A 142,756-nucleotide genomic window follows, 5' to 3' on the forward strand; every position below is an offset into this window, starting at 1 on the left:
ATATATATATATATATATATATATATATATATATATATATATATATATATATATATATATATATATATATATATATATATATATATATAGCCGGAGTGGCTTGGAATACAAACAATACATGTATGTATGGAAACTATACACGCTAGGCTATACATATCTAATACCCGCCCGCAGTCGCATCGGGAGGATCTCGGACGCAAAGACTGGACCTAAAATCAGTGAACAACTGTACAAGAAGGCCCTTAGTCATAATGTCCGCGAACTGATGTGACGATGGCACATGAAGTACCCGAACTTGGCCGAAAGCTACCTTCTCCCGAACGAAGTGGATGTCAATCTCGATATGCTTCGTGCGACGATGATGAACAGGGTTCGCTGTCATGTAGACAACACTGACATTGTCACAATAGACAACTGTCGCTGAAGGAATCGGGATATGAAGTTCCTGGAGAAGCTGCCGCAGCCAACAACACTCGGCAACCACATGAGCAACGACGTGATACTCTGCTTCTGCGCTGGAACGGGAGACTGTGGTCTGACGCTTGGAGGACCAAGAAATCAGATTGTCGCCGAGGAAGACACAGTAGCCGGAGGTGGAACGCCGACTGTCAGGGCAGCCTGCCCAATCCGCATCTGAGTAAGCGGTGAGCGTCCGTGCCGAGCTAGTGCCGATGTGGAGTCTAGAGGAAAGGGTGCCCTTCACGTAGCGAAGAATCCACTTGATCAATGCGAAGTGGGGCTCGCGAGGATCGTGCATGAAGAGGCACACCTGCTAAACTACATACGCCAGGTCGGGTCGAGTCAGTATGAGGTACTGAAGAGCACCAGCAAGACTCCGGTACTCAGACTGATCAGCAACAAGGGCGCCATCCGTCGCGGAGAGCTTGGCCCGAGTGTCAACAGGTGTCGCTGTAGGGTGACACTCGGCCATGCCGGCACGGCGAAGGAGATCCACAGCGTACTGGCGCTGAGACAGGAACAACCCGTCTGAGGAGCACGTGACGGAGATGCCGAGGAAGTGGTACAGGTCCCCGAGATCCGTCATGGCAAACTCAGAGTGAAGACGCTCGGTGATGCGCTGAAGCAGAGCTGAAGACGACGCCGTGAGGATGATGTCGTCGACGTAGAGTAGCAGGTAGGCGACACTCGTGCCCTCTTTGAAGGCAAAGAGGGAGGTGTCAGACGTAGAGGCGATGAATCCAAGCTGGTGAAGGTACGTGGAAAACCGCTGGTACCATGCCCGGGAAGCCTGCTTCAGACCATAGAGAGATTTCTGTAACAAACAGACATGGTCAGGAGCAGCAGGGTCGACGAAGCCAGGCGGCTGCTGGCAATAGACAGTCTTCTCGAGGTGGCCGTGAAGAAAGGCGTTCTTCACGTCCAACTGATGAATCGCCCAGGCGCGGGAGACTACTATGCTGTGGACGGTGTGGATGGTGGCCGGCTTGACGCCGGGCTGAACATCTCGTCATAGTCGATGCTGTGTCGCTGGGAGAAGCCGCGGACCACCCAACGGGCTTTGTGACGGGCAAGGGTGCCGTCGGAGTGGTACTTGTGCTTGAAGATCCACTTGCCCGTCACCACGTTAGCACCAGGATGACGAGGTACAAGTCGCCAAGTGCCATTGTCTAAGAGTGCCTGGTACTCCTCCGCCATGGCAGCACGCTAGTTGGGATCAGCCAACCCGCTGCGATAGTTCGCCGGAAGTGGGGAGATGACGAAGGTCATCGCAGACAAGTTTAGCCGATCAACCAGACGAAGCGATCTGGTCTGTGATTGAGTCACAGGCCGGGAAGGGGCGGGCGCTGGCATCGGCACCTGTGCTAGTGTTGTCGGTCGAAACCCACCGGCGAGCAGCGACAGGCAACACGAAGAGCCGGGAGGTCGCCGGAGCACTGGCAGGCACTGCTCCCTCGTCGACGGCCCGCAATTCCGTCACGCGCCCAGAGAATGTATGGAAAGCCGGGCGTGCCACCTGACCTATACCCGATCAGGAGGGTGCGACCATGCTCCAAACAGTTTCCTGCATAAAAAGACATGTGTAAACATAAGTCCGAGCCGTGGTCGGCTCCCCGGGACGACTCTTGCATCGGCTTTAAAGAGCCGATCGAGTCCCGGTGTCAGATGGGATCTGTTGCATCCAGATATTGATGAATAAAGCAAATAACTGTAAAGCTGCTTCAATTAAATCTAATTGATCTAATCCACAATGGTAAAGGCTTCACTGCTAGATCGGAACATCCTACACGTGACTGGGCCTAATAAACGTAACAGATAACTAAACCATAACCAAAAATAGAGGCCTAAGAACTAGCAAGAGCCGATTCCCGGATCAATTCCCTATTAAGACTAAAGCAAAGCATCTAACACGCCACCGGATCGTCCAACCCGTTTGCAAGGCCTAACCTAGCAGATATTACGCCAACTCTTAAGAACAAGAGCAAACCGTAACAGATCAGATCTACTAAACATAAAAGAAGCAGGGTGTTGTCTCTGTGCAACTAATTCTATGCGACGAGAACTAGCATGAGATTGAAACGTGACTGCACAGAGACAACATGATATTCGTAGATGATAAGCAACGAAGCGCAACGGATCTACTAAAAGTCCATGCTACGAACATCAAGATAACTAGCATTACTCGCCATCAAAAACTGCTTCAGTACGAGTAATACCAAGGTAAAAGCAAGAACAACGCTGCCCTGATCGCGAGAAGCGATCAGGGCAGCATGGAGCTTACTTGGACGAAACCCTAGGATTAGGGGTGGCGATGCGCCGAGATTGTTGTTTGTGAGACGTGATGACGCTCTTCTCTTCATGAATAACATAGGGTACATATTTATAGTCCGGAGACTTGGGAAACAATCTAAACTAATCTTGTCCCGATCGGACTCTATCTCTAATCTTAAACTAAATCTAAGATACATGGCCCATGTGGCCCAGATGCTCACGCAGGAGCCGATTCACAAGTCTTCTTCAATCTTCTGCTTTAAGCTCATCTTGCTTTCGGCCCATAAATCAATCCTGTTAATTTATGGCGATAACACATGCCCCCATGGTTTTGGCAATGATAGTTCCAAAACCAATCCGTCGCTTCATCTTCCCGTTAATGCTCTTTAAACACACTGCAACCACCGAGGAAGACGCAACGTCTCTGCAACTGGCTTCTCGTAAAATGTGAAAACTGCCGATCCGACTCCCATCTTTTCACTATTTAATCTCACCCGAATCGGCTCTTCTCCATAGCAAACTCCTTCTTCCTCCCAGAGCCAGTAGCACAGAAAACCCCAATCTTCCAGCACCAGTAATGGCAATCTCTTCCTCCTCCGACTCCAACTCCTTCGGAAACTCTTCCTCCTCTTCTTCCCCTTCTTCTTCCCCCCTCCCTGCTTCTTCCATCGACTCTATTCCGGAGAGTCGGGAGCCGACGCCGGAGTGGGACCCGACTGCAGCGTACGAAGCGCTGGCTCCTCTGCATTGGGATGCAAAGGAGTTCGACTTCGGGGTCGTCTCCGAGGAGGACGAGCCCAAAACTGAAGGAGAAGACCTCCGGCTCCTGTTCCGGGAGGAGTCGGAGAGCGGTGAGGAGGAAGATCCCTCTTTGGACGAAGTCGACCCCTCCTCGGAAGAGGAAATCGACTCCCCGTCCGACGACGACGAGCCGATGGGTGGAAAGCCCTTTCGGTTCCTCAGGTCCTCCGAGGAGGACAGCGAGGAGGAGAAGAGCGGCGGCGGCGACGGCTGGAGTGACTTCGGGTCTGAAGGCGGTAGCAGCGCCTTCAGCAGCGACGACGATGACGACGATGATGACAGCGATGACGGCGACAGCGGGGGTGCGCCGGCCCGAAGCCCCAAGTGTCGTAGGTACTAGGTACCAATGAGCAGTGGCAGTAGTATCGTAGAGGTAGAATCTCAAAGCCGAAGGATCGATTCCTTTGTAAAATCGGCTTTCCTTGTAATGAACTTTCCTTTAATGAAATCAAATTCACTTTAATTTTGTGTGTTTGATTACCTTCCAAAAGCCGATGGCAACGCATCAGGCTCCTATAAATATCCAAGAGCAGACAGAATTCAAACTAGAAGCAACCCGCACAAGAGTAGAGTAACACTTCCACCTTGAACCGAACTCTTGAACCCGAGCATAATTCGAAAACCCAGTTCTACGAATTCGAGCAAGAACTCTCCAAGCACCCGGAATTCGAATCAAAACCCACAACAATCAAACCCTAAGTCAACAGATCTGAATCATGGCAGATTCTGCAGCTCAGACGACAAGCTCTGCAATCGATGATGCGGCAATCTGCGGCCTGAAGGTAATATTCGGCCTAATCCTTTAGTTTTTCTTCAGCTTACTAAGCTTCCGAAACTAAAACTTTGAAACATGACACCATACGCATACTTCTGAATTTCTGAACTTCAGGTGTCAGACATCCTTCTGCCGCATCCCTCCAATCCAAAATCTTTATGTCTTGGCCCACAAACCCATGAAAACCCCATAGATTTGATCTCTTGTGAAGCAAATAGGATCCCTTTTGTGAGTCAAAACATCGATCTGAACCTCTGGGCCGACTAGCTTAAGAGCCTGGCCTAATCCCCCTGAGAGTTGGATTACATGGTACAACAGAGTAGCAAAAACTCACATGCCCTTATGGCAGGATTTGAACATAGCCGATGCACTTAGTTTATCACTGTCTCCACTTGACAAAGATGAAAATCTTCTGAAAACCATCGGCTATTTCTGGTCTGATACTCTGAATTGTTTCCTCTTTGGTCAAGGACCCATGACCCCTACTCTGCTGGATGTCACCATGATCACTGGCCTAGACATTAGTTCTCCTAATCCTGCTGCTCACAAAATGACAGAAGTCCCCTTCAAACTTTCCTCCAAGGTTAACTGCACAAACTGGGGTACTTACATGAGTTAGCACATGAAAACAAAAGGTCCAGTGACTGAGAAGGAACACACAGCCTTCTTAAATCTTTGGCTAGAACACTTCATCTTCTGTGGTCCTTCTTTAGCTCCAACTAAAAACTATCTTCCCTTAGCCGATCACCTGGCCCATGGTAATCACACCGGCCTAGGCAAACTCTTTCTTGGAGAAACCTACAAATATCTCCATTTAATGACATCTAACTTGCTTAACCACAAGAAACTGAGAACTGGAGGCCCTTGGTGGTTTATTCAGTTGTGGGCACAACTGTACTTTCAGCACCATATCCCAAACTTCCAAGGCCTGACCTAGAACTCTCTTCCTGATGAAAGTGGCAAACCAATCAGATGTACCAGCTATGGCCAAGCTTTATCTAGTCTTCCTGGCAGCAAGCTGAATTCAGCTGATGCAGCAAATTGGTTCAGAATCTTCTACAAAGGACTAGATAACCCACTCTATTTCCTATTTACTGAATCTGAATCCTTTGAGAACCCAACTGCCTTCAGATTAGATAACTTTGCCGATGACGACAGCACTCGGCATTTATACTCTTTAATGATCCGACCTGGCTTCCTCCTTGTTGGCATCAGCACCTCTAATAGAATTATCAAGCCAGGTTATGAATCTTACCAACCAGCCATAGCAGCTCGGCAATTTGGCCTAGGACAGGTCCCTCCCCACTTTCATATTCACCACTTGGTGGAGAGCAGAGCCGATCTGCCTGACGGTCTCACCAGTTCAAGATGCTACAGCATGTTTGATGACCTCCACATCCCAATACCAGCCGATCTGTCCTTCACCTCTTCATCAATCGGCTTTGATACTTGGTGGAACATGTGGAAAACTCATGTCTTCAGAAAAGCTCTAGGTCCTCGACTGCAGCAAATCGATCTAGAATATGTAATCCCCGAGGAAGAGGTACTGAATTTATGCACTTTTATTCCCTCCAAACTCTCTATTCCTTTCTCTTGGCTAATCCTGCTTTCTTTGTTAGCAGCAACAAGATGGTCCAGAACCTACGACCAGCACTGGGGAGCCATTCCACTTTCTTCCAACTGCTCCTGATGTACTCTTCTACAAAGGATCACCACCAATGAAGAAAGTGATAATGTTTGTTCAGCCAGACTTACTTCAGTCGGCTTCCAAGCGAAGACAAACTCCTGCAAGCGTTCCCCCCCCCCCCCGAGTCTTGACCAAGAAAAGGAAAATGATCACGAGGCGAGTGATCAAGAAACCAGCACCAGTTTTCCCAAATCCATCAGAGTCCGACACCAACCAGGTAACTCATCATTCAAAACTTTTTCTTTATTTCATACATATATACCATGGTTGACTGTAATTTTATTTCCAGGACGCAGCTGAAGACATCCCCAATGCAGAAAGCCTGGAACAACATGAGATGGCTGCAACTCCTGATGCACTGATTGATGCAAATGAAGAACAAACCGATATAGTCGATGTTCTTGATGTCAACACAAGCTCTAACTGGACGATTGCTCCTGAACCGCCCAACACTTCTTCAGAACAGGTAACATTACAAAACCAATTCTGAATCAGCCGATAGCTCCATAAATGCATCTTGCTCTAACTCCAGATATGTCCATAGGATTTTGACATTTCAGGTTTACTTTCCTTTGACCCGGCATCAATGGGTCTGACTATCCCTGGAGCAGAAACACCATCTTCGCAGCAATCGGCTAATTTGGCACATCAGCTTCAACTCATCAAGAATCTTCTATCTGCTCTGATCACTACTCTAGTTGATGATTCTAGCAAGATAAAGAACATCTTCGAGCAAATAGAATCCCAACTCCCGGAAGCCATTGCAAATCAAGCTCTGGCCAGCCAGCAACCTTCTATTCTTTCGGATAGAAGTGAATAAAGCACAACAAAGGATGAAAGCACGTCGCTCTCAAGCTTCTCTGAAAGCTGACATTACCCAAAAGTGCAGGACCCTCAACCAAAAGAAGGCAACTCTAGATATCAAAGCTGACGTGTCTGCCAACATGAACTGACTCGACCTCTTGAAGAAAGAACTGGCAGAACTCGAAGAGAAGGTTCATACCACCAAGACACTCATCCAGGCCGAGGAAGCTTCCATTGCAAACTCTAAACAAGAAACCCAGGAAATAGCCGAGCAGATACAAGCAGAGTTTGCAGAGATAAGCACCTTGAGTCGGCAGATAGTAACAGGCGATGACAAGGATGACGAAGCAATCATAGCACGAGCAGACACTGTCCGCACAGAAGCCATCCACGCCATAGAAGAATTCCTGAACCATTAGATAGGCTCAAGAGACAATTAGTACTGCCTGTTAACCTGAAACTTGTACTTGTTTAAAAACATCTTAAGTCGATGGTTACACATCGGCTGTTTCGTTCCTCATATGTATTTTACTTTTTTTTTACCGGCCAACTCAACATGTTGGCCTATCTCTTTTCTTTTCTCTTTTTTTTTGCGGCCAACTCAACGTGTTGGCCTATTACACTGCAGCCAGATGGATCTCATCGGCTTTTCGTTACTCGCCTTCCCACATGCTCGGGAAATACTTCTTGAGATGTTGGCCATTGACAGCAATAGGAAACTTGACACCGTCCAATTCCTCGAGCATGTATGCATTCCCAGGCAAGACCTGATCAACCTTGTACGGCCCATGCCAAGTTGGAGACCATTTACCAAACTTTTTATCTTTAGTTCCCAATGGCAATACTGCCTCCCAAACCAAGTCTCCCACCTGGAAATTCTTAGGCTTGACCCTCTTGTTGTACGCACGAGCAACTTTAGCCTTATTTTCTTTGATCTTTTCCAGCGACCAAAGCCTTAGCTCTGTCAGGTCCTCCACGTTGTCATTCATCAAGGCTGCATACTGTTCAGTTGTCAGATCATTCTGGAACTCGACACGCTTTGATCCGGCCGTGATCTCCCATGGTAACACAGCATCTTGGCCGTAGACTAGATGGTACGGCGATGTCTTGGTGGACCCATGACATGAAATACGATATGCCCACAAAGCTTCTGATAACACCTCATGCCAGCGCCTAGGATATTCATCGATCTTCCTCTTTATGAGCTTAATGAGGCTCTGGTTGGATGCTTCAGCCTGTCCATTAGCTTGGGCATAATATGGAGATGATCTGATCAGCTTAATTCCCATCTCATCGGCAAACTTCCTGAATTCTTCTGATATAAAGACTGATCCTCCATCGGTCGTAATGGTCTGAGGAATTCCAAATTTGTGGATGATGTGCTCTTTGACAAAGCTGATCACATCTTTTGACGCTACTGACCTCATGGGTACTGCCTCCACCCACTTTGTGAAATAATCTGTGGCAGCTAAGACCCATTGGTGACCCTTGCTAGATGACGGGTTGATCTGACCAATCATGTCCATGGCCCAACTTCTGAATGGCCACGGCTTGATGATAGGATTTATTACTGATGCTGGCACTATCTGAATTTTGCCAAACCTCTGACATGCCTGACACCCTTTGTAATATTTGAAACAATCTTCAAGCATAGTGGGCCAGTAATAACCCGATCACCTAATCAGCCACTTCATCTTATGAGCCGATTGGTGAGTACCGCAGGCTCCTTCATGAACCTCATGCAAGAGGCGATTTGACTCTGAAGGTCCCAAACATCTAAGTAGTAGTCCTTCCAAGGTCCTGTAGAACATGTCAACCCCTATCAGAACATACTTCATGGCCTTGAGTCTTATCATTCTGGGTGCCCCCCGAGCCGAATCCTTCAAGTAATTGAAGATATTGGCTCTCCAGTCTCCGGGTTCTAGAAACTGAACCTCCACGTCAAATCCATCGGCTGTTTCCCTATACCCGGAAGCCATCTGTGCCTGATCATTGGCTTCATTGTTCAGAGTTCTGCGTATCCAGTGGAAATTGATGTACCTGAATTGTGACATCAACTCACGGCACTGCATCCATATCGGAAAAAAGCCTCGCTCTCACATCTATATTCTTCCGTGAGCTGAGAAATCACCAACTTTGAATCTCCAAAAATTTCCACCGCTTCTGCACCAGCTTCGAGGAGCAGTTCCATCCCTTTGCGAACGGCTTCATATTCCACCAAATTATTGGTGCATGGGGCAGTCATTCTGATGGAGAAGGAGTAAGTCGCCCCACGCGGCGAGACCAACAGAATTCCCACACCGCACCCATCATCACAAGCCGATCCGTCAAAAAACATAGCCCAAGCACGAATAAATAATGCAGCAATATCAGTGCTGATCCTGTCTGCAACAAGATCCGCCAGTGCTTGTCCTTTGACCGCTTTCGCAGGCTGATACCGAATATCGAACTCTGACAATGCAAACATCCATTTTCCTAGCCGGCCTTTCAGGACGGGAGCCGACAACATGTGCTTTATGACATCCGATTTGCATATGACAATTGTTTCCGCCGAGAACAAAATATGGCAAAGCTTTGTACATGTAAAGTATAAGCAAAGACAAAGCTTCTCTTTTTCAGGGTACCTGGTCTCGGCGTCTAACATGCGCCTGCTGAGGTAGAAAACCACGCTCTCCTGGCCGTCGTGCTTCTGGACTAACACCGAAGCAATGGAAGCGTCACCCACGGATAGGTACACGTAGAATGGCCTATCTTGCTGAGGAGGAACCAACACGGGAGGCTTGGACAAATATTCTTTAATTTCATCGAAAGCTTGCTGCTGTTCTGCCCCCCAAGTGAAACTCATTATCGGATTTGATCTTTACTAAACCCATGAACGGTTCAATACGCCCAGACAGATTAGAAATAAATCGTCTGACAAAGTTAATTTTACCGATGAGCTTCTGCAACTCTTTCTTCGTAGTTGGTGGCTTCATCGTCTTCACAGCTTCTTGACTTTTCAGGCCGATCTCGATTCTCCATTCATGCACCAAGAATCCCAGAAATTGACCGGCCGATACTCCAAAGGCGCACTTCTTTGGGTTCATTTTAAGCCCAAACCTTCGAGTCCGTTCCAAAACTTGGCGCAGATCTTCTAGATGCCCCCCAGCTAATTTGGACTTGACCACAACATCATCAATATAAATCTCTACCAGTTTGCCGATGAGATCATGAAAAATATAATTCATGGCACGTTGGTACGTTGCACCGGCATTTTTCAGTCCAAAGGTCATAACCAAATATTCGAACAAGCCGACTGCGCCTGGTACTCTGAACGCAGTCTTGTTCACGTCTTCTGGGGCCATGAAGATCTGGTTGTAACCGGCATTGCCGTCCATAAAACTCATCATCTTGTGGCCGGCAGCTACGTTGATCAATGTCTCTGCAACAGGCATCGGATACTCGTCCTTTGGCGTCGCTCTGTTGAGATCTCTAAAATCGATGCAGACACGCCATCGGCCATCCTTCTTTTGCACCAGTACCACGCTAGAGATCCATTCTGCATACCGGCATGGCCTGATGAACCCAGCATCCAACATCTTCTCCACCTCTTTCTTGACTTCTTCTAGGACTTCGGCCTTCATCTGACGTGCTCGTTGCTGAAACGGCCGAAACCCTTTCTTGAGCGGGAGCCGATGCTCGACGATGCTTCTGTCTAGACCGGGCATCTCGGTGTAGTCCCATGCAAAACAGTCCCGGTACTCCTTCAGTAATGCAATCATCTCCTCTCGCAAGACCGGATCCAACTTCTTGCTGATAAATGTCGGCCGTGGGTTATCCCCAGGACCGATGTCAACCTCTTCCAAATCATCAGCTGACGTGAACCCGTATCCGAGTTTGCCGTCGTCTGAAAAACCAGCTACGAACGCAAGCGAGTCTTCGTTATCCACAAGATCAGCGGCAAACACAGGGAGATGACAGGAAAAATTATTTGGCCAACCGCACGGGCTGGCCGCCTCTATAATTCCATTATCATTCGAAACCAAATAGTCGATGAGTGGCCAATTGCCAGAGCAGGCCATCATGTGTACATGATGTAACAATTCCGAACCCAAACAGGATTTTTCTATTTTTTGGGGCCGGTCGCTGGGACCGGCCTCTCTATCTCTATTACATCCCGTGGCATGCCAGGATGCGTCTACTCTGTGAAGCCAGTGGATAAGACTAGCCTCAGTCCATTTTTTGTCGCCTAGATCCGATCACAGTCTTCCAGGGCGATCCCTGAGATCGGCTCTTGTCCTTCTGCATCCCAAGCGTTCATATCTGCAAGCGAGACTTCTCTGGAATCGTCTGCAGGGACCACTTCTACTTCATCGTTGTCCCATTGGATGAGGTACTGATGCATTATAGAAGGGATACAACAGTTGGCGTGGATCCAATCCCTCCCAAGCAATACCGTGTATGTACTCTTGCTGTTGACGATGAAGAACGAAGTCGGGATCGTCTTGCGGCCAACAGTCAGCTCCACATTAAGAACCCCCATTGCCTCTGATGGCTGTCCATTGAAGTCATTAAGCATCACATTGGTCTTGATCAGATCGGCAGAAGAGCGACCCAATCGGCGCAGCACAGAGTATGGCATCAGGTTGACTGCGGCACCAGTGTCGACCAACATCCTGTTCACAGGCTTGCCATTGATGAAGCCCTTGAGATACAATCCCTTCAGGTGCTTGTAGCTCTTCTCCTTGGGCTTCTCGAAGATGATCGGTCGTGGGCCCAGATCCAGCTGTGCGATGGCCGATTCTTCTGGTTGGGGTGCCCGAAACTCCGATGGGAGCACGAACACCATGTTCACATCAGCCGATGGCTTCCCATCGGCTTTTGTCTACTTGGGGCGCCACTCTTTTCTCAGAGGGCGCCTTTCTTCCCTTCGCGGTCGCCTAACTTGCTCCGCGAGATCCGGACGCGCTTTCCTCAGCACGTCGAGGTACTTTGCTTCTGCCTCTTCCAGATTGCGCAAGCACTGCACTCTGCGCTTCTGCGAGCGATTAAGCCCGTCAGGACACCACCGTGGACGATGGTACCTGTCTTCCTCTTCTTCTTGCTCGGAATCACCCTTGGTTGGCCTCCTCACACGGTCATCATGATGTGTTCCGGGCCCTAAGCGCCGGAACACTGATGTCTTGTCCTGCTGGTGTCCTCGAGGCCTGCACTCCAAGCAATCATCTATAGTAGGCAATCGGCTCATGCCGGAATTCCAACAGTACCTGAAGAACAGGCAATGCCAGTGGTCGCATATAGCCTGGAGTCTCCCCAATGTCCTTCCTGAGCGGTGCTCGTACTCGTCCTCTTCCGATTCGTATCGGCGGCGCAACTTGTACTGGTACTGGTATTTTTCTAGAAGCCGATTAGAAGCTGGAAGCTGATTGCGGATGTGACGCACCTGCTCTTCAGTCACATGCCGCTGTTCCAACTCACGTTCATCCTGCGGCCGTTTGCCAGAAGCGGCCTCTCTCCTCTGCTTGTCATGGCGGCGCATGGGTCCCACCATGTTGATCTGGAATGCCAAATCCTGGCCCTTGGATCCGAAATCTGACAGCTCCACCATGTTAGCTTGTGGGAAAGGCTTTGTGTCAACCTTCATCGTGTGTTGAGCCAAGATTAACCGGCCTTGCTCGATAGCCGATTGTATCTGACAACGTAGCTCCTTGCATTCACTCGTGGAATGAGTGAATGAGTGGTGCCATTTGCAGTACAGTCTTCCCTGCAGCTCTTGTGCTGTCGGTAACTTGTGATTCTCTAGGAGCTTCAGCTGTTTTTCTTTGAGGAGTAGATCAAATATCTGCTCTGCCTTGGTCACGTCGAAGTCGAAGCCCTTCACAAGCCCCTGCTGTTTGACCCACTTGCACGGGACAGGGTTTGCCCCCCTGAGTCCACTCTGCCATGGCTACTTCTTGCTCCTCGCCAGAGTCATCAGATTCTTCCGCCTGGGCCATGTTTATATGGTGCTTGAACTTGTCCTGGTACAGCTCAGGATGGTAATGTTCGTATGCTGTAAGCTTCTGTACCAGGTGCGCCAGAGATGTGAACTCCAACTGAAAAGCCGCATCCTTGATCGGCTTAGCGAGTCCCAGGACAGCCAGATCGACTGCCTCCTTCTCTGTGATGCGCGACGAGTAGCATCGGTTCTTGACCTCCCTGAAGCACTGTATGTACTCTGACACAGTCTCTCCTCGCTTCTGCCTGACTTGGGCGAGGTCGGCAATTCCATCTTCTGCAGCTTCCGAGTGGTACTGGGTATGGAATTGATCTTCAAGCTGCCTCCAAGTTCGAATCGAATCCGGAACCAGTGATGCATACCATCCAAAAGCTGGGCCTGTAAGGGATTGGCCGAAGAACCGGACCCTCAACGGATCCGACACTGAGATCATCCCAAGCTGCGTTAAGTATCGGCTCACGTGCTCGATGGAGCTGGCCCCCTCTGACCCGTTGAACTTGGTGAACTCAGGAAGCCGATACTTGGGTGGCAGTGGGATCAAGTCATAGTCACTTGGATACGGCTTGGAATAGCCGATCGTTTTCCTTTTGGGCAGGATGCCGAACTGGTCTCTCAGTATTGCACTGACCTGCTCCACACTAAGAACTCCTGGGGCCGATGGCTCAGCACTCGGCCCAGTAGCGTACTTTGCCAGCCACGCTTGTTTCTCCGCGTCTGCTCCAGAAGCTCCTGGGTTTACCATCTGCACCGAGCGTGTTGAATTGCCGCTGTCAGGGATGTAGGCGCACGTGTAGCTGTGCGGAATCTCCTTGGGTGGCTCGGTGAGGAATTGGCCTTCTCTAGGATCGCCGCCGATCTTGTGGACGACGTAGATCGGCGAGCTCTGTGGTTTTGGAGCCGCAAATGAGAATGGCAATTGCGGCCTAGAATGCAGTGCAGCTTCCTCTGTGTGACTCCCCAGGGTTGGCCCCGATGGAGAGTACTGGTTCTTGATTATCTCCTGGATGACGCGATGCGCCATGCGCTCGAGTTCGTTCATCAGGCTCTGAGAGTGCCGATGAAGCGAATGGGCCACCATGTAGTTCATCTCCTGACGCAGGGCTCTGTGCGTTCTTCTGATGGCACAAATAGATCTACGTTGTCAAGAGCGCCTTCTGGTGAGAACCCCTTCCACCTGATGCCATGGTTGCGGGTCTTCTCGAAAGAGCCGATGAGATCGACTTCTAGCAGAGCTTTGATCTCATCATACTTCTTCTTGTGTTCAGGAGAGAGTTCTTCATATGTGACGGGCTTGGGAGCGGGTTCTTGATCTTGAGCTCCAGTCATTGTTGCAGTGGACGTTATTGCCGAGAAGTGTCCCACTGGGCGTGCCAGAATGTGTTGTCGGTCGAAACCCACCGACGAGCAGCGACAGGCCACACAAAGAGCCGAGAGGTCGCCAGAGCGCTGGCAGGCACTGCTCCCTCGTCGACGGCCCGCAATTCCGTCACGCGCCCGGAGAATGTATGGAAAGCCGGGCGTGCCACCTGACCTATACCCGATCAGGAGGGTGCGAACGTGCTCCAAACAGTTTCCTGCATAAAAAGACACGTGTAAACATAAGTCCGAGCCGTGGTCGGCTCCCCGGGACAACTCTTGCATCGGCTTTAAAGAGCCGATCGAGTCCCGGTGTCAGATGGGATCTGTTGCATCTAGATATTGATGAATAAAGCAAATAACTGTAAAGCTGCTTCAATTAAATCTAATTGATCTAATCCACAATGGTAAAGGCTTCACTGCTAGATCGGAACATCCTACACGTGACTGGGCCTAATAAACATAACAGATAACTAAACCATAACCAAAAATAGAGGCCTAAGAACTAGCAAGAGCCGATTCCCGGATCAATTCCCTGTTAAGACTAAAGCAAAGCATCTAACACGCCACCGGATCGTCCAACCCGTTTGCAAGGCCTAACCTAGCAGATATTACGCCAACTCTTAAGAACAAGAGCAAACCGTAACAGATCAGATCTACTAAACATAAAAGAAGCAGAGTGTTGTCTCTGTGCAACTAATTCTATGCGACGAGAACTAGCATGAGATTGAAACGTGACTGCACAGAGACAACATGATATTCGTAGATGATAAGCAACGAAGCGCAACGGATCTACTAAAAGCATGCTACGAACATCAAGATAACTAGCATTACTCGCCATCAAAAACGTTTTAGTACGAGTAATACCAAGGTAAAAGCAAGAACAACGCTGCCCTGATCGCGAGAAGCGATCAGGGCAGCATGGCGCTTACTTGGACGAAACCCTAGGATTAGGGGTGGCGATGCGCCGAGATTGTTGTTTGTGAGACGTGATGACGCTCTCTCTTCATGAATAACATAGGGTACATATTTATAGTCTGTTGACTTGGGAAACAATCTAAACTAATCTTGTCCCGATCGGACTCTATCTCTAATCTTAAACTAAATCTAAGATACATGGCCCATGTGGCCCAGATGCTCACGCAGGAGCCGATTCACAAGTCTTCTTCAATCTTCTGCTTTAAGCCCATCTTGCTTTCATCCCATAAATCAATCCTGTTAATTTATGGCGATAACAGCTGGTGCAGGGGGCGCTGGTGCTGGCGGCGCCGCAGGACCTGCAAAACCTGTAGCAGTAGTAGTAGCAGCAAGCCGCGGACGACGACTGTACACAAGCTGTATGTTGCTGTGTATCGGCGGCAGTGCGACGTCGGCAGCAGCGAGTGGCGGCCCAGCAGTAGCAGTCGGGCCGCTGGCCGGTCCATCTGACCCGCTTGGAGACCCGCCCGGAGGTGAAGACTACACGGCCGGTGTGCTGTTCGGCGAGGCCGAGGGGTTGAACAGCACTGGGCCGCAGAAGAGGATGGCGGGATCCTCAGGTGGCTCCTCATCACGAAGCCGGGGCGACGAGCGCGGTCGCTCAATGTCGACAAGCGACGGAGCTTCCGCGGGGAGGTGAGCCGCTGCAGAAGTGCAAGGCACCGGCGCGGCACGTCCAGCAAGCAGAAAGTCGATGCTGGAGGGGGGGGACGGGGTGTGCAAGGCGAAGGGGAAACATGTCTCATCGAAGACTACATGACGAGAGATGATAATTCGCCGAGTCGAGAGATCAAGGCAATGATAGCCTTTGTGTGAAGACGGGTAACCGAGAAAGATGCAAGCTGTGAAGCGGGGAGCCAGCTTGTTAGGTGCACTGGCAGAGAGGTTGGGGTAGCATAGGCAACCGAAAACGCGAAGATGCGCATAGTCAGGGGCCTTATGGTACAATAGCTCATAGGGGGTAGAATTTTGTGTCGAGGTGCAGGGCCTCCTATTAAGGAGGTAGGTAGCAGTGGCAAGAGCCTCCGCCCAGTATGGGGAAGGCATGTGCGCATGGATGAGTAGGGTGCGGCTGATGTTGTTCAGGGTGCGCAGCATGCGTTCGGCTTTCCCGTTTTGGGGAGAGGTATAGGGGCAAGATAACCGTAGGTGAATACCTAGTGAGGAGAACAGAGAAGTCAGGCTGTTGTTGACAAACTCTGTACCGTTATCAGCCTGGAAACTCTTGATGGGAAGACCGAACTGAGTTTGGACAAAGGCACAAAAAATGGTAACGTGAGAGAGAACGTCCGACTTGCGAGCAAGGGGAAACATCCAGCAGTAATGAGTGTAATCATCTAAGATAACCAGATAGTAACGATGACCATATATGCTTGCGATAGGGGAGGTCCAAACGTCACAATGAACAAGCTCAAAAGCAACACTACTCCGTGAACTAGAGTTGGAAAAAGGGAGACGCACATGTTTACCCAACTGACATGAATGACAAAGCGTATGAGCTGGTTTATTACAATTTATAGATGAATTATTCCGAAGAATGTCTAGAGTCACGGAGCTTGGATGACTGAGACGATGATGCCAAGTGGTGGGCATGGCAGCGAGGCTGGCATGTGGAGCAGTGGAGGTGGTGGCTGCTGGGAGAGTGTAGAGGTCGCCGTCACTATTGCAGCGAAGCACCTCGCGTCTGGTCTGGATATCCTTAACAGAGAAACCAAGAGCATCAAATTCTATGGAACAGTTGTTATCACGGGTAAACTGTCTAACAGAGAGCAGGTTACGGATGAGTGATGGAACAACTAGAACATTATTGAGGGTAAATTTGGACGCACTGGTGGGTAGGATGGAATTGCCACGACACGTAACTGGGATGGAGGAATCATTGCCTACGGTTATGAAGGAGTGAGAGGGGGGTACGCGGGAGAGGAGTATACCATCCGTCGCCGACATGTGACTGGAGGCGCCAGAGTCCATGACCCAGCCAGGCTGTTGAAGCGCCATCTGATTCAACGCAGCAATCAGGCCGGCCTGATCCCAAGATTGGGCCGGGGGTGACACCTGCAAGGGAGCAAAGGCCGTGTGCGCCTATGGTGATGGGCCGAGCAGCCCAGGAGCCGAGCCGCGCCAGCCACCCGCGGCCTGCTGCTGGAATGCAGCCCAGCCCGGGTTGAAGCAAAACCAGGGCCCAGTAGGTCGCGGTCCCATGGGCTGAGGGGTGCCGCCGGCCTGAGTGGCCTGGCCGGCCTGCTGGCGCCCCCTGCCCTTGCCACGCTTGCCGCCGCCGCCGCCGTTTCCGCCGCCGCCGTGCCTCTGGTCACCGCGCGCTGGAGCAGATCCAGCGAAAGAGGAGCGGCAGCCTAGGCTCGTGCAAGTGGACGAGGAGGCGTTGGTGGAGGCGAGGAGGGCGGAGCTGGCTGCCACCGAATCGGAGTTCTTCAGGCGCAGCTCCTTGAGGATGAGGATGCCGCGGGCCTGAGCGAAGGTGGGGAGGACGGTGGAGTTGGCGATGTCGTCGGCGGTGTTGGTGAAGCGATCGTTGAGGCCGCGCAGGAGGTTGAGGATGAGTTGAGAGTCCGAGACGCCGTGCCCGATGTCGCGCAAGGAGTCGGCCATCTTCTTCATCTCCTGGCAGAACTCAGAGATCGGAGTATCGCCTTGCTGCATGGAGTGGAACGCGTGGCTGAGCAGGAGGGCGCGCTGCTCCTTGTTGGCGCGGAAGAGGCCCTCGATGGCGACCCACAGTTCGCGGGCGGTTTGGTCGTCGCCGTCCATGACGAGGTGGACATGCCGCGAGGGAGTCGCGGTGCGGGAGGGCAGATCAGATTGATCCTAGGCGATTGATACCATGTAGAGAGATGGATTTGGGTAAACACCACACACCCTATCAAGGGGAGTGACCTCACATATATATATATACACACACACACACCACACATATATATATACATGTATATATACATGTATATATACATACATATATATATACATACACATATATACATATATACATATATATGTATATGTATATACATATAGCTGGAGTGCCTTGTAATACAAGCAATACATGTATGTATGGAAAACTATACACGCTAGGCTATACATATCTAATAGTCACGATTCTTTTAAATGCAGATATGGGAAAATCGTGAAGTAATCTTTTGTTGTACTACATGACCTTACCTAGGGGGAATTAGGAGAGAAGCCTGTATTTTTGGTTGGTGAGGAAACCTACCATGGGCCCATGGGGCTATGTTTGAAACATTTTTTTACCTGCTTCCACACGCAAGGAAAATCGGCCATGATTTATACCATAATTTTATCCTTTTATTAGGGACATGATGTTGTTATTTGTGATTATGCCATATTTTCACCCTTATACTGGCACGACGCACTTGAAGCCTAATTTAGCTAGGTTGGCGGCTCTTAATCGTGGTTACCCAATTGCCTGTATTAACCGTGCGTTTGCCTCCCTAAAAATAGGGATGGATGATTTGTGGTTGTGACATCTTAAAATGCAATTTAGGTGGGAATACTCTCAACCCTCCCGCGGTAACTATTAAAATAAAATCAAAGGGCCTATACTGGCAAAGGTTTGCTCAATCTAGTGAGACGAGGTGAGGCTTGCTCGAAAACTAAATGGTTTTTTTTATGAAACTCGGATACTAAATGTGCCTGAATCCTCTTTTTGTTAAAGTACTATTTTGTAGGCCTGCTTACCATTCATTTTCCTGTGCCGCTAATTTTGCTCCACTCATGGTTGTAGGTTGATTTTTTAGACAAAAGCGATCCTTCAGAAGGTTTAGGTTATTCATTGTTCAAAGATGTCTACGTATCATTACAATTTGTTCTGTACCAAATTTTGTTCGGCTGAAAAACAAACCGGCTGATTTCGGCTAATTTTGACTGATTCAATAGTATTTTGTGATATAGAATAAGTTGAAATAAGCCGAAATAAGTCGAAAATAAACGAGTTGAATAAGCAATTGGATTTTAGTCTATCATTCACTCTTGTCCTTTGTATGATAAATAAATGTTTCCTAGTATGTGTTTTGATGGAATCATAAGTGGCTAACTCCATAGAGATCATGCTTTCATGACTTACCATATTTAAAATTTAGCTTCGTAGTGCAACCAAATAGTTGACATTTGGACTTACTAGCATCTACCTCTTTCTAGATGAGTTAAAATTGAGTGCTAAATTTTAGCATATATTAGCACTAATATCTTTGCTGAAGTTTTAAATCTTAGTTAAATTTTAGCTTATGCTATTAGCACTCCTGTTTGGATGCATCCATGCTAAAGTTTAACACTTTTACTTATTAACATTTTGATCCAAATAGAAGTGCTAATTGGATCTATATATAGGCTTAGGCTTTGTTTAGTTGCAGGGTGTAAAGTTTTTGAAATGGAATCTTTCTACATTTGAAGTAATAAATATAAACTAATCACAAAATTAATTACAGAACTCGTCTGTAAATCGCGGGATGAATCTAATGAGCCTAATTAATCCGTCACTAGAGGTTGTTACTGTAGCAATTTACCGTCTAATTACGGCCTAATTAGGTTCATTAGATTTGTCTCGTGATTTACAGGCAAACTATGCAATGTGTTTTTTATTCCGTCTATATTTATGTCTCCATATATGTGTCCGAAAAAAATTTAAATTTTAAATTATACAACTAAACAAGAACTTAGACAACGTCCTCGGCCGAAATCCCACAACTGCAGGGGAAGTTCGGAACCCAAAAAAATAGGCCGACCGGGGCCAGCGAGAGAAGCGAGCGAGGACAAGGAAAGAACACCAACGCCACGCCGCGCCACCACCGAGCCGAGGCCGGAGAGAGCAAAGCACCCGCACCCGTACACGCCAGCAGCAGGCAACCGCCAACGAGCGAGACCAAGGCAACCAAGCAGAACGAAGACCAGGAAGCACATCGCGCAGCTACAAGGCTAGAAGCCCGCTACCAGCAGCAAGCACGCACGCGGCCGCGAGCAACAAGCTCCGTCAGCACCACCACCACCACCAGCGAGAGCAGCGGGCCGGCAGCCGGGAGGCCCGCCCCCGTCGCGACCAGCGAGCAAGCGGCAGCGCTCCCGTCTCTCCCACCGATCGCTCCTCCCCCTCGTCGTCCTGCTCCAGCAGCAGCAGCAGCAGCAGCGAGGTGAGCCAAGCTTCCCCTCCTCCCGAACCCATCTGCCTCCCTGCTCTCCCCAATTCCCCAGCGCCTCGAACGCGCGCGCACAATGGGGAACTGGCAGCCAGCGCCGCACAATGGCGCCCGTATCGTGCTCTCCCCGCGGGCGCCCCGCTGCACCCGCCGCCGCCGTCCGGGCTCGGTTGCTAAAGGGCGGCCTCGGGAGGCCGAGGGCCTCGGAATTCGGCACGAAACCCTAGCCCCCCTGCCGCAATTCGGGGCGGAGCGGGTCTCGGATCGGGGGAGCCCCCGTGTGGCGCCCCGAGCTGGGGATTCACAGTTTGAATTGCGCACTGTTGCCGTGCCGCAGTTTGCTACGCCGTCGGTTTTTTTTTTGGGTGCTCTATTTTTTTTTTCTTGCGCCCTCGCACGCGGCTGAATTTCGCGTCGGGAATGGAGCTCGTTCGTTCGGGGGGTTGAATTCGATCGTACGGAAACCCTAGCTTTGCTCGTGTCGCTTGCGTCGGAATCAGAGTCATGGGAGCTCGCTGCTTTGGGGGCGTTGCCTGCCCTTTATTTGCTTGTCATTTTGGTTTCAAATCTCCAGCAGCTTGCTTCTGACTGCGCGGTCCCACAATTCCGGGATCTCTGCATATGTTCACTTCGTTGGTTCTCTGTAGATTCTTGATTTCGTCACTGGCTGTTCCGTTTTCCTGTGCCGCATGAGCTCAGAAGGCTTCGCTTGGGGTTGTGGGTACGAGGTGGATAAGGTTGCAGAATTGGATGGAACAAGCTTCGTGTGGTCATGGTTGCATTAGTCAGCTTCAGTCTTGCTGTTTCTGTCATTTGACATGGGATCAATTTTGGTGACGTGGGATTTTCTCCTTGAGCTGCTGCTCTGCTCCTTCAGATGTCTCCAGCATGAGCAAACATTTCAGAAAATGGAAACTAGTTCCTGCCCCTGCACCACATTCGCTCTAGGCTAAGACTATGATAAATACAAAAAATAGGCATTGTCATATATCATATATGGCAGATCATCCAGCCTATTGCTAAACCTCCACACCTTATTAGGAAAGAACTCCGTAACAGCAACCTCAAATACATGGGCAGTATGGCATGTACCAATCTTATGTCCTTGCTCTCGATAGATTTAGTTTTACTGTTTGTTGGGATTTTTCTTGAAACTGGGCTCCCCACTTTTCATTTTGGTGTGAAGCCTAATCTTTCAACTGATCAGGCATCGTTATGGAACTCAATGAAGTTTTAATTCAGTACTGTTCTATTGCTTCTAAATTAACCTAACCAGGGGCAAGCAGCATCTTCTTATCCCTGTTTTCATTTGTTATACCCACTTCTGAAACATAATTTGTTATCAATTGCAGTTAGTTCTCCTGTTGGTTTATTTGTCTACTGGGGCATATTGGATTGGAGCAGCCAGCAAAAATTGAAGAACCCAAGAATTACTTTGAACTTAGATTTATATTCTGATTGTATGGACTCCCATTTCTGAGAGATGCCATCATCGACACCACCGCCGCCACAAAATTTGCTCCCACTACCATCACCGGTGGTTGGGCGGAGCACTCGCATTAATCTCGGGGAAATCAAACAAAAACTAGTTACGAGGATTGGCCCAGAGCAGGCAAAGAAGTACTTTGAGCACTTGCAGAGGTTTTTGTCTTCGAAGCTGAGCAAGACTGTGTTTGACAAGCTCTGCCTCAGAATACTTGGTCATGAAAATGTTCGGCTTCATAACCACCTAATTCGCTCTATTCTCCACAATGCCTGCCAAGCAAGCGGGCCACCAACAGCCACTGCACCTAAATCAATTGGAGTTGCTAAGAATCCAAATCGTGTCTTAGTTCCACCAGTTCTGGTCTCTGACAATGGTGATGTTCCATGGCAACATGTGAAGGCCCACTATCCACAAGGCAGAAATGCAGATGCTGTCCAGGAAAATGGTGTTGTGCATTTGACCAAACCGAAAAGATTTCTACAGCCTCAACAAAGTGACCTTGTGGAACCACCGTCCAAAAGATTGCGCGTTGAAAATGCATATTCAAATTTATCTGACCCCCCAAATAGCAACTGTCCTGATGTTGTTGGCAGAGAAAATATGGAAGGGATTGCACAGAATGCTCGAGATCCAATAACTGCCCCACTAGGGATTGCCTTCTGCTCTGGTCATTTTGGTGGCAGTTGGAAAACTTTGGCATTTTCCTCTAGCGCTGGCGGTGATAACTCTTTTTGTTGCTATGACCTTGGTCAGCTGTGTGATACTTCATCACTGAAACAGCGGATGGGGAGAATAGCAGAAACAGAAGGGTTGGATGGTGTGTCATTAGATTGTGCTAATTTATTGAATAATGGTACCGATTTATTCTTGAAACGTCTTATTGGATCTTGTATTGAACTAGTTAGAGCAAGATCTCGGCATGATCGAATGAATCAGATGGCACTAAAACAACAGTTAAGTCGAAAGCTTATAAATGGTGTGCAGCTGCAAAATCAGGTGCATGGTCGAAGTGCCAATACATGCCCACAAATCAGCTCGATTTCGTTGCAAGACTTCAAGGCTCAATCAGAGCTAAATCCTCAGCTGCTTGGAGTCAAGTCATCACTGCTACTTGAAAAAATGAATTCATATGATTAATCAGTTAGGATCCAAATGAATTAATCGTTCTACAGAGGATTAACCTTTGCCAAGCAGGCAAGAGGATTGCAAGCTTGAAATTCTATCCGGGTCACATGCACCGACAGCCAAATGGTATGTGGATGTCTGCATATTTTCTTATGCAACAAGAGGCCTGAACCAATGCCCCCAGTTCCTGGTGTGATTTGTAGCACACTCAGAAAATGCACCAGGCTGAGGTTGGAGTTCTGTGCTGAAGTCTCAGCCTCACCAGCTAGCTTGCTTCTCCACAATTTTTCTGGGCACAGCAATGTCCTGACTTGCTTCCTTGCGTATCTGCAGGTGAGTTGTGTTTACCTGTTTTATCTCTCTTGCACTGCATCAAAGTCCAAGCCTGCCTCCATAACTTACTGCAGCTGAGATGTTGCTTCATGTTTCATCTCCACTACTCAAAAGGATGCTTTGACATTCTTTGTCTTGGATGTAGGCATGTAGCAGACACCAAATATTCTCAGCTTGGTGTTTCATATGATGTATGGTGTACATTTTCATAATTTGTTGATGGGCAGTGGAAGGTGAACTCCACAGCTCACTATTAAGGCTGCTCCATCAAAATAAGTGAAGATCTCATAGCTTCTAAGACTGTTGATTATACAAAGACATCAATGTTGTGGTCTTATGCACCAAGGCAAGATTGCATAAACAACCATGGTGTTGCAGGGTGCAAAACAGATTTAGAACAGAGCCTTCCAACATAAAGAGAAGTGATCTGTAAGTCTATTGCACTAGTGTGGTACAAATTGTTACACTTGTGCTTCGAGTGTGTAGATACTGCAAAAAATTGATGAATTTGATTTAGAGTTAGCTTATTATGCTTTGTTTCAATCTTAGAGTGCATTCCCCCCTTTCTTTCAGAACTGATAAAAAAATACAAAATAAGCCATATTCTGGTAATAATTTTTAAGGCTGTTTAGTTGTTGTAGTTAGTCCATAAACTGTCGATGTACCTGTTTCCCAGACTGATTTCTATTAGGTTATGTAAATAGAAAACATGTATTCAATTATTGACTCTTCGTTCCTTCATCATAAATGAATGGTGTTCTATTTTCGGCTGTTTTACTTTACTTTGTGTTGCCACCTACTATGCGTAATCAGAATTTCGAAACAAGTTACATTTTGCTCTGCATGAAATGAAGGGCAATCAAATTAATGCATGCTTTTATATATTTTGGAGATGGCCTTATCATGCAATATATCTTTAAATAATATTTTTCTTTCCTTGAATGATCATGGTGCAGTTTTTTCACGAGTACGCCGGAGAGCTGTGCATCATTGCATTAAGATAGGAAGGAAAGGAAAAAATAGCCGTACAACACCCTCCACACACACCCCTGAGCTTTTAGACTGGATCGCGCCTGTGAAAAATTAACACGACAACCCTAGACCTTGGTGCGTATGTTTGAACTTCAAATAAATTAGTAGTGTGGAAGTAGAATGATTTTAACTAGCATGCCCTTTACTTGCTGAATTACATTAACACATTGAAGATGAATGCAAACTCACATCTAGGTGATCATGCAAACATATAATGTGGGGTGATTGGATGACATTTAGATGTACTAGATTTAGCTGGAGCAGGGAACTGCATCAATTGCAAACATTCCCTCAAAGATAGAAAGATCACAAATCCATTATAATGAATGGTAGTGTGGTGTGTCAGCCTGATTGTGGTGTTGTGGGCTAAGTGAGAAGAAGATCCAACTTAGGTTATTATAATTCATATTGGGTACAATGACTGAAACTTGGACTTTAATTTTGCGTTATCATTTTATCAAATTGAGCCCATATATTGAAGGCAAGGTCATATTAATAACATAGCAAAACGGATTGACATGGATCAAGTTTAGTAAAAATCCAATAGATTGATTCATAACATGCTCAACTTTTAAGAAATTAGCAAAGTCTCTGGCTCCACATTGTTGGGTTAAGCACAAAGAAATGAAATCTGAAACATTGTGGAATTAAGAGATGCAACAAATTTGGGTTGGGCGAAGCTTATAATCTCTAGGAATGCTTAAGATGCTTAGAAATGAAAACCATTTTTTTGAGAGGTTAGATAAAAAGCATGTTGTGCTAGTGGCCGGGCGCTTTTGGTTGGAAATTTGGGTTTCTCATTTGTGAGACTGTCCCAAAACTAGTTTTTCTTTTTCATCACATAATCACATGTACACTGGAGCTTGGGCAAGGGTTATAAATGTTCAGCAGCAATTTCACTCAATTCCAGAACAGTAACTGTCACGCGAATGAAATGGAACATATGGACATCCACACTTCACAATAATCACATATACACTAGTTTTTCTTTTTCATCACATAATCACATGTACAATGGAGCTTGGACAAGCTACTGGTCCTAACTTGCAGAAGTGTTATAAATGTTCAGCAGCAATTTCACTCAATTCCAGACAGTAACTGTCACGTGAATGAAATGAAACATATGGACATCCACTCTTCACAATTGAATACATATTTTCATGAATCAGAGCGGCGTTTTACTTTGAAATATGAAAAGAAGGTTTGTTACTAGTGCTCCTTCAGTACCTCACGTCCATTCTCACTCTCAGCCAGACATGGCTGTCTCAAACCTCCCCACCAAGGCCATTACCTTGCTCTTCCTCTCCTGGATAGGCTTGCCCCTGCCCTCCTCTGTGGCTTCATTACTCCTCCCATCATCCTTCCTCCATCTCTGTGCCAACTCCATGGTCTTCGCTGGCAGCATTATCTTATCTTCCTTAGGTTTGGCCTCTTCTTGTACTATTAACTTAGGTTCGGCAATAGCATCCTTTATCTCAGTTTCACTGCCAGCTTCTTTTAATGCAGTTTCACAGTCAGCTTCCTTTAACCTAGTTTCATCAGTAGCTTTGTTTAACTCAGTTTTACTGACAGCTTTATTTAGTTCTGTCTCATCAACAGATTCCGGACTGACATCTTCCTTCAGCTCAGTTTCATCTACAGCTTCCTTCAATTCAGTTCCACTGGTAGCTTCTTTCAGGATGTTTATATCGCTGTTGATTTCAGTATCAGCATTGTCACATTCGTTCAAGTTTTTAGTGTCTTCTTCACTTTTCTCTTCTAAAATGTCCCCTGTATTCTCATTCTTGTATTCCTCCTGAGCATACGATGGCTTGCTATTCACACCCACAGATTGCAGATCAACAGGATCAGGGAGCCGTTCTTGCAAGTGCTCTTCTATGGAAGAGGTGCTTATGCTCTCTGTCTCGTCAAATTCCATCAACAGCTCAACATCTTGCTCCTCGATTCTTGGTGCCTCTATTTGTCTTGCCGGCCCACTTCTTGTCCTTTGGATAGAAACATAATTTTCGCCTCCCGTTCTTCTCTTTGCTACAGAACCAGGAGCACGAGTCGAAGACTCAGATTGAGTTTTTCCAGCTCCAAGAGGTCCCGCCGTTGATTTCTGAGTTTTCAGTTTCATGGAAGATGTTGCCATCTTCTCGATGCCAGGCCGTGTAGATAGGTTACCCTTCTGCACTGTTGATGGCAATTTTGCTGCCCTGGTGATATCCTTAGATGACGCGTTTGGTGTTGCAAGGGCTGCAGGCCACACAGATGTGGCACCAGGCTTTTCTACTTTTCTTCTCATTGTGTTGGCTTGCTTTGCGCTGGCCAGGGAAGAAGCAGGGTGGAGTGTCTTTCCATGGGTGGAAGAAGAGCCCGAGCCAGATGTGGACCGAAATGAGGTGGTGCGAGCGCTGACCGACGATGAGGGTCGACAGGTGTTGGATGAGCTTGAGGCAGGCGATGGGGATAACCTGCGATCAGGAGAAGTTGGGACAGACCTTGCACGCCGCATCCCTTGGTCAGACTCACTGGATTTGAGCCCTGTGGACACATTCCGGACGCCCCGGTTGGCCCTAACATTTGGTTGAGGCTCCCTCCTTGATGTCGCCATTGCATACAAGCTATGCTGCAAACAACTAAAAAAAGCAAAAAAAATAATGATGTTGTCTGCCTCTGGGTTATAAACTGTAACCATTTTGATGCCATCACTGGAAAAAGTGCTAGATTAGCATCATATAGTACCATAATTGGGCTTGATGACTAGCAATTCAACATGTTATATGAATGCTTGTATCTTTTCATGTGCAGCTTCATCTAGGAGAGCAGGCAAATAAATGTGGAAAATTGACCGCAAGGCACAAAGGGAATGGGATAGAAAGGAAATGGCGTGATTCAAGGTATGCCATACAGATAATCAGATGAAACAACATGAATACTTTTCAGAACGGGTCTTCATTAATTAACTTCTTATTTGCATTTCATGCATCACACATCATAAACTCCCCTGTTGATGCCTACTATACGTGCTTTCAGATGCAATAACCAAAGAACAACATTCCGCAACCAGGGGAATCTAAATTACGCTGCCATTCAGCCAAGAAAGAGGCCAGGAGACTGTACCTGGGCTGATCTCGGAGCTGCTCACAAGAATCCTGAATGCTGATCAATATCTGCAATTAAAGGTCACCAATTCATGCCGAAGAGAACAGAAAGTTTGCATTGCGGTGCCCACCTTATATGGCTTGCCGCCTGCACCAGGAGGATCTGGGAGGTTGCGGCGTTGAAATAGTCCGACTTTCTGAATGTTTGGCCCTTGTGCTTCCGTTTGTTGGCTCCGGTGGGCATTCCATAAATAGTGAGCTGAGACAAACCTCCATTCATTCATGGTCTGTGGATCTGCCGTTTTGTGTTTTCAAGCCTAATAACGGCAGGCACGGTTACATGCTTGCCTGTCTCTGAATTTTGTTGCTGGCACGCGTGTCCCCTGATGCATTTGTTGCCATTCGAGATGACATGAGTTTAGCTGCCAATATGTTCGTGCCTGTTCATCCTTCAAATGTTGAACTCCTATGATAGAATTTCTGAGCCTATTGCCGAACGTTCCTTAGGACGCCCGTCAAATATGCAAAATTGACCTGACAAATGACCTTTAGGAACCGTCAAAAGCTTCGATGGACACGCTGCTCTACACCTCTGTTCTCAACCCTATTCTATGCATGATATTAGTATGGCAGCACTGCACCAAACAAGAAGTTTGAGGAAACGAATCGTCCTCTTCACGGTCATTCAGAGCGTTTTACATACACACATTTAGAGATCGATAATGGTTACCCTGAAACACAGACTTTATTGCTATTTTCAGGAGAGCTGCATATCAATATGTTAAGAAGAAAGGGTTGGGGGAGAGCCCCCAGTGATGCAGAAAAAAGACATGTACCCGCCCATTTAAAAAAAAAACTCACCTATGAGCTAAAGAAGAAAGAGTGTCTATAAACTATCACGTTGGCGTGTACTGAAATCACACTGTTTACCAACCATGCTGGTTCATGCATGAAAACCATACAGAAATTCAGAACGATAAAAAGAGCCCATCTACAATCTACAGAGCCATCAACGAATTCATTCACTTCCAAGTCCATCAATAGGTGTCGTAAGGTGTTTTGATGAAAATTAATAGGAACCCAGCTGTCAATTCTTTGAAGAAAATAATACTTGATCTTTTGGCTTATTCGCATATCAATTGGACCTCAAACTCCTGTATGTCCATAGCGCCTCCATGGGGCAATTAGTCTCAATAATGGAACATGCTGAAGTTTTGTTCATTGTATGTTTAGTCTTCCTTTTCTTTTAGAAGTCACAAATGAAGGAATGCCAAATAACGTTAGCTTCCACTTATGATCTATAAATCAGGGTTGCAGACCTGAATAACCTTCAGTTGTACAAGTTGTTTGCTACCTCCTCCAATTTTGGGGTTTCCCGTGGACAGATGGTAAATTGCACTAGAACATCTGTCCAGCATTCAGCTTCCCCGGTGTTGCACTCCCTGCTATCGTTTTCCATGCAAACTCTAGAATTTTGCTCCCAGTAAGTCCCAGCGAACCTTGATTGGATGACTCATCAGTCTCCTTGATCATGATATCTGTGGAGACTAAACCCTTGGCAGGTCCATCCTCAGCTCTCAGGCTCCCTTCATAGGACAAAAATTCCAAGACTTCAGCTTGGTGCATGTCTCTACAGTAGACTAGAGCTATGCCATCAGCTGGTCCATTTTGGAGAGGTGTACGCACTGTGTATAACAGATAATCAGAACTGCCTTCTGTGACAGTGAAGGCTTCCCTGTCTGCTAGATTAAGAGAGCAGTACATTCGCCCATTTGCTCCATTATACAGTGCAAGAATGAGATCCTTTGCATCTAAAGATGTATGTATCACTAATTCAACAAACTGCAGGAAAAGAATGTAAGTTTGCAACTGTGCTGAACATAATACAAGAAGTTTGGCGCTAATGACAATTTTAAGGATCCCTTTTACTAGGGTTTTCTGAAAGTTTGGAGCATTCGTTTTCAATTGACAAGAAAATACAAAGGTTGATAATTACAGAAAATGTCCAAAAGTAAATTGTATTGGAGGTTGGCAGAATTGTTCCTCATGTGGAAGTGGGGCACCGACATGAGGAAATGAACAAATAGGGAAATGAATAGGCCAACACAACAAAGCCTGGAGGGGTCAAGGTCAACACTTAAAAAAACAGTTGCAAGTGCCTAAGTGGTATTGTGTTTGACCTGTCCTATCAAACAACCCAAACCTTCTTCCTTTTACTAATCAGTTATGCCATCATATGTGTCTGTTATTTGTTCATTAGGAGGCATTTTAGCTCTTGGATTATGAGTTAATGGTGCATTGTGACCATTTGATCATGGGGTTAGTGGCAACCAAACTAGGTAGGAGATCATGCTCCTGAAATCGATGCGAGCAAACAAAAGATCATGCAGGACAGATCTCATGCCTCCCTCATGAGGTCCTATCTCATTTGCAGTCTCCAGTCTCTTCAGTTTTCACCGCCCTCATGATCGAATTGTGTCAATGGATTTGTAAACACTGAAAAGACATGTAATAACAAAAGTGGTGGCACTACAATAAAATAAAGATTTTTTTTGTTTGGGGGTGGGTGGCGGATTGGGTGGTGGGGTGGTCAATGCATCGTTAGTTTGCCTTGTACTTAGTTTTTACTTTTTAGACACTGAGCCATGTGAATTACATCATACTGAATCATATAAATGGTAGGCACCTGCAAGTGCTTAAAATGTAACTAGTTCATGCAAGTCATTGGTGACATAAGCAAACCAGAGAAAATAAACACTCGAGAAAAATATGGTGAACTGGTAGATGTGGTACCTCATTCTCATCTTTGCCTTTATTTTCATAGTGGAACTCATTGATCCAAGCCTTCTGTGTTTTCCCTGTGAAAGGTGAACTTTCGGCAGGAGGGTTCCTCCATATAAGATTTGCATATTCTGGATGATCAACAAAAGGATTTCGATTATGCTGGTAAAGGCTGCAGACTCTGTCATTTCTAAGCTGCTCAGGTCCTGATGGCGGATCAAGTTCATTCCACCGTAGAAGAGCTGATAGGAGACCCATGTTTCTTCTTTCTTAAGAACAGGCAGAAATTTGGTAACTAAATGAGCAAAAATCATTGTGATTAAATTAAGTACAAAATGGTTAAGGTGTAACGTCCAAGCAACTGTCTAATATTAATTAATATCCGTATTGCAACATAATTAGTTTGGTATGAATAAGCACTATATGTTCCATGAGGTATCTGACAAGTACCAGGATTAAAACCTAAATATCATCAATGCATATCTTTTTGAGAAAGTACTTACGAATACTTGGTGAATCAGAAAGTTCCAGATGTGGTGTTCCATCCTGGTCAGATCCATAGCTTACTGCCATGTACATCAGGGACCTAGCTACATCTCCACGCACCTGATGCCAACACAAAAAAAAGGAAACACTGTAGTGCCAACAAACACAGCAAATGAGACCTAAAAGACAATTGCAGTTTATATCTGGAAGCCACTACTAGTTGTGTTCATTTATGACTGAACTATACCTAATGTGCCTGACTTCCCAATGCCCTTTTGACTATGCTAAATATTCAGTACAATATGATTCTGAAGCTTAAATTACTTCTGATTTAGATATTTCATTATTTCCCTCCATTGAATTAAACACATATAATTCCTGGTTCCTGAATCTGAATATGTACTTTCTAAACACATATAATTCCTGGTTCCTGAATCTGAATATGTACTTTCCAATTCAAATGCCAGCATTGTATTCAAATTCAAGGATAGATATAATTTCCTCTACGATGAGTGCATATTAGATATATCATTCATTCCAAACAATGAAACAAATAGTTTCTAAACCTGATACGGAGGTGCCCACTTTTCAGCGTCTGTCTCGGTGTCAGATGCGGCTTCACGATTTGCTGGTCGTGCACAATTTATTGATGTGGCAGTACATTCTCCAAAATATTTGTTTCCCCTTGAAGAGTTTACTGAAAACAGGATTTTGCACCTTGAGAAATACAATCAAAATTCTATGCTGCGTGAATTAATCCATTTTGAACCAAACATCCCCTAAGCGTCCGCCGTCCGGGGCAAACGACCTTTAGAGAAGCTCATGGAGCGCCTGTGCTCCGGCTACACACCAGATACTGCTTTCATCTCCTACTGTTTGTAAGACTACCAAACCATTTGGAATGGTGCCATTTTGCGGCTCTTTAATTTAAATAGGCGTAAATGTCTCACTTGAAACAAACACAATCCTAGTGCTGAGTTTTTCCTTTTCCTATAAATCATACCTACTGGCTAGTGGTTGGATGTATTGCATTCGTTAATGGCAGAAACCTAGCTGACCATTGACATCTGCAGGACGTATGTTGTGAAGATCAGTTAGCTCTGGTCCATAACTTAGGCCATATGATCGAGGCCATAGGTGTTCCCCTGCACAGTAAAACACACAATATTTCTGTGATAGGAAAACATAAAGATAAGTTTGCATTGTCCTGTCTACACTTTAGTTTTACTCACTATTCCATCCATCTGGTTTGCCTGCTAAGATCTTCGGCACTGCTCTCTGCGAGTATATCTCAATCCTATAAGAAAAAATAGACACTAAAAATCAATACAGAATATGGGAACCAGCTTCCAGTGCTGCACAAACAACATTAGTACCCATAATCTGTCACAGAGCACCATACACTTTAGATGATGCCTCAGGGTGTTCTGCATCAGCTGCATCGAGAATCTTGAGCGCCTCCCACACCTACAACATAAGGGTAAATAAATCACATTCTTCTTTCTCGATTCGAGCCGAAATTCCACCAGATTAAGGAGCAGGAAAGCTAATTGATGCTAGCTAGGTTGGCAACAAGCAAACCGACATCTTTGTACCGCAGGGCGGTGTGAGGTGAGACGACGGCGGCGAGCTTCGCCCTCAGCTCGTCGCCAGCCAGGCCTTCAAGGCCAGCGTAGTAGCGCCTGACATCTTCGCAGGGGTACGCGGCGGCGTCCAGCGGTGAACGCACACCCACGGAGGAGGAGGCGTGGGCAGCCGGGAGAAGCGGCAGGCCAGACAGCGCGAGCGCGAGCGCGGCAGTGACCAGCGCGTGGAGGCACCGGTCCAGCCACAGCGGGAGGGAGCTCTCCGGGAGCAAGAGCAACGGTGACGCAGTGGGTCCAGGGCTTGGTTTCTTGCCGCGGCAACTACGGCAGCGATATGGAAAGGATGGGCGACGGACGGCGATGGAGCGACAGGTTCTTGCTGGCGCAGCGCCGCGGGCAGGAGTGGGGGAGGAAGAGGATGCGGTGAGGATGGTGGCCATGGGCGCCGGCCTTGCCGCTCCCTTCGGCGGCGATGGAGCAGGTTAGCCGAACTGCCGAATTTTGCTGACCCATATCGTCACAGTAGAATGTTATTTAAGTTTTAAAATATAAATAAATGATGAGAATATGCATTTAAAACTTAAAATTAAATACATTACTTTGAGCGGACTTTAAATATCTTGTAGAAGTTTTATAGGGGTAGTAAAATGTTTTTATGGGAATATAACACCACAAAATGCATATGTTTAAAGAAATGAAGGTCAACCCAAATAGTTTAGGTAAAATACATTTGGATGTGAATTTGAATCAGACCAGAGCTACATGGAATCTCTGAGATTCAGCCAATCCCAATGGCTTTGTCTAATTTTGCTTTAATTTCACGTTATGACTATCAGCCGTGTTTGGTTGTTTCCATGAAATTTTTTTTCACAAAAAGACGAATACACGCATGTAGTACTAAACGAAGTTTATTTATGAAATCTTTTCATAGATGAGTGTAACTTTTCGAGACAAATCTAATGAGCCAAGTTCCACCATAATTGGATACGGTGATGCTAAAGTAACCGCGCCTAATTATCCTCTAGTTATACGGTCAAAGACCTCATTATATACAGTAGTGCTGAGTGTCAAGGTATTAGTATCCATAGAAGAATAATTCCCATGGAAAGATTTTTTGGACTCATTCCTAATTTGAATAAAAAAATAATATATTTACTAGCAAATATATCTATGCATTTCAACAGGAAGCTATATAAATATATTCATTAGTATGTAAAAATATATATTATAAACTAAATATATTTTATAATAATATAGTACATGTTGGTTGAGAACTTTATTTTTTTTACTTGACACATGCTAATTCTAAACAGTTTTATATCCTTAATTCAACATAAACCCAGATTTTGATTGATGGATCCAGCAATCATTGATCGCTTTATTATTTCATTATAGTAATAATAGAGATAGAGATTGGACAGAATAATAGATTCAGAGTCTACATATCAAACAAGATCATACTACATTTTAAAAGCAAAGGGAGCAATAAACATACCACACTTCATGCGACCAAATAAGATAGCCAATGTTATCCTCAACATTATTAAAAATTGAACAGGTGCTCTAGATTGACATGCAAAGAAGAATCGAGTCCTAAGAATCTAAGATGGGATCAATGTTATCTTAAATGCTAAATGATAATGATAAACAGTCGGTCACTCTTTGTTTAGCGTTTAGACCATTTAAACGGTGTTTAAATGAAGTCAAACAGCCTAAATGGTTACATATAGTAACACTAAAATATACATATTTATGTACATAAATATTAAATATTTTAAAAAATCTACATATATTTGCACATGTAAAAGGTAAGTATCCTACTAAATAATCTTTTTGGAAGAAATTTAAATCCCACAACACTTTATATACTTACAATGCTAATTAGTTTGGTGTTTTTAATCATCAATTAGTTCGGTGTTGATTGTTGTAGTTGTAATCCTTCTATTGATATATTATAAATTATAAATGATCATTTAGCTCATTTAACAGGTTTAACTTGATTTTTTAATGGTTTTTAATGATTTAAATGGTTCAACTGTTTAATTTATTGTTTAGGGCCTAAATAACATGGATAACCTACGTTTAGGCAAATGAAACCCAAAGTTGACCCAAAATTTAGAGGTGCAAAAGGTGGCAACGGAGGAAAAAAAATAAAGGGAGTGCATTTTTCACTAGTAACACTTACTCCTATGATACAGAGAACAACATTGACTGACACATTAAAGGGTACAGAACCACAGTCCACAAAGCAGAGGTAGGTCAGCAAATCTTAACCGGGTCAAAAGTTCAAAAAATATGGAATGAACTCAAGATGAAGGAAAAACAAAACATAAAAAATCAAACTGTGTGGCTGCTGGGATTCGAGCCCAGGTCTCCACGGCCACAACGTGGAATTCTCACCACTAAACTACAGCCACATTTTGTCCCTTCTCGGTAAGACAACAATTTTGTACAGGTCGCATCGGCTCATTGCCTCTGTCGATCTGGAGTGGTTTTTGCGAAGCTTCGCGTGGAACAGGAGAAACCCCCAAATCTCAGCAATCTCTCTCCCCAGTGCCGCCGACGATGGCGCAGCAGAAGCACCAGCCAGCCGCCGGCTCGGGCATCCTCGATGCCGTCCCGCTCTTCGTCGTCGTCCTCCTCGCCGCCCACGTCCTGGCCCTCGTGCGCCTCCCGCTCGCTTTCTTCTTCTTCGTTCCCCGCCGCCCCTCTCCCGCACACTTTGTCGCTTAATCCTTAACAGATCCCGACCCCTCACTCTCTCCTCGCTGTCTGCAGGTGTTCTGGATGTACAAATTGGCCTCCGAGAAGCAGCCACCCCGAAGGAAGACGCAGTGACGCCTGCCGATCCACGCATCGCTGGCTTGCCTCTTGGGCCCGGTAAGATTCGTTCCTGAAATCGACCGCCTGCGCAGATGGGATAATTTGTTTCTGGTTGGGTTTGGTATGCATCTCCTGAAATCCATGAGCATGATCATTTTGCTGGAGTAATTACATGGCCAAGAGAAGCGATTTATTATCTTGGAATCTGAGTGCTTTTTGGTGGCAATGCTGACCATAGCTGAATTTCTACAGTTGTTAATGCATTGGGGGAAAGAAAGAATTTTTTTTTAGGAAACATGGTATTAACATTGTTGGTGCTGGGTGCTGCTGCAAGGTGCAGCAGCTCAGTGATGCTTACTAACTCTACGAGACAACGTGCAGCAGCAGCTCAGTGATGCGTATTAACTCAAGCAGACAATAAGGGTAAAAAAGTTACCTAGTTGTTCAGTGCTTAGATAATGAGGATTAATTTGAAGACTGTGGTGGTGGTTGATTGCAGGCTGCAGCGGTGGCATGTATGGCATTCTTTGTTTGTTACTACCGGCCTTGTTCATCCAATCTAGCCTTTAACCTTTTAATCTTTTACTGTCATATATTGTTGCATTCCCAACAAAAAAAAGGAAGTCAGAGCATATAAGTACTTTTATATGGTAGCCACCATTGTTCTTGCTTATCTTTTATTTCAATTACCACTAAGGAATACAAAATCAATCTCTGAATCATTCTCTGTGCTAGACAGGTTTCATTTACCTGCACATACTTATTATGGCATTTCAATTGCACTCCCTTTTATGGTAATCTGCTAAAATGCCCTACTACTACTAGTAACTACCAGTGGATGATATTGATAATGGACAATGTCTTCAAGTGTCACGGTAGCAATGGTGCCATTTATGTTGTTGATAAGTACGTCAAGGTTACACCTTCGTTACGTTGAAGATAGAAGCATAATCTAGAAAGTATTTTGTGTTTAAACCACAGATTGTGGACTGTGGTTTCAGTTAAAACATGTAATTTATAACCAACATGAAGAGAAGCATCTATGATCAAAACCTTCGGTACTATAATCATGTTGAAGTTAAAATATTCAAATTTGAGTCCAGTCTCTTTTACAAATGTTGGAGTGGAGTAGGTTAACATTGAATATGCATGAAGAGGGATCTGTTTGCACTGTGAAAACAACATTGATTATGCATGAAGAGGGAGTGAGTAGGGGTTTGAAAATAATATTGAATATGCTTGTTCATAGATTAGAGAGTTTGGGTAATAACTTGGGTGTCAGGTGTTACTAACACAAATTTGAGGACGCGCCAAAGGACATTCTCATTTGAGAAAAGTCACATTGATGGTTGCTGAAAATATCCTACGCAGTCTTAATGAGCTAGTGCAAAGTGACAGCTGAAAATGTTTATTTAGGTCAACAACTGACAAATGTTGCTCCAATGTGATGCCCAAACTTTAGAACTCAGCATCTTAGAGAAAAAAAACTTAATCTTGATTATGTTCTTAGATGTGTGACACTCATACAAGTTTTGCTCTTTGATGTGGTTTTAAAGATCGTATACATGTGGGTTTCCCATGATATACTTGTTCCGATTTCTATTTTCTACTAATTTTTATGGCAAAGGCATAGAAAATGTGATATTTTCATATTTCCTTGGAGCTTCATAAAAAGGCAAGGTGTTTGCCTAACTCATTTCATTCCTACTTGCAGCTACGTCTACTCATAGGCAATGAAATGTTATAATTAAGCATCAAAATTTTCTTCATTTGTCATACAGTAATCAGTGAATTGGCATCATCTTTCTCTGTTTCGATTCTTAGCACGTGAATGAATCTGAATAGGAAATGTTGATGCTTTTTTCTGCACATTTTTTTAATAAACAGTGGCATATCTAGTTGCCCTACATGTTCTGATGTACAAATGATACTTTTTGTGGTTCAGCTCCTTGAAACACATAATCTGTTTCAAAGGACTTAACACGTCTTAAGCCATCAATCCTTGCCCAAGTAGGCTGGTACACTATGTAGTCGAAACTTTCATTATATATATTCCATGATTAACGATAAAAGTTTTGCTTGCTTGTGTTTTCTTAAATCTTAAATTTGTTTTTTCATCCACAAATGCTTCATATGGAAATGGTAGCATGCCCTTTTTCTTGTCAAGTAATTTCTTCTTTAGCCTTTAGGTGATTGAGTCTGTGCCGTTGTGTACAAGACATGTTTATAAATATTTTTTCAACATGTTTCAACATTCACAAAGGCACACACACACAACTTGGACAAATGCACCTCCACACCTAGTAACACATGTTAATGAGTGATATTCGTGTACAACATGGACCTGCATACTTTGTTTTGGGCCCATTGCGTTTTTGCCACTACTTTGAACCATTATTGTTAATGTGCGACTGTAAAAACTCAAATTGTAGATTTGACACTGGAAATCCTGGCCAACAGTGACACCTGGACTGCCAAATTTGGTTAACACTGTACAGTTGACCCAGATATCCCCAACCTCTGCCCCTCTCATCCCAGTATCCACCACACATGGCTGCCAGTCATACCACACCGCATGCCTCCTGCACGCCATTAGATCCTTTGGCAGCTCCTTGCTCCTAGTTGCAAATCTACTGTATCTGGCCCTCCCCGCCACACAGATCTGATCTGCCCAAGATTACATTCCAAGCCATCAACATAGTCAATGAGCTCTTCTGCAGACTTCCTGTCCATGGTGCCTGCCAACCTCAAAATTTGCTGCCTTGCACCGGGAACACCCTCCACTATCTTCAGTTTTCGCCTCTGAGACACCACTGTTGGGATCTTGTTCCCTGTCCACACCTGGTGTTGTACTGCACTGTGTCCATGCCCCTATCTCACTGCTACCCAAAACAGCACCTCGAGGTTTGCTTTCATGTGCAACTGATGTTCCTGTTTGGTTAGCTCAATTGCAGCAGTATCATCTCTTGATTTGTTGATTCATGGGCTTTGTTCATCCCAATTGCTCCTTTTGCACATCAATTGGCTTGCTGCTAGGAAGGATTGCAATGTGGTTCATCTTCTTAGGCTGCGATCTGTGCTGTGTATGTCTGTTAGAGCATTCCTAGAACCCAGCAAGGCGACCACCAGCATCAATGCGATTGCGATCTTGGGATTCCTCTCTGCTGCCGGCCATGGGCTCAAGCTGGACGCTGCCATCCTTGCCTCCCTCCTCAGTCAAGCTGTTGAGCAGCAGCGGATGGCATGGTGTAGAAGCTGGGTAGCAGCCACAGGTAGGTGGAGGGTGGGAGATCTTGGTCGCAGGAATTGGCAATGGGTGGTCGAGCTCCTCTGCAAGCTTAGGGGCGGGTGTGTGGCTGTTGATCTAGTTTGATAGAGCAGAAAGCAAGCAGAGAGGATAGGGGTGGGTATTGTGTGTATATTTTTCTTTTATTTTGTGTAGGAAATCAAGTTGAAGTAACCGGCTGGCTCAAAACATGGTCAAATAGAGCTGAAATATAGACATTTCAGTAGAAAATTTGCAATTCAAGCTTTTTATAGTGGCAAATTCATGATATTATTTCTTTTCCTTTTTTTTTGCCTGAACCCTCTTTTTGCTAAAGTACCTACTATTTTGTAGGCCTGCTTACCATTAATTTTCCTGTGCCACTAATTCTAATTTTGCTCCGCTCATGGTTGTAGGTCGGATTTTTGAGACAAAAGCAATCCTCCAGAAGGTTTAGGTTGTTCATTGTTCAGAGATTACGGTTACATATTGGAGTTTAGTCTATCATTCGCTCTTGTCTTTTGTATGATAAATAAACGTTTCTAGCATGTGTTTTGACGGAATTATAAGTGGCTAACTTCTTTCAGATCATGCTTTCATCGCTTGCCATAGTGTAACCAAATGGTTGAGGTTGACATTTGAACTTGCTAGCATTCTATCTATCTGTCTATACTATGCGCCATCCAATCCTTTCTGTCGCAGTCGCTCCATCGACTACGCCCTTGCGATCAGATTCTGACCACACGTGATCCTTATATGCGTCTTCAACTCTCATTAGTTCAAATATTTGTACATTTCTCTAAAATGTGATTATATATATTTTGAAGTTGTATAAATATTTGAACTAGATATACTTGGGGGTGCATCTAAGGATTGCCGATTTGCATCTCTAATCGGTTCAACAAATTACGCTGCATTACATCATGACGCAGAGGCCGGGCTGTTGACCTCGCCTCCCTAACCTTGACGTAGCCGTGTGGCAGTTTGCGTCGCTCGCCTGCTCCCACCAAATGCCGGCGCGGCTGCTCATACGGTGCTTCAGTGGTTGGGATCACATGTGTGAGGAGTATCACGAACGGAAGTAATTACCCAGTACAACTCAGGATGCAATTGGGTCGGTAATAGGTCAACCAGTTGTATGCATGCATACCCATTAAGCTTACTTTCGTTTTTGTGTTGGCCCCCCGATGGGTCAACAAAAAACGGCGATTTCTATTCATCGCGCGCGAAACACTGCAGGTGGCCCCGTGCCGCACTGTGCTTCTTCTTTCTCTCGATCTCACGATGGTGATGGCCGCGGGGTTGGGGAAGGGGGTGGCCGGGGTCTGAGGGTGGTGGGTGGGGGCTTGGGGGGGGGGGGGTCGGCGGCGGCCGGGTGGTGGCGCGTAGCGGCGGCCTTTAGGTTCTGGGTTGCCGGGGTCCGAGACGGCTCCATGGCCTCAGGCTATAGAAGACGAGAGGGCCAAGGGCGGTGGAGGACGGGTGGTGACGATGGATCGGCCAGCGGAGAGCGAGGTGGCGCTCCCGCGCTGCCGGTCAGGCAGGGTAGGAGCCCCAGTGGGCGGGGACCGGCGGCGGGGGTGAGATGGTGGACAGACGGCGGCGTGGCGTGTTTGGTTAGGGTTGGTGGCGGCGGCGGTGGGGGGCGGTGGCGGCCGTCGGAGCCGAGAGAGGCACTGGTTGTGACGCGCGTGCAATTCCTCGCATGTGGGAGGAATAGATGCCCCCACCAAAAACATCACCCTCCACCTCTGCTTCGTCCGTAGCTCCTCTAAGCCTGTGCCTGCCATACGCTGCGTCTATCCGCAGACAAATTAAAGCAGCCGACCACTAGCGTGGCTCCATCCGTCGACCTCTGATCCTCTCCACCTCTACTAGCTATTGCTACAATTCCGCCGATGCAGTCAGTAATTGCCTCGATGGAGAACCTCACTGTCCAGGTGTGGCTGCGAGCACGAGGCAGCACATCGAGGGCCGGATCTCCTTGTAATTTCACTAGCGTTGGATAATGATTCTCGGCGAGAGGGCAGACTCACGCCTTCTTCAGTTTTGACTCACGTCTGCTTTTTTGTTTGGGTAACCCACTAACCCACATGGTTAGGCCCAAAATAGTACTGAAAATTTATGAGTTGGCTCTATAGAGTTTTAAAACCATTTCTTGTTGATTGGGTTTTGGGTTACTGGATCGACCAAGCCCAACGGGTATTGATAATTTACGGTCAACCGTACGGGAGGCTCCCGTACGGTCGATTTTCCGGCCGTTGTTTTTTTTTTTCCATTTATAGAAATTTTTTTGTCGTTTTGTGATAAATTTTTTTCTGAAAAAATTTTCAAAGGGAAAAAATGAGGATGCGAAAAAAATTTGACGAGAAAAAGTTTGGGAAAAAATTTTCAAAGAACAAACAAAAAATTTTAAGGAGAAAACTTTTACATTAAAAAATGAAAAAAAATTTGAAATTTTTTTTTGCATCCAAACGAAAAGAAAAAAGGCTCTGAAAAAAATCATCCAAAAATCAGAAAAGAAAATTCAGAAAAAAAATGAAAAAATACGCGCGGCGTTGCCTCCCCGCTGCCCCGCCCCGGGCGCGGATCCGGCGCCGCTGGCCGCGGCCACCGCGGAGGGGTGTGGAGGTACGGCACGCGGAGGGAGCCGCCGGAGGGAGGCGGAGGGAGACGCCGGAGGGAGGCCGAGGGAGCTGTCGAAGGGAGCTCAGGAGGTGGGTCAGCGGCGGCGCGCGCGCGGGGAGAGCTTGCGGCGGCCCAGGAGAGCGCGTCCGTGCGCGGAGGCGGAGGGAGACGCCGAAGGGAGGCCGAGGGAGCTGCCGGAGGGAGCCCAGGAGGTGGGTCGGCGGCGGTGCGCGCGCGGGGAGAGCTTGCGGCGGCCCAGTAGAGCGCGTCCGCACGCGGCGCGCGGCGGTGGGGAGCGGCTGCGGGGGAGGCGCCGCCCGGAGGGCCGCTCAGACCGTCCCGCTAGATCTATCGAGAGGAAAGGGTGGGGAGAGGAAGGGGAACGGGGGGAGGGGGAGGCTGCGGGGAAAAAAGGGAAGGAAATGAGAAGAGGAGGGAGGAACGCGGAAGGGGTAGACGGGGATGGCGTGCTCAGTCCATCGTAAGTTGGTGAGTGTGCGGTCAACCGTAGATTCAGCATCGCGAAGCCCAACCTGCATCTTGAAGTACAGCTCCAGAGTCATAGCTCTAAGTTGGATCTGTAGTTTGTGTATTACCAGAGTGCTTGCGTGTGCTTAGACCAATAACAGTGTGCAGTGTCATCATTGCCACGTCAAGTTGATATTGGAATGCAACCATCCCCAAAATATACCGCTTCATAGGTAAGTTGTCTCATTTAATTATTTATTGGCATTATAATTAAATATGCTATGTGATCAATAGAAGTTGATGAATGTTTGTTGATGAGTGAAGTTTCATGCTAGTTTCATAGCTTTTGGTAGCTGTGTACATCAAGTTTCATCATCATAAAATTCTATTCTTCTCTTTCCTCTTAAGTTGCATGTCATGTCATCATTTTTGATTATGTGATATATCATTTAGTGAGAATGAAATTCACATAACACTTATATTAGCTTTATTATCACCGCACCTGCGCGCAAGCAATAACTATAGTAAATTTTGCTTGCTGGCAAGGCGGAGGATCCGGTGTGGTGAGGATCCGCGGACACCAATATAGACGTCATGGTTTCTGGTCTGCTATTGTCGAGAAAAATAAGACGCGTTTTCCTGCCAGATGAACTATTACTGGACCAGAATTTTTTTATTTTTATATTTTTTTCGTCGATTTATCAAAAATATATGTGGCTATATTTTTTTTCAAAAATGTCACCCTGCCGCCGGTTGGTTTGGCGGTAAGGAGTTACCGCCGGTTCATCCGGCGGTAAGGTCCTTGGCCCACGGCCCATGGAACATACCGCCGGTTCAAACGGCGGTAGCTCCTTACCGCCAAACCAACCGGCGGTAAGTGCTACCGCCGCGCTGTAGCCCGGCTATAGCTGGCGGTGCCCTACCGCCGTTTTAAACGGCGGTAAGTGTTCCCATAATTTTTTTAATTGTTTTATACGCTTTCACTGCTATAATTTTTATATTTAATTGTTTTATAAGCTTTCACTGTTATAAATAATTGTATAATTATTTTAAAGACTACCTGAACTGTAATTATTATCTTTACATTTAGATTAGGGAAATATTTTTTAAAAATTTATACAAATTAGATTTAACTCTAATAGTCTGTGAAATTTTTTTGTCATGAGATATTTATGAGTTTCAATTACCATTTCGATGTATTGTCACCTTGCATCAGATTCTTCTGCACCCCCACTATAATTAAAAATATTGGAGTACTTACCGCCGTTTCAAACGGCGATAGACATGCGTGAACCATGCCTATAGACCAAATAGCTCCATCTATAAATAAAACATCGCCCCATCTCATATGAAGTCAGTAGCCATCTCATACGGAGTTTTTAGCCATCCACGCACGGCCACCATGTCTTCCTCTGGTTCTACCTATATTCCGTGGAACAAAATTAGAGAACCTGTGCCTCAAGGAGTGCAGGTTCCAATGTGCTTCTGCAGTTCGTTGTGCAAGCTGATGGAGTCCAAAGTTTTGGGCGATGACTTCGGCACGAGGTTCTTCATGTGTGAGAACTACGAGTTCGATCCGCCAAAGCGCTACGGCAAGGACAAAGCGAAGGTGTCACCTCGCACTATCTAGTTTGCGCCTTCGGAGTTCAGTATGTTAATTCTAACTCGGCTTGGAAATAGAGTTCACCACCTCTTTGTGATTTCATACAGTGACTGGACACGGAGTAATCGACCGAAGCTAAGGAACACGTTGAGCGCCAAGCAAGGTGGGCTGCGGGAAGGTGGCAGCGAATGCTGCAAGAGGAAAAAATGGAGGAGAAGCGCAAGAAAGATAAAGAAGAGATCGAGAAGAGGTTCGCAGAAGTGGAACGTCGGCAGGCGGAGGAGCGTGAAGCTGATAGGGAGAGGAAGCGAGAGAGGGCCCGCCGTGCTAAGGAGGCGGGACCCGAGGCTATTAGGAAGGGGAAGTATCCTCGGTGCACTCAGTAGATGAATATCATGTAATATTCGAATTTCATATTCCCTAAGGCATGTTAGGTCTAGATGGAGCACGACGTTAGCGTGTTCCATGTACATGCTAGTGCAATTGTTATTGTAATTTCAATGTCAAATTTATCGGCATTGTGTAATTTGTACTAGCTGCAACTAAATTATTCAGAAGCATTGCCCTACAAATAAACTTTTCAGACCGACGCGATGACAACTCCATTGGCATATATCGGCCAGTACACACAATAAAAACAATGAAAACAATAACCGTTCAAACATTGAACACAAATTAAATAGTGGTCCACACAATTCAACGCACAGAACACATGACATGGCATGTCAGGACCTGTTGCAAACTACGGTAACAAGGTCCAATACTAAAACTAACATGCCTTAGGTAATTCGAACAAACGTTACATTATTTATTCAGACGAAGCAGTACAACATCAATCATTTACGGGCAGTACCGTTATCACGTCCCGCGATGTCTGGTTTTGCACGCTCGCCTTTGCGTAAATCTTCATTCACCTTCTTTAACCACTCCATATATTGCTGATCACGATGAGTGATCCACGTGTCAATCCACTCATGAAAATGACACCAATGAGTATGCGTGTCATCACCAGCGTACTTTTACAAACAAGAAACGATTTAAAGTTAATAAAAATAATAAAAGCATATTTACAAATTAATCTATACCTGTGATGTTGCACCTCTTTTTTGGACTTCCTCGATATTCTTGCAACACCAATACCTCTGGCCAAAAGTCTCGTAATCACGAGATATGTTCGGAACACAACGCATTTGGCAATAGCAATCGGGTGGCTCTACACCTTTCGGCCATACATTGCAATCTGTAATACATTTATTGGGATCGTTAGGAGAAGGTCCTAAATTAGCCTCCATTTCCCGACGGAAAGCTGCCCGGGAGAATGAGGAGCTCATAGCTGTTTGGTTGGGCTAATTAAAAAAAGTGGAAATTGAATTGCAAGTGTGTGCTCTCAGGAACCACAAGGTGCTCTTTTATAGACGCAGGGCTGCTTGCATGTCCAATCACTTTGAACACAGATATTACCTCTCACTGCTCCACGGTCGTCCACGGTTCTGCACTCGCAAGCTCCAGAGTGCGCACTCATTCCACTAAAAACAACAACAGGACCTCTCACTGCTCGTACCAACTGTATTCGCACGCTCCACAGCGTTCACTGCTACAACTTTAAACACGGATTATTGCATCGACCTACTCATCGCATCGCCCACTTTAAACTCATCGTACTGTCACTGCATCGACCTACTCGTGATTATTGCACTGCCCTGACACATCCCATCGTCCGGAACACTCCACGGTACCGGCGTAATCGTCAAAATGTTAACCATAGGAATTACATTATAATACAATGTTAATGAAACACACAGCAGAAATGCAGTGGCATAGCAAAACCCGTTGCAACTACGGTAAACAGATTTTGATCTAAGCTAACATGCCTTAGGTAATTTAAAAAAACCCAACAAATACAACGATGCAACATGTCACTTGGACTAGGTAGTCCTAATATCCGTACCCCCACGTAGCAAACTGCGTTGAGCCTTCTCCGCAGTATCCACCCATTGCAGGTTGCGCAGGCGGTGGTGCCGGAGGGCTAGGGCCCTTATTCTTGTGACAAGGGCAGTTGCAGTAAGGAATAGTGCATGGTTCATCTTGTGAAGCGGCAGCATTGCTGTTATCATCATATTCGCCGTCTTTGTTACTCTCGCTTATTTCCTCGTAATGGTTCACCTTGCACTCCAGATCAAATATCTTAATCTGGAGGTACTCGATGAACTCCTGAACAGAATCAATTGGTGCAGGATCGACCCACCTGGTAAACCCACAGTTTTCTGGAGCATCTGAAGACTGCAAAACAAATTTCATGTAAGGTGTCTCAATGAATAAAGAAATAAAACAAGCGAGCATTACCCATGCGTGAGGGCATTTGAAGAAACGCCGACCGCCATCCATCCCGTCGGTACACATCTGCACTAAGCAGTCCTCACCATGTCTGCATTTTGGCCACGTTTCTCTACGGTTATCGTATTGTCGAAGAGGAGTTTCATTGGTAAATTCACTCTTGTGTTGTGGCGGAAACTCAAACACTGGTTCTGGAAAGGAATCGGGTACAAGAGGCCCCTCCCATATTATGGGGTCTCCCTTTCTTCCCCCTTTTCCTTTGCCAAAACCGTAGTAATTCTTTTCGCTAGACCCACCTCCAGACATTGGGTATACAATGAGCTTTGGTGTTTGAGTGTTGCTGGGAGCTCACAAGCTTGTGAGTATTTATAGGCGCACAAAGATCTGATACTCGTAGTGTGGAGTGTAAATGCACATGAAAAGCCTACTGTATTCGCACGCTCCACAGCGCTCACTCGTACCACTTTAAACACGGACACGATCTCTCGTTGCTCTTGATTTGTACCCTCGCACGCTCAACACCGATCACTGCTCCCACTTTAAACAACGACACGACATCTCACTGCTCATGACTTCAGCACTTTCACGTTCGACAGCGCTCACTCGTGATTATTACACTGCCCCGATTCCACCTATAATAGAAAGCTTGAGCGATTCAATGCTAAATGGTAGGTTAAAAAATGATTAATTATTAACAAAACTATTTATTCGGTACCTGTGGACGTGGGCCTCCACTGAGTGCACAATCGGGACCGGGGTCTGCTGGTAGAGACCGAACTGCCTCTAGGTCGAACTGGAACCGTGGAGCCCTGTTCCTAGGTCGACGTGCAGGGTCGGCCATATCTCCCTCCACAGGTCGCGCAATCGGGAGAAGACCTGAAGCGCGTAACCTGCATCGCGAAAATGAAAATCAAGTTAGAACAAACGGTTAAGGAAACAACTTAAATATGTGACAAATGTAATCCGTACCTAGGAACCCAGCGACGGTGTATCGGCATCGTCGACATGGGCACACGAGCCCGAAACGTCCCTAAGCTGATGCCACGGACCGCAGACATGTACGACCGGTGGTGCTTGTCGACGAAAGCATCTAGCAACTCAGGGGTAGCTCCTTCCTCGTGCGCCATACCTGTATAATGAGATTTATTACAAATAATTTCAGAACATAAATAACAATATTAAGCATAATAACATTAACGTAAAAAAATACTAAATAAAATTTCAGAACATAAATTAAGTAATACAACAAATTTTTAATAAAATACTAAATAAAACATAACGTAATAAACTTATAAATGATGCACAACAAATTACATATCATATAACTTCAAATTCCAATTACAGCAATAAAGTTGAACATATATTTGGGGCACATATTACAACAAATATTCGTACGCCAAGACGAAATCAGTTTACGACATATTAGTTCGTAATATTACACAATTTAACATCGAACATGATTGAATAGCGAATGACACAAATGACAATCGTCATCGATCACATAAGGCCATCGTTGTTAGGACGGCGGCCACGACGACCCGTTGCCTGTAGTGCCGGATTTGGAGCAGCCTCAGATGGGCCCGCTCGATCTGTGCGGCCACCGTAACTCAATGCCGTACAGTACTTGTACGTATGACCCGTCTCATGGCAGTTCGAGCAGAGGCGGACATCTCGACCAGCCTCCGATCGATCCATGTTATTTCTAATGCGTTTCTTCTTGCGTCGGCCCACCCCTTGAAACATTTCTGGATCTGGATCAGGAATGTAAGTTGCATTGTGTCTAGGATCAGTTATGAAGTCTCCAAGGATGCGAAACCCATATATCTCGTGCCTCCAAGTCATCCAAATAGTTTCCTTCATGAAGTAATTTGAGACATACATATGAGCCTGTAATCCACCAGCTTCAAAACAAGCAGCAATGACATGTGTGCACGGCAGGTGCAACAGCTTTGGCTTATGACATGAGCAAATACAAGCATCAGGACGGAGAACACACTCTTGCACATGCTTCTCACGCCGGCCCCCCATTCGGCCTTTGTCCCTACACATCACCTCGTACCAACGTTCCATAGAGCCAACTGGAGTCACCCGATGTAAACGGGCCTTTTTGAAAGCTTCCTCCATATGCTCCGTAATTTTGTATCCGTAAACTTTGCAATTATCAACCATATCTTTCTGTGCCACAGCGTAACGGTCCCTGAAGTACTCGCAAGTGCGATATAAGAAGAACTCCACGATCCCAACAAGTGGCAATGATCTTACCCCACACAGCACCCAATTGTATACCTCGGCTAGGTTCGTAGTCATTAAACCGTACCTAGCACCTCCTTCATCAAACAGTAAAGCCCATTTCTCTTTTGGTTCATGCTCAATCCACTCAGAGAATGTCTTAATTGCCTTTCTCCTTTTGCGCCTGACATTCGGACCGTCCAAGCCCACATCTTCAAGCGAGACCTGGTCGTCGTCCTCTGTATTGACAGACCTCTTCGCTAGCTCCGCCGTTTGCTTTTTTGTTAGCTCATCCAATTTTTTCCATAGGAAGTTGAATTTCCTTTGCTGATTCTAGCTGCATAACCGCTTGAATAGCTTCATAAGGATTTTGTTCTTGAACTGGGTATGAAAGTTTGCCCCCATATGCCTCATGCACCACCTACTCTTTAGGTCCGGCCAAAGTGCAGTCCTACTACGCTCAGTAGAACCATTCTGTATGTCATCGATTGCTTGTAATATACCTTTGTGCCGATCATGAATCAAACACACGTTCTCTACATCTTTGACAATCATCTGCTTCACCCTCTGCAAAAACCAATACCAAGTATCCCCTGATTCTTTCTCTACAAAGGCAATTGCCAAAGGCAACAATTGTCTGTTACCATCAGCTGCAACAACTGTGAGGATTGTGCCTTTATACCTTCCTATCAAAACTGTCCCATCTATACAAATGACTGGCCGGCAGTGCGGAAACGCCTCAATGCAAGCGCCCAAGGCCAAGAACGACCGTTGGAGTACCTGCTTTCCAGACTTCTGGGCACATGGATACGTTTTCAAGTCGTAGTAGCTACCAGGATTTCTAAGACAAATAGTGTGCAGCAATGCCGGTATATTGTGATAAGAAGCTTCATACGTCCCCCACCTCATCTGCAGCGCTTTCTGTTTCGCTCTGTAAGCTTTGTTGTAGCTAATTTTATATTTAAACTCCTCCTCAACAGCACAAATGATTGACTTAGGTTCATAACTAGGATTGTCCACGATCAAAGGGTACATGTAGTTAGCTATGAAACCTGCACTGAGGTTGCGGTGTTGTGGTTCTAATTGCTCAAGCAGGCATGTGTGCTCCACAATTTTTTTAACCTCCCAGAAATCCTGCCACTTGCCCATAGAAGCATACACCCTGAAAGGACATTCGCTTCTCACACAACGCACGTCATATGTTCTCGGACTGCTCTTGAGAACTTTGAACTGTCTTTGCAAAGAGAGAGTCGACCAACGTTTTATAGCTTCCTTCATGTTGTCACTGTTAGCATACACCGAACCGATGCATACCTCATTTTGCATGTACTCCCAAGACACCGCTTCACCTTCATTTACACTTAAATTTTGAAAATTCATAACCGGACCAATTGTGTGGGACATGATAATCTTCGTCGTCGTCATCATCATCATCCGAGGAGTCATCATTCATTGCATTGTGCTGTTCTTCACCCTCCCTCTGAAACTCTTCAACTATCTCTGGAATGTTTTCCCCTTCATCAGCCTAACCAGTTGCTTGACGAGGTTCGTGTGCAGCATGTCTATCATCTTCTAAAATCTCAAGTTCACCATCTTCTTCATGAGATTCATGCATCGTCTCAGTTTCTGCAGTTACTATATCTCCCTGGCCTTCATGATCCCCGCCCGTTTCAGTTCTAAAACTAATCTTCTCGAATGCTTGAACAAACAACACAAGCGGTAAGCCTCGGCTACTACTTATATTGACATAATTCCTCCAGTTTTGCGTCCCTTCAAGCGGCAATAGCTCCCAAAATACTGGTTCCCTTCGACTAACCACACTGCCATGACAGAGATCTCATGTTCATCTCGACTAAGACCGAAAGCTTTAAATAGCCAATTGGATATTGAAATCCAAGTTCTCTCTCTAGCTCGAGGTATTTTTTTGTGATCGAGCTAAACTCTGACAAATCTACCCCTTCAGGACCATATCTAACTTCTCTTGACCCATAGAACACTTGAAAATACAAATCATCTGACATGCCTGTCAATATTTACGACAATAATTACTCTTCCTTAGAATTTAATCAACGCTAAAAAATAATTCTGTTATTTTTGCATATATCTTAATTATTTCTTTATAATTTTTATTACTGACAACAATTTCTATTTTTCTGTAATATAATATTAATTAATACTATTTTTATGTGACAAATATGTCTGTTTGAACTCATTAATATTTTCAATTATATTCGTATGTAAACTAATATTTTCAATTACATGTTCTACGATTTTATATCGTAATAATTTATTTTCAAAACACTAATATTTCTATATATAAAAAAAATTACTACACATGAAACTATACTCAAATAATTACACGCTAAAAACTATTTCTAATTCTAATTCTAATCTACACAAAAAACTATATTCAAAAATACTAATATTTCTAATTCTAATCTACAAACTATTATTAATAAAATTAAAATTTGAAATGTACCTGCGCGCGCCGTCTCGGTGTGGCGGCACGCGGCCGGGAGAGCGCTGCGAGCGCCCGGCGCGCGTGCGGGAGCCGCGCGGGGGGCGGGCGGGCGGCGGCGCGGGGCAGCGCGCGGGCGGGCGGGCGGCGGCGCGGGGCAGCGCGCGGGCGGGCGGCGTCGCGGGCGGAGCGGGCGGGCGGCAGCGCTGGCGGCGCGGGCGAAGCGAGCGGGCGGCGGCGCTGGGGGACGCGCGCGCGGTTTAAAGGGCCTTACCGCCGGTTGAACAGGCGGTAGCTGCGTACCGCCGGATCATCCGGCGGTAGGTTCCACCTACCGCCGTTTCAACCGGAGGTAAGGCTCGGCCCACCAAGGCCCAGCTCGGAGCGATCCTACCGCCGGTTCATCCGGCGGTAACAACCTTCCGCCGGATGAACCGGCGGCTGGGTGACATTTTTGAAAATAAAAAACAAGACATATATTTTTGATAAATCGAAAAAAAAATAATAAAAAAAAACTCACTGGACCACGACCGCACTGGCCCATCTCAATCCATTAATCGCACGGCAACTTCAGCCCTCATCTATGCTCACACAGTGTTTTAGCTCTTAACTTGGCCATATATTAACATTCCTCCGCCGCTGCTTCCTGGTTGCCGCTACCACCAGGGGCGGAGCTAGAGATAAATAGAGGGGGTGCGGCACTTCATAATATAATGTATGAAACTAAGATAAACATGGTAGAAATCTAGAGATTATAGTGGTCAACGACATAGCTCCGCCACTGGCTACCACATCTAGTGGAAGCGAGCAAGCTCTAAACTAAAATTTACTTCCCGGCTATAAATTGCAGTGGGTTTAGGGATAATAATAGATCAGGATTTTAGTGATCTCTTCATAATCCAACTTGATTTTTATATTGTCGGTGTCCTGACCCGGCGGTCCGGACCCAACTAGTGATGATGTTGCGTGTTCCTCGTCCCAGATGTTGATGCAAGAGGCAATACAGTCACACACGGGTTTATCCTGGTTCCGGCCGTGGGGTCGTACGTCCAGCAAAAGGGGTGTGCGAGAGCACTGTACTGTCTTGCACCGGGAGTACCTGTAGTAGGGGGTACAAGCGAGGCGAGAGAGAGAGGGAAGCTCTCAGGTCTCTGCCGGAGGAGGAGTTGATTGAGGCTAGTGCCAATATCAGGGATCAGGAGAGCGTATGTGCTCCGTGAGTGGTGCTGAGTGTTTTGTTCTATCGGATGGGCCGACCCCCCGAAATAAAGCACGCCTCCTCCTTTTAAATACACAAGGAGGGACGGTGTATATGCACAGGGAGATCGCGGAAGTCGTCGTCTTCCCCCCGAATTGCGGGGGTGCAGTGGTCGAGCACTGTGGAAATTACACTGTGGGGTATGGCATCTGGCGTGGCAGTCGTCCTGGGCATCGTCCCTGGCCTGGCGGAGATCGCGCAGGCGTCCTGGCAGCTCCAGCGAGCGGCGTGGTCGTTGCTGTAGGGGGTACTGTCCTCCAGGCATGGCGTGGCGACGTTCCAAGGGTCCTGTTGGCCAGGGTCTTGTCCTGATCAAAGCCAGAGCCGCTCCCGAGGGTCGTGCCCATGCTGCTCGAGTGCTCCACGGAGGGGAAAGTCTGAAGGAGGTATGGGGAGTTGGCAGTACAGTAGCTGGAGCAGTGCCGAGCACGTCTTGCACTGCGTCGCAGGTTCCTGCAGTGTCGCTACAGCATCTGGAATGGCGGAGCAGTGACCGGAGTTGGCGGATGGGACTCCGGTCACAGCCACTGTGCGGAGTGGAGGCCTGACGCCGTCTGACCCGTGTGCTGTGGAAGAGTGGTTGGAATTTAACACCTCCGTACGGCGGGCAGGTGAGCGGAAGGGTCGTTTGTCCTTCCTGTCGAGGGGTGGCCTCGAGCGAGGCGGAGATCGCCCCGCGGGTTCGAGGGGGGTGCGGATGGGCCGCATATTAGGCTTCTTTGAGTCATTTCCTTTCTTCCAGATTGGGAAGAGGCTGTAGGTCTTCGTGGGCCCGGTTTGTCTAATATGTGTTTGTATTTTTAGGACGGTTTTAGTCTCATGACTAGGGTGCCCCTAATCATGGTACCTGACATATATATACTTTTAGTTAAAAATTATACTTATAAGATTAGTATCCAACTTTTTTAGAGACGTTCTTAGATCAACTAAGACTAAAATTTAAAACCTTACCACCCGGTAGGTGCCCTCGCCAGCGGTTAATCGGAAAGGCTTAGGAATTCTCATGTTTTTTTCAGATGGAAAATTCCATGCTGATCTCACCGGGGTTGGTACGCAGTTGCCATCCGGCCGAAGACACTTGGTCCCGCCGAAAGCGTCACTGCACGCGGGCCCACTCGACAGCGCCTTTACCAGCAACGTGCCTTCCTTGGATGGTAGCCATCTGTCCGCCCGTAGGATCGGACGCTCCCGCGGCCCCAACTTCCACATGCGTTTTAGGAATGCTAGGCTTGGCTCCTGGTGCAGCCGCTCGCTCAACTCAGGCGGCTTGTGAAGACTGGCTCCCTCAGCTTCAGCTCATTCTTTGCCCCAGTTCGCCGCGTTGTGCGGCTTCCGCCACCGACGCTGGCTGCCGCCACGTTCGTCCATCGCTGGCTCGGTGGCTCCCTCGCCCACCGGCATCGTCATCTCGGTCGTGCGCCAGCCGTTGCTTTACACTCACTGCGTTCGGCAGGTTGGAGCTGTAGGCTGGAGTTGGAATGGTGTGAGAAAAAAACACTGTTATCTGGTTGGAGCTGGAGACTGGAGCTGTAATGATGTGAGAAAGAAATACTGTAGAGCTGGAGCACCAGCCGAACAGCCGAACACGGTGATTGGTGGCAGAGCAGTGCGCACGGACCAGCGGAGCGGATCAGGATGGCAAGGAGTTTCGTTTCAAGAAAAGGATGGCAAAGGGTGAACAACGATCTGTTTCAAGAAAAGGATGGCAAAGGGTGAACAACGATCTGTGTGCGCCGCCGCCTGAGCCTTTCCCTCTGGTCACCGAGCTCTGCGTGCAGTGCAGGCATGCGGCATGCCTCAAACTTGAACCGCGCTCGGCCAGCAGTCCAGCACATGCTTGATAGAATTCCTGACCCAGAATGGTGGATGTAAATTATACTAAATCGTTCATTCATTATGGCATGGATGCTCTACAACACATGAGACTGTCTCTCGTAACTTGCAAAATGAAATCCAGACTTGCAAAATACAATGCATCATACATTTTAACTGACAGTGAACACTTCAATGAAAAGATTGAGAATATCCGATCCCTCAAAAAGAAAAGGATATTGAGAATACATTTAAACTGACAGTGAACACTTCAATGCTAACGGACAAATCAGAGGGCATCGAGGTGCATTGTGATCACATACCTACACCGCATCATGATCACTTGTTTTTTAAGAATCAAACGCATTTATACCAACTGCAGGCTCGTCAGCTTGTCTCGGCGGCAGCAACAACGTCGCCCTCCATGGCGGCCGTTTGGTATGTGGCAAACTCGATCATGTCCGGTGGCCGAAGCATACCTGTTGAATTGAGGTCTGGACTCGCGTGGCTCGGCTCCCTGCAGGCAAAACCTGCTACGAGCCAGGGTCGTGTGGGAGCCGAACTCGCCAAAGTCACCAGCGTGGGAGCCGAGAAGCAGTAGGCGTCCGATCCTGTAGACGGACAGGTGGCTAGCATCCAAGGAAGGGCTGCACAGAGGGCGTTTTACAGCCCTCCTGCACGGAATTTTTTTCCGGACGGAGCCTGCGAAAAGCGTCAGACCGGAGACACGCGCACGCCGTACACCACCCACGTGTCGCATCCTCGTTGACCGGGATCGCACCGCGCCATTTTTTCCACGGTCAAACCTCGCTTGCACGCTCCGCGACCGCAGGGAATCCTCTTCTCCCCCGTTCGGCCGCGGCGCACCACCGGCCGTCGGATCCCCGGCGTCGGCTCGTCTCCGCGCCCCGCCCGCGCCGTCCGATCACGCTTGACTCGAGCCAGTCCACTGCCTTGACCGGTTGATGATGGTCGATGATCCTCCCATCCCATAAGACGTCCTCGCTGCCCTCCGCTCACGCTTCCCATTTCTCTACTACGTGACGGGCTCTTGGCTTCCCTCCCTGGCCTCGCTGCTTGCTTGCTCGAGATGATCACCATCGACGATCTGATGAGCTGCGGCGGTGGCGACAGCGGCGGCGGCAGGGCGTCGGTGGTTCCTGGCGGCGATGGGCAGGCGGCGAGGCCGCGGCCGCGGCAGATGATGATGATGGAGGCGGTGGGGGACCACCAGCTGACGGTGTCCAGGATCCGGACGGCGGTGTCCATGCTCGGCCGCCGCACGGGCCACGCGCGCTTCCGCCGCGGCCCCGCCGCCGCCGTCGTGGTGGAGCACCCGTCGTCGCCGCCGGACCACCAGCAGCCGCCGGGGAGCGCGGCGGCGCCCGGCGTGATGACGCTCGGCCTGGCGGACTTCGTCAAGGGGCGCGGGCGCGACGAGGCGGCGGCGTTCAGCGCGTCGGCCTCGGGGGACAGGGACAGCTCGTCGCTCCCCTCGACGACGACGCTGACAAGCCTCACCGTCGGCGAAGGGAGCGTGTCCAACGGCCGCTTCCCTCCTGCGGGCGGCCACCCTGCCGGCACGCCGCGTTTCCCGGCGGTGTCGATGCCGCAGCAGCAGCCTGCCGCCTCCGATTACTACCACACCCCCGGCGCCGCGCCGAGAAGCAAGTGCGCCGACCGCGCGCGCTCGGAGAACGACGCCGGCAAGGCGCACGCCGGCCGCTGCCACTGCTCCAAGAAACGGTATTGATTATTTGCGCACCCCAAGCCGAAACCGGCGATGGAGGATCGATGTATCGTTTGCTGAATGTTTTCTGATGATCTTGCAAAACATGGCATGGCAGGAAGTCGCGTGTGAGGCGGGTGGTCCGCGTGCCGGCGATCAGCTCCCGGAACGCCGACATCCCGCCGGACGACTACTCGTGGCGCAAGTACGGCCAGAAGCCCATCAAGGGCTCGCCGTACCCGCGGTAAGCAACTGCCAGTCCTGCCTGGCCCCTCTGATCGATCGATCACCATTCTTGGAGTGCATGTTGATTTCTTGTATATATATGCAGCGGGTACTACAAGTGCAGCACGGTGCGGGGGTGCCCGGCGAGGAAGCACGTGGAGCGCGACCCCGGCGAGCCGGCGATGCTCATCGTCACCTACGGGGGCGACCACCGCCACGATGCCGATGCCGCCGCGGCACCGCCGGAGCACATGTCGACGAACAAGTGAAGGAGTTCATTCGAAGTCTCCGGCCCCTTTACCTTCTGCCCAGTAGAAATTTCTGGGAGTAGTCTCTGTAGTTTCTTCCTCCGGTTCAGACTCTGAACCGGTTGCGCGGTGTCACGTCGCCGTCGCTTGTGTAGAGGAAATTCAGGGGAACGAAAGACATATATGACACGGTGTTTGAAACTTTTGACCATGGAATGCATGTAACTCGTCAAGGTTTGTCAAGGCCTGGGTTGTTGAGTGCTTCGTCCTACGCGTTAATTTGGCGGTACGAGTCAAAGGGAGGTCTCATCTGTGCTCGGTCCCGGAGGAGGGAGGACACGGACAGTACATGCATGACAAGAGGTGGGGCCAGGTGCAAATTAAATGGTGGATAGAATAATCTGATCTATCTTTGCTGCTAACTAGCATAACGTACTTGCGACACGCACATGATTTAAAAAATCTAATTAGATTTTAATTAAAAATTGTATTAAATTAAATATTAATTAAACTAATATTTAAAATAAATTTCAGAAACACGTATACATCATGATAAACGTCACTGATATCTCGTAAATTGCTATTATTTATTATGTTTATTGGTGTCAAACTACAAGCGCTAACAGGGGATTTGAATGAAACTATTGGAGTGCATGTTGATTTCTTGTGGAAATTCAAGTTTGCACGGAAACCAGTGGCGGAGCTGCATGTCTTTATTGGGGTCAGCCGACCTCAATAAAATTTGGGAAATCGAATGGAAAACTATTTCTAGCAGATTCGACCCCAACCTTCTAATGGAGAAGACCCTGACGGTCAGCTCGGCTGGCTTCGCCCCTGACGAAAACCCATTCAAAACCAGGGGATAATGGAGAGCAGCAGGCCGAGTGTTCAGAGTTTGTCCATTAAAGTGATTTGCTTTGTTCCCATATTTCAAAACTGTAAGCAATTAGTACACATAAGTTATTTCTTTTCGCCAAAGGATTCTTTGGCCTCACGGTGAATCTGACCTTTACATCCATTTTTACCTACCACGTATACGTCAGGTTGTCATGGCAGTCTGGTCATTCATCTTGATTGTACATGTTAGTCCACGCGTCCAACCAAACTACATTTGTTTCACAAGCGTAACCTCTATGCTCTGTAGCAGTCTTGCCTTTCGTGTCGAGGAGTATGCGATCTGCACATCGCCTTCCTCACAGGTCTCTTCCAGCTTATTGCCTGAGGGCTCTCTGCTGCGGCCATCCATGGCCGACAATTACGCGGATATGACCACGGCGGGTGAAAAAATTGGTTTTGGGCAAAAAATCCTCCAACTTGCAATTTTTATGGTTCTACTTTTCTTCGATCTTCATGGGTGGAACGTGAGGGGTATGGTGGGTCCGACATGGATGAAAAATGTTTTTGAAAGTTTTTTATCTTTATAGTTGATGAACCTTGATGTTGTCTAGAGGGGAATAAATATGCTAATCTGAAAATTAATCAAAAACAAAGTGGATCGAAGTAACAAGTGAAATTTGCACAACCTTGGTGGACCAGGTTCTGAAACCAGGTCGACCAAGCCTAGACGCAATTTACTAGGTTTATTGCCTAGTTTCGAATTTAACTCAACAACAAGCCAATGAAACTTGAATCTACAAGTGACCATAGTCTTGGGATGATGTATACCTAAAACACTCACAACAAGTAGATCGGGCTAGATTTCGAAATAGGTCAAACCAAGAACTAGCAAGAACGTTAAGAACACAAGAATACAAGGAGAAACAAGATTTAGATATGAAGTTCACTCCCACAAAGAAAACTACGTCTCCATTAAGGTTCCCACAAAGAGTTTCTGTGACATCCCGAAAAATTTACCAGATAAACCACTCGCTAAATTATTTTTTCAAAATTATTTTCATCGTTGAGCTCAGTAACCCTAAGCCCTAATCAGAATTCTTTCCGCCATCCCAACACCCGAGTTCATTCAACGTTCTGTCATTTCTTTTCCGCCGACCGTACCCCTCCCCTTTTTCCTTGTTGCCGTCCCGTCCCGCACCGCTCGGCGGCTTGTCGCCCACGCTCGACCGCCCGCCGCGATCGGCGCCGGCGCACTCGCTCTCTCTCTCTTTCTCTCCCCCTCTTTTTCTTTTTCCCTCCTTTTCCCCTTTTTCCATTTTTTCTTTCATTTTTCTTTTTATTTTCCCTCTCCTTTCTTTCTCCCTTCCTCTCTGCCGCGCACGGCCACGAGCGGGCTCGACGCCGCCCGCTCAGCTCGCTGCCGCCCACGCGCGCTCGCGCCTGCTCCGCACCACCTTTCCCCTCCACGCGCGGCCCGCGCCTGCGCCCCGCGCGTGCCCCACGCGGCCGAGCCGCCCACCGTGCCACCGCGCCGCGCGAGCCGCTGCTGCTGCGCACGCGCTCGCCGCGCATGGCACGCCGCGCCACCCGCCGCAACACCCGCTCGCCTGCGCACCACGCGTTCCATGCGCGTGCCCCTGCTCGCCGCGCCGCCCGTCGCTTCGCCTGGCCGCACCGCGACGCATTCCCGCCGCCCGAGCTGCACAAGCTGCGCGCAGCGACGCCGCCGGCCGCACAGCGCCCCGCTTCGCCGCTCGAGCCGCACAACACGACGCCGAGCTGAGCAGCGGGTCCCTCCACGTGCGCGTCCTCCCTGTGCGTCCTTGCTGCCCGAACCATCGCGTCGCCGCCGCGAATCGCGCTGCCGCACGTCACGACGACAAACGCCATTAAAGGCGCCGCGCCGCTCACCAAGCCCGGCCACCGGCGTCCTCCCCTCCTCCACCGCCTCGTCTCGTCTATAAAAGGCGCCCCAGTCTGCTCTCTGCCACCATCGCAAGCCCTCTGAGCCGCCACCTGCGCCGCTCGACTTCCTCCTCGCTCCAATTTTCTTCTCCTCTGTTTCTTCCCCAAAAGCAGAGCACTCTCGTCGATCTCCTCGCTTAGGCCATCTCGGTCCAATTCCTTCCACGGTTAGCACCCCCATATCCTCCTGTACATGTTCCAAGCCGTGCCCTTCCACTTCCCCGCTCGAGCAGAGCTCCCCACGAGCTCCCATGGCCATGACCATGGCTGCTCGGGGCGGACCATCTTCTAGCCCCTCTCCCATGCCCGGAGCAACCGGAATGAAATCTCCTCGCCCTGCTCTACCTCCTCGTGCCCTCGGCATTGTGAATGGAGGCCGGAAGCGCCGTTCAGTGGAGCTCAGAGAGCTGTGCCCATGGCGGCGCTGAGGACAGGGACGATGTCCCTGTTCCGTTCTGTGAGGCCGTGACCCCCTCCCTCCTTTAATTTCTTTTTATCAGCCCAAGTAGTAGTCACAAGGCCCAATCGTCACGTGCACCCCATTTCCTATAGGTCAATTAATTTTCAGAATTTAATTAGAAGCCACCAATTACAAATCATATCTCATCCATCCAAATTCCAATAACCATTGATTCTTTTTCCTATAATCCTATAAAATCATATACTATCCATTGTACTTATCTTCTAGTACAGCCCAAACATTTCCAGAAATCATAATCAAGTCTTTTCCCTCCCACGAATAATTACAAACAGGTCCCGGAATCCCAGTTTAGCACTAACCACCCCTTTACCATATCATTTCATGTGCCAAACAATCTCCGATCGACCCGAAACTTTACCACGCCTTTTCTAATATAGTTTTGACCCTGCCATTAAGAAACCACCCAAAAATATTACTTCTATCTCCATATCTTAATTATTTCCGATTCGAGTTCAACGATAAAACTTTTATTTCTTTTCTTGATTGTGTGTTTGTTTGTATGCGTCGTAGACCACGGTATGAACGAAGGAGAGCCCGTTGACGAGTAGTACTGTGAGCCAGCGAACGAGGACCAGTTCCGCGACCCCGAGCCTGAAGGACAGTGCTTCGATCAGGACCTCCCCGAAGACTTTGAAGACGGCAAGTTCAATCCCGCCCTTTGATGCATGCTTTTGTCCTAGTTTTTATAAACACAACTTATTGGCCTGTTTTACAAAATTGCATATATTTTGCTTGCTGAAAACACGGTTGGATAGCCACCCCTTGATTTGTTATAACCATTCATTGACCACCTAGATTAATGTCTGATTTTGTTTGGACGTTAATCGCTGTTAGAACGCTTAGGATCTTATACACAATACAACTTATTTTTATAAAGAAAAGGTGTGCGTGTGTGGGAAGGGATAAAAGTGGATTTTCGAAAGATGAGTCTAGACGGGATGTATGACATTTCTGTGTGATTTGCCGTTTGGTGTGCTCGTGCCTATGTGGCAGGGCAGGGAAGGGAGATATCCATCTTGTCACAACTAAGGACCAAGTTGGTGTGACATCTCACCTAACTCCACTATCGTGCAAACCACTCGACCGTTGTATGGGCAACGGCTTAGCATAAATCCCACTAGTTAGCCTGATAGCCATCAGGAGAGCTGAGAGCAACGGGTGACTAAGGAGAAGGGATAAGCTCTGTGTGACTTATGCCCCGGTTAAACCTAGGTGAAAGGTCGATGACCCCTTGGTGCATCCCGTGATGGCTAGTCAGGTCTAACTAAGGTGGGTAATGGCTTTGTTGGGATCTGCACCGACACTAAGGTGATCGAGTTGCGGTACCCCGCTTGTGGGTAAAGTTGCACACCTCTGCAGAGTTAAAATCTATTCGAATAGCCGTGCCCACGGTACTGGGCGAGTTACGGTGTGGTCACATAACTAGTGTTTATTTTGGGATGGGTTGGCGTGAGTTGTTTTGGGAATGTGTCCGGCAGTTGTGCCGTGTGCTACGGCGGATGAGGAGTCCGATAGCAGTTTAAAACTTGGATCCTGTGTGGATCAACCCCTCGTGTTACTCGGTACACGAAAAATAGTTTTGGAAAATGCTTTCTTTCAAATGAACCCCTGCATAAAATATTGCTTTCCGCAAATCAAACCCTAGCCTTATCATTGATTTACCCTGTGTATTATATTCTGTTTATACCCCCTCCGTGGGTGTGGTTGGACTTGCTGAGTACATTTGTACTCACCCCATTTCTTAATTTTTCAGAGGAAGATCCAGACTTTGTTGCAGAAGACGTCAAGTAGGGTACCGTCCTGCACCCAGCCTTGCCTGTGGATTAGGGTCACCCGCAGGAGATACCGCATGGCGCAAGACTCTGATGACCTTTTTTTTATATTTAATATTGTTGTGTGGGTGTGGGTTGTAATCCTCGCGATAGTGGCGTTTCTCTGCTCACTACCGCGCAGAGTTGTACGGTAATGAACCATCTGATGTAATAAATGTGTCATCAGCCTCCTGGGACTGATGTTTGTATTACATTTAAGTCTTCTCTCATGAGGGGACGCTTCAATTTCCTCTCTCAACCGACCACAAAGATCAAGGTTGAGATACTTACTATGAAATCCTCCGCGAGGATGGGTAATACAAACTTATCAGGGCAATCCGCCTGAGTTGAATGCTCACCCGTCACCATTAACCGCCTAGGAGCAAGGCTCCAAGAGTAAAAAAATCCAAATCATGGTGCTTGACAAAGTTCCGCAAAGCTCAAAGGGTAGGAATGGAGCTAACTAAAGGCTCACACCAAAAACCCTCCAAATCCTCTCCACAAAAAAAAATCTTTGCAAGATTAGCTCAAGAGTGGAGCAAGGAAGGAGGAATGAATGCTAGGAATGAGTTTGTCTCAAGGTTGTAGAAAGAGAGCTAAGAGAGGTATGAGGAAGGGGATGAAGGGGTATAAATACCCACAGCCCCAAAATGTGACCGTTATAGTGCTAGTGCCCAGGTCTGCTAGATGAGGTCCAAAACCTGGTCGACCAGGTTCTCAGGAAATTCTGGGCAAATTCCAAACAAAGAGCTTCACCTGGTCGACCATATTCTAAACATGGTCCACCAGGAATGTTATAGCTGATTGTTTCAACTTGTGTGGATGTTTGGCTGGTGTTTGGGTAATTTTTTGAGCTTTGAGACAGTTCCAAGACATCAACCATTGATCCCCTTGATAGTATAGCTTTCCTAAACTCAATTTCAAAAATAAAATGAATTTAAACCTTCATCTTGATTTCGAATGCCGTCAATGTTTCCACCTTAAGAATGGGGTCGCCAATCATCATATTCTTTTTCTTTCATGTACAAGCTATTCTCATTCTCAAATAAATATGTTAGAACTCATTAACACTTTAATTAAATTGTCATTAATTCACCAAAACTAGGTAAATACACTTTCATTCTCTTCATTTTTTGTGATTGATGACAACCCAATTAAAATGGATAAGATAAAATCAAAGTACTAGAACAAAAGCATTGAAATCATGTATATGTGTAGCTCCCCCTAAATTTGTGCATATGAATTGAATTCATGAATTGCGGCCTCAAATGCTATAATTGCACAATTTTAGAGACAAGAACACGAGAGCTCACACATTTACAACAATTCCAATGAGCAGCAAGAGTATAACAAAGAAAAAAAGCAACAATGCATATGGCATGTTATATCACTTCACAAAAGGATAAACCAACAATACATGAAGTCAACAACTAGGCATAGCATGGTCAAGGTTAACGACAAATACATGTTTCGAAAAAAAGATTTTTTTACGTCTCAATGGCTTCAATGTGAGCCTGAATAAATACATCATTAGAGTGTCAAAATAATTCATTGATAGTACAAAATAAATACCAATTATACATCTATGTTTCACTTTCAATAAATATTCAATTTAACATTTCACATTCACATGAACATGAACATTCAAATTAAAATATATCTACAGTATATGTATAAATACAAAATCATTTTGTTTTCCCTCATTCCAAAAATTGTAATTTTTTCTAGCTATAAATAAAGTATACCAACTACCAAACTAATCATGTCACTTGAAATTATCCAATAAACATTCTCTCAAATTCAAGTCATGGTTCTATATGTCTCAAACGAATGTATAAATCAAAAAAATCTGAGCTTATTCTCACTCTTTCTAAAAACACAAATTTCTCTGACTATGAAGCATGAAACGAAGCATAAATACCATCAAAAAAGAGAGGGTGAAGTTGCTAACTTTTGGAGCACTTGGATGAGTGAAATCCCCACAAAACTTGAGAAAAATGGGCAGCAACTCCTCTCTAGAACACCATGGAGAAGAAGAAGCCCGAGCTCGGTCAAATGGTTGGCTCAACCTCGGGGAGGGGGAAGGTGTGCTGATATATAGAAGGCACATTAATACCGGCTGGTGGCTCTAGCCGGTACTAGATCTCTCCACTTACACTACTAGAAAACAAGTCTTAGGTCCACCCCAAAAGTACCGGTATGGAGATGAACCGGTACCTAGCATAGGTACCGGTTCATCTCCATACCGGTACTTTTGGGGTGGATGGAATTTATGAATGAGCCTTAGGTACCGATTGGTATTATCAACCGGTACCTAAGGCTCTCCATAGATACCGGGTGGTAACTTTTATATTAGTACCGGTTGGTCCACCAACCGGTACCTATAGATGAGCCTTAGGTACCGGTTGGTGTTACCAACCGGTACCTTAGGCTCATCCATTGGTTACTTTAAAAGGAAAATATCTCCTACTCGATCAGAACAACTGTGTAGCTGAGATAGTAAAGGAGCAACGTGCGAGGCTAGAGGTCGCGAGTTCAAGTCCCAACCAAAGAGAGCCTTTGGTACCACTTTGGGGGTACCGGTTCAAAAAACCGGTACCAAAGGCTCCTTGCAACCGGTGCCTTAAGCCGATTTTCTAGCAGTGTTAGTATTGGCTGGAGGCACCAGCCGGTACTAAGATTTCTCATGCCATTTAGTACCGGTTGTAACCATCAACAGGGGTACTAAGTTGCCACATAGCCGTTACCCATCAGCCGTTACTAAGTTGCCACATGCCGTTACACGAATGTGAAATTTAGTGAACCTTGCGACAGCAATACTCCATCGCTCAACATTCATGTGACATGATCATACCTGTAGGTTTTACTGCTAGAGCCTCTTTTACCATTGTATAACGTTAATAAATTGTCGAACGAGAGGGTATTTGGTCACCAGCAACTCGAAGGAGCAGCTATATAGCTCTACCTAAACGACCGGCCAGACTCCCAACAGATTCAGAACAACCACGCATATGCATACATCATTCGCTCCTAGCCTCTCCACCAACATTTGCACAACGTGACCTCGCTGTTCGTCGCCGTCATGGACGCCGAGCGCCTCCTCGCCGTCATAACCACTCTCGTGCTGCTAGGCAGCAGCAAGCACTACACGGTCGACGCCGAGAACCGGCACGTGTTCCTGGACTGGGAGGTGTCCTACGACGTCCGGTCACCGCTGGGCGTGGCCAGGAGGGTGATCACCATCGATGGCCGGCTCCCCGGGCCGCTGCTGAACCTCACAACCAACGACGTTGCCCACATCAACGTCGTCAACACCCTCGACGAGCCGTTCCTCCTCACATGGTGCTTTGTGCTGTCACCCTGCAAACTTGTGTTAATTTACCTGCAGGCACTGATCGATGATCCTGTGCAGGAATGGCCTCCAGATGAGGCGGAATTCGTGGAACGACGGCGTGGCGGGGACCAACTGCGCGATCCCACCGGGGGAGAACTGGACGTACGTCTTCCAGGCCAAGGACGAGGTCGGCAGCTTCTTCTACCGCCCCTCGCTGGGGCTGCACGCCGCTGCCGGGGGCCACGGCCCCATCCGCGTCAACAGCCGGCCGGTCATCGCCGTGCCGTTCGCCCAGCCCGACAGCGAGTTCGACGTCCTCATAGGGGATTGGTACAACATGGACGTAAAAGTGAGTTCTTCGTTGGTATCGCCTGCTGATGCACACAATCATTCCATCTCCATACATGTAACCTTGCGGCAATGCTGATCGTTTCTGTCATGTTTCTGGAATCTGGAGCAGGAGATGAGAGGATACCTGGACAGAGGCCGTGATCTGCCGTCGCCAGATGGAATTCTCATCAATGGCTTGGGCCCTTATGCAGCCGATTTCACGTTTCAGCCAGGTAAACTCGCTGTAATTGCTTTAATTTTCGTGTGTCTTCAATTCCAGACTTCCAGTTCATCAATCATGTTTAGATTATTAAGCTACTTGCTCACCATCATATCATGCCGACCCGCCAGGGCGCACGTACCGTCTGCGCGTGTCGAACGTGGGCACAAGGACGTCGCTGAGCTTCCGGATCCAGGGCCACAAGCTGCTGCTGGTGGAGGCGGAGGGCACCTACACGCTGCAGAAGCACTACGCCTCGCTGGACGTGCACCCCGGCCAGTCGCTCTCGGTGCTCGTCACCGCCGATCAGCCGCCCAAGCCTTCCTACTACATGGTCGTCAGCTCGCTCTTCGTGGAGCCGGAGCTCTTCGGCGTCGCCAACGTCCTCTACGCGGGCTCCGGCGGCCCGCGGCCGCCCGGCGCCGCGCCTCTGGAGGACCTGTCGTCGCACAACGGCTACGGCCGGTCCATGGAGCAGGCGCGCACCGTGAGGATGAACCTGACCTGCGGCGCGGCGCGGCCCAACCCGCAGGGCTCGTTCCGCTACGGGCTCATCAACGTGTCCCGCACGCTCCTGCTCCGGAACGACGAGGCCGAGATCGGCGGCCGGCGACGGTGCACCGTGAACGGCGTCTCCTTCGCCGGCGCGGCCACGCCGCTGAAGCTCGCCGACCACTTCGACGTGGCCGGCGTCTTCACGGTCGTCTCCGGCAGGCCCGAGAGGAGGAGGCAGCCCTCGCTCGGCACGGCCGTCATCGACGCTCGGTACAGGGACTTCGTGCAGATCGTGTTCGAGAACAGGTTGCCGTCGCTGCAGACGTGGCACCTCGATGGCTACAGCTTCTTCGTGGCCGGGTGTGTATGGCGAAACCCGCAACCATCGCCTCGCTTTTTCTATGTGCGCTAAGGAAATCAGATGTGGCTTGACATGAATTTTGCAGGATGGGTTGGGGCAAGTGGAGCCCGGACGCAAGATCAACGTACAATCTGGTCGATGCCATTTACCGTTCTACTGTCCAGGTAACAGTGCAACACTAGCCAAAAATTCTATGTGCTTTCATGGGTTCCTAAAAGGTTTCTTCGTCTGGCATGTGCTTTGTGCAGGTGTACCCGTCAGCATGGACGGCCGTGTTGGTGTCTCTGGACAACGAGGGGATGTGGAACCTGAGGTCGCAGAGTCTGGACAGGAGGTACTTGGGCCAGGAGATTTACATGAGAGTGAGCCAGGGCAGCTCAGAAGCCCCTGACCCTAGGGATGAACTGCCGATGCCTCCAAATACTCTCTTATGTGGAAAAGCAAAGTCTTCGAAGATAGGGCGAGCATGAGAGGCTGGGGCCTGCCTGCCAAGCCAACATGCCTCTTTTTTTAGACTTTTGGGCACAAATGCTACTTCTATGTAGTAAGTAATATACAAATATTTGGCAGGCCACTTCAAAATTTCGTAAAATCTGTTCCAGGGCATATATAGGATCAACGCATTTCAGCACCATGAGATCACAGCTTCAAGCCCCAATCCCCCATCAAGTACGCACTGAACCCACGAGACCTCAGCACAGCGACAAGGAGAAATATTGCAACTTTGCAAGTGTCATAATTGCTAGTCTCCTATGCAGAGGATACCAGGAAAAGCAGAAGCAGTCATGCCAGATATCTAGGCACCAGGGGCACCATTCAAGCAGAAACATCCATTTATTCAAGCACCTAACCACTACGTTTTGTCCTCTAAAGGAAGATGCTAAACCGAAACTGAAAAGTGCCTAATACAAAAATTATTACTTCTGAGCATTACCATACACAGGGTGGGTGCATCGGAAAGGCAACCAAATTCACGATGGAATTTCAGCTTGTGAATTGGGGCCACATAAGCATACATCTATCGCCTGCACAGGTCTCATCTCATCTCATGTTGCCCTCTCTCAAGACATCAATCATGTCATACAGTTTCTTGCTCGCTCCAGATTGTATCTGCAATCATGTGGTAAGTCAATTTGTACCTGCCTCAGGCGAAAAGCTGGGAGAATAGGAATATCAAAAAATCACAAAGCGTTTAGAACTCACACCTTTGTGTAAAGAAACATAGCAGCATCAACAGTTCCTTCTGCGTATATTGATCGGCCACATACATTGTGCTGAAACTCAAATGAAACTCTGCAACCACAATGGTAACTTAGCCCTGTACATCATGTGCTAAGCAAGGTCCTAGAAAAGGGATAAGGAGCTTACGTCCCATCAGGTGAAGTGAGATGGTACATGTGGAATGCATGACCTGCAAGATGCTCTGCTGGGACACCAACCACGTTAACCTGCTCCTCAGGATCCCTTACTAGTTTTACCTGCAACATCCATAGGTAGGAGTGTCAGAAAAGTAATCCTGCAAGAGGAACATACATTCTTCACTATATACTAAGCCCGGACTGATCCATTAGAAAGAACAAATAAACATCTGCAGAAAATACTATCTACATCAGAAGTTAAACTTCACTCAAACAAAGGCCAGATACAGGAATATGGGATGATACTCAACCTCAGACAAATAAAATAACATGGTGGATTAAATCGGAACCATAATGACAATTTTCTAGATTGTCGATTGGAACTTCAAACTTGAAGTCTACATGTAAAAGAAAGAATAAATCTACATGCCATTAGCCCATTCACTAACAGTGACTAGTAACAGATACATATGGATCAAAATGTCCAATTCAGCTCAATCTAAAATTCGGAGTGGCCAAAGGATGCTAGCCCAGTTGGTTAGTCACTCCGGCGGCACCCCTCAGGTCCTGAGTTCGACTCCCCGTGGGAGCGAATTTCAGGCTGAGGGTAAAAAAATCCCCTCGCTGGCCCCGTGTGCCAAAGCACTGGTTGTGAGATGGCCCAGGTCGGCCTGAGGACCCTTACATGGCCCAGTCAGGTAGTTCCCAGGGGTTACGTCTCCCAGTGTCAGGGCGGGGCCAGGGTTCGGGGATTTTCTCGGTCGGGGAAGCCGAGTCTTCTCTTAGCTAATACCGGTGGGGCGGTCTTTCCCCACCCGGCCGAGTTTTTTTTTTAAAATTCGGAGTGCATGATGCTTACAGACTTGCAGCTGTCCTATAAACATAAAAAACAAACGATAATCATCCAAAGTTCATAATAAAATCGTTTGAAGAGAAACATCACAAGTTTTTCATGGGGGAAAACAAACATGATAATTGATTGACTAAAAATTCTTTCCTTCAAATAATACCTCATCCATGTCAAATGATACACCCAACTTCTGAAAGCAAGAGATAACAGCTTTGGCAGTTCCAGAAACGTCCAACTTTGTTGCTTGATGAGACTCCATGACCTGCAGAGGTGTGCCAATTAGACGAAAAAAATGATTAGCCAGAGACCATGTTAATATGGTGCTTTTGACAATCATCATTGTTCAATAAAAAATAACTACAATTAGAAATAGAGACAGTCAGATAAATCAGAAAACCAACAAAGTATGGGTTATCTCAACCAGTTGTACACATCTTGTCATACAGGACATTTTTTGTGCTAAAAGGGTTGACCTTTTGTCTGCTTCATGGAAATGCTCAATTTGATAGGTATGTGCACCTATAAGAGTTATAAGTGATGGAAGGTTGAAAGAGTTTTACAAAATGCACAAAAGACAGGGCGTGTACCATAGTCAGAAACAATTCAAACAATGGAATGATACTTCTGTCAGGTAAAGCACATTACCTCATATAAAACATATGAATTTGTTATAATTTTTAAGACATCTGAGTTTTTTTCCAAAGAATTTTAACAGTTTGGAAAATCTAGGGCATTGCAGCTGAGATGCACCCCAACAATTCTGGATCTGCTGCTGACGTTTAAATCTAATAGAATAAGCAAGGAGAACAAAAAAAGACTCACTACCATGAGCTCAACTTACTCAGGTGGCTACAGTTGGGTATGTTTGACTCTAATTACCTTCAAAAGGTTAATTCATTAGCATATCAATATTGAACTAAATGTTGAGCATTTATAAACTTCAATTAGTAATCTGCATAGGTGCGTCTATGTCCCCACAATTGTGGTCCAGTTTTACTACAATGGCCTTTTCCCCTTTGGTAGCTTTTCCACTGCATTTGCTACTAGGTTCTTTTAGTCTTGAACATTCTGCTTCATCTGGAAAATCACAAAGCCAAGAACCGTAGTAGGCATTTTGGTCTTTGATGATACCTTCGCACTTTATTATAAGCAAATTATAATATGCAATTGTGGAACAAAAATCATTTTAGCACAGTGAACACAAATACTCAAGCTTTAGTGTTGGAACAAAGAATACAGTAAGCAATGCAGTCTTTCCAGGGCACATATCAAACTATTACCTCCAGTTTGTAACCTGAAAATGCACCAGGGAATTGCTCTGCCATGATTTCCATGGCAGCAAGAAAAGCAACGACCTAAAACATGAAGAGGTTATATTGAGAACTGTTCGACCACCTGATGATGATAATAAGTATTCACCACATTATGATAATAATTATACCTGCTTTCCCATCTGTGGGGATATCACAGCATAAATATTTGCATCCTGCACGGTTTTGTGCAGCAGTTGCCTATTTCCACCTGTCGTGCCCATTACAAATGGCAAGCCCAATTTGCAATAGAGTTCAGCATTGGCTGCATACCAAATAAACATCAACAGCAGTTAGAATAGCGAACAATAATAAATGAATAAAGAACATTTAGGCATAACCATGCAATGGCAACAGAATACATTCATATAGGCATAACCAAAACATACCAGTTAATTAGAACAATCGCATTTCTCAAGGATTTTCACAATATCATATTTGGACAGATAATATAAGATTTAGTGAACCAGGAGTCCAGCACCATTTTTTGCACATAGGAACGCAGTTAAGCATAAGAAATCTAGAAATGACTATGGACAAAAAAATCCATGAGCATATTAACCAAGAAGAAAAAGACACTGCCAATAGTGATTACTAATACACGCACCATTGACAGCATCAGGAACAGTGTAATCGACGACTATGAGATCTGGGTACTCTTCAATAATGGAAGGGAGAATTTTTTCACTTTCAGAAGGGTCATGAATTTGAATTTCTCTGTCGCAGATTTCAAGTCTTCCATCAGGGACTTCCATGGCACTGAATGATACCGGAACTAACTGAAGACCGGCTGATACAGCTGCTTCTGCCACAGCCTTCCCCATTTTTCCAGTACAACTATTCACCTGTACAGATAATAGAGCTATACTAAGTGAAATGCAGTTGCGAGAACACAGTACCGCATGCATCTCAAGCCATGTGGAATGTACTAGAAAGTTGACGTGCTTTACTGAAACCCTAATCGCTGGAAGTAATTTGATGAACAATTAATCTCTAGTTTGTCTGCAAACTCAAGTATATCTTGACAAAGTAATTAAATAAAGCTTTCCTTTCTGAAACTTTATAAGGAAAAATTTTACAATACTTCATTCTTAAAGGCCTGAGAACAGAATATGGGCAAGGTACATCAATTTTTTATTTAGAAAAAGGCTTCTGCATAGGTTCAAGAATTCAGCACTGTATGTAGGAGAATTAACCAAGAGGATGAAAACAGATGTTGTATGTCCTACAATGACATCGACAGAGTAAAAGGCCATATGTTAGCACCATGTAATACTAACACAGATCTGGTATCATCCAAGTACCACTTCTCATCCAAATGTTACCTATAGAAAAAAAACTGACTGACTGACTACCAATGGCCAAAATGAAAATGAACTATGAGATATTACCTATCAACAGCTAAACAGTTGAATACAAAAAAAACAGCTAAACAGTTGCGGATAAGGAAACAATCAAAATTCTCACATATAAATAGCAATTAGCAATCATTCAAAGAGTTACAGGTGCAACAAAGTTCCATCAAACTAAGCAGTTGTGATTAGTTTGAAGATTTTGTATCCGTCTCAGTGAGAATTCTAAGGGATGTTTGCATAATTTCTTTAAGCATAATTCAACCAACTATGTATGGATCAAATTACTTACATCGGCTCGGTGAAAATATTGCCTCACAATGTATAGTGCTGAAATCCTGAATGCAGTATACAGTTTGCTACCTTACTACTCCACCAATTCACTAAAAATACATACAGTTCGTTATCTGAAGAAGCAGTAACTATATCAAATATTGTCGGAACTAGAACAAATCATCCCCTATAACGCAATGACAAACTCCAAGTCATAATTTGGCCCACTACTTTACCATTCTGTCCTACCCTTCCAATCCCAACACGAGATTATAACATACTTCAGTGAAACATAACAGAACCATCAACCCGCAACCAACACAGAACCAAACCAAGCAACGGTACCAGTATCGGAAAGGAGAGCTTGGGGGGCACCGCGGGGACGCCCTGGCTAGCTAGGGCCTTGACCACTAAGGGCCTCGCCGTTGCCATCCGCCGCCTCGGCGGCGCCGCGCCGATGGGAACACGGAGTCGCTGGAGAGGGCGGAGCGAGTGCCGTTGCCGCAGGGTTATGGCGGCGGCGGGGTGCGCGGCGATGGTGGCAGAGAGCATTTGCGAGCTCGGCTGGGGGTTGGTGATGAGATGGAAGAGTGAAGGAGCAGGGAGGGAGAGAGAGCGGCGGCGTCGGCGGAGGGCGGGAGGGAGAAATAGTTCTGAGTAGGGTTTCTTCGGTTACATAACATTTATTCCGGGATCCTTTCAAAAAAAAACATTTATTTCGGGATATGATAAACAGTATCGAGGTTTATTCAGAATCGCGAACTAATTACAATAAAATAAATTTATAATAGATAAAAAATTAACCATCATTAGTTTTTATTGTATCTATTATTTCCGGTCAGAAATAAATCATATGACTCTATTCGGCTGGCTTGTCAGCCAACCAACTAGCAGTGCTATCTCTCACACCAAATCAGCACCAGCCACCAGCCAGCTAATAATATTTTTCTCTCACAACAAATCACCATCAGTCACCGGCCACAGCCAATCGAATAGAGTAACCAAAAAAGCCAAAATTGTTCGGTTTGTAGGAGACTGAAGGAATTTGGAGGGGATTTGAGAGATTAAATCCCCAACGAGTCAAAATCTTCCTCAATGCCCTCTTATTCCTTCCAATCCCATTATGGAGGGGATTAATCGAATAAGCTCTAAAGATGGCACCAGACGAAAATTATCCATATGCCCGGATAGTAAACCTGACCAGTGCAGATACGAGTCCCGATGTGAGGCCATGTATATAGGTATGGGCATGATATTAAACACAATGAATATTTGCTCGCGGCCATAAAAAAATAGTATCCAGATACACAAGCTCGCTGATACGAGGGTCCAATACTGAATACATAAACTCAAGTTAGGGTTTCAACCCCATCACATCCTTAGGTTATGTTTAGATCTGTACCCGTAAACCCCGTAAACATAAAAAAAAGTCACATCGAATGTTTTGACACATGCATGGAGCACTAAATGAAGTCTATTTACAAAATTTTTTATATGGACGGGCTGTAAATCACGAGACGAATCTAATGAGCCTACTTAATCCATGATTTGCAACAGTGATGTTACAGTAACCATCCGCTAATTATGGATTAATTAGTATCATTAGATTCGTCTCGTGATTTACAACCAATCTGCGTAAAAAGTTTTGTAAATAGACTTCATTTAATACTTCAAATTAATAAAATTCCATCGCAAAATTTTTTTAAGTTCTATCTAAACACGGCCTTATTCTCCTTTTAGACCCGGCCGCCACACCTTCCATCCTTGTGTGCGCCACCACCACACCCAATTCCCCATCCACTCCCCTCCCCCATTCCTTCTTGGTGAGCACTGCCGTCTGACAGACGTTGCCGGCTTCCAGTCCACCAGTCACAACCGTCCCATGCGCCAGCCCAAGCGCCCTGTGCGCCGTGCCCGCACGTCGCAACTGGAGGCCGCCGCACTGGCGCACCGTGCACCGTACTTGCCCGTCCGCACTTGGAAGGCGTTGCCTAGGCCTCCGTGCGTCGTGCCCACGCCCGTGCCCGGCAGCCTCTTCGGTCGTGGGCTAGCGGTTCCCGCGCCCGACACTAGCCTGTCACCCCGTGCTTACCACTGGCCACCCCAAGCTCGTACCCAGCCTGCCGCCGCCGGATCTGCCGCCTCGAGCCCACAACCCACAGGTCCACCTAAGGATAGAATCAGATCGGATACGCATGAAATCGAATTCGGATAGTATTTTTTACCACATTTTAATTCGGATACAGATACGGATTCGGATGTTGTCGGATACGAAGCAAAACGGATGTCTCGAATTCGGATTCGGATTCGGATATTTACTTGATTTAGAACATAGTTATATTCGTTTGTTTTATTCATTATAAACATATTTCGAAGGTATCGCTAAGTCATTATACAATAAGAATTAAAGTATGTAACTGTTGTAGTTAAGAAAAAGACATCTCATCAAAACATATTTATCCATAAATATTGAAATATTAAATGAATAAATATTTATTGGAAATATCAATAGTTATAAAGAATAATTGGAATAAAGTATATTTATAATTTTATCAATAAGTGGATAAACCAAAGTAAACTAAAATCAATATGATTATCCATATCAAAATATAGTTAATTAAATTGAAATTAATGAAACTTAATCTTTATATATCATTAGTAATATTAAACCTAGTAGCACATGTCATTTATTCATGATCACTCTTAAATAGTTCCATTAAATACATTATTACTAATATTAAAATTAATATATCACTAATCATTAGTTGTATATATAATTTTTTAATAGTTTCTTATGTGCTCATTCTTATTCGAATACGGATGTTGCGGATATTGTCGAATACGGATGTGGAATCGGATTGAGAAAAATGAGGCAAAACGAATTCAAATATATCCACTTTAGTACCACATTACAATCGGATACGGATACGGATATCCATATTAGGTGTGGATACGGATACGGATGCAAAAAATTCGGATAATCATTTCCACATTCCCACCCTTAGGTCCACCATCGCTGAGATTCCCACGACCGTTGAGACGCCAAGACCACTAGGACTCCTGCTCATCGATGTCAAGAATATGCTTAGGGCGTCTCCAGCAGTTCGGCGAGTGTGCGAGCTAGCGACGAACAAAGCGCTAGTGGCCACTGTGCGGCAATTTTTCATCGATTAAAAAAATTAAATAGCCGGCAAATAGTCGACCGCTGGAGACGCCCTTATCTTGCGGGCAGACAAGCATGTTGTACTTGCGGATAGTGGTCACGGGCATGATTTTCTACCCGGTTGTCGGTAGCGGGTGCAGATGCAGCCTTGAATTTCATCTCACAGGTATGGATACCTAGAGTATACGTCCACGTGGATATTACTCGTTGCCATTAGTGCATAATTTTTTTGCACAGTTACCAAAACTGAGAACATGATAGTTGTGTTAGCTGGGTTTTATGAGATAAACTCCTAAAACTCTCTCTCGTCGCTCCTCGGAATAACATCGCCAAGTCAATAAAACTACCGATGTGGTATGTTATTTAATGATAATGAAACTTCCACTGAGACTGATGTTGCTGTTTACCAGCGGCACCCGCAAACACCAAAGGTGGTATTTTGTATGTTACGAATAAATCTACAAGCTCACGGAATACCATTATAGCATTTTACCCGAGAGTAAATCAGAGTTGTCATTTATATTTTCACAGTAAAGGCAGCGGTTAATAAATAGATAATCAATAATTCTTGCTTGGATATTCAATAGTATAAATAGGGGTAAGATAAATAATGAATAAGAGGTAGTGTGACACGCATGTTTCACGCTCAAACTCAAGTTAAGTTAATCCTAAGACAGGGAGAAAGGAAGAAGTTAGCTATCCGGGTTTTATGTACTCTAGTTAATTATACAGCTCATACTACGCATTTATACCATACACATGACTGTCCTAGCTCTAGACATCCAGATACTACCGGGAGACCACTCATAACTGATAGATAAGATTGTCTAGCTCATCACTGTATTTTATGGACCTCCTATCCCCTAACAGAACATGGAGGATTACGATGACCAAAATATGGCTGTCACCATCTGCTGGCTACCTCCACAAACCATGGAAAAGTGTGACATCCAACAACACTTGATTAACCCAGACACCATGTCTATATTAATAAGTGACACTCTAGTATCCCGCTCAGAGTCTTCACCCCCGAGATGGACATACATAATAATAGAGCAAACATTCAAATACTAGAACGGGTACCGGTGTACTAAAGCTAATTGTCTAATCATGCAAAGCATAAACTATAAATACAAACTAATCATGAAGTATATGTCTAACACTGCAGAGTATAAGTCATGTAAATATAAATAACTATAAGATAAGTCTATTACAAATAATCGAGAGTTACAAAGGAAAGTAGGAGCTAAACCCATACTGAAACTTCCAACCTCAGAACCCGAAGACTAGCTAATTTAGCCTAAACTCCACTAGCATATGGACTAAGAAAGAGAATAATGTGCACTTGAGCACTTGTGGTGTGTCTTCATTTGAGACCCCACCTCATATTTATAGGTGGGAGCCATGGGGTTCTCGGCCGAGGATGCGACTCTAGCACCTTTGAACCAATGTCTAGTACCAATAGGGAATCGCCACGTCCAAGAGGTAAGTCGGTGGAGCCGAGCCTAGCTCAACCGACCAGGTCGGTCGGCCAATTGAGCCAGGTAGCCCATCGACCTCAGCCTTCGCTGAGTGGCTGGTAAGTGGGCCCTTATGACAGTTGTGGGTGCGCCGGCCTTGTCCTAAGTCGGTTGCACCTATTGGTGGGCCTTTTGATCCATGTGAGCCTGAATCCTGTGTTCTGATTGGTCAACATGTTTTGCCTTGGATCATAGGGTGCTTATAGCCTTCATTTCTGCTCAATTTTCAACATTGCATATTTTTCTAAGGCATGTTGGGTTTTGATATTATTCCAGATATGTATCCATGTGAGGCATGTTGGGTGTCAACGCGTGAGCAAAATCCCCCAAGCTATCCATTGCTCGTCCCTAGCAAAGCAGGACAAATCAGATTATTGATCAGAAAATCACCTCAGCATCTTACCTACTTGTCGTGTCATATCCTGTAGCAAAGTTATTCTTCTAGAAATCTGAATAAAAGGTGACAGCTCTTAAATACCAATTTTAGGCTGTCAAATTCTGCATAAATGCTTAAAAGATAAATATCAACCTAGTGGTATGGGTTTATTAGAGCATCTCAAAGAGTTTGCCAAAATTAACTTGTTAAATCTTGTGATTTGGCAACTTGCTAAAATATATGCCAAGTTAAAAAGAAGGCTATCTCCAAGAGTTTGCCATTTGGGCTTGGTAAAAACAAAAAATAGGCCCACAAAAATTGCCGTTCCTCCCGTCGTCGTTCCTCCCGTCACCATTCCGTCTTGCACCGCGCGCCACGCCGTCTTCCTGTCGCCTGATCAGGAGCCACAGACTCCAACGCGCCGGTGGCCATCATCTACTCCGGCCGGCCATCTCCTCCTCCCATCAGGTCAGCATCTGCTCCTCCCATCAGGCAATCATCTACTCCAACGCCGATTGATCTCGTTCTTTATAGAAAATCGTCTTGATCTCCTGCCTCCAGCCGGCAATCATATTTCGTTGTGTGATCTAGTGTTTTGATATCTGTACTGCCGACTAGGGGTCATGCCTTTGAAGAGATCCCTTGTTCAAAAAGAATTGGATGATTCATCATCCGATGACGATGACTACGTGATATTCTCAGCTTCTCAAATTGTGCATATTTATTCCAATGCCAAAGTGGGATCCTGTGGCATTTCACTATACATCCTCCTTTTGTTGCTTCTGTCTGGAGAGATGGTACACGCCAGGCTAGTTTGATCAATGATTGATCCATATATATGTTCAGTTGATTGATCCATATATATGTTCAGTTTAATTAGCTGAAAGCGGGATGTATATGAATATAATTGTTCATGTTGGGTGGCCATCCATCAGTGTCACTTTCCCTTTTCTTTTAAAAAGATTTCTAGCCTATCATCGTTTTCCAGAGAGATTGGATCATGAGTGCTCTGCTCTCTGCTGAGAGAGACTGAAAAATTAATGAACTGGTGTATTGTTTTTTTCCCATGGGGAAAGGGAGCCGCCGGCAATTGCCTCGACACTCCGTTTGCCATTGGTTGTTGACATACACCAGCTAGCAAGTTACGAGGAGGAAGAGCTTTGCTCTGTCCTCGGCCATGGCCGCCGCGCCAGAGGAATTCCTCTTCGTCCACTCGGACCCACCATCCCCCTCCGTCTTCCTGGACCTGCTGCCCACGCCTCCCCATGACGACCCTGCCGCCTTCGACGACATGGTGCTCCCCTACATTGCCCGCCTCCTCATGGACGAGGAGGCCATCGGCGAGGACAACTTCTTCTATCAGTACCCCGACCACCATGAACCCTATATTGACTACCAGATCAAGGGCGCCACCATGATTACAAATAGCGGCCAAGGAGAAAAAACGAGGAGGAGGCGGCCAGATCGAGGAACTGATCGGGAAAAAGGATTAGAGAAGAGGAAGAACGAACCTGAGACCCGTAGGCATCGGGATCTGCTGGGGAGGAGGCAGCCTTGGCAATGAGGATGACGGTCGCAGCTAGGGGAAAAAATCGCGACCGAGGCAAGGAAATTTCCTGGACCGCGCGGGAAGTCCAGGGCGGGTGCGCGATACTCTGATACGCAGCAGAATACGCGCGCGTAAAGATGCGCGTGCGGACGGGAGGAATGCCAAGTTCCTAAAAATGCCAACCTTGTTTCCCAAACTGTTGGAGACGAAATTTTCTTGTTTTTTCAAATTTTCTAGGATGCCAACCTCATTTAGCAAACTCTTGGAGATGCTCTTACTAACCATTTCCACAAGTGTTGCTAAATATTTGTATGCAGGTAAATTAAGGGAGAAAACATACCTCAAAAGCAAGGAAACACACTCCTCAATCCAAGGCAAAAGGCATCAACCAATTAGAGCACTCCATTCAGCCTCACATGGATCCATGAGCCCACTAGAGCATGTTCCCGACCTAGGATAGCGTGGAATCTGGCAAAACCGACATAAGGGTCCACCTAGTAGTCTTCGAGCCGAAGATGAACCCGGTCGGAGCCAAAACCCAGTCGGCTGACCTCCCCGGTCGGCCGACCAAGTATTGGCGCCACCGACCTTCTCCTTTGACATGGAGCCTCCTTATTGGTCCTCAACGTCGGTTCCAAATGACTCCACCCCCAAACTCTCAGCAGAACACCCCATGGCACCCCATGGCCTCCTTATTTATATAGAGTGTTGTACTTTGCTACGAGAGCTTAGACTTTGTTAGGCAGAGCGTTCTCATTCATCTAGTGATTGTAGGATTGGATTTGTGTTAGTCCTTCTGGTTCTTCAATCTAGCGCTTGTTGAATATCGACCGGTTGGATTCTTGTGGGGTTTTAGTTGTGGCCACCCGATCTAACCCAGAGATAGGGTCACCCATCCGATCGAGTCGGGGGTTGTTCTTTTCGGGTTCTCGGTGGACGTCCGAATGTGGCTAAGACTTTTCCTTCTGCCTTTTGAGCTTGGTTTTCTGCCAGAGGACGTTGGCCATGTGGGGTGGATGGCACATTGCCTCCATGAACAAGTCGACATCGTATGACCAGTCTTCGAGGTCGTCGAAGGGTTCAAGATTATCAAGACTTTCCATGAATTCGTCAAAGTCTTGATTGAACAAAGGATCAAAAAAGTGGATAGCTTCTGGAGTCTTGTTGTGGGAGGAAATTGACGAGCTAGCCTGGTCGGTATCTGAAATAGGCTTTCCCATCCAATCAAGTCGGGGGGTTAGCCTTCTCGGGTTTCCCACGGGGCTTCGCTTTCGTGTCCTGCTTCTTGGGATCTCTGGTTTGGTGAGTGTCTTCATCCATCTTGATGCAGTCAGCGAGTGTAGAATCAACTCCGATCAAACCAGAGAAGATATCGGCCGTCCGAGTGCGTCGTGGGCTCAAGTCCTCTGGGTTTTAATGCGTCTTGGATTACCCAAGAGAGGATTCAGCAAGCTCGATGCATGGTCCGCGAGATCCGATCTACTCCGTCAAGTAGTTCGAAGTTGCTGACCCTGGGTGCCTGATTGACATGAGGTAAGCCATGTATTTTTCGAGTGTTTCGGAAAATTGAAAATCCTCAGAATCGGGGACAACGCCGGGCTCACCTGACTCACCGAGGCGAGTTGGAGCCAGATCGTTCCCAGCATTCTCCGAGTTTGCCGGAGCAGTCGGTGAGTTGATTTTGCTCGTTGTCGAGGGTCTCCGGCTCCTTGGGGGCGATCAGGTGACTAGTGTAGCCACCCTACGGTTTGGCAGTGCAGGCCCAGGAGCCGAAAATGAAGGTTGTGCCCTCAGGCACGGCGTTGGAATCATCGGAATTGACTATCGAATTCGCTGATGAACTCGCCGAATCCCCTACCTGGTGCGCCAGCTGTCGGTGTTTAGCCGCCAAGCCTGCTGTCGGGCGCCATCGGGTTCATCCGCGGGTCGTCCATGCCGTTGCGCCGGGGCACGCGAACAGCCAGAGCCGCGCCCCCATGGCGCGCGCCGCGGGGTGCCGCGGCTCCCCGCCCACCGCCTCCGAGCCCCAGAACCAGGGGTGGATTAGCACGGCGCCCTTCAGCCGCCGCCGCGTCCACGCGCCACCGCCGTGGCCCTGATGCTGTGTCTAGGCGTCGACGACGTCGGGGTGGACGGCCAGGTAGTGGCAGATGTTGGCGCCGGCGCTGTCCCCGGCCAAGAAGACGCGGTGGAGGTCGCCGTGCGCGGCGACCCACGGGTCGGCCGCGGAGAGCGTCCACTTGAGCGCGGCGAGGGAGTCGTCGTAGGCCGCCGGGAGCGGGTGCTCCGGCACTAGGCGGTACTCGACGGAGACGCCGAGGGCGGGGCAGGCGGCCGTGAGCCTGTTCAGGAAGCGGTGGCAGCCCGGGGACGCGGCGGACTCCGCCACGAAGCCGCCTCCGTGGACGTACACGCAGGGGCGGAGCCAGGATGTTGTTTTTTTCATTGTTAGGGGGACTACCATACAAATTTCTATAAAAATTTAATCAAAATTTAAATTTGTAATGGAAATTTGGGGCTCATGGGGGGCCAGGCCCTGTCCGCCCCCCTCTCTCCGCCCCTGCGTACACGACGACCGGGAGCCTGGCGCTGGGGGCGGTGACCGCGGCCGGAGGCAGGTAGAGGCGGATGGAGTAGGCGCCAAGATGGACGTTCCTGGACTCGACGCCGGTGGCGTCGTCGAGGCCCGGCGCAACGGGCGGGCCCACAAGGGGCCGCTCGACGCGGCCGCTCTTGTAGACCCGAACGATGCCGAATTCGTGGAGGACCTCGTCAGCAGAGTCCACGCCGGAGTGGGCGGTGTTGTTGGTGGACGCCATGGGCGGTGCTCGCTGTGAGATGGCTGAGCTTCCTGCTGGTGCGGGGTGATGTCGTCTTGGTCTTGAGCAGCTCGATGTTTTGGGACGACGATCACCGGACGAGACCGGGGCTTATATTGTAGACGGCCGGTAGTCTCACGGCTCCTTGGGTTTGACGTGGGCAGGTGCGCTGGAGGCTGGAGAAGAGGTCGCCGACAAGCCGGCTACGGAGACAGCGGTGAATGGATCGGGGACACGCAGACGGTAGACTCCAAGTAATGGATGCCTCGCCGGACGCCGGCCATGCTGACTTCGGTGAAGTCGTGATCTGCTTCACCACTGCCTGCTGCTTGCGATGTGGCCTCTGGTCTTCGGAGTCAGTGATAAGAAATGTACTGGTATAGTTGTATTTCCTTTTTCTCATGTTGCTGGAAGGAAGAGGCTGGGAGCCTGGAATCAACTCCCCTCCAGTCGACTGCAGAGTGACATCGTCACTGCACGTGGGCCCAGACGCTCGTCGGGCCCACGCGTCGGTCACTGCAGTCGACTGCAGAGGATCTCAATCCGGGAGCCTGGGAGATAGAGACAGAGGATAACGTGGCGTATTTTGGCATTTTGGCATTTCTGGAAAGAAAAACTTACTTCATTACCTGTACAAAATTAGGCTCTTCGTTGTAGAATCCACACAAGTTACCCAATGACAGCACGCGAGCATGGAAAATTCCAATACTGAATCTACAGTTGACTGTAAATTCTACAACTTACAACGTGGATCCCACTCCTCTAAGATCACGTCATCTCGCAGCCTCCCCCACCCTATTTTCTTTTCTTTTTCCCCTTTTTCTCTTTCCTCTGGATAGATCCTGGTGGGAGCTGGACCGGCGTGCTCGAGGTGGTTGCAGGGGGCGGCCACTAGCGCCAGTTGGCGCCGAGAGCCTGACGCGGCTGGGGGGGGGGGGCTGACTAGCTACTCACCCAGTGGCGGGCGGTGACGGGAGGCTAAGCATGCTATGGCAACGGTGAGGCGGCAAACGACGCTTGGTGGGGGAGAGAGGCGGCAGTGAGGGCAAGCAGATGCGAGGGAGAAGCGTGACTAGCGGCTCCTGTAGGCGGAGCACGGTGGGGGAGGGGAGCGCGGCGGCGAGGAGGGCCATCGGATCTGCGCGGCCGCCAGTGGTGGACAGTGTAGTTTTTTTTGTTTTTTCTTCAAAAAATTGTACAGTGAAAACTTTTTTTTGATGGAAAAGCTTTTTACAACACTTTTTTTACCTGAACTTTTTTTTGTTTTGGATGTAACAGTTTTTGCTTCAATTTTTTCTCAAAACTTTCTCTTTCAAATTTTCCTCTTCAATTTTTTTCATTTCTCTCTAATTTTTCTTAAAATTTGATCAGAAAACAACAAAAAAGTTACTCGAGTAGGAAAAAAGAAAATGGTAGGAAGATCAATCATAGGTGCCTCTCCCTATGATCGACCGTAAATTAGATTGGCCCATGGAAAATTCACATTTTGATTAAACGAGCATTTTTTTGTGCAATTTAAAATTCTATAGAAACAGGGCCCTTTTGACCCAACAAAATACAGGGCCTTATTATACCGCCTAAAGATTGGATGTTTTTCCTGCCAAAAAAAAGATTGGATTTGTTTTGAGAAAAAGTCCCCTTTTTTCAAAAAAATAAAATCACCCTTTGTCCGGCAACATTTGCAGAATCACAACCATATTTCTGTTACTTTCATCTCCTTCAAATCACCACCCGAATAGAAAAAAAATCTGCAACATTTTCCTATGGTGTTCTCCGCAAAAATTTTGACTAAACAATGTCATGTACGACGAGAAGAAAACAAACATGATTCAATCATCCTGTTTTTTCCTCCCTAGATAATAAAACCGTCCGTCCAGTCTCCTTAGACTCATGAAACCATTCACACACCTCCTTGAGCGGCTGAGGTGGCAGTGGGTTTTCTTCTTTTCTTTTATGTTTTTTACATGAAAAATCATAGTAAATCACAAAATAATTATAAAATAGAAAATCCAATTTTATTGGACTCCACATGAGTAGATCTACACAATGAACATATTATATGGTATACTTTAGCACAAAGTTTTCCTATAGTTTTAGATATATACTTTTCTGTAATTAATTTATAGTTACAGTTTCTATCGTCCAAGTATATTTAAATTTTTATGATAGTCTAATCATTATATGGTTGAGTTTTAGTAAAAAATTTATAATTATTAGATCATGTTTGATTGAGTTATAGATTTATCTATATAAATCTAGAGATAAATCTATAGAGAAATCTTGACGAATCTTTAGATAAACCTAGATAAATTAATAACTCAGTCATACATGATCCAATAATCATAAAACTTTTACGACATCTCAATTATATAATGATTAGCCCACCATAAAAAATTCACCATAATTGGACGACGGAGACTGTAGCTATACATTAATTACAAAAAGCATATATCTAAAGTTACAGAAAAATATTTGTACTAAAGTATACCATATAATATATTCACTGTGTAGATCTACTTATGTGAAGTTCAATAAAATTAGATTTTCTATTTTACTATGATTTTTTTCAAAGATCTAGTCAAAATAAAAATAAAAGAAAATGAGAAAACCCCTGCCACCTCGGCCTCAAACCGCTAAGGGAGGTTATGTGAACGGTTTCACGAGTCTGAGGAGGTTGGACGGACGGTTTCATTGTCTTGGGAGGAAAAGCAGATTCGACCCAATGTTGAGGAGGCAAAAATGACCTTTCCCCCAAAAGTTTTAGAAACTTTTGTAGCTTTTTTCGAAGGCCCGGTAAGTTTGAAGTCCACGCAATAGACTCACGCGGTTTTTTTTATTTTTTTATTTTTCAATTTCATTTTTTACAAAAATATATTTTTGTTTTCAAAATTTACAGGAATATACCCCGGCCGCCCTGCTGCCGGGCGGCAGGGGCTTTTCTGCAAAAAATTTTGTAGAAAATTTGCGCCCGGTTCCCTGGAGGACCGGTCGCCCGGCAGCGGGGCGGCTGGATCTGGCCGCCCGACTGCGGGGCGACCACCTCCCATTCCCTTCTAAAAGGGCTGCCCCCCTCATTTGGTTCAAAAATTTCAGGAAAAAATACTCGTTCGTCGTAACACTATTTTTACACCATATCATGGTCTAACAGTTCATTAGTACAGCAAAAGTGTGCTTGCATTGCAAGGTAGCATAGACGAAGTTTGAGTACGGAATATGAAAACCAAGACGACAGGTCCATAATGACAATAGAGAAACAAGTGGCAACAACTAACCACCCCTGCCATGCCGACCACTCTTATGTTGTGCGTGTACGTGATCTGTAGGGTAGTTATGACGGTCCGGTGGCCTCACGTCTCTGGTAGGACGGCGTAACAGAGCCACAGGTATATGCAAGCTGGGATCATCGTCCTGGGCAGGCGGTGCAAACAACCGTGTAAAGTCGTCGAAGTTGGCCCCGTCGTTGTCTTGAGACCACCCTACAGATCACAAAATTTTCTTTAAGCAACGTTCAATAGGTGAATGCAATTCCGTACAAATTATTGTACGTACCCTGTGTTGGAGGTGGTGGTGGTGGATAGGAAGAAGCTCCTTCATATTCTCCTGATGGCGGCATAGGGTGATACGAAGAAGGCCCCGCTCCGGTGAACTGTTGTGATCCTGAGTGTAAATAATAACGTATGAGCATTCGACCATAAAACATAAGCAAATAAAATTATACACCACATATTTACCTAAAGTCCCTGCAGCTGGTGTCATAGAGGTAAACTGGGTTCCTTGAAATGGAGCCCCTTGCGAGGCACCTAGCCCTCCATAGGGCTAAGAAACGAGGTACCAGTATCCTGTGTGGAGTCGTATTTAAATACTGCCTACAAACATACGGATCAGTAAATATCACACCATACCTTCGTACTGTCGGTGGTATGAGAGAGGCTGCTGCCATGCAGGACCACAAGGAACCGACGTCGACACTTGTGACGATCTGTAGGAATCCTCGTACTCCGTCCGCGTGCTAAAGGCCTGAAGGATGCCTCGGGCTCTATCACGTTGAGTGGTCCAGGCCTCGAGTTGCGCCAGCATGCTCATCGTAGACCCGTCATGAATCCTCATTACATTCAGTGAGCAATCTAATTCAAGCAACCTACACATTTCGAACTGCAACCAAGAAAACTTAGTACACAAATCTTAAAAAATCGAAAATGCCGTCAACATTTACTCACCGCCCCAGCTAGTGCCTCATCCCTATGTCGTGCATAGTCATCCTGCGAAGTCGCAACATGCGGCTGTGGATGCATGTCAGCATACGTCAAACGGCAACGAGTCTTCGGTTCGTACCAGGTCAGGTACGCCTGAAACGAAAGCCTCAGTGCGTGGACCGGTATCCTCAGCCAACTGATCGTCTGCATCATCCCACGCAGCCACCCACGGTTGTAATCTAGTGACCCACATTGTCGAGAAAGGATGTCCAGCCCTTGATAAACTGCACGTTAAATAGAAATTAGTTACACATTATTAGAACATGGGAACTTATACGCTTTTGTTACCTATGATCGTGGCGTTGAACACGATCCAACACTGAAGACACAGGGAAAGACTGGCGTTGACCAAACTGGCTCATGACTCTGTCTGGGCAGTGGGCCTCAACTACAACGTCGTACACTAAAGCTGCGGTAGTCATCCATAGACCCTAGTCCTGTGTGCACACCGAAGATATCCCAAGCGGTGCACGTGTGGCTATAGCCGAAGGACTGTATGGCTCCCACACAATATCTTCTGGGGTCAATCGATCAAATTCCACAACAAACTCAGGATAAGACCGCCGGGTCTGTACATGTGCCCATGTTTTCTGCAAAAATAAAAATTATGTGTCCATAAGAAAGGTATTGAGAGAACAATGTATGACCATAGTATGCATAGAATACAAACTTTTATCGGGTCCATACCTGTCGAGAGTACCAGAGAGTCCCCATGGTGGGTCTGTCGTCCTCCGTGTCATCGTACATATCCGGCTTGTATGGTGACTGGTCAATCATGGGACGACCGATAGCAATCCTCTCGTAAGACCAAAGCTGTAGCAGAATTGGGCACCCCGTTAGGACAGCATTCCTATCATTCTGCCGTGATGCCTTGCAGAGTCCACGATATGTGCATGCATGAACCGCTGAACCCCAACTATATTAGGGTATGGCATCCTCATCTGCATCGGCGATCTCCTGTGCGTAGGGCACAAGCACCCTATCCGCACAGTGGCCGTGTGAGTTGTTGAACATGATGTACCCAAACAACCACAGCAGGTATGCCTCGAGTGATCTAGTCACGTTGTACTCCTCAGAATCGACTACTAATAGATCCGGCTGCAATGAAGTACGAACATTGAGAATAAGAAACACATGGGGTATTTCAAAGCCATAAAATATATCAACACATCGTTTTGTAGGAAGTTGTACCTGAAACTGTAGGAGCCATGACTTGGAAGGGCCTTTCGACTGTGGGTGCTCATTGAAATCTTCAGGATCAATCGTGGTCGCAACACCTGCAAAACGTTGCTCAAGATCCTCTAGCCACGTAGAAGGTACCACGCGGGGCCCGACAGCGTTTCCGGTGATAGAAGACCAAGCAGCATCGCAACGTCCTGCAGAGTCGGTGCCATCTCCCCACAAGGGAGGTGGAACGTGTGTGTCTCAGGTCTCCATCTGTCAACGAGAGCTGAAAGTAGAGACCTGTCTAGCTTCACCAAGGCACTCTCAGCAAGACGAGCCCACAGTGAGAAGATCTGTCTCGCTCAGCCTGCATCATACAGTGCACAAACGTTAGTACATTATGTAACGAAATGTATAACGGATAAAAACAGAAAATAGACGACATATCACCTGGGCACCCATCGTGGGTCTACAGGAACCAACTCTGCAGGTGGATGTGGACGCAGCACGTTGAGTTGTTGGTGCTGAACCACAGCAAGGAAGGACCGGTGACCCGAGTCTATTGTTGGGTCCAGCAACGCAGGAGTAACCCCGACCATACCTACCACGTAAGATCAAAACAATGCAATAGAATCACACACATCTAAATTAAATAGTACCATCATACAACACTATATGTCCATACATAATAAAATTATATTGTTACATGCTACCATCTGATTTAAATACACATACATACATAATAAAATTATATTGTTACATGCTACCATCTGGTTCAAATACATATCCATACATAACCGTACCTAAATCCTTAATCTAATACTAATCACTACTAACATTAATTAATTAGATTGCTAATGTACTGTATCAACATTAATCACTACAAATAACTACACCTAAACTTGAAAACTATATTTTTACCTTAACCACTATAGTACCACTAAATCCTTAATTAAAATCCTTAATGTACCACTAATCACTCCTGACAATAATTAAAATGATTGCTAATCTACTGTGTCAACAAAAATAATTACAACATAATCTATTTGTAAAGTGTAGAAAATTTTATTTACCTGCAGTCGCCGGCTTGAAAATCCGGCAGGGCTTCGCCGCTTCTCCTCTCTCCCTCACCCCTCCTCTCCCTCCCTCATCTCTTTTCTTTTTTTTCTGGATTTTTAGTGAGGCAAATGAGGGGTGTGTGGTAGCCAAACCCTTATATAATGGAGGGGAGGCGGTCGCCCCGCAGCCGGGTGGCCTGGGGGGCCGGCCGTCCCACTGCCGGGTGGCCGCCACCTGGCCGCCCCGCTGCCGGGCGACCGGTCCTCCAGGGACCCGGGCGTAATTTTTTTGCGAAACTTTTTGCAGAAAAGCCTCTGCCGCCCGGCAGCGGGGTGGCCGGGGTATATTCTTGTAAATTTTGAAAACAAAAATATATTTTTATAAAAAATAAAATTGAAAAATAAAAAAATAAAAAAACCGCGTAGACTCACACACACCAAGCGAGCGTAGGCCCAAACCTAAAAAAACGAAGAAGGGCTCGGTTTCGCCTTTTTTTCATTTTTATATTTAAAAAAATTAAAATTTTAAAAATATATAACCGTTCCAAGAAATTTTAAAAATGGGCCCCTGTCGCCCATGGGGAGGGCGACAGGCCCCTGTCGCCCTGGTAGGGGGCGACGTGCCTTTTTTGTAAAAAAAATTACAAACCGGTGTCCAAATGACGGACGAAATTAGAACTGAATGAGAGTTACCTTAATGTGCATCTCATACACCTCTGTCCGCATCCATATCTTATAAGAACTTTGTAAGAATCCAATGACATTAGGATGATTCGCTAGTTCACATACTCTCATGTATATATTCCGACGTTCTAGCAGGTGTTCCTTTACATCTTGTGTTGTAATACCTCGAAACATTGTGAAATCTTTAAATTCTACTATTTTGGACAACACCATCTCTATCGTACCATCCGCTAATGGATCCAACTTCTTACTGATTAAAAGATGTGTCATGATATCAAGTATTATACTAGATTTTTCTTCGATCCATGAAAATCCTCCAGAATTAGAGGCAGCCATTGCCTTATGCTGTAATATCAATAAGGTACTGTCATTATAAATTTACAATTCTATATTTCACTATCCAAAAATTAATTCTATCCTCGAACTCGTACTTAATTTGTTCTACTATAGCACTAATTATATTAAATTACTATACAATATCAATAGATTCAAATATAATTACCTGCAGATCACAAGTGCGTAATCCGGCAGGGCTTCGCCGCTTTCCCTTCTCCTCACCCCTATCTTTTTTTTAGGATTTTTGATGGAAGTTCCTCTCTTTTTTTTTCTGGATTTTTGGGCTCAAATGAGGATGGAATAGGGGTGGGGGCTTATGGGGACCCTGTCGCCCGGGGGGGGGGGGGGGGGGGCGACAGGCCCCTCGTCGCCCGTTGGGGGGGGGGGCGACCGCACCCCCCGAGCCCCCGCGCCGCGCTGACCGAGGACAGGTTTGTAATTTTTTTTAAAAAAAGGCCTGTCGCCCCCTGCCTGGGCGACAGGGGCCCATTTTTGAAATTTGTTGGAACGTCCATATATTTTTGAAATTTTATTTTTTTTAAATATAAAAATGAAAAAAAGGCCTCGGTTTCAAGCAGCAGGCCTAGTTGTAAACCCATTAGAAATCCAGCCCAGCATCTTATCAGAAAAATATCCAGCCCAGCATACCCACTTCGCCTCTCGTCGTCTGCTCGGCCGATCTCGCGCAGCGCCGCCGCCGCCGCCGGATCCCTGAATCTGAACCCCTGTCGTCTTGCCCAGCCTCGAGCACGTCCCCCTTCCCCCTCCTCTACCCTCCCTCCGTTCGATTCGAGCTTGCCGTTAGGGTTCTTGACCCCGCTCCACCTTCTCCCATGGCGGATGAAGCCAACCGAACGGTACGTGCCAAGCGGATCTCGCCACCGCCAGCGCCTTGTTGCTAGTTTCTGTCCGCTGATGTCTCGCTGACACTTTCGTGCTTCCTCGTGCGCAGGCGTTCATGGAGCTGCAGGCCCGGATGTTTGATACCACCGGAAAGATCAAGCAGGTTACCCCTCCTCTCGATCCTATTGCTAGCTCACTTCGTAACTGAAGAAAAAAAATACTGAAGGGAAAGTACAAGCCCTACTCTGTTAGAGTCGTTCCGGGGCCATGCGTCGCCGTCGATTTTGATCGTGCCTCATCCTTTGGGCATTGTTCGGTTGCCATGGTCTCGTTTTGTTGTGGGATTGGAACTCCTGCAGTGTTTGTGCATCTTGCTTGTACTACTCTCATGCTGAGTAGAATTCTAGTGGTTTCTGGATCTCGTTTGGTTGGCTACCAGCCTACCACACCTCCTTACGCTGAATATGCTTATCTATTAGGAGGAGGATAGGCTAAACAGATGGTTCGGTGCTTCTAGTTCTAGAAATTTTTCTCTATTCTAAATATTAACTGAAGAGTCCAGAATCCAGAGTCAAGGTCCTGAGAGCTTTGGCTGTACAGAACTAGTAAGTGATAATACCGAGTAGCACTGTCTGTTTTCAATCTTTTTCCCCTTCAAGAGCATATGAAATAGCGGAGTGTGGCAGCTTTTAACTGTCCAACAAAGATTGCTACAAAATGTCTGTTGTTTTCTCACTGCAAAAGTTAAGTGGAATTAGACATTGATGGATTTGTTACTGAAATTGAAGTGAATGGATTGCTGGGCACAAAATTACCTCAGCATTTTTATAATTGTACAATGCAAAATATTTTTTGTGCACTTTGTAAATGCAGATTTATTTAATTAGATTGAATTCTGTATCTTCCTGAGTTCCTAATTCCTATGCTTCCATGTATTTGATGGAATTTCCTTTGAGTTTATTCCTTCAGTAACTTATAGACTATACGTGACAAGATTTTCTGAGACATGATTTCTCTTGTAACATACCTTGCTTTTCTCAGTTACAAACCCAAATGCGTTCTAAAGAGGGGGAAAAGAAGCGTGCTTACCTCACTCTGGAGGAACTCCGCCAATTGCCAGAGGACACTAACACCTACAAGACTGTTGGTAAGGAAGAATTTTTGAGTAGATAATCTTGTTTCGCTTCTGAAGCCAAGATTACCCATTACATAATTTCCTTGTCCATGAAATGTGTTGAAGACCAATTGAGTTCTCTCTAACATGCTGCCAATTTTTAATTTTTTTTTGAAAACTCTGCCAATTATTATTGTCGAATGATCTACACAGTGATCAGGTGTCAATAGTGAGTATTATTATATATATAGTCAATGAAAGTTGTTGTCACCTGTGACTATCTTCACTCTGAACCTATCTGGGTTATGTTATTTGTAGCTGATAACTATCTTGAATGTTGTGCTTCCATTCATAAATATTGTTGATATCCATTCATAAATTTTTTGCTTCCATTAACTACTTTACTTATCCTTATACTTTATTTAAGAAAATTATGTAACATGCACCTTGTATTTGTTTCACCTATAGCATTTGAAATTCAAGCTGCAAACGTGACCAATCGAGCTAACCAAAAAAATAAAAATAGAACACTAATGAACCACAAGCATTGAAAAATTGAAAAGTCTCATATAATGATAGCATAGAAGTTCAAGCTTTTGAAGCTAGGTTTTGGGATGTAGCAATATTTTCAAAGAGACCCTCCTGTATATCTGTAGTCAAGTCTGAGTGGTTCTGTAGTAGGATTGTCGAGAGAAAATGTTTTCTAATCATCTGAGTGGTTCTGTAGTCAGATCGCTGAGAGAAATGTTATGGACCTACTTGAATCATTTTTTCCTTTTGTAGAGACATTTAGGTCGTCTAATGGTGGAAGTGAATGGTGGTACTGGTCTTTTCGGAGATTATTTGTGCAGTGGATGTCTTAAAAATAGCGATCCCACTGGACTTGAATCTTAAGCTTATCCTTTTGCCTTTTACATTCTGATTGTTTCTATGTATTCCGGTCATGTGATAATCAGCCCTTGTTATTGGTTGAATATTGTCTATCATGTTGGTGCAATGGTTTTTGGGTAATGAAATCATGCAATGTGATCAGATCGAAGAACTTGCAGTTATTCCAGTTGGTTAAACAAGTTCTAGTCTATTTGTTTTACCCCCTTACAATATTGGTGACTTCCATCATTGTAAATAGAGTGGCACAGTTGTCCAAATGTTAGTCAATGTCAAATGTCCCTTACTTTCTATTGGTTTTGATGATGCTACTTTTGTTTGCAGGAAAAGTGTAAGTAATCCAACAAGATCTTTGACCATATGGAGAGTCAATTTCGTGGTCTTCAATGATAAAAATAGCTATAATTGCATTTCATTATCTGGGCATCCATTTACCTGCAGGTTTATTTTGGAGCCAAAATCAGTTCTTTTGAACGAGCAAGAGCAAAAATTTAATGAAAGTGAGAGCGCGATAGCATCAATGCAGGTAAGCTTGATCTTTATTTCTGTTTCATACGAGTCCTTGAAATCCCAAGATAAAGCTAACCTAGATTCGTCATTTGTATTGGTTTATCCTATGATTAGACTTCTAAGGAATATCTTGAGAAACAGTTGGGAGAGGTGGAGAACAACATCAGAGAGCTGCTTCATCAGGACCCGGGGCTTGCACGCCAGATTCTCTCGATGACTGTCCAATGAGAGTTGTTTACGCTGCATTTGCATATGATCAGGCGTAATTTTACAATTTGATCTGTCTGCAAACTCTGCTTTCCCCTTGCCGTACTGTGAGTTGCGGGTGGTGTTTTGCTGCAATGGTCCGTTCCATGTATGAACAAAAGAATTTGCAGTTGCTTCCTGCAATAGTTTTAGTTTGTTGACAGATGCTGAAGCAAACTGCTCTTGCCGCGGCCTCACCTGTTGTCTTGATCATGTGTTTTGGTGTGGAAATCAGGAACTTCATCTTCTAACTGCTGGGAACCTTTACGTTTTTTTAGGAGAGCTGAAGAACTCTACTGCACCAATACTATGTGTTAAATAGTTTGTATGTCTTGTATCGCAATTGCCGTGCCCGACAGCATCGGTAGAGAAACTTTGAATTACCGTTCATACATATGCATTCAGTATTTATATTGAAACTCCATTGTTAGTACATCAGGAGTCTAAATTATGCAAATATGTTTGCGCGTTGCTTGGTATAACTATCAGATACTTATAGTTATCTGTGTGTTATTTTGTAAGGTCTGCGTGATCATATTGTGGATGGAGGGTTGGTCTGACGCGGATACGGGATGGACTAAGATCCACTTGTCAGTGATACAATGCGAATTAAACTAAAAATTTAGATTGAAATGTTACATGCTTTTGAAATAGTTATAGGTATATACATGGACATATCAGAATTTATAAAAAGGCTTCTAGGAATGGAAGTCGAAGGTCAAAACAGCATCATAGTTACTCTTCTCGTAGTTTTTTTTTGAGAGGGTACAATAGTGAACGCGCACACCCACTAACCCCACACTCACGCACGCACATGCGTGTGTGTTTGAGGCACACGCCTAATCTAAGAGATTGGAGAAACCAGAGACTCCTCAGTGTGCAGGAAACGCACAGTTCCACTGAACGCGCATGCGCGTGCATACCCTACTCTAACTTGACCACGCCTGGAGAGACAGGGGAATACATCCCCGGTAGATAGGACACACTGGTGCGACTCCAGGAGTCAGAACCCACGTGGGCTGTCCGAACACCCTCGGAGCAAGCCATCCGAGCACAGCTTAGGATCCTACTCTTCTCGTAGTTATTGTGGACTGAGAAAGCATGTGCGTTATCTAAAACAGCATCAGTTCTCAAGAAAAAATCTAAACAGCATCAGTGTTTTTTTTCTTCTGCCAAACACATTTATGTAAACACCCGATACAATCCCGACGATCAGGCTCCCTCCGTCTTCTACTTTCCTATACCTATATATATATATACCTATACTATAAAAATTGAAACAATTGAAATCCTTTTCCACCAAGAATAATCCACCCATACTCCTCGTAAAAACGTCTTGAGAGTCCACATGTCATGCCAAATGTTTGACAGCCACGGGCGGCACCGAAAAACTCCATCATCCCCCGTGATTCCGACGAAATCCATTTTTTTTCGCACCAGGGTTTCTCTACCCGCCCGCGTGTACCCGCCTGCGCAGCGCTTGCGTCCTTTGCACGCCGCCAGCCCCGCCTCCCACCTCTCCACGAAATTAGGCAATCTATCAATCAGTCCTCCGCTTTCGTTTCCCTTTGGCCCTCTCGATACGGCGCTCTGGTTCGGCGGGGGGAGTGAGCTCGAGGGCTATGTTTTCGCTCGTCGCTGTTACTTGGTGGCGGAGCTAGGGTTTGCTCGCCGGCAGTAGCTGGTGGAGCTTGGGTTCGTGGCGTCGGCGGCGGCGGCGGAGCAGCGACCTTGCGAATCCGGTGGAGGGACGCCTGATCCTACCTCGCCGCTGCCTTGGTCCGCGAGCTGGACGCCGGATCCCACCTCGCCGCTGTCACCCTCCACGAACGTGATGCCGGATCCCACCTCGCCGCCGTCACCCTCCGCGAGCAGGATGTCGGATCCCACCCCGCCGCCACCACCCGCCGGCCTCCGCGAGTGCGATGCTGGTTCCCACCCCGCTGCCGCCGGCCTCCATGAGCGAGATGACGGATCTGTTGCTCCTTGTCCCCGTCCTCCCCGTTGCGTCTGCCATCCTCCTCGCCGTGGATATCTAGCAGCTACTCGCAGTGACCTTTTCCCTCTTCCCCTCTCCTCTTTATCTTATCTAGGTTTCAATTTTAGTGTTTCGTCTCACGGATTTAAATCAGAGATGTTACCATCGAGAAAGGGGGAGGCTGAAGCTTGAGCTAGGGTTCTATTTCTTCTTGGGATCTCAATGTTTCTCCTGATAGGTGGAACTGATCTTGACTATAGGAAGGCAACCCATTGATTTTTATGTAGGAGTAGATAATTTACTTGTAAGGCACCTGATTTGCAATTGTTCAACAGCCTATTTTCTGAAGTTGTAATTTGTCCATGCAGTGTTTCCTTTCCTTGCTATACTTTGTTTGTGCTATGAAATCAGAACTATTATTTTGTTAGAATAGGATCTTCTTCAGTTAGATTATGGCCACTCTATAAATCTAGATTGTCAAACATCATCTTCTCTATTACAGGTAGGATGGTTGAGGCTCTGTCAACATGCAGGTGAGTTGTATCCTCTGTTCACATTACCTGTTTTATTTAATTGATTTACTTCTCTTTGATTTTTGGTCCATTTTTCAAGTGAATTCATCTTTCTACTGTTTATGTGCAAAGTTGAGGTATTCTGACCGCAAGATATATGCTACCAATGGCACCTTGTTATGTTTGGGGTCGAAATATGCTAGGTATGATTTCTGACATTTTATTTAGTTCCTTGATTTTGGCTTGAGTAGAAAATTCGGGTGTCAGTATTTTCTTCTCTGAATTTTGCATGATCTGGTGCAAGATATTCTAAACTGAAGCACCCTTTTTTTCACACTAAATCAACGCACTGCTTTTGTTTCACTATTTTGTTGCGAATTTCAATAATATATTTAGAATTGCTATGCTCTTACGTACACCCTAAATTTCTCTTGCAAGACTATACACATTTGTATTATCAAATTCTCAGTTTTTAGTTGCTTCTGAAGCAGTGCTGTCCAGGGGTGGAGTGCTATTGGTAGAGCTTCCTTATGCCCAGCATGGTCCACGGCCCCCAAGGCCCCAATGGCTATTTGTCATGTCCATTAATAGGATTACTTTGTTAGGCTTGAAATTAGCCAACTAAATCTAGCAGACTGCCTAATTTCTGGTGCTTGGCCTGTGCTGAATACTCCTAAGCTTCACCACTGACGCAGTCCATATAGATGACTGGTTCAATATGTTGTTCTGGCAGATCTGGTTTGCAATAGTTTGATAACCAATTTAGTTCTAGACTTATTTGTGTAACCAACTAACCATGGAATATAGTATTTTTACTGATAAATAGTGGTAGCACTACCATCCTAAAATCTATAGGGATAGCTGTTTCATACTTTTACAGAAATAAAGGCATCAAATTCTGCTATGCACCTGATAATTTATTAGTATTTAACACTTTGATGGAGGGCAAGAGATCGCTTCTGTCATGGTAGCGGATAAGATTATTTTCTGTCAGTGAAGATACCCATACATCATTGTGGCCTAGCAGACTTCTTGACACCCCTTAGTGGTTCAGTGAGAAAGATATCGTTGTCTATGCATCCCTCAAGAAGTCTGGTTTCCTGTAAAGATGACACACGGTTAAACATGGCTTGTGTATGCTGCCATTTTCTTCCCTGCTTGGCTCGTTTTGGTGGCTAATTCCAAGGAATTTTTACATTTCCGAGATGAGTCTTAGGCAAACTCTGATGGAACCTTTATTACCTGTAGTGTAGCTTTACAATGTACAACACTCTTTGAATTGTTTTCTTGTTTGAAAAGGTGCAGGAGCGCTGCTAATTCAAACTGAATACCACGCCACGGTAGCATCGAACCGAAAAACTTAATTTTGCATTGTAGAGTTGTGCCTTGTAGGCTGACTTAGATGTGTATGCTCCCTATTCAGTGCATCTCTTGATTTTAGTGCTTGTATTGCAAGAATATTTATCATAACTCATTGTGCTCTATTCTGTTTCATGTGTCAGGTGCAGAGGGAGGCAAAGGACAAGTTCAAAGCCGGTGGATATACATCAGACAACAAGGTGGTTACTGATTCACAGTGGCATAAATGCTTAATTTACATTTCATGCATGTGAGCTATGCTGTTTGGCTAGGCTAGCCAATTGTGCCTGATTGGATATGGACGGTCATCATCTTTTTGTCTATATCCTTGAGGTTGAGGACACGTTGGATGACTTAATTTACAACTCCGTGCAGAAGTAGCCTTGTATGCTCAAGGATGTTGCGCTTGAGGACACGTTGGATGACATAATTGGGGGCTTTCAGGATCACATTGAAGCAAGCATGTATGAAATACGCCAGGAGTTCAAACAAGGGGAGGAGAATTCTGACTAGAAGGGGACCAAGTATTGATTGTGAAAATATGGATGGAGATCTAATTCTGAATTGCCCGTTAATGGTCGGAATTGACCAAATGATTGTCACTTTTTGTAGCGAATGTCTCATCCCTTCATTGTTACTCTAATTAAATGTCCATGTATTTCATTAATTCTAGCCATATTTGATTTGATTTGATTCACTAATTCATTCGCTAATATGAAAGGAAATATAAAGATTCGTTCACTAATTCCATAAGTTCAACCGGGTTCCTTATATAAAAATATGCGGCCCTCCAAATTGCTTTTTTACTTTCCAGTTTTTATTCACATGCCATTTGTAGCCACGGATGATTTGAGGATCTCTTTCCATTTTCTGCAATACAATTATTTTTAAATAATTATTTTTTTAACACGTGTCAGGCACGTGTATCTCCACTAGTACCCCGAAACAAATCACAGGTTCCTCGCCACCAGGCCGCCGCCGTATCCCACCACCGCATTCGACGATGCAACCGTTCCTCTGGCCGCCTCGCTCCCTTCGTTCCAGCACGGGATTGTCGACCTCTGCGCGGAGCTGGCCGGCCCGTCGCCGCCACCGGGATCATCCTGCTATCAGGCCTTCCGCGCACGGAGTTTGCCCTGAGCACGCTTCATCACGCATTCATCGTGGCCGATCCACGGCCATCAGCACGGCTGCACGGTAAGGCAGGATCACATCTTCACTTTGAAGATGTTTTTGCATTTGCTGGTGAGTGCCGGACGAATAGAGACGTACGTAAAGTTCCCGGTTCGGTTTTGCCTCCCCTGTTCCTCTCGTAAGATCTCGATCGGGCACACGCAGCATCGTCCATTTTAATATGTTTTTATGTACTGTAGTGATTCTTAGCTTTTGATTTCAATCTCACCATATCTGTGAAGAATAGTAGTTACAGAGACTCTTACCTTTGTTATTTACAAAAATATCGTTCTTTGTGCAAAATTTTCCCAATGAGAAGCAGATCGAAAGAACATGGCCAATATTGTTATCACTGAGAGCTCACCGAATAGGTGTACAGACAAATCGCTTTGCTTGTTGTCTGCGACCCAAGTCACTAAAAATACGAGAGTCTAGGACTCCGTGGAGTCACACATCCTTGCATCATTTTTGACATCCAAGCCTAGGTGAACTGCTCTTCAGATTTCATCCGTTCTATTTACTTTTGCTTCTTGCCACCATCTATGTTGTCTGGTTTTACTTGGTTGCTTTGATCTTTATATTGACAGCCTTCTCGATCGTATCTCCATGGTGCACGGCACGGCAACGATCGAGGATCTCAAGAGGCACCCCTCCGGGAAGTACCGAAGGTACCGAGGAGACCTGCTCATGGTGAATGGGCACCAGAAAGTCTGGTGCGCCAGCAGCCCTATTTATGCAAGATTTTCGTGATCATTTCCCATGCATATATATCTTCCTCGTGGGATGATAGTGATAGTGCTCCGCTGTTTCAGGTTAATTGGGCATAAATCCGGACTCGAACTAAATTGTTGGTTCAACATCCACCGCGACTAGAGGTTTTGCCAGAGATGGTGGTCAGGTCCCCTTCGTCATCCAGCATGCTGCCTCCCAAACACAAGGACGTGCAATCCGCTAAGATCTCACCGGCAAAAAGACAACTTACTCCTGCAAAAGAGAGTGCAGGAGCGGCCAGAAGTAATCTTATCACGCCCAAAGGTAAAGCAACTGCTTGATCCTTTCCTTCATTTAAATAAATTTTATGAGCCCTTCTTTATTCACCCGACATGATTTATATATTTATTTTACTTTTGCAACCATTTGTTAACGTGGAAGCATTGAAGTTGGGTGATATCGCCAACATAAAATATAAGGAATTTGAATAAACTGTTGGAATCACTACTGCAGAAAACATTTATAGGGGCGGGTAGATTGTCATCTTCAGGGGCGGGCGCGCGATCCGTCCCTGTTTGACGCAGCTAGAAACCAAGTTTTACAGCGGTGGGTACCAGGCCCGCTCCTGAAAATCAATTTCCAGGGGCGGGCCATGGCACCAACCGCCCCTGGAAACCCTTTTTCAGGGGCGACCCACCCCGTGAGCCGCCCCTGAAAATGATTTTTCCAGGGGCGGCTGACGCCATCACCCACCCCTGGAAAACCTTTTACAGGGGCGGCTCAAAGCATGAGCCGCCCCTGAAATTCATTTCCCGACAAGCCAAAATTTGAAATTCCATTCAAATTTCTGTTTCCCGCCAATTTATTATAACATGTTTCCCTCTGTATTTAATTATTCTATTTTTTATTTCCTGCCCATTTTCATCTGTAAAGCAATTGCACCATTCGATTCAGGTTTTTAAAATTCTATTTCTGTTTTATTTAAATTTGTGTTTCCCGCCAATTCTATTTCGATTCCGGATTTTTTTGATCGATGATGAATATATTTCGTAAACATTACTAATTACAAATTCAATATAAAATCATATAAAAGTATCATTACATGCATCATTAGATTACATCCATCATAAAAGTGCGTAGAGTACAGACATCATTTACATTGAGAAACGCTAGTAGAGCCGGCCCGAAGTTCTTGATTTTCCCACTGACGGAGGCTTGCATATTTTGGGTCGAGTGATAATTCATGCTCAGGGTGAACAAATTCTCCACCTATATGGACCACTTCATGCAAAATGAAGCGACATAAATCGTCGACTATAAAAAAAAGTTGTTGCTCATGGAGTGGACCATGTGGAGTGGCCGTTGATCCTGAAAATAAGAAATCCATTCCAAGATTACAATATGCAGTTATGCATCTATCCTAGCAAAGAGTAGATGCTTACCAATTTGGGATCTTTTGTGTACCTCCTGAACTCCCTCTCGTGCTCGCACACGTAGTATCCACAGTACACGGAATCTGCAGGTTGCTTGTGGCATGGATAGTGTGTGCGCATCACCATATTTTTTCCCTATCGGGGGGGGGGGGGTGTTCTCCTCCTTTTAGCACGTAGTGCCTGTAAGACCTATTTTTAAGAAAAAGAAAAGAAATAAGTAGTTATTTATGTATGCAAGATTCAGCATGAAGTTGAAGTATAGGATAACGATTTTGCTAACATGTTGAGGATGTCCTCGAATTCCTTATAAGTATTCGGATCGAAATCAACGGAGTCGAATACTAGCATACGTCCATGCTTTGGCTTGATCATAAATACAATCCAATGATTTCTGCAAAAATATCATATATGATTTCTTAGTCAGATATTCGAAAGAAGTGCATGTTATACCAAATCATTGAGACTACACTTACCGAAAGTTATATGGTGCCCATATGACATCCCTGTCTTGCCACTCTTGAAACTGATGCGATATGTACATAGCAACTATCATAATGATTTTTCTATGTTCCTGCTTCCGCACTTTATTAATTTTCTTGCGAGATTTACAATTTTTGAATTCATCGTGGTCGTCGTTCCACAACATTGGCCCTTTATGGCGCTTCTCAGCAATAGCTAACGGGTCAAGGAACGCGACCTTCCTACCTGCCTTATCCGCTTGTCGTTGCACTATCCTGTAGAACGAAATATCACAACTAATTAGATATGTATGCATATATAAGTATAGACCATTGCATATAAGATATGAATTTGGATGCGACACTTACATGCACCAGAGTCTGATCATTTCTACATTAATTTCTTTGAGGCGGAACATTTCTTGGATGTCTTGAAAATCAAACATGATATCAGTGATACCCTCAGTTCGTAATCTGAAAATTTCCGGCGGTACCTAGCCCAAAGGCTTGTGATGTGAAGTCTACATGCCCTTCTGTACCAAGTGTGCATCCTTTTTATAAAACCTGGACAGTCTTGCAACAAAGAGTGGGGTAGAAAATCTTTACCATACTCGAATTTTTTCGGGCAATCCGGTAAATCTGCTATGTCATCGACCCCAATTTTCCTAATGAAGTCGTGGTCAGTGCGGGGCTCAAAAACGCCCGGTCGTCTGGTGGCACTAGAATCTGAAACATTTTTTGACTTTTCCCATGCCTTATCCGTTGACTTTTCCTTTAACCTTTGCTTGGTGTTTGCGGCGTGCCATTTATTTACAATATCTGAGTCCTCCTTTTGGTATGACCGTATAACTTGATGGACAGGGAACCCAAGTTGTTGAGCCGGTGCCGTGTGCGCTCGTGGTGGTGATGCTTGAGCTGCTGGGGCCGGTGAAGGTGAAGCTGCTGGTGGCGGTGAAGCTTGAGCTGCTGGGGGCGGTGAAGCGGAGCCAGTGGCGGCAATGTCCGAGCCAGTGGCGGTGATGCTAGAGCCGGTGGCGGCGATGCTGGAGCTCGTGGTGACGGGGCCGCCAGTACATAATCTGGAGTCGGTCGAGTCTGATGTGCCGGCCCTTCTGGTGAAACAAGCAGTACAATATCACATTTGTACCACAGAATGGTGATGCCAATGCACTCTCCAAGCGTGGTCCTCCCATCCGAAGTAGGGATGTCTATCTCGTTGTCCTCGTAGCTTGTTTTCAGTAGCTCCTGCACTCGCACGCATGCATATTGGGGCGGGCTTGGTTTTCCATCAAATAAACCCGCCACAGGATCCACGTGCGCCTTGGCAACTTCCCTCGTCTTTCCAGCTCTGCCTATTGGTTAGAGCAGCATGCATGGAGTAGTATTTGTGATGCAATCCACCGGATATGGTTGTGCTGTGGTTGAGGCAACACTGCTCTGAGCACAGGCCGTATTCGCTGGGCTAATACCAGAGGGGGCATCATCACCATATGGCCGGATTGCTGCTGCCCCAATTGCAACGGATTCATCCATTTTTGCCCTAATTGCTGCTCTGTTAATTGTGCAAACATTTCCTTAAACTTTGATTCCGCTGCTTTCTCGGCCGCTTGTATCATCTCTTCCTTGTAGCGGTCATGCCTCTTGTAGGTAGAGCGGTCCTCCTCGAATCCATCCCTAAAGGTCAACTTTGAGGACACGCCTCTGATGCGGCCTCCGTGCTCTTTGGTCCCAATGGTTGTACTAAGCATGTCCTTGTCCCTCTTGACGCTGAACTTTCCTTGTTTCTGAAGCTCGGTAAGTTCGTACATTTTTTGTGCGATGGCTTCAGTCTCGGGTTTGTCAAAATGTGGCTTGCCTTCCACTATCTTAGGCTTCCTGGCTTGAAGCCAGAACATGGCATGCTCAGTAAGGCCTTCAAAAGGGTCTGGTTGCCCTGCGGCTATTGCAGCCTCTCTTTCACGGTGCCATTGATCGGCCTTCTTTTGGTATCCACTCGGGCCAAGATGTACTTTATGTACATTGCTCGTTGCCTGCTCAGTATTTTTCTTGCTTAGCGCTAGAGATTGTTCGGTGCTCTTTTGCCGAACAAACTCTTCCCATTGTGCTTGAGTGATTTCCCCGTAATCCGCAAATGGTGTTCGGCCCTTTTTGACATACTTAGTGTTGAGTTCGCTCTTCCACCGGCGGAAACTCTCACCCAGCATCTTCCTAGCATAATGCCTCACGCTATCTTGAGTTCCTCTTGGCAAAATAAATGTTTGCCTCAACATCTGCGATATCGCCTCCTTCCTTCCCTCAGGAACTGTTGGCTAATCGGGGATCGTTGGATCCAAAACCAACTTTGTCCTTATTATTGAACTGATTGCGTTCCTAAACTTTGCGCAGATCTCTGGAGGCTCCATGGGCTCGCCTGCAGCACTAATTACGTTGACCACCCATTGACCTTCGGGGTATTTGTTTCTTCCACACTGACCCCGTTTCCTTTTATTTTGGCTGCCAGAGGAAGTTGTTTGAGGTTCCGGACCAGAGATTTCATTGCCTTCAAGTTCTTCCTCTGTTGCATTTGCATGTTAGCCTCGACGTCTACTTCTTCCTGTCGCAGCATCCTACATGGAACGTACCCGAATTCATCAACTTATTACACGTCTTTCTTGAAAGTATACAATAAATGCTCGATTGTAAGTCCTTACCCGCGCTGGACTCGGAACGTAATCTGGATCAAAATCAGACAATGAAAACCTTTGTCTTGGAGGGATCGGATGTGGATCTATAGGTTCCAATCACTGTCCTGCTACGAACGCCCCTTGTCCATCCCGGTCAACTTCGTCATCCCCACTTTGAACACCGGCGTCGTCGCCCCAGTCCATCTGAGAGGCGAGTCTTTCAATTTCCTCCTCTTGTGTCATTGGCGTTTCCCTTGGCGGGGATGATGGCGACGGATCAGACATTTACAACTTCTACATTAAACGAGGATGGCCAAACGAGTTTATATACACAATAAAGTCCTCACAACAAATAATAAAGTCAACAATTTATATATATACACAATAATAGGTTTTCCAAGTCAATAATGCTAAAATCCTTAATTCCACCACTTATATATAGGGGTACAACAATAACGTCATTTAAGTCCACATATAAAGAAATTCTAAGATATATTTATCAACATATACAGAAATTATTTCTAAGACTAATAAATAACTATAAGAATTATTTCTAGAAATTCTAAAATCAACATATATAGAAATTATTTCTTATAGACTAATAAATAACTATAGAAATTATTTATAGAAATACTAAGAGATATATATCAACATATACAGAAATTATTTCTAAGACAAATAAATAACTATAAGAATTATTTCAAGAAATTCTAGAATCAACATATATAGAAATTATTTCTTAGACTAATAAATAACTTTAGGAATTATTTCTAGAAATTCTAAGTTTTCAACATTTACAAAAATTATTTCTTAGACAAATAATTAACTATAAGAATTATTTCTAGAATTTCTACGATCAACATATATAGAAATTATTTATTAGACTAATAAATAACTATAAGAATTATTTCTAAAAATTCTAGGATCAATATATATAGAAATTATTTCTTAAAGTAATAAATAACTATAAGAATTATTTTTAGGAATTTTAGGATCAACTTATATAGAAATTATTTCTTAAAGTAACAAATAACTATAAGAATTATTTCTAGGAATTTTAGAACACATTTATCAACATATATAGACATTATGTAAAAAATATATATAGGAATTATAGGACACATTTATTTCTATGTATAAAAATTTGAAAAAAACCTAAACTGTCGCGGGGCGAAGGGCCGGGGCTCGAGGGACGGAGGCGGAGGCGGCGGGGCTCGACGGCGTGGGCTCGACGGAGGACGGGTCGAGGAGGAGGTGGCGCGGACTCGACGGTGCGGGCTGGACGGAGGACGGGTCGAGGAGGAGGCGGCGGGGCTCGACGGCGCGGGTCGAGGAGGAGGCGGCGTGGACGACCGGATCCGGGGCGGCGGTGCGGAGGACGGGATCCGGAGCGGCGTTGGTGCGGGTCGAGGACGGCGGTGGTGGCGGCGCTGGTGCGGGTCTAGGAGGAGGCGGTGTGGACGACCGGATCCGGGACGGCGGCGGCGCGGAGGACGGGATCCGGGGCGGCGCTGGTGCGGGTCAGCGTCGGCAGCGTGGAGAACGGGCGGCGGCGCGGGCTCGGGTCGAAATTTCGGCAGCCTGCCAGCGTCCCGCTATTCCAAATCGAAATTTGGCTAAGTCCTTGGGCGCCTTGATATTTATAGGAGAGATATTTCCAGCGGTGGGAGACACCACCACCTGCACCTGGAAACGATCTGTAGGGGTGGGTGGTGCTGTCACCCGCCCTTAGAAACCCATTATCAGGGGCGGGTGACTTCACCACCCGCCCCTGAAAATGGTCCCTACACACGCACGCACGCACGCACGCACGCACGCACACGAAACTGCCGCACTTAGCCACATCCAGAATAGATCTCGACACCGCCACCTCCCCCCGCGCGCGCCGCGCCACCACCTCCCCCCGCCCGCGCCCCTAGCCGCCATCTTCCAGGTATGTGTTATATTTTGTTTTTTTTCATTCTTTCCATTTATAAATGGAAAGTACACTTAGTTAGCGATTTATTAATTTAGTTAGTAATTTATATAATGATATGTATATATTGATGCATATATATTGATCCAGGTACGTGTTATATTGATGCATATAATTTAGTTAGTGATTTATATTTTGGTACAGATATATTGATGCACATATAATTTAGTGAGTGATTTAGTAAATAAACTCATGTATATATTGTTGTATTATATATATTTAATATTTTCATATTGGTGCATTTTAAATAAATACACATGTTTGAGCAGCGTATCAATATGGCAAGTGGTGGCTTTGGTCATGGTATGCTGCATCAGGCTTACGACCCGCCCCAGGCTCATAATCCTGGCATCACTTTCAGCAGAGTCAACAGGACTAGACCAAGGCGATGTTCTCAACAGAACAATCCAGCTCCAGACATAGTAAGAATCATTTCTTTGTCTATAATCCACAATATTTGATCTCAGTAATAAAAATAATTATTAATGTTTATTTACATTGCCTCTAATGCAGCGTATCGATTTGTTTAAATGGCTTACTGAGGTTCTACAATACGTAGGTGGTTCACCTCTTCAGGTGGTAACCACATAACGCCAACAATTCAAGAAAATGACAATCTCTTTCGAGATACCATCAAGACAAGATGTAGGTACCATGATTCAAATAGTGGCCAATGGGAAAGAATCACCAGTTCAGATGACTTATGAAAGAAGAGCCATAGAAGCCTGTCTTTTGGAACTTCAGAATTATGGTTATCTGATTCCAGATTTGTCATGGTTCAAAATCAAAGCACTTCAACAGAATCAACAAGATATTGTTACTCTCTACGAGACTCTTTCACGAGAAAATCTATATGACATAGTAAGTGGATTTTGTTAATTTCAAGAATTATGATAGTTTCTTTGATTGTGCAAAGCAGTTAATTATATTTGCATTCCATCTCCATTGCAGGATATATTTGGTAACACTTTTACGGCAATGAGCTTAGAAGAAATTTTATGTCAGGCCGTTGAGCAGTTGGGTTATTATTCTACTGAGTCCGGACCAGCATATACAAGGGAAGGGCTCTACCACAGTTCTTATGAATTTCGAACTACGCCAGATCCTACCGCGGAACCAATGTTCACCGCCTACGGCAAAGCACTTCCTCGGAGAAGCGAAGCAAAAGACAGCTGTCTTATCCGTGTATTGATTTTCATTGACAATGCCCTGGGGTACAAGATTGGTGATGTTAACTATGTTCAGTACCTGTTGCTTCGGAATAATATTCCTTAGATGATGTAGTAGGCATGCAATTGAAATTTTGCAATATGTATTCGCTATGAGTTTTCATGCATGTATTCTATCGCTAGGTAATGTAGGCTATGAATTTGTTAAGTCTACTATCTCTAAATGTGAGTTTTTGAGATTGATATTTTCCTTGTTCTAGGTTGTATTAAATTTGAAAAAAATAACGAAACTCTTTCAAAAATCAGGGAGAAAAATACATCAACAAATAGTTCATTAACAAGTCTGGTATTCAGAATACAAGAGAAAAATACGATTACATGCAATCCGATTTGAAATAACTACTGATTGAACTGGTTACAATTCTCGATTCGCCATCCTTGCGTGCCCATGGCTTGTCATTTTTTCTTAAACTTGCTTGTATAATCTTCATCTTTTGGGGTATGTCTGTGAAGAGGTTCATTTCATTGTACTAATTATTATCTTCCACATCGTTGATACCATCAACCCCTATAATATCTTGTTTTCTTGGGACAACAACATGCTTTCCTTTCTTTGTGGGGTCAGCTACATACAGAACATGTGCGACTTGTGAAGCAAGTACCCATGGGTCATCTTTGTAACCAATATTATTGAGGTCAACAATCATGAGTCCATAGCTGTGACAGAACCGCCCAAATTAAATCAGGTTAAGTGCACTATCATTTTAAGCGTTAATCAAGTTATAGCACACTGAAAACGGTGTAATCCGACAGCCTGTTGGGTTAAGGATCGAAAACACCGGAAGTCTCGCACGAAAACGAGCACAGATGATTACAAGCAGACTAAAGTTCTCAAAATTAAGTTTACAAAGCAAAGTATTACAATTAAGTTTAAATAAAAGTTATCAGAGTTAAAAGTGCAGCGGAAATTTAGAAAGGAAGTTCAGTTTGAAAACCACGAGATCTATGAAGTCGGGAGGATGTCACATCGAGCCCACCGACGTGAATCCTGGTCAGCTTCCACCAACAATAAATACCTGAAAACAGGGTAACAACAAACCCTGAGTATACTAATACTCAGGAAGGCTTACCCGACTAAGGGTATACTTAGCCCATTATCTAGACATGCAAGGTTTTTTGACTCTGGAGTTTGTTTTGCTGAAAAGTTACTAATATTGGATCCTTACTTTCAATATTTTAGCTCAATTTAAGTTTATCAAGTACCAACTAGATTTGCCTGACATCTAAAGCAAGCATGGTTGATCACATTAATCTTTACAGAGTACCACAAACATATCTCATCATACTTCTGTTTTCATTTTCACTTCTTTACTACGATGTGACACGGTGACCAAGGTTCTCTTAACCGAGAGAGACGGCGAATCGATCCGATTTAACCTTGCAAGGTGGACCTAACTCACACGACACGTGCAGCCACGCCGGACCACATATGTCAACCGTTCCCATCATTACCCCGACGTCTGAATCACGCCTGCCAAAACCCGGGTGAAGGGCCCCTCACAGCGAACTCCTAGAGAACTAGGAGGCGACATACACTCCAACACCCGCCATCATTCCACTCCCAGAGTAGCAAGTCGCGATTCAAAGTATCGTTGCAAATCAGGTATTTAGCTTACCGGTTTCGACTACCTCCTACTTCCGGCATGTGGTTAGTACTGTTCAAACTCGGTCAGCAATGCCAACAACGGTACGGTCCTCAATCGACACAGGCGGAGGCTTACTTTCCATCCATTTCATATCCAGAACCAATTCATCTCTGCCCGGTCTCCATTCTTCTTTTTTCACAGATTTATTCTCAAACCACTTTGCCATAAATAACAAAGACCTATAGCTCGCGAGTGACAGGAATCACTCGACTTCTACCGAGTCCTAATTAAGCATGGCAGTACTAACGACCTGCACACTAGTAGAGTAATTGAGGAAACCTAGGGAACATGCATCTACGGTTCCAATCAACACCTAGAAATGGAAATGCACAATAATTATATAATAAACATTGAATACCGAAATTAAAGGTTATGCTCCGGGGCTTGCCTTTTTGCTGAGCGGGGTTAGTATTATTTGCGGCCTTGGGCCGGGTCTTCATGAGTTTCTTCTTGCACCTACTTCGCTAGCTCCTGGGCTTCACAACCAATCCATAGACGGCGTCTTCAGCTACGAGTTCTATACGTATGCACATGAAATGCTGGTTAATGCAATTGCACAATTCTAAACACACGTAGGGTGATCATTTACCGAGTAGTACATAAACCAACTACATAAAGTGAAGAGGCCGAGTAAGGTCTTGTCTAAAGTATTTTCCTGAACGACTCCATGAGACAATACAAATTAAACACACTATATGTCTAAACATCTTCGTAATAGAAAGGTGAAGCGTGGTTCGAAAGGCAGGATTAATATAAAGGAACTATCTCATGAAATAACTATCCAGAACAAGTATTTAGAAACTTCATTCTAAACTAGAGCACCAATGGTTTGTAAGAATAAAATAAATTCATATTTACTACCACTTAATAGCCATTTTAGTTATAGAGACAAGCTACGAAACAAAAATAATTATGTAAAGTCACTTGTATACACCCACAAGTAAACAGTCTATCCTAAAGTATTATTTTTATCATAAATATAGTCCAAATTTTTGTATAAATTTTAGTAACTTTTATAAAGTGCTTTCGTTAAATGCAATATTGATGCAAAAAGGGATAAAATGCACAGAATAAATCTACTGTAAAAGTTTCAGTCCTAGATTAACAGTATAACATCTTAAACAAATACATCTATTTAATAAAGGCATAAAAACAAGTTTTTAAAAAAACTAAAGCTATAGACCTCAACTAAGAATGAGTATTTTACACAGAGCTACTCATCAAGAGACTAACAAAATGTGCAAGTTTCAATCCTAGCAATGCTCTAGAACAAAAGATACAAGAAGAAGCTATTTAAACTAACATTTAATCTAAAGCAAAAAGTTATTTAGAAACTAAGGATGTGACTATAAGAAAAGTTGTAGATCTTGTCACTAGGATTTCGACAAACTTTAGTTTACATTTTTCTGATTTTTCTAAAATTTTATATGGATTTTACAAGTTCATACGAAATGAAACAAATTCATTTGACAAAAGAACAGTAGCAGCACGGCAGCACAGCCACGCCATGGCCACCAGCGCCATGGCCGCCGGCGTGGCGCACATGGCTCGCGGCGATGGGTCAGGGCGGCGGCGGGGCAGGGCGGCACAGTTGCCAGCAGGGCCGGGCGGAGCCAGCTCGGCCGGCGGCGCGACAGAAAACGGCGCAGGGGCAGCTCGCCGCGGCATAGGCGGACCGGAGCGGCGGCGCGGCGGTGTTCCGGCAGCATGGCGCCGGAGTTGAAGAGGAAAGGGGCCGGGGAGGACGAGGAGCTCACCACGAACTCATTTTGGGGGTTGATTTGGGTGGAGAAGGGCCGGAGGCGCGGATCGATGTGAGGGGGCGGAGCTCGATGGTGCACCAATGGCGGCCGGCGGTAGGGCAACTGATTTCGGTGGATTCAACTAGGAAGGAGCTCTGGTAACTAGTGGGGAAGGTGGAGGAGGCGATGGGGGAGGCTTGGGCGCAAGGGTTTGGATTGGGAGGTCGTGGAGGCGCCGAATCAGGCCGGAGGCTAGGCAGCCATCCATGGCTCTGCTCTGCTCGCTTGTTGACTCTGCTCGAGGTAGAGAAGGAAAGAAGGGAGAGGAAGAGAGCTGGCGGTGCTGGAGACTTCGGGAGAGGTAGGGAGAGATGTGCCGGGCTCGGTCTGCTCGTTGAATGGGCGCACGGCGATGGCCACACGCCTACAACCGCGTGGCGAGCTACTGCTGCTGCTGCCACGGTCGAACTGAACCAAGGTTCAGTGTCCATGGCCGGCAAAGACAGCAAGTTGAGCCTTCGTTCCTTCCAAAATCACATTGCAACGTTTCAATCGATCAATACAAAAGTTAAAGATGGATTGTAGGGCTACACTTCTTGTATAGAAGTTTTGGTGAAATGATTCACGGAATAGGAGATAAATGGGACCAAAGTTTGGGGAAAAACACGAGTTAACTGAATTTTCAAAGGTGCATACTCATTTCAACTACCCGACTTTGAACCAATTTAAAATACCATACAGAGTTAAATCTGTGTGCTGATCATGGCCAAGGTGGAGAACAAACATAGTACTACAGCATTTAGTTTGGGTTTTTGGAAAGTTTTCAATAAAAACAAAACTTAGACACATCTGAACCCTAGGGTTCAGACCTGAAGTTCAAGACTTTTGAAGATTTCCAGAGAAAGCTGAAAACAGCATTTTGACCGAGGTTTGACTGTGATTTTAACCATATAAACATTGCTTTCCTGCGTTCTTATCATGCTAAATAGAAAGTTCGTTAGATGGACTATGATTTTCATGTGGGTCAAAAGTTTAGTGTTTAAGAAAAATAAATTTTAAAATACTCTCAAACGAGGCTACTTTGAAATAAACAAAGACTACCATTTCATTTAATTAGATGTTTAAATTAGAAATTTTAATTGGTTTCTCTTTGAAAATTTGTTCCAGGATGATAAATGCGTCATTTGGCATTCAAAACAAATTTTTAACACAAATTTACTATCTTTCATATTTATGCATTTTTAATATTATTTAATTGTGGAATTGTATAAACTCATGCTAAGAAATACAACAACAACATAACCTTTTTTCCCAAGCAAGTTGGGGTAGGCTAGAGATGAAACCCGAAAGAAATAAGTTCAAGGTTCAGGCACATTGATAGCTAGTCTCCAAGCGCTCCTATCCAAAGCTATCTCTTTAGAGATATTCCAATCCTTAAGGTCTCTCTTAACCAACTCATCCCACGTCAGTTTAGGTCTACCTCTACCCCTCTTTACATTATCGACCCGCTCAAGAACCCCATTACGCACCGGCGCCTCAGGAGGCCTTCGTTGGACATGTCCAAACCATCTCAGCCGATGCTGAGTAAGTTTCTCCTCAATTGGTGCCACCCCGACCCTATCCCGAATAACTTCGTTCCGGACTCTATCCCTCCTTGTGTGCCCGCAAAACCACCGCAACATCCGCATCTCTGCTACACTCAGTTGCTGCACATGTCGTCTTTTTGTAGGCCAACATTCAGCACCGTATAACATCGCCGGACGAATTGCTGTCCTATAGAATTTGCCTTTTAGCTTTTGTGGCACCCTCTTGTCACAAAGGATGCCAGAAGCTTGCCGCCATTTCAACCAGCCAACTGAAATTCTATGCCTAACATCTTCATCAATGTCGCCATCCTTTTGTAGCCCCGATCATAAATACCGAAAAGTATCCTTCTGGACCACCACTTGCCCATCTAGACTAACGTCTCCCCCCTCATGCCTAGTCGCGCTGAAATCGCACATCATGTACTCGGTTTTGGTCCTACTAAGTCTGAACCCTTTCGACTCTAACGTGCGTCTCCACAGCTCTAACTTCCTATTAACCCCTGCCCTACTCTCGTCAACTAGCACCACATCATCAGCAAAGAGCATACACCAAGGGATCTCACCTTGTATATCCCTTGTGACCTCATCCATCACTAAAGCAAATAAATAAGGGCTCAATGCTGACCCCTGGTGTAGGCCTATGTTAATAGGAAAGTCAGTGGTGTTGCTATCACATGTCCGGACAAACGTCGTCGCATCCTTGTACATATCCTTAATGAGGGTAATGTATTTAGTTGGGATTTTGTGCTTCTCCAAAGCCCACCACATGACATTTCTCGGTACTTTGTCATATGCCTTCTCAAGGTTAATGAAGACCATGTGCAAGTCCTTCTTCTGCTCCCTATATCTCTCCATCAATTGTCGTATTAAGAAAATCGCCTCCATGGTTGACCTTCCAGGCATGAACCCAAATTGGTTTTGGGTCACACTTGTCACTCTTCTTAGGCGATGCTCGATAACCCTCTCCCAAAGCTTCATCGTATGGCTCATCAGCTTAATCCCATGGTAGTTAGTACAACTTTGAACATCGCCCTTGTTTTTGAAGATAGGTACTAATATACTTCTCCTCCATTCTTTCGGCATCTTGTTTGACCGAAAAATGAGATTAAAAAGCTTAGTTAACCATACTATTGCTATATCTCCTAGGCATCTCCACACCTCAATGGGAATACCATCAGGGCCCATCGCTTTACCTCTCTTCATTCTCTTCAAAGCCTCCCCGATCTCTACCTCCTGAATTCTCCTCACAAAACGTCTGTTTGTATCGTCAAAAGAGTCATCTAAGTCAAGGGTAGGGCTCTCACTCTCCCCATTAAACAACTTGTCGAAGTACTCTCTCCATCTATCCATGATCTCCTCATCCTTCACTAGCAGTCGATCTGTCCCATCCTTAATGCATTTGATTTGGTTGATGTCCCTTGTCTTCCGCTCGCGGATCCTAGCCATCCTATAAATGTCCTTCTCCCCTTCTTTCGTGCCTAGCCGCTGATACAGGTCATCATACGCCTTACCCTTTGCTACACTCACAGCTCGCTTTGCAACCCTCTTCGCTAATTTATAGCCCTCGATGTTGGCTGCACTCTTGTCAAGGTAGAGGCGCTTGAAACACTCCTTCTTCTCCTTAATAGCCCTTTGTACCTCGTCGTTCCACCACCAAGTGTCTTTCCCCTCCTGTTTGCCTCCCCTACTCACGCCAAACATCTCTGAGGCCACCTTCCGAACACATGTTGCCATCTTTAGCCACATGTCATTTGCGTCTTCTCCTTCTTCCCAAGGCCCCTCACCTAGCATCCTTTCCTTAAACGCTTGTGCCGCTTCCCCTCTAAGCTTCCACCACTTTGTTCTCGCAATCTTGGCACATTTGTCCCGGTGGACACGTACCCGAAGACGAAAGTCCGCCATCACAAGCTTGTGTTGAGGGACAACACACTCCCCAGGTATCACCTTACAATCTAAGCAATCACGTCTATCCTCCCTCCTAGTAAGGATAAAGTCAATCTGGCTCGAGTGTTGTCCACTACGAAACGTCACAAGATGGGATTCCCTCTTCTTAAACACGGTATTCGCTATCAACAAGTCGTAGGCTAACGCGAAGTTCAACACATCCTCCCCCTCTTGACTCCTGCTACCATACCCAAAACCCCCGTGCACTCGCTCGAACCCTACATTAGTCGCACCCACATGGCCGTTGAGATCTCCTCCTATGAAGAGTTTCTCGCTGGTAGGCACGGTACTAACCATGCTATCTAGATCTTCCCAGAACTGCATCTTGGTGCTCTCACTAAGGCCTACCTGAGGGGCATAGGCACTGATCACATTCAAAACCGAATCTCCAACTACCAACCGGATTAGGATAATCCGGTCGCCTTGCCTTCTAACCTCTACGACTCCATCCTTAAGGCTCCTATCAATCAAGATGCCTACACCATTCCTACCCGGAGTTGCTCCCGTGTACCAAAGCTTGAAGCCAGTATCCTCAACCTCCTTCGCCTTCTGGCCCTTCCATTTAGTCTCCTGAATGCATAGAATATTTACACGCCTCCTAATTGCTACATCAACTAGCTCTCGCAACTTACCCGTTAGGGACCCTACGTTCTAGCTACCTATACGAATCCTAGTTGGCTCGGCTAGCTTCCTTACCCTTCGCACCCGTCGAGGGAAGTGCGAAGACCCTTGCTCATTTTTCACTACACCCGGGCGTAGATGTAGCGCGCCATTCAGGTGACGACCCGACCCTTGCTCACTTATGATCGTACCCAGGTCATGATACGACGCGCCCTTGGGGGGATGGCGACCCGGCCCTTGCCCATTTATCACCACACCCGGGTTCCGATGTAGCGCGTCGCTAAGAGGGTTACGCCCCAAAGAGTTTCTTGTGGGTTTCAAATCCATTAGAGTGGCATTTTTTATGCTGGTTTGCCAAAACCTAACGCAACCCTCCTCCTTTACCCGGGCTTGGGTCCGGCTATGTTGAGACGACTCCGGAGAGAGAGAGAGTCTTCCTGTCAGCATAGGCGGAGACGACTCATGCTAGGAAATATTTAAAAAAAACTCAACATTGCATGTATTAAAATGCTAGACAAATTTATTTAATGTCTTTATACATGAATGAATTAGTGCTAATGATCATGTTAAGCCTGTGATTAATCCTAATTACAATTAATTAACACCTGGGGTGTTACAATAGCCATCCACCTCAACACCTCTAGGGTGTTTGACCCAACGACACCGAAAAACCGGAATTTGTATATTGAAACCATAGTGCACTTCCCATATATCATCTATGATGCCATAGTATGTTATACTTTGGTCTGTTCTCTCGTCCAAGGCTTCAATGCAGACACCACTGTTCTGGGATACATTCTTCTTGTCCTTTGCGGTAGTATAAAATAAATATCCATTAATATCGTACCCTTGCCACGATGTGACCTGGCTTGATGGGCCTGCTGCTAATCTTTTAATCGTTTGTTCTTCCACGGTCTCCCCATCTGGTAGATCCAGGTCCTTCAACCATGCAGTCAATCGACGCTTGTGCTCTCTCATGATCCAATCATCCGAACGGCCATTAGATTCGGCACGAATTATGCTCAAGTGTTCATTGAGTAAAGGTGTCATTATCGCGAGATGCTGCAAGATGCTATAATGTGCTTATTGCACTCCTTTAAAATCCTTGTCAATAAATATTTTCCTCCCAACTGTCCCAACCCCTTCCAACCTCCCAAAAAAGCGTGGAATGGGCAAACCAATGGATACTTTATCATTTAGGTAACAGAGGCAACAGTCGATTACTTCCATAGTACTGTATCCCTCGATCATGGAACCCTCAGGGTAAGCACGATTTAGTACGTACCGATTTAGAATGGACATGAAACGCTCGTACGTCCACATTTCGTGAAGATAAAGTGGGCCAAGTGCACGTATCTGGTCGACCATGTGAATCATTAAGTGCTCCGTTATATCAAAAAAACCAGGAGGGAAACACATCTCAAGTTGTGCCATAGTCTCCCCAATAAATTCTTGGAGATCATTCAATTCATCTTCGTTGATCACCTTTTGAGAAATTTTGTTGAAGAAATAACACATCCGAGTGATTACCATCTTCTCGAATACTGGCTTGATCGCTCTTATTGCAATAGGGAGGAACACCGTCAGCAAAACATGACAATCGTGATAGTTATAGCCGCATAGCGATAGATCTTTCATGGAGACTAGTTTCTTTATGTTGGATGAAAAACGACTTGGGACTTTGACCCCCCGTAAGCTCTCGCACATTACCTTCTTCTCATCATGTGTCAAGTTGTAGGAAGCCGGGGGAAGTTCATATCTTCCATTTCCTTTATCTATAGGGTGAAGATCCTCCCTTATCTTTATGGCTACTTGGTCTTGACGTGACTTTAAGGTATCCTTTGTCTTTGCTGATGTCTCCAGAAGGAACCCAATTGTGTTACCAAACACATTCTTCTTCAGGTGCATACCATCGATTGCATGGCGGACTTCAAGATCACCCCAATACGGCAAGTACTTGTAGAAGATGGACTGTTTCTTGAATGGTACGCCTTCGATTGGATGCCTTATCTCTATTTTTCTTCTTTCCATCTTTTGTCACCTTCCCATAGCTAACCTGGATGGTCCTCACCATTCTAAAAATATAGTGCCCGTCTCTTTTTACTGGAGCAAAATGTAATTCAGCCTTGCCATCAAAAAATGTGTAGAACTTCTTACTTCGGTATCGATGTCCTTCCACCAAGAAGTGTCTGTGGCCAAGGTAAACTAATTTTCTAGAACCTTACAGGAAAGATGATACGATCTCATCCACGCAGACCGTGCATCCCGTTCTACCTTTGACCTATCCCGAAAGGATAAATAGAGCCTGATAATCATGGATGGTGGTGAAGATAATAGCTCTTAGATTAAAGATCTGTCATGTGAAGCCGTCAAACATATCGATACCCTCCTTCCAAAGAGTTTCCATCTCTTGCATCAGAGGCTCAAGGATAACATCAATATTGATGCTAGGATGTTTGGGTCCTTGTATAAGGATGGACAATAGAAGATATTTCCTCTTCTGGCACAACCATGTAGGTAGGTTGTACGTCGTCAAGATCACCGGCCAAGTGCTGTGAGTGCTAGTCCTGTCACCAAACGGATTCATTCCGTCCGTACTCAACGCAAACATACGTTCCTTGGGTCCTTTCCAAATTCTAGATAATACTTCTCATCGAATTTCTTCCACTGTCGAGCATCAGCTGGATGTCGAAGCTTTCCATCGCCCTTCTTGCGCTTATCTGAATCCCACCAGCGCATCAGCTCAACATCCTTTGGGTTGGAGAAGAAACGTCTTAGGCGGTCGGCAACCGGGAGGTACCACATAACCATTGCCGGAATTCGCCTCTGTTTCTCAGAGATGCCTAAAGTAGTCTCTGGTGCCTCTGCAACACTATTCGCTGCACCCTTCCTCTTCCTTTTGTTCCTATCTCCTGGACCTTGATTATCGCCGCTACAATAACCAGCAATGTTTTTGTACCTATTTGCAGAATATACAGGGCATTTCTCCAAGTCTTTGAAAGCATCCCCACGATACAAAATATAATGATTCGGGCATGCATGAATTCTTTCCACACCCATTGTGAACGAGCTGACAAGCTTCTTTGCTCGATATGTGTTCGCAAGCACTTTATTTGGCTTCGAAAGCAACCAGGCCAACATACCCAGGAGATCATTGAAACTACTGTCTGACCAGCTGTGCTTAGCCTTTAGGGTCAACAACTCAAGTACAAAACAAAGAATGGTCCAGTGTTTCGGATATCCTTTAGACCGCTCATATATATTTTCCTCTGTTGATTTCTTCACCGTCTCGAAGTTTTCTAACCCCTTAGCACTACCAACCAACAACTCCACTTTAGTGTGACGCAACAACTGGCTCAGAAAATCACCATCATCAAGTTCATTGCTATCATTATCACTGCCAAGATCTATTGGACTCCCGTCGACACCATCAAAACGGCCACCACCAACACCTTCATCCTCACAGCTAGCATCATCAAAGGCATCAAACAATATATTAAACTCGGGCTCTTGCATTATTTCATCGATTGAATTCTCTCTCTGAGGTTGTTCTTCTTCACCATGCTTATTCCAGATCATGTAGTTGTCTACAAAACCACTAATCAACACATGCGATCTAATTATAGTTGTGTTGCTGAATACTCTCAGTTTTTTGCAGGTTCTGCATGGGCAATGTATCATTTGTGTCTTCTCAATTCTTGCATGATTTTCTGTAGCTTGAATGAATTTATCTACTTCTCCACGGAAATATGCATCCGTCCTTCGTGCTTTGTACATCCAAGTTCTATCCATCACTAAACACCAACAATAGAAAAACAATACATGATTCAAATGAATTAAAACAATCTCTTAAATAATTTGTGAAATATATGCCAAGTAAATCTACACATAAGCGTAAATATTGGATAAAGTCAATTTACTATGTCATCCGATATAATAATAAATCTTTGAACAAGGGTTAATTCTAGGGTTAAAGTCTTGCATTTTCTGAAAGTATTTTTTTTATTCTTTTGGATTTCACATAATTTCAGATAAGAGAAATAATAATTCGTGTGAAAACATAGGATGGAAAAAAATATCTTGCATGTGTATAAATATACGAGGGAAATCATATCATTTTCTCTCTCCTCTATAATTTTTGGAAATATGTTCACATCTAAATGAGGCTAAAACTTAAAGATTGGGCCCAAATAATTACCTAATCATGTGCTCCAACTAAAATAGCGTAGATTTATCCAAAAAGTTAAAGAAATTCGTGGCTTAAATGTTTAATCCACCTAATTTAGATCTACATCTAGCTAGAGGAATGAGAGCACAATTTGACCATTAAAATTAACCCACAAGCTTAGAAAAAATATAGAATTAGGTGCTACTTACTTCCTAGAGCCTCCAACTTCAAGGAAATCGAGTTTAAAACCTCCCCCTATTTATGATGCATGGAAAATTCGGACATCACCTCCCCTGAGAGAGCACTGTTCTGCCGGAAGGAGGAAGATGGTGGGTGGCCAGATATTTATTGCGCTTTCCAGGGGCGGATGGCATTACCAGCCGCCTCTTTCCTGGGGCGGCTGATGGCACCGGCCGCCCCTAGAAATCGGATCTGTAGGGGCGGGTGACGGCACCACCCGCTACTGAAAATGAGCTCTCCTGAAAATGAGCTCTATTTTTAGGGGCGGGTGGTGCCGTCACCCGCCCCTGATGATGCATTTCCAGGGGTGGGCGAAATATTACAGTACTCAGCTCCTGTTGTAGGAGCGGGGTACATTTGCACCCGCCCTTGGAAAAAAATGGGGCGTCCCTGGAAATCATTTCTGTAGTAGTGAATATATGTGTGGGCTTAGCCAATTCAATAATTTAATAAAAAGGATTAAAGCCCATTAGTAAATGCTAGGGAGTTATTATGAGGTGATTAATACCACATACATAATTGAGGAGAATCATAACCAACTTAAATGGTGCACAGTATGTACACCGCTTGCGAAGTTGGTAAAAGGACATGACCACAGTGGCTGGCTCGTGGCCGTGGGCGTGCCAAGCGACGTGATGTGCGTGGGGTAGGCTAGTTTTGCTGTTTGAGAGGAATGGCTGTTAATGGTGTTAAATGAGAGGAATGATGCCGAGCAGAAAATGTGTGAATTAATTCATGAGAATAAATGTCATTGCTGCTGTTGATGAACATCCAAGTTTGTACCCCCCTCACCTCATCCAACAAAAGTGCGCTCGTCGGCGGTGGCAACTGCCACATAGCGGCGTGATGGTCGCAGATCCACGTCTCGTGGTGGAGGAGCACCCGGCCATGGCGGGAGTCAAGCGCGCCCAAGATGGAAAAGCATGTGGATGAGACCCTTTCAAAATGGGTGAGCACGCATAAACACATAATGCTTACAAGTGACAAGCTAATTACTTGGCAGTAAAGAAGCCACGTTCTTTCCTTCACCATCGCCCATTAGGGTATTATATGTCACAGTAGAACCCACACCCTTCTCGACTGAAGGACATTTTTCCACTGAGGATCGAGGGCAATGCTAGCATATGTCAATATGTCGTGCCATGGAAATAGTACCCTGGCTAACCAATGAAAGATCGGATCGTGTGCTCTAGCCTAAGAGGGGGAGGAAATGAATTAGGCAACTTAAAACCTTAACCTATGGCTCCAACTAAATTGCACAATATTAAACTAAAACATGCTATCTATATATGCAACTACGGTTTTTCTAGTGTGAAACCCCTATCCCAAAAAAGTTTAGCAACCTATAGCCTTTTCTATCAAAATGCTACTCTATGAAAGTAAAGGCACATAAGGAATTAGTATAAAATACAGAAACATAAAGAGCAGGATAGGAAGAAGCAAACTCTCGACGCGGGTGTTTATCCCGTGGTTCGGTTAGCCACAAAGGCACACCTACATCCACATTGTTGAAGCACTCACAAAGAGTATTGCTTCTCGGCAATCAAGTTTCTCCCAGGAACACCGAGTCACCACGGTCACCTTGATCCCGATTTCTACTAAGGAGTTTCTCCACAAAAGATGGGGGTTTCCACGTCCCCGGTATTTAGGTTCGATGCTACAAAAGGATGGCGACGTTGATGAAGATGTTAGGCATAGAATCTCGGTTGGCTGGTTGAAATGGCGTCAAGCTTTTAGTGTGCTCTGTGATAGGAGGGTGCCACAAAAACTAAGAGGTAAGTTCTATATGACAACGATTCGCCCGGCGATGCTATACGGTGCTGAATGTTGGCCTACAAAAAGGCGACATGTCCAGCAACTGAGTGTAGCAGAGATGCGGATGTTGTGGTGGGTTTACGGGCACACAAGGAGGGATAGAGTCCGGAACGAAGTTATTCGAGAAATGGTAGGGGTGGCACCAATTAAGGAGAAACTCACCCAACATTGGTTGAGATAGTTTGGACATGTCCAACGGAGGCATCCTAAAGTGCTGGTGCGTAGTGGGGTGCTAAAGCGTGTCGATAAGTAAAGAGGGGTAGAGGTAGACCTAAACTGGCTTGGGATGAGTCGATTAAGAGAGACCTTAAGGATTGAAATATTTCGGAGGAGGTAGCTTTGGATAGGAGCGCTTGGAGACTAGCTATCAACGTGCCTGAACTGTGACCTTTGTGTCTTTTGGGTTTCATCTCTAGCCTACCCCAACTCGCTTGGGATAAAAGGTTATGCTGTTGTTGTTGTTGCTGTTGCTGTTGTTGTTGTTGTTGTTGTTGTTGTTGTTGTAAATAGTACTTACATCTCCGTTCAAGTACTCAGAAGGGCTGAGAAGACATTTAAAATTGTCAAATGTAACAAATGCGTCATCAACTATCACAACAACCTGCTCATCATCATAGCCACTGATTGATTTGATAATAGCATCATCTTCTTCATTGCAGATGTAATCTGCATTGGATGGAAAACTTTGAGATAGCGACAGCACGGATGATAGTGACAATATAAAAATGCTGAATATAAAAGGTTACACGTATACCTTGTTCTTTGATTACACTGATGAAAATCTTCTTAGGCTTGCTGTGCCGAGAGACTCTCGTATCTTCTAATGACTCCGCACAATTGAGTAGGTCATCCAGGTTCTTCTCATTCTCTAAATCTGAATTCATCTGACTATCACGCGCATCAATACTATCACGCGCATCAATCACTTCATTTGATGGTATCATGCTTTGGTTGAGGATGGATCCATCTGAAGCGCCCATGTTGGGTGTGGAATCTAGCTTTTCCGCATCTTCAGGTGTGTCCACAGTTGACTGAGTGTCTTGTGTGGACTCAGCTGACTCCCTAAGGCAGTCATCAAGTGACTTGTCTGATTCAACAAGCCCCATAGCCTCACATGCCTGTCTAAATGTCGCATATGTAACACCCCTCCATGTTCTTAGATTCTCATATGAGGTTGCACCTCTAACATGGTTCAACATGATCCGAAGGTAATACCTCTCACCTTCAGTAGGATTTGCACAAACCAACTTGCTAATTTGAATCCTTTTAGCTTTCCTAGGCTTCCAGTGGAAACCAAACTATATGCACACCCTCAAGGTGGACCTGCATCTGCAGAACCGGTGGAGACATAGAATACAACTTAAATGCATACAATCTGTACATAGCCTCTATAGTTGTTATCATCTGAGAATCCCTGTACCGTTTTATCTCATTTATTACTTTCTTCCCATTATCCTTAAGCTCAATAGAGAAAGATGCTCGATCATGCCCTTGTAGAGATACTTAACAGACTTGATACTGCAACAGATCTCGACATAAATGTGGCAGTTATACCTCATCAGCAGGATTGGATTATAAGGAACCACCCATCGGTTATCCAACCATTCATTTCGTACCTTCACTTCTGCCCATTCTCCCATCTTCTGTATATTGGATAAGAGTCCTTTCCCTGTTGCGTACTTTCACTAAACTGGCAAGGATACCGGAAGCGACATTCCCCATCAACCATGCATGGACAGTCCTTGTTTAGAACTCCACATGGACCGTGCATCATATGTTTGCATACAAGCTTATGCAACTCAGGATACCTTTTCTTGTTTGGAAGTTCAGCTGAAATATATTTATCAAAATCATTCGGACACTTACTCCCAAGCCCCATAACTAGCAAAAAATGCTCATTAGTAGGCCCCTCTTCTGAAACTTTGTTACATGTGCCCATGCAGCAACCTTGCCCAAGTGACACTTTTTAATCAAAAAATCCCAAAGGTCCAGCAACTTGGCGCGATACAGCTTGACAACAACAGCAGGTCAATCTTGGGGTGTCTGTCCTGGAAGCAATTATGCAACTATCTCATTCCAATACGGGTTGCACGTCATTGTTACAAAGAAATCCAGCTTTCCATACCGTGTAACCAGTGTCATTGCATCCATGAACCAACATTGCACATCACGATTACTGCTAGGAAAATCCTTACTCAAAACAACCCTGAGCCCAGCCTTTGAAGCATCAGCCTCTCCCGCAGTGAGCGTGTCAAGAAGACCCTGACCATAGTAAATTCAAAACATTTTAGATGCTAATTGATGGAATTACATCCAATTAGTGAGCATGATGATTCATAATTAAATCGATCTCACCTGATATAGATCTGCACGAATTATAGCCTGATGTGCTGGCTTTGCATACCAGTCTAGATGTATTGACTCAACCTTGACATACATATCAACTGCAAATTGGTGGAAGAGCCGACCAGCATGAAAGAACACATTGAGTTGACCTTCACGAATTTACAGCTTGAAAAAATAGTACTCTCTCACGCTAACGAGACGTCGGGATCCTCCACCAGCTGTCAATAGGAGAGAGAGTTGTAAGGTGAAACCATATGTAATACATCAAAATAAGTGGAAAACTTCTTGATACCTATGTCCTCGAGCTCATCATCGGAACCATCCTCTTACCCACTTTGCTCATCCATATCATGTTCTTCACCATTAAAATCATAATACACTAAATGTCGGTGTTTTGCCTTCTTAGAGCAGCCACAATGTATCTTACCTGTATGGGTAATAGGGATGGGTCATGTGTCAGCTGGTAGCAGTTGTTTCAAGCTTCACAATGCAACTGGTAATAAGGTGGAGCCCATGGAAATAAAAAAATCCAGCCCAAATTAATGAGCGTGGCCACGCCCTCTCTCACCGTAGCTCACATGCTGCTGCAGTGCTGCATGACAGAGGGCAATATGAATTCTTTATTCTTCTTACCCGGTAGTAGCATTGTTCCCGGTTGATACTACTCCCCATTCTTCATTCACTCTTCACAATGTATGTTACTAGGAACAAGAGCTTGCTACCCTCTTACTACCTCCCATTGCGGGTGCCCTTAAGAGGCTGCAGCTGAATTGCACCTGATTCCTCAGCAGCACTTTCATCTGTATCTGTAAATGGGATAATATATGTTTACTATCCAAAACAGCAATAAATAATTAATATTGCTATCTACCATATTTTATCTGAAGACAATTAGAAAATAGTAAACAAACCTTGATTCTTACCACTAGGCTTCGTATACTTTCTCTTCGGCTTAGCAAGAGGTGGATCCAAATATTCGATCTTTTTATCCTCCCATCCTGTCTCACCACTAGGGGAAAGCAAAGGGTAGGCCAATGGGTCATAGTAACCATGGTACGCCCTGATATAGTGAGGTCGATCCTCACTGCCATATATTATTATGCTGTAAGAAAACCACTGCTGAGGGTCATTACCGTCCATCCATATAGCAGCGACTTGATCCATCCCAGGTGCGTTATATCACGTCTGATCTAAAGATATGCTCATATTAAGTTCAATGTTGTACTCTGCAATATTAGGCATTGAATCGAGATTCTTGAATAGAAGCACATACAGGTTGTCCTGTAGAGTCCTCAAAATCAACTGGATCATTGAAGTATCAAACTTAGGAGACCTCTTCACCCTATGCGCAATGGACTCATCAGTGTCATAAAAATATAGCTGCATATGAGGTGGCCCTCTCCCACCAGAATTGATCGAACCTATGATAAATCTGACCGTGTGCTTTAAAATAATAGACACCAGTACCTCCTGCAGATGCAAGATTATGATCAATGGAAACTCCAAAGCTAGTGAATGAGAAGTGACTGTTAAAAGATCGAATGTGCTTCCTAAAATATTTTGCATCCCTGTCAGTCTGACTAGCGAACAAGCAGCGGAGCTCAGCCGGTATCTCTGGAATATCCTTGCAACAAAAAGCAGGCCCTGCAACAGAAAGCAAGCCCTGCACCTGGGAACCTCTTTGCATGGCAGAATAGATGTTTTTTTTACTTTTTTCATAACATAGTGTTTCTTCGAAAGATCCTTGTACGCTGTATCATACGGATCTGAACATTTATACCCAATATCAGCATCCACAACGTACTCGTACAGGAAATATGTGGGTATATAGTGATATATTTATTATAATCAGTAAATATATATTAATATTAGTGAGTTCATTCGGATCAGTAACTAACCCTAGTGATGAAATACGTGTGCTTCATCGTCCTCTATATTAGCAGGTCCATAATGCTCTACCTTACAACCGCCTTAGCGAACCGACCTGCCAAAGCTTGGCCCATTTGGGCTTTCCCCTGGGTCGGCCGACCTGCCCAGGTCGGCCGACCTGGTGGGAGCCCCTTTGGCCCTGGGCTTTGGTTGGTGGGCCCTCTAGAAGATCTTGGGCCCAGCCTTGGTCCTCTTTTTGGTATTTACCTTGGATTTCTTGGGATTTGGGGCCCACCATACCTTCTTCCCCTTTTGTGTGGTTGGCGGTTTCTTGAACTTTGAAGCAGAGGGCTGTTTTGCCCGTAGCCCCGGCCTTTCTGTCACTGGCTTCAAGTTGTGACGGGGTCATGCCATCCCTTCCTTTTCCACGAAGTTCGTCATGAGGGCGACGAGGTTGTCCTTCTTTGGTGGTGTCACTTCGACTTGACAGATATTCTGTGGGTTCGGCCCGTACTTGATCTTGATCATGGAGCATTGCTCCACTATCGGCTGGAACTCGAATTTCTCCATCCTTCCATCCAGGTGGAGCTAGATTTCTCCAGCTTCCACATCGATGACTCCCCCAGCAATGCTCTGAAACGGACGCCCAAGAATGAGCAGCGTTTCTTTCTTAGTATCCATGTCCAGTACCATGAAGTCAACAGGGACATAGCAATCTCGGACTTTCACAGGGATGTCTGTTGGCACTCGCAAAACACATCTTTTGAACCTGAAAAGAATGCATAAAACACCCGGGCTCTACCTCAGCTGGCCAAGCCTGGCCAGACCCAAGCCATGGCCCTCTTCGATAGGCCAGGGCCAAGACTCCACCAAGAAACACTGGGCACCCATGTTCAGGGCCACTGGGCCACGAGCCAGGGCCGGCTGGCCAAGGTTGGGGCCGGCCGGCCAAGGACAGGGTCGCCCGGTCCATCAAGGGCCGCCCGACCGCGCTACCAAGCCCCACTGCCTAGCCGACTGCACAACTACACTCGGGGCAACATCCAAAGGCTGGAATCCGTCCCATTCCACTCGGGACCATCGAATCTCATCGGAAGGCCCGGATTGAAGGGCCACGGATCCACGACCCCACTAGTCAGTGGTGATCCGTGGCACGCAACCGGGAACCGACATGGGGAAAGCATCCAAGCCAAACCCTCGGCAATGGTTTGTGAACCGACCACATCGGTCAGCCACCCGGTCAAGGAGGGGCCGCCCGGCCCAGCAAGCGACTGACCGAGGGCAGTTACTTGTCCGAGTAACCCCAAGCAAGCTCTGAAGCAACAGAGAACGTCGGATCACTGCACCGCCACAAATCCGTGTCCGGCTGCCCCCCCTCGTGGCCACCCGGCCCTATCCAGGACCGCCTAGCCTTCCTCCTCTGCCAAGTCACCTCCACACTCCGCTTAAGCTATAAATAGGGCTCCCTAGCTCATTTCTAAGTATAGAGAAGAAGAGCTCAAGAATCAAAGGTGTATTCCACGTGTAAATTAGTAGATAGAGTGTGAGTGTAGAGCTACGGAGAGGAAGTCGAGGAATCTCCTTCCTCGGAAGCTGTATCCAGGAGGCCCCGCTTCTCCGACTTGTACTTCTATCGGGTCTGGTAACCTTTGTTGTTCCAGTAACACAATTCAGCATTTTACAATTCATAGTCAGTTGTGTGCTTGTGAGTTCCTAGCCAGCGTGTCTTGTGTACAAAGGTGAGTGTGTTACCGCGGCTGCAAGCGTGGTGCTTGTCCCTATAGTTTCCTAGGGAGCTACATGGGTAAACGGTCCGGAGGTAGGTAGCAGGTGGTGACTGCCCTGTCTATCCATCGAAATCCCCACATTAGATCTGGTCTCTGGCGGTCTAAGCCTAGCAGCTCTAGACTTATTTTAGTAGTTGTGGTGACCCAAAGCAAGCATCCCAGCCTAGGATTTGTAGTGTTGTTCTGTCTTACAATAACCCGTTTCTACTCATTATCTAAAGCTATCTTGACTTCTCCCGTCAGCCACCCTATCCCATCCATAAAGGCATTTCAGAGTCGTAGTTAGTCACTACCGTTCCCTGTGGATTTTGATACCCTGGAATACCACTTGGGTGAAAGCTACAGCGATATCCGTTCGCTTGCGGATTCATTTCTGTCGGTGATAAGATATGCCAACAAGCTTTCTAGCGCCGTTGTCGGGGAGCGGTTACGCTGTGCTAGCTACGAACCTGAGTTGCCGGTTATCCGTCCCTCATGGACTCCACACCCATCTATTCCTGATTGGCCCCACAGATCGATCTGCTGGAGCCACTATCCACCTCACACACCATCACAACCCCGTCATATGAGATCCGCTCTGGTCTCATCGACAAAGTTTAGACATCTTCATTTAGAAGAGAGCCAGAGGAGAACCGCTACAACCATTTGCGGAACTTCGAAGCATTATGTGACACATTTTGCATGGAAGGAGTACCACCTGAGGCAATCCATTGGAAGCTCTTTCTATTTTCATTGGAAGTAGCCGCCAAAAAGTGGTACAATAGATACACAAAAATGGTAGGAGGAGATTGGCACCGTTTGAAAGAGGAGTTTTGTGGAAAGTATTTTCCGCTCTCCAAAATTCGAGTGTATAGAGAAAAGATTATAACCATTGCCCAAGGAGAGGACGAATCACTCGGAAAAGCCTGGGAATGGATCTGTTCTTACTACCAGATTGGCCCGCACCTGGGTTTATCCGAGTCGATCATGCTGCAACATTTCATTGGCAGACTCACTTCACAGTGGGCTCTGATCGTCAACACCTCTGCCGGCGGTGCCTTTGTAAGCAGAACACCCAACGAAGGAAAGGAAATCATCGAGCGTATCGTCCAGAACCTCGAGGACCATCCGCCCATAGAGGTGAAAGAAGTCCAAACCCCTGCCCAACCTCTGCTCGTAGAGCCTCCTCCCGAGCCTCCAAAGCCTCTATTTATCACAGAAGAGGACCCTGAACCCTTCTACCACTGCCCAATAGAGCCAGACGTCTTTGAAGAAGATGTCCTGCCCGCTTCGCTGCTCTTCTTCGAGGAGGAGGAGGCATTCCCAGACTATGGCAACCTCACAGCTCTGCCAACCGACAGGATCACCACAAAGGGGCAGCGGTATTCAGATTCTCCAACCAAGGATGAAATCAAACTCATAGGAGTGGATCTGAGAAGCCTCATGGCCATCATGAGCTGGCAAATGGCTGAAGAGCGTCCCCCTGACCTAACCATTAGGATAGAGCCTTTCCCAGACATTATCCGTTGCTCTATATCGAACATCGCTTTCAAGGCGAAGTAAGATCAAAAGGCACAGATAAACATTATCTCTGAGGCAGTCAAGCAAGCTTTGCTCGCAAATCTTGCCTTAGCGTCCTCCTGTACGCGACTCCTATTAGATAAGTCTTCCCTTCTCCCCGCCTTAGGATCTCTCGAAGCCGTTGATCTACTCGTGGAGGGTCAACCTCTCACCCAAAAATTCCACGTCTTCGACATCCCAGATCCACTCGCCGAATTCATTCTCTTGAGCTTCCCACTTAGAGAACTCATTCTGGCAGCAAAGGCCAACGAACCGATTTGAGTCTCGATAGGAAAAGAGGCAGTCTCGATTGACTATACACGAGCCCTTAATTCCAAAGTGGACCCCCAGGCCGACCCTAACTTCATAGAGGAGGCCTTCACTATCGAATGGATCGAGCCACCGGCCATGAGAGAAGATGACATAGCTCACTTCACCCAACAGGAAGCCATAGAGGACTTCGTAAACCTTGATGAAAGTGAAGTCCCCAAATAGACTCAGGTGGAACTTAAACCCCTACCACCTGGGCTGAAATATGTCTAACTACACGGTGACCGTAACACCCCAGCCATCATTAGTGATGCGTTGTCAGAGGACGAGGCAGGGCAGCTGGTCACCCTTCTCGAGAAGTATAACTCGGTCATTGGCTATTCCCTAAAGGACCTCAAGGGAATAAGGCCTTTGTTGTGCACACATCGCATCCCGATGGAGCTTGAGCACACTCCTACTAGGGAACACTAGCGAAGATTAAACGATGCGATGCGGGATGTAGTAAAGAAAGAAGTCCTAAAACTGCTCCATACCGGAATCATCTATCCCGTTTCCGATAGTAAATGGGTAAGCCCTGTTCAAGTGGTTCCTAAGAAAGGAGGAATGACAGTCGTTGAGAATGAGAAAAATGAACTCATTCCCCAACGAACCGTCACCGGCTGGCGGATGTGCATCGACTATAGAAAACTTAACAAGGCCACCCGGAAGGACCATTTCCCCCTTCCCTTCATCAACGAAATGCTCGAGAGGTTGGCAAATCACTCCTTTTGCTTCCTAGATAGATGGATTCTCCGGGTACCACAAATACGGATGGATGACCAGAGCAAAACCACCTTCACATGCGTCTATGGCACCTTTGCCCATAGATGCATGTCCTTCAGACTCTGCAATGCACCTGCCTCTTTTCAGTGGTGTATGACTACCATCCTCTCTGATTTGATCAAACAGATCATGGAAGTCTTCATGGATGATTTTTACCATTTATGGAAAAACTTTCACGAGCTGTTTGACCAACTTAAAGAAGGTCTTCAAACACTACCAAGAGGTAGATCTCATCCTGAATTGGGAGACATGCCAATTTATATTACGTGAGGGGATCGTTCTTGGGCACTTAATCTCTGAAAGAGGGATAGAGGTAGACAAGGCCAAAATCCAAGTCATAGAGTCCCTACCTCCACCCGTGAACATCAAAGGAATCAGAAGCTTCCTCGGGCACACTGGGTTTTATCGCAGATTCATCAAAGATTTCTCACACATTGTGCGCCCCCTAACGAACCTATTGGCCAAGGATGTCCCTTTCGTCTTTGATGAGGAATGTCTCCAAGTCTCCAAGACACTGAAGAAAGCTCTGATTTCCGCCCCTATCATTCAGCCACCTGATTGGAAACTCCCCTTTGAAATCATGTGCGATGCTAGCGACTATGCAGTAGGAGCTATCTTGGGCCAGACAAGGGATAGAAAGCACCATGCCATTTGCTACGCGAGCAAAACCCTCACTGGCCCCCAGCTTAACTATGCTACCACAGAGAAGGAACTCCTAGCAGTAGTATTTGCCATAGATAAATTCAGGTCCTACCTTGTAGGGTCTAAAGTTATCATATACATGGACCATGCTGCTCTAAAGTACCTTCTCACAAAAAAGGATGCCAAGCCCCGGTTAATCCATTGGATTCTCCTTCTTCAAGAATTCGACATAGAAATCTGGGACAAAAAGGGGGTAGAAAATTCGGTAGCTGATCACCTCTCCCATCTGCACTTCGAGGAACCACACAGTCTCCCTATCAATGACTATCTTAGGGATGACACTCTCTTGAAAGTCTCCACCTCTAACCCCTGGTATGCAAACATAGTCAACTATATAGTGGCTGGATATATTACCCTAGGAGTAGACAAGCAGAAACTAATCAATGAGAGTAGACACTACCTCTGGGAGGAACCTTACCTATTCCCGGTGTGTGCCGATGGACTACTTCGACGGTGCATCCCAGCTTGTGAAACTGTACAGATGTTGGACCGCTGCTATGCGGCCCCCTACGTAGGGCATTATGGCACATTTTGAACCAATGCTAAGGTTTGGCAAAGTGGGTTCTACTGGCCAAACATGTACCTCGACGCGAAGGAATTTGTAAGGCGTTGCACAAGGTGTCAAAGACATGGCAACATAAACACCCGTGATGCCATGCCCTTAGTTAGCAATCTCCAGATAGACATCTTCGATGTCTGGGGGATCGAATTTATGGGCCCTTTCCCAAGGACTAATGACGGTTTTGAGTACATCTTGGTGGCGGTAGACTACATGTCTAAATGGGTTGAAGCGCTGCCCTATCGCGTAGCTGATTTAGCCCACACCAAAAAGATGTTCTTAGAAGTCATCTTCCCAAGGTATGGGGTTCCTAGGGTCATGATTAGTGACGGTGGATCCCACTTCATCGACCGCACTTTCCGGAAGGTCCTGACCGAGTTAGGAGTGGACCATAGGGTTGCCACCGCCTACCATCCCCAAACTAGTGGACAAGCGGAGACCTCGAATAAGCAAATTAAGAATATTCTCCTGAAAACGGTCAACAAAATGGAGAAGAACTGGAAGATGAGGCTACACGAAGCCTTATAGGCATATCGTACTGCCTATAAAACCCCCATAGGCATGACACCGTATCAGCTAGTATACGGGAAAACCTGTCACCTACTAGTGGAGCTAGAACACAAGGCGTATTGGGCAATAAAACATTGGAATCTCGACCTCCACGCGGTAGGCTTGAAAAGACAGATCCAGCTAGCTGAGCTGGAAGGGTGGAGATAGAGCCTACCATAGTGCCAAGGTTTGCAAAGAAAGGACCAAAAGGTGGCACGACAAAAGAATACGGATCAAACAATTCAGCCCGGGAGATAAAGTACTTATGTTCAATTCCCGGGTGAAACTTTTTGGTCATGGAAAGCTTCGGAGTAAGGGGGACGGCCCCTACCTAGTCCTTAACGCTGCCGACCACGGGGCCATTACCCTGCAAGACGACGAGGGGCACACTTTCAAAACAAATGGGCAATGACTCAAAATCTATCTGGAGCCAGAAATGCCTCAAATTGAGAGCGTAGACAATCTCGACTTTCGGGACCTAGACTCGTCCGAAGTCTAGCCCCATCCTAGACCTGGCTCCTGTATAATAGGTTGATCCCAAATAAGAGCTTTAAATTTTTCATGCTTTGAGCATTTGTTTTGAGACTACGTCTAAGAATCTTGCTTGATTTAGCTCCCACTCAGGATAGTAGGCCTCTGCATGGGCCGCCCGGCCCCATGTCGGGCCGGCCGGCCACACTTTCCACCAGGAAACGTAAGCCCAAGCACAGAGAGAAGAAATGGAGGAGAGGTGCACCCAGGGTGCATGGATTAGCGGCCGCCCGGCCATGTCGGGGCTGCCCGGCCAACTAAAGGGAGGGAACTACGAGTTTTGAAACTCTGTTAGCCCCTACGAGTGGCCCCCGGCCTTATCCTCCAAAAAAACCACAAGGGAAAGCACGTTAATACCCCTCCTTACCTTCTTCCTCCTCTATTCTCTCCTTTGATTCAACTTACCTCGAACCTCCTGCCATGGCTGACCAAACTCCACCCTTCCTGCCAACCCCAACCACTCCTCAAGCACCTCCAGCTCCGGTGTCCTCGAAGCAGCGTCTTGCGCACCTCGTGCGAGACCTCTCGCCGGAACCAATCCCCTGTGCGCTGTACTACCCCAGCGCTCTTACCAGCCCGTCTCCCATAAGGTACCCCTTGCCGTCCGATGAGGGACCAGGAGGATCAGTGGGCCGCCCGGCCAGACTGGTTCTACCGGCGGACCCCCGACCGCGTCGCCGCTCCATCTTGGCTCCACGGCCGATCGCGCGGCCACGCTAGTGGCTGCCCGGCCAGGAGACGGGCCGGCCACGACTGCCTCCCCACTGCACCGTCCGGCGATCAACACTGGGAGGCCATCCTCCACACCACGTAGGGGGTCCTCCAGGTGTGCGCTTTCACCATCCTCAGTGCTGGGGAAGGCGGCGCGAAGGGTGGGCGCACCCAGGCCAACCGTGGGGGCCTTAGCCCCCCAAAAGAAGCTAGAGTTTGGCACCTCTTCAGGGGCAGCCCTGCACTCAGCCTCCATTAGGATGGGGGAGAGGTCGGCGCATCTAGAATACCAGAACCACCTGCCTAGGACTCCTAGTCCCGATAGCCCCCCACGGTTCTTGATCCATGGAGGCTTGTCCCCTGACGGGCGACATGGGAAGGTGCTTGTCCCTATTCCCAAATGGGAAGATGGGCCTAGTGAGTCCCTTGACTCATCGCCGGTGGGCATAAGGCGGCACATGAAGAAGCCCATCATCAGAGGACCGCCAGGGCAGGCAGAGGGCGGAACCTCTGAGGAGGAGGAGGAGCTCGACCTCAGGGAGGAGTTCGCCACCCTGAAGCACCAGCTCACCAACATGGATGAGCGCCTGGCAGAGGAGCAGCTCCGGGGGCTAGAAATGGAGGATAAAATGAACATCCTTCGCAAGGGAATGCTCGCTAAGGTCAAGCGGCTCTATGAGCACATGGGCCTAGCATAGATGTACAATGCACCCCCAGAGTGAGCCGCCCTTAGCTTAGGAATAGGTTTAGATGCTAGATAGGAACCATAGGCTTACTTTAGTTTATTTCTTATTTATTTCCTCACATTTTTGCTTTCCCAAAATGTAAGCCTCTAGCATCTAAAATAAAATAAAAGGCTATTTTTAGTCAACTGGCCGACTATAGGCTATTTATTTCCAGATCTCATGGTATTGCGAGCTGACATCCCCAGGAACAAAGCATGCACTGAACGACTATAGGCGACGGGCTGCCCGGCCACAGTTGGGGCCGCCCGGCCAAAGTCGCGGCCGCCCGACGTCCTTCCACTCGTAAACAGCTAACTCGCGACCAGCAACAAGTCATGCGGCATCTACCTTGGCATCGCCCGGCCAACTGACCACAGAAGCGGGCCGCCCGGCCCCAGCCCAGGTCGGCCGGCCCCGCTACACCTCCCTACGGCCAAGTTCAAGTGTGGGGGAGGTGTACAGCAATAATCATATGATCTTTATGCCAGGTTTACAAAGGTTTGCCACTCTATCCTTCTTGCACACATTAGATTCTTTTTACATCACAATGGGCAAAACTTGGAAATGTTGGTTCACAGAGTAAAATGGTGTATATGATGCTCAAGTATAAAAGGGTTACTTATTTAGGACCCCTCCATGCAAAGCTTAGCATGACAAGTGATATGATAATTCAGTCTGTTTCAAATTAAAACTCTATCTTGAGCGTTTGCATCTGGTTTATCTAGCGCCTTGTTCATCCTTCCCTTCGAGTGTATATTAGGATCAAACACCCACCTTAAAAGTGAGAAGTATGTCACTTAATGTCGTCGTCAACCATGTTAAGGTTGATGTTCTATCATCTAGAAAATGACCCTGCTATTTCCATCCACACTGTCATACATCTTCCATCATGCCTCCATACATTCCACCATCCATACCATTCCTCAAGTTTGTGCTTCAATGAAAAAAAAGGGGGCTCCTTCATGAAAGTCTCCCGTACACCAAGACTTCCCCTAAAAGTATGAAAGAAGGGATCATCATAAAAAAAAGCGAAAAAAGAAGAGAATAAAGAGATGATCCTGGATTTCTGCTCAAAAGGGGAGTAACAATTGGGGACAAAAAGAGCTAATCCTGACTTGTGCACCCTTTTCACCCCATTGTTCAACATCAGTAAGCGGGTCATTTCTGGAAGACATCTTCACTTGGTAGATCTCTCCCTTAGCAAGATGAACACACATTAGTGGCTTTATCTTGAGTGTTAGACATCCACTACAAACCTCAAAGGGAGTTATGAACCTGATGCTAATAAAACTTGATGGCAACACCGGGTAAGTGAGATTAGAACTAATTGGTAGCATCATTCCTCGTCCCGCTCGACCGACGCTTGGAGGTTAGACATTTTCAAATCCCTTTGTACTAAGTATCATGTTCACCATTTGACACAATGAGCTCGCACCAAACTCTTATCACCTTTTTGCTAGATGACTAGCAAAGTCTAAGTGTGGGGGTGTGTTGGCGCTCGCTAAACACATCTTTTGAACCTGAAAAGAATGCATAAAACAAACTTAGACATAGGCGTAAGTTATTAAAGCTAACCATTTCCACGAGTTTTGGTGTTTGAGCAGTTTTGCAGGAACGACCGAATTATGCCCCATTTTCCAACAAATCTGGGCATAACAAGGGCATATCAAACCACAGGGCGTCAAGCCACAACCAGACAGTCTCCGGCCAGCTTTGGCCAAGGCCGGCCTTGCCCGGCCAGGCCGTGGCCAACCCGAGCTCTACCTCAGCTGGCCTGAACTGGCTAGACCCAAGCCATGTCCTTCTTCGATAGGCCAGGGCCAAGACTCCACCAAGGAGGACAGGGCACTCATGCTCGGGCCACTGGACCACAAGCCAGGGCTGGGTGGCCAAGGTTGGGGCCGGCCGGCCAAGGACAGGGTCGCCCAGCCCATCAAGGGCCGCCCGGCTGTGTTACCAAGCCCCGCTGCCTGGCCAACTGCACAACTACACCCGGGGCAACATCCAAAGGCTGGAATCTGTCCCATTCCACTCAGGACTATCGGATCCCATCGGAAGTCCCGGATTGAAGGGCCACGGATCCATCTGAGTCACGATCGGCTCCCACCCGTTGAGCGGGTGCTGCGGGATCACCATCGTCACACTGCAGCGACGAACTCCGTCCTCCACAAACTCGTGGCCATCGTAAATCGGTGGCTGGAGGTAACCGGTTGCACTCAAAAGCTCCCAAAGACGGTGAGGAAAGCCGTCCCAGTGCAAGCAAGCGGAGTGCACGTGCCCCTGTGCGTCAACCACCAGCAGCTCTTCCATCTGTCCCAACAAAAGACCGATGGATCAGCTGATGGTAACAAGGACTACTAACTCTGGACAGTGAAAGAAATTGCCAAAATGATAGATAATTTGCTTTGAAAATTCTCAAAAATTTACACAAGATCCCTATGATATTAAGGAATGATTCATCTAGTCATCACTAAGATCAATTCGGACTCCAGGGGGTGATATGATCAGGTTTTCAGAGTGACGTCAACCAGAAAAACTTGGTGTCCCGAGAGGGTGTATTTTGACCATAACTCTCAAACTAATTGTCAAAAATTATTCAAATTTTTATGGTAAGTTCATCACTTAGTTGGATAAAACTTTCATGTTGAACGATGTTTCGTTTGAACAATTTATGAAGGTCTAAAAATTTCAGTTGTCCAGACTGTTCAGAGTTAACAGTTTTACACAGGGTTGATCTAAAATCATAAATACCAAGATAGAAGGATTCAAAAATTCTCAAACTTTTATAGTAGTTTGGTAATTTAGGTAGCTTCATTTCATCTTACTGACCCATCTTGATTTGAGCAAAACTTCATATCTTAAAAATTCGAGAAAGCCCATTTTCCAAAATTTGCAGTCTGTCTAGATGATCCTTGAGATTGTGTTTTACTCTTTTTGATTACGGTTTCTTCCAAATGTTTCTTTGCTGGTGATTTGAGAATGAATTCAGAACCTATTCGCCCTCACCAAAAGAATTGCCAAGTAACCTTGGTCTTACGCAAATGACTTTGGTGGCATATATATTACGTCTCTCACTATGTAGCTACTCGATATAGCTAGATAGCCTAAGATTCGATTTCGAGTTAGCGTACCTGTAGAAAATTGACAATATATAGATTGAACCTTCCGTGCCAGCACTCACGAAAGCGTTCCCATACATTATCGATCACTATAGAACCGGCATCCATACAATTATCGCCGTATGGACAACGTTAAGCATACGTCATCGAAACAACGTATTGACTGAGTACCGTCTTTGACGGGGAATTGAATTCCAATTTCGAACCATTACTCCCCATATAATCAACCGAAGTTGGTATATGGGCAGCAGCTCAAGTAGGCCACTGCTTAAGCTCCAGCGTTCGGCTCGTATCACCGACGGAAAGATCAGACTTCCTCAGCTGACTGAGTAAGCATACCTCCGTGGCGACGATGTAGTTGCAGAATTTAAATTACATAATTTAAATACTGAAAAGTTATGTGCTGGAAGTTAGCCATACAATATAAGCCACCTAATTGTACCCATAAGATCCCCTAGGGCTTTACGTTCTAGACTCGTCCTTGGAGATCCTAAACTCTTTTAACAACTTAAGTAGTTTTGATGTCGAGTTTTAATTTGTTGTTTTCAAAACAGAGGCTGCCATCTCTGGTAGGCTGTCTGCGAGCTCTGATGCCAGCTGTGGCGGAACCACCCAAAACTACTGGGCCCGGGTGCACTGATCTTTGTTGCTAAGCAACTTTGACCCAATTTGGCACTCACCGGTAGTTCCTCGAGTGAAGCCTCGATTAAAGCCACGCTATTCCAGGATCAGTAGACAACACTCACACGAAGGTGAGCCCAGAGATTACAACACAGAACATTTCATACACCTCAAAGTGATTGCAGCGGAAAGAAATTTATTACAAACCAGGTTCAGAATAGTAAAGTACTACAGAGTTCCATCTACTCAATTATTCAAGTCTTATTGTTCAGCGGAAGCATTAAAAGATAACTAGCGTAATAACGTGATGCATCGATAAGCCCGTACAAAAGCGTCACTCAGCGGGAGGGTGGTCAGCACCAGCTGAAGGGCCATCCCACTCAACAGACCAACCCGGAGGCAAGGTACACGGCCAAGTAAGACTTGCAAACAGATCCTCGAAGTTAGTACCTAAAAAACAGTGCCACAAGCAAGGCTGAGTATACTAATACTCAGCAAGACTGACCCGTCTCCGGATATAACATAGTCCGTTAACTAGACATGCAAGGCTTTTTGGTTGGTGGGTTTTGTTTTGCCAAAAACGCCGCTAAGTGTTGATCCTTACTTTCAGGTTTTACTTAGCCATATTCGAGTTGGATTAACCATTCTAAATTTGCAACTAACTCTACACAAACATGGTAGAGCAACCATTTAATCATCCAGCAGTATTATCATCATCATGTTTCACTTATTACTCTGTGTGACCGAAAGCATTAAGCAATCTCATGCCGTGAGAGGCGGACGATTCTGAATCGAATTTCAACCTGGCCAGGGGAACCTAGACCACACGTATGGGGATCGACTTCGCTCCCGCCCACGCTACTTTTCCCCTTTCTTTCCAGTCCGTGGATCCGGGTCACCCTCCCCGACTACAGAGCCCGACGTCTCTGCACCCGTACGTCACGACAAAAATATAAACCCTACTTCTACCAAGAGGGTGAATGGTCGTTCCACTCGCCGGTCCAATCAGGTACTTAAGCTTACCGATTACCATATTTCTCGGTATGTGGCTAGTACTTTCAAACGCTTAACGAAATGAGCCACACATCGCGACCTTAGCCATTTTTGACTACACCAGCGGGGTATCACAACTACACAACCCCGCCCGTTGTCCTTATATTTCAGCAGGAATTAAAGGCAGTCAAATTTCTATTTGCTCGCGAGAGGCAGGAAACCCCTCGACTTCTACCGTACCTAATTAGCATGGCAACTAATCGATAGAAAGATCCGGGATCAAACATAGGTACCTAGGGATCATGCATCTAAGGTTTTCGATCGACGCCTAGAAAACTTAAATGCAGAAAGAAACTACTACAACACATTATATATAGATAAATGAATAATAACTCGGAAAACAAGGCATAATGCACCGGGGCTTGCCTTCTTGGGCACTGTTAGGCAGAAAAGCCTCTAGGGCTTGGCCCAGGTCTTGAGATAAGTTAGCACAATTCAAATTGACCTCCTGATCCACACGAGAGTCCGCGGGCACCAGTTCGTAGTCACCGTCCGCGAGATTGACCGTTTCTATATGCAATGCAAGATTATGAGTTATTCATGGATAATGATTTATTTCCTTCACGATAAAGTTGTAGTTCAAAAAAAGTTAATTTAGTGATGATTTCACATTTCATTTCATGGGCAGTCATTTATAGAGTAGTAATCACAGTTATGTTTCTTCATGAATGAGTGGAGGTTTTGGTTTTCATTCTCAAATTTAACACATAGCATGCTTTCATTATTTCATAACAACAAATCTACTCATGAGCTAGTGATAAAAAACTAAAGTAACACAGATCCAAACTTAAGCATTCATGTATAAATTTCAGCATCTAACCATAAAGCAATTACCACTACTATCCATGTAAGTGGATTACTCTAGTTGCTTCACCTTTTTGTACAGAACATTTAACATGGGTTCTGGTGCTACAAATTTTATGGGACATCTACTAACCATCTACTTACTACTTTAATTTATCCAGATTTTATTCACTTATAAATCAGAGGTGACAAAAAGAACAAAAACAGCAAGCCATTAAAAAGGATTAATTTTACAGAGAGTTATGCAAGGAATATGGTTCTCAAATTTTTACTAGAGTCTAATCATGAGATAAACATACTCTAGAAAAATTATCAAGCTTTATATTCATCAGATAAATTAGTTATGCAATTAAATTAATATGAGTTAGCATAAATTTCTCAAAGTTCATTTGACCAGTACTGCATGTGAACTTTTTATTATAGCCAGCACGTACTCTAAACAAGAACAAGTCCAAAAATCAAGACCAGATATGGTGTAGTTTACTTAGCACAAAAATGGTAAATCTAACCATGAGATGCTAAGCATGATTTTTAACTAAGGCAAAACTCAATAACTGCAGCTCAAAATTTTTAGCCAGGACCACAGAACTAAAATGAGACTTCATAAATAAATATAGATTTTTCTGAGCACAACAACTATATATGGTGAATTAAGCTGATTAAACAAGCATAAATCAAGAACTCTAATAAATCCGAAATTTATGGATTAACAAGATTTTAGTTACACATGTATGCAGTAAAAATTCCAGAGCAAGTTCATGTGCATAATTTCCAGTATTAAATCGAGAAAGCTAGCAACAGATTAGAGAATCTTGATTGTTCCAACATGATAACTGTTTTGGTTGGGTGTCATCTTTTTACTATGATCTTAATATTCCATTATTGATAACATATCCAAACATCAAGGTCATTTGTTGAGTAGAACTTCCTGAACATGCATAGGTCGATTTTCTTATTCTTTTTCCTAGATTAAATTTGGTTGAGTTTATGCAGATGTGACTGTTACAAAATTTGTAGATCTTGTTACAAGGATTCCAGATCCGTTGAATTTGCATTTTTACGATTTTTCTGTGATTTGTTCTGCATTTTAGAAGTTCACTGGTATACACTGGAATTCTTGCAAACACACCCTTGAACGAAAAAAAGAAATTACAACTGGGCCCTTCGCCGGCCTTCTCCGCCGCTGCAGCTCGCCCGGTGGTGTTCTGCTAGGCAGGGCTTACTGGGGCTGCAACGGGGAGGCGCGTGGGAGAGTAGGGATCGAGAAACACCTACCCTGGTCGGCGTTCGAGCGCTTGGTGCACGGACTCGAGCTCGTCGGCGTCAATGGCGGAACGGATGTTCGGGTCGCCGGCGTTAGAGGTGAAGGAGGGCTCGGGGTAGGGGAATAGGGCATGCACGAGCACCGCGTGAGCTTGAGGATGTGCCTGGGGTAGCTGTAGTGCTCGGTCTCCCTCTGGGCTGGCCAGTCCGCAGTGAGCTCGAGCTCGCCGGCGGCGGCGCAAAAGAGGAACGGCGTCGGGGGTGCGTCTGGGTTCGATTCCGCGCGCGTGTAGCTTAACTAGGAGGTGGCGAAGCTGCTACGGTGGTTGGATGGGACAATGTAGGGCTGTGGTGGCCGGTCCGCGTGAGCTAGATCTCGCCGGCCATGGCGGACGGCGGGAGGAGGAGGAAGGAGGAAAAGCCGCGCGACGGTGGAGTTCTGGGGGTCTTTATAGGCCAGAGAGCTCCTGGGCGAGGTGAGTAGCATCTGGGGGCAGTCGATTTGGCCCTGGGCGACTCGACGGCGGGCTGGCGAGGCGAGCAGGCGGCGCTGCGCATGGAGGGGGTGGCGTGGCGGCTCGGGGAGGCGTCTGGGACGCGTGTGCGCGTGAGGAGGTGCCAAGGGGCAAGCCAGGTGGCGCTGGAGGGCTCCCCGGGTCCATTTGGCCGCGGGCACGCCGTGGACGAGGTCCACCGGCGGCGTACGGAAGGCGGCGGCGAAACAGAGCAAGCCGGGAGGAGAGAGATGGAGATAAGGGCATATCTCCGATTTCTAAAATTCCAGGGACCTCTCGGTAATCTAAAAATATCTCCTACTTAGAGGGCTCAAATGGAAAAGTGTTGAATACCAATTTTGCATAACTTTTCAAAATCTACGACTTTCGTGTTATGCAAATTTTCATTTGAAACTCACATTTTGAACTATTTGTAAATTTACAAATTTGCACAAAAGGACTTTGGTTTTATTCTGTTTTGGATTGATTTTTGGCTGAAGTTCAATTGAGCACATGTCAATTGAAGTACCTTTCATGAGCCAACTAAAATTTTGTGCACATTTTTGAATTGAAATTTGAGTACCTTTTCATTTTGTTTCCTTTCTCCTTTAATTTCTTTTATTCACTTTGACTTTTATTTGACCCCTTCTTTATGAATAAATTTCCCCCCTTTTTCTTTTAAGTTTAGTAAGGTACAGTGATTGTGTTTAAGTGTACTGACACCTGAGGTGTCACAAAGGAGGGGCTGCCCGGCCCAGCAACCGATTGACTAAGGGCGGTTACTTGTCCGAGTAACCCCCAAGCAAGCTCTGAAGCAACGGAGATCGTTGGATCGCCGCACCGCCACAAATCAGTGGCCGGCCGGCCCCCTCGTGGCCGCCCGGCCCTATCCGGGGCCGCCCGGCCTTCCTGCTCTGCCAAGTCACCTCCTCACTCCGCTTAAGCTATAAATAGGGCTCCCTAGCTCATTTCTAAGTACAGAGAAGAAGAGCTCAAGAAGCAAAGGTGTATTCCACGTGTAAATTAGTAGATAGAGTGTGAGTGTAGAGCTACGGAGAGGAAGCCGAGGAATCTCCTTCCTCGAAAACTGTATCCAGGAGGCCCCACTCCTCCGACTTGTACTTCTATCGGGTTCGGTAACCTTTGTTGTTCCAGTAATACAATTCAGCATTTTACATTTCATAGTCAGTTGTGTGCTTGTGAGTTCCTAGCTAGCGTGCCTTGTGTACAGAGGTGAGTGTGTTACCGCGGCTGCAAGCATGGTGCTTGTCCCTGTAGTTTCCTAGGGAGCTACCCGGGTAAACGGTCCGGAGGTAGGTAGCAGCTGGTGACAGCTTTGTCTATCCATCGAAATCCCCACATTAGATCCAGTCTCTGGTGGTCTAAGCCTAGCAGCACTAGACTTATTTTAGTAGTTGCGGCGACCCAAAGCAAGCATCCCAGCCTAGGATTTGTAGTACTGTTCTATCTTACAATAACCCGTTTCCACTCATTATCTAAAGCTATCTTGACTTCTCCCGTCATCCACCCTATCCCATCCATAAAGGCATTTCAGAGTCGTAGTTGGTCACTACCGTTCCCCGTGGATTTCGATACCTTGGAATACCACCTGGGTGAAAGCTATAGTGATATTCGTTCGCTTGCGGATTCATTTCTATTGGTGATAAGATATGCCAACAATGTCCTTGGCGATGCCCTCAGGGTAGCAGAGTGATGAATCCACCAATTGGAGGCGTATTGACATCAGTTCCAATGTTGCGACGAACATCATGTCGAAGATCTCCATGGGCATGACGTTGATGCTTGCTTCGAGGTCAAGCAAGGCGCGGTCAAAGAGATATGGCCCAATTGAACATGTGAGCATGTGATACCCTGGGTCTTCTTTCTTCTTGTTCGAGATGATCGCATTGTTGCTTCTGCTCCTCTTGTTCCTCTTGGTGTGGCTGGGATAATGTGGATCAATAGTGGACTTACCACTCCTTGTGGTTACAGCCTTGACCGTCTCTATGGGAGACTCAGGCTACCCTGGAATCTTCCCAGCTTCACCAGTTGGGACAAGAGCGGCCAGCTGAGCGAGTTGAGTCTCTAGGAAGCTCAACTGGTTTTGGAAAGCAGATGCGAGCCCCTCGAGCTTCACATTGATATTCTCTAGAACCATGTCGTTGGCCGCCATTCTCTATGATAGGGTATCAATTATCTTGACCTGGCCGCAGACAAGATCCTTCAAGGAGGGCTTATTGTTGTTGTAGTTGCCGTTGTTTCCCCCCTGATAGAATGGGCGGTTCTGGTTCCACCCTTGGCCTCCTTGTGGACGAAATCCATTGCTGTTGTTGTTCTTCAACATTACATCTTCTCGGGTTTATGGGCGGTTCTGGTTCCACCCTTGGCCTCCTTGTGGACGAAACCCATTGCTGTTGTTGTTCTTCAACATTACATCTTCTCGGGTTTCTGGGCAGTCATTGCTGGAGTGAACAACATTGCCACAGACCTCACAAGTCATGTGAGAGTCCAAGGCTTTGACGGTACCCAGCGCTTCGCTCTTCTCCTTATCATCCAACTTCTTCATCAGGAGGTCCAGCTTGGCGGCAAACATTTATGTTTTCTTGACTGTGTGCATGCCCCTTTGACGGGTCTGGAGTCTCTCTTCACTCCAGCCCATATTAGAGACCATCTTCTCAATAAGAGCTGTAGTTGTCCTGATGGTTAGTGAGAAGAAGGCTCCTCCAATAGCTACATCAAGGTGATCCCTTGATGTAGTGGTCAGCCCATTGTAGAAGCTCTGCAGGATGAGCCAATCATCCATCTCATGATGAGGACAGGTGGCGACATACTCCTGCAGCCTCTCACAGGCTTCTGGAATTGATTCGTCTCTTGGTTGCTGGAAGCTTGAGATTCTTCCATGAAGGACATTTGTTCCAGGTGTCTACCATAGTACGGTTGGCATAGAACCACTGCTTCACTTTTTCCAGGAGGGAAAATGGAAACAGACGGAGTCTGATAGCATCTTGGGTGACTCCTTTGATGGTATATGCACTGCAGATTTCAAAAAACTATTGCAGATGAGCGTTGGCGTCCTCATTTGGCTTGCCACAGAACGGGCTAGCCTGCGCCATAATGATTAGGCTTGACTTGAGGTCAAAGTCCACATCTCCCATGTTGACTCTAGGCCCAACAAGCACATTGTCAGCGGAGGGAGCGGCGAACTTGCAGAGAGTCTTCTCAGCAGCCATTTGCTTTGAGCTTGATGATGCGGGAATGACTGGTGCACTTGTAGAGAGAACACTTGAAGGGGGGTGACACGTGGTTGAACTCTCTTAAAAAGTGCTTTCGGATTATCAATGAAGTTTGGCGGCAAGTGGCTACCAGACACGCACTACCCCTGTTTTCACATAAAAGAGAAAACAGACAAGGCAAGCCTGCAAAGGACATTAGCCAATCATGAGCAAATATAAATTATGAACATTTTCGGCGAGGGGGCTCATTTGGGCCTTTTATAGGTCTAATAGGGAGTGGATGAGCGAGAGGTGAAGCCTGGGAGTGAACTTGGCAGGAGGGAGGGACGAAATCGGCCACGGCGGCGCTTACCCACGGGCGGGCGGCGAGGTGGCATGCTTGAGCGGCGTGGTGCGAGCCCAATGTGCCAACAAGAGGCAGTGGAGAGGCGGCGGGAGCCTTGCACGCGATGCGTGGAGGCGGTGGATGAAGTCTCGAGGCAGCGCGGTGAGTCCGGGGGCGAGATCAACGGCGGCGCGCTCACCGGAGAAGAAAAACAGGGGCAGGGGCTCGGCGGCGTGGCGTGGCGAGGGGAGGACGCGCCAGCAAAGGAGGGGAGTGGGGTCAGGGGGAGTGCGGGGAGGTCGGTTGAGGTCTAAACCGGTGGCGCCAAGCCATCCCGCGGCGGGGAACCGACGGCGGCGGCGCTGCAGAGCTCCGGTGGAGTTGGAGGTAGGAGAAGGGTAGGTAGGGACCATTTTGCAAATACAGAAAAGTACAGGGGTTCAACTGAAAACTAAATTTCCAGATGATATAGGGCTCAAATGAAAAAGTGCCCAAAATGAAAGTTGTTTAGTTTTTCAAGATCTACAACTTTCATGTTGTGCAAATTTTCACTAGACCAAGGGATTTTGAAATATTTTCAAAAGTTTGCAAGAGTTTGATTTAAATAAGGAAAATATCTTTTTGGTAGCAAATTCTTCAAAATTTTGGACTTAAGTGCAATAAAGCTGCCAAAATCATGATTACTTGCATTTTGCAAGAAAGCCCTTCCTAAATTTGAAAATACTTCCTATGTTAAAACTTTTTGCAAATAGGGGCTAGTAATTTTGTATAATTACATATATGCCCTTAATTTGCATTGAAAATTTTTGACTATCACACAAGGGTAAATACACAAAACTTAGATTCTAATAGCTAGACACCTGAAGTGTAACATTTAGAAACTATAGTTTTAGAGGCAAGGGACGAGCAAAACCGTGGTTAAATAAAAAAACAGTAATTAGTGGGGTTTTTAAACTCCAGAAACACTATGGTTTGATTTATAAAACAATAAAGTTCATTGCATCTAAACACCTAGCTCTATGACAAAACCAAAGTATTTTATAAACCCATGGTTTTCTTCCAAAACTCCAAAAACACTTTATATCCAAATAAGACCTTAGTTGTGTTATCCACTTTATTATGGATCGATGAGGTCGAGTGAGTGCCATCCTTTTTTTTATAATCGTGAAGCCTGCAACTTTATTATATTGTTGGTTTATGATGTCACAAACCACCAAATTGTTCACAATTTCTGGGAGGGGATCAGTGCAGACAATACAATGATGATCCGAATCCCAACTCAAACCAATGCGAGCAAGTTCATGAGCACACATATTACAAGAACGAGAAGCAAAAGAAATTTCAACTTTGACAAACTCTAGTCTTATAAACTCTGGCAGCTCTAAGATATGACACCACCGGGAGCTTTGTCGT

The 142,756-nt window shown here is 45.9% G+C and overlaps 8 protein-coding genes, 2 long non-coding RNA genes, 1 other non-coding gene and 1 pseudogene across 19 annotated transcripts; 6 read left to right on the plus strand and 6 right to left on the minus strand.

The window, feature by feature from the left end:
- Positions 1-19,886: 19,886 nt before the first annotated feature.
- On the plus strand, positions 19,887-27,791 carry LOC120655668. 5 transcript variants are annotated; one of them, XR_005667686.1, is made up of 6 exons: positions 19,887-20,267; positions 21,626-23,217; positions 23,363-23,646; positions 24,174-24,324; positions 27,043-27,131; positions 27,268-27,791. XR_005667686.1 is itself a non-coding variant. In XM_039933614.1 (3 exons), exons 1-3 carry the CDS (start codon positions 23,008-23,010, stop codon positions 27,395-27,397), a joined length of 429 nt encoding a protein of 142 aa, XP_039789548.1. In that variant the 5' UTR covers positions 22,967-23,007; the 3' UTR covers positions 27,398-27,791. The 5 variants fall into 5 exon arrangements, 1 of the variants encoding a protein (XP_039789548.1); XR_005667685.1 differs by lacking the exon at positions 24,174-24,324; XR_005667687.1 differs by lacking the exons at positions 23,363-23,646; positions 24,174-24,324.
- Positions 25,207-26,961, minus strand: LOC120655667 (uncharacterized protein DDB_G0280205-like). The gene has a single exon (XM_039933613.1). It carries the CDS (start codon positions 26,927-26,929, stop codon positions 25,496-25,498), a length of 1,434 nt encoding a protein of 477 aa, XP_039789547.1. The 5' UTR covers positions 26,930-26,961; the 3' UTR covers positions 25,207-25,495.
- Positions 27,792-28,218: 427 nt separating the features above from the next.
- On the minus strand, positions 28,219-32,697 carry LOC120655666 (extracellular ribonuclease-like). Of its 4 annotated transcripts, none has more exons than XM_039933610.1 (8): positions 32,188-32,697; positions 32,005-32,069; positions 31,835-31,899; positions 31,661-31,747; positions 31,169-31,299; positions 30,620-30,722; positions 30,129-30,385; positions 28,219-29,177 (listed from the first exon to the last, which is right to left on the minus strand). In XM_039933610.1, the coding sequence occupies exons 1-8, from the start codon at positions 32,626-32,628 to the stop codon at positions 28,734-28,736; spliced, it is 1,593 nt and encodes a 530-aa protein (XP_039789544.1). In that variant the 5' UTR covers positions 32,629-32,697; the 3' UTR covers positions 28,219-28,733. The 4 variants fall into 4 exon arrangements, with proteins under 4 accessions (XP_039789544.1, XP_039789545.1, XP_039789543.1 ...); XM_039933611.1 differs by having other exon boundaries at positions 30,129-30,247; positions 31,652-31,747; XM_039933609.1 differs by having other exon boundaries at positions 31,652-31,747.
- A 1,836-nt stretch (positions 32,698-34,533) lies between these two features.
- On the minus strand, positions 34,534-34,605 carry TRNAH-GUG. The gene has a single exon. It is a non-coding gene; the product is annotated as a tRNA-His (tRNA).
- Positions 34,606-35,035: 430 nt separating this feature from the next.
- Positions 35,036-38,946, plus strand: LOC120655670. The gene is made up of 2 exons (XR_005667689.1): positions 35,036-35,068; positions 38,693-38,946. It is a non-coding gene; the product is annotated as an uncharacterized LOC120655670 (long non-coding RNA).
- A 14,892-nt stretch (positions 38,947-53,838) lies between these two features.
- Positions 53,839-55,515, plus strand: LOC120655671 (WRKY transcription factor WRKY51-like). Its single transcript, XM_039933615.1, has 3 exons — positions 53,839-54,812; positions 54,914-55,039; positions 55,127-55,515. Exons 1-3 carry the CDS (start codon positions 54,157-54,159, stop codon positions 55,287-55,289), a joined length of 945 nt encoding a protein of 314 aa, XP_039789549.1. The 5' UTR covers positions 53,839-54,156; the 3' UTR covers positions 55,290-55,515.
- Positions 55,516-63,774: 8,259 nt separating this feature from the next.
- On the plus strand, positions 63,775-65,741 carry LOC120655673 (monocopper oxidase-like protein SKS1). The gene is made up of 5 exons (XM_039933618.1): positions 63,775-64,045; positions 64,157-64,259; positions 64,378-65,101; positions 65,188-65,266; positions 65,351-65,741. The coding sequence occupies exons 1-5, from the start codon at positions 63,788-63,790 to the stop codon at positions 65,570-65,572; spliced, it is 1,386 nt and encodes a 461-aa protein (XP_039789552.1). The 5' UTR covers positions 63,775-63,787; the 3' UTR covers positions 65,573-65,741.
- A 67-nt stretch (positions 65,742-65,808) lies between these two features.
- Positions 65,809-70,901, minus strand: LOC120655672 (probable 4-hydroxy-tetrahydrodipicolinate reductase 1, chloroplastic). The gene is made up of 8 exons (XM_039933616.1): positions 70,591-70,901; positions 69,228-69,465; positions 68,752-68,885; positions 68,591-68,665; positions 67,471-67,572; positions 66,471-66,580; positions 66,308-66,395; positions 65,809-66,212 (listed from the first exon to the last, which is right to left on the minus strand). Exons 1-8 carry the CDS (start codon positions 70,795-70,797, stop codon positions 66,144-66,146), a joined length of 1,023 nt encoding a protein of 340 aa, XP_039789550.1. The 5' UTR covers positions 70,798-70,901; the 3' UTR covers positions 65,809-66,143.
- Positions 70,902-78,733: 7,832 nt separating this feature from the next.
- LOC120653469 lies at positions 78,734-79,672 on the minus strand (annotated as a pseudogene).
- An 8,116-nt stretch (positions 79,673-87,788) lies between these two features.
- On the plus strand, positions 87,789-91,149 carry LOC120655674 (prefoldin subunit 1-like). Its single transcript, XM_039933619.1, has 6 exons — positions 87,789-88,024; positions 88,120-88,173; positions 89,052-89,157; positions 90,337-90,343; positions 90,454-90,538; positions 90,637-91,149. Exons 1-6 carry the CDS (start codon positions 88,001-88,003, stop codon positions 90,748-90,750), a joined length of 390 nt encoding a protein of 129 aa, XP_039789553.1. The 5' UTR covers positions 87,789-88,000; the 3' UTR covers positions 90,751-91,149.
- A 1,057-nt stretch (positions 91,150-92,206) lies between these two features.
- Positions 92,207-95,362, plus strand: LOC120655675. The gene is made up of 4 exons (XR_005667690.1): positions 92,207-93,279; positions 93,391-93,461; positions 94,761-94,817; positions 94,993-95,362. It is a non-coding gene; the product is annotated as an uncharacterized LOC120655675 (long non-coding RNA).
- A 2,182-nt stretch (positions 95,363-97,544) lies between these two features.
- LOC120655676 lies at positions 97,545-108,052 on the minus strand. Of its 2 annotated transcripts, XM_039933621.1 has the most exons (7): positions 107,663-108,052; positions 101,083-106,422; positions 98,762-100,998; positions 98,408-98,668; positions 98,215-98,325; positions 97,944-98,123; positions 97,545-97,869 (listed from the first exon to the last, which is right to left on the minus strand). In XM_039933621.1, exon 3 carries the CDS (start codon positions 100,660-100,662, stop codon positions 99,745-99,747), a length of 918 nt encoding a protein of 305 aa, XP_039789555.1. In that variant the 5' UTR covers positions 100,663-100,998; positions 101,083-106,422; positions 107,663-108,052; the 3' UTR covers positions 97,545-97,869; positions 97,944-98,123; positions 98,215-98,325; positions 98,408-98,668; positions 98,762-99,744. The 2 variants fall into 2 exon arrangements, with proteins under 2 accessions (XP_039789555.1, XP_039789554.1); XM_039933620.1 differs by having other exon boundaries at positions 98,762-106,422.
- Positions 108,053-142,756: the final 34,704 nt, after the last annotated feature.

This window comes from Panicum virgatum, chromosome 1N (genome assembly GCF_016808335.1).
Source record: "Panicum virgatum strain AP13 chromosome 1N, P.virgatum_v5, whole genome shotgun sequence".
NCBI lineage: Eukaryota > Viridiplantae > Streptophyta > Magnoliopsida > Poales > Poaceae > Panicum > Panicum virgatum.

Coding starts and splice junctions, on each gene's coding strand:
- LOC120655668 (XM_039933614.1), top strand. CDS start 23,008: ATGGTATGTGGATGTCTGCATATTTTCTTATGCAACAAGAGGCCTGAA. Junction 23,218..27,042: donor GCTTCCTTGCGTATCTGCAG/GTGAGTTGTGTT, acceptor TTTCATGTGCAG/CTTCATCTAGGAGAGCAGGC. Junction 27,132..27,267: donor AGGAAATGGCGTGATTCAAG/GTATGCCATACA, acceptor ACGTGCTTTCAG/ATGCAATAACCAAAGAACAA.
- LOC120655667 (XM_039933613.1), bottom strand. CDS start 26,929: ATGGTTACAGTTTATAACCCAGAGGCAGACAACATCATTATTTTTTTT.
- LOC120655666 (XM_039933609.1), bottom strand. CDS start 32,628: ATGGCCACCATCCTCACCGCATCCTCTTCCTCCCCCACTCCTGCCCGC. Junction 31,900..32,004: donor CCTGAGGCATCATCTAAAGT/GTATGGTGCTCT, acceptor TTTTTCTTATAG/GATTGAGATATACTCGCAGA. Junction 31,748..31,834: donor CAAACCAGATGGATGGAATA/GTGAGTAAAACT, acceptor TTTACTGTGCAG/GGGAACACCTATGGCCTCGA.
- LOC120655671 (XM_039933615.1), top strand. CDS start 54,157: ATGATCACCATCGACGATCTGATGAGCTGCGGCGGTGGCGACAGCGGC. Junction 54,813..54,913: donor TGCCACTGCTCCAAGAAACG/GTATTGATTATT, acceptor ATGGCATGGCAG/GAAGTCGCGTGTGAGGCGGG. Junction 55,040..55,126: donor AAGGGCTCGCCGTACCCGCG/GTAAGCAACTGC, acceptor ATATATATGCAG/CGGGTACTACAAGTGCAGCA.
- LOC120655673 (XM_039933618.1), top strand. CDS start 63,788: ATGAGGCGGAATTCGTGGAACGACGGCGTGGCGGGGACCAACTGCGCG. Junction 65,102..65,187: donor TACAGCTTCTTCGTGGCCGG/GTGTGTATGGCG, acceptor TGAATTTTGCAG/GATGGGTTGGGGCAAGTGGA. Junction 65,267..65,350: donor TTTACCGTTCTACTGTCCAG/GTAACAGTGCAA, acceptor TGCTTTGTGCAG/GTGTACCCGTCAGCATGGAC.
- LOC120655672 (XM_039933616.1), bottom strand. CDS start 70,797: ATGCTCTCTGCCACCATCGCCGCGCACCCCGCCGCCGCCATAACCCTG. Junction 68,666..68,751: donor CCCCACAGATGGGAAAGCAG/GTATAATTATTA, acceptor TTCATGTTTTAG/GTCGTTGCTTTTCTTGCTGC. Junction 66,581..67,470: donor TATCATTTGACATGGATGAG/GTATTATTTGAA, acceptor TGGATGTTGCAG/GTAAAACTAGTAAGGGATCC.
- LOC120655674 (XM_039933619.1), top strand. CDS start 88,001: ATGGCGGATGAAGCCAACCGAACG. Junction 88,174..89,051: donor CCACCGGAAAGATCAAGCAG/GTTACCCCTCCT, acceptor TGCTTTTCTCAG/TTACAAACCCAAATGCGTTC. Junction 90,539..90,636: donor GCGCGATAGCATCAATGCAG/GTAAGCTTGATC, acceptor TCCTATGATTAG/ACTTCTAAGGAATATCTTGA.
- LOC120655676 (XM_039933621.1), bottom strand. CDS start 100,662: ATGTTGAGGCAAACATTTATTTTGCCAAGAGGAACTCAAGATAGCGTG.